Here is a 119,628-nt window from a genome sequence, read left to right on the forward strand (position 1 = left end):
AGTTTACACTGTAGAATGTTCCATGAGCCAGCCAGACTCATGGGAAGCTTCCTTAGAATCACACTCCAGCCTCCAGCCCTGCTACCTAAGGGGCCACAGTGACACTGACTCGACGGAGCGAAAGGCCCTCCTCTAGACCCCAAGGAATAGAATAGGCACGCTTTGTGGGTTTCTCGGCGGCAATGAATTATCTGTGATAACTAGAGGCAATACTAATGACATTAAATGTCCACATCCATTGTTTTTACAACATTGATGGTACTGTTTATTATGAACAGACCACAATATTCACATCTGGCTTTTTTCTCAAGGGAATTACATGTGTTTTGTTTGAACAGTAGTTTAATCTATTTGGTATACTATCCAGAATATTGTTACTCTAATTTCCTTGGTTGTACTTTAGATGGGTCGTGTGCATGGTGGTAAAATAAGCTTTTCCTCTTGTCTACATCCTTTGCAAGACTTCCTGACAGTATGAACTCTTGAGATGCTATTCTTGCTGTCAGAACGTGGCACACAGCTTGTTGCTGTTTCTTGGAGCACCGCCGCAGATTGGAGAGGTGTGAAGGGAGTGGGGTGAAGAAACAGAACTTGAGGTTCACACAGGAACTGAAGTGAAACTTGTTCCAATGAAGGTGCTCTCCACAGCAGAGAGAGGGAGGATGAAAATCCCTCTCCTCACCAAGAACCATGTCATTGAAGCCATCCATGTGCAGATTCGCAGCCTGGGATTCATCTACTCGCACTGGAGAACTAAGCTTCCTTGATTGGCTCCAGGCCACCCAGCCTGGGAGGAGTGACATGGCAGAAAAGAACTTGGCACGAGTTCTGTTGGAAGCGTTGCGGAACGGCAATGAACTCCAAGCCCCAGCCCAACAGTCAGAAGCCTGGGCAGGCTGGGTGCTGTTGTCATCTGCGTCCGCGCACGCTCCGGACCGGCTACGAGGAAGCACTCTGGGATGCCGGCAGCCACACAGTCAAGTTCATCGTCTCTGCATGCCCTGCTCCTCACAGGAGCTAGCACTTCATTCCTATTTATTTTGAACTCATTTAAGGTGTAAGCTTAATGTCCTAATAGATTTATTTTTGGAAAGGCACTAGTTACTATACATCTTTATTTTTTGAGTTTGCATTGTTGATGCCTTGTGCAATGGCCACCAAGTAACCATAGGCGTGTATGGTAGGCAGTGATTACATCACGGACATCACAACGCCGAAGACATGAATGTTCTGTGACCAGCCTCGGTGACATACGTGAAATCAGATCCTGGTAGAGTAAGAATTCTGAATCTGGTCACTTCATTCACTGCATCTAGATTGAGTGTATTTTAATGAAAAACAAAAACATTAAATGATTTTATATAAAAGAATTTTATCTCTTGGTTCTTTTACTGTTGTCGTTGGCCTCCTTTCACACTGCACATGCTTGGTTCTCGTGGAGACACTTTGGTCCAAAAAAGCTCTTAGCCTCTGCCCCACTCTTCCCTTCCTACATGGCATTTCGTGTGTTTAGAATAGTACCTAGCTTTGATGGTATCATGGTTTCATAGTTCCTATCAGATAGCAGCACCATTCAGATGAAGACCATTAGCAAATCAGAAGTTACCCCAGATCCTTGCTGGCTTTGCTCCCATTAGCCCATATTTAGAAGGACCTTGGCTTATACAGTTCGTGGTATTTACACAAGCTCATTTGGCATTGGTATCTTTTACTTGAAGAAAAAACAAAGGGCATGAAATCTACTTCAGCTAAGATCAAGAACTTGCTGTATGACAGGTGAGCTGAGCTGAGATCTAATGGTGAAGCTGGCTCTAGAAAGTCTTGCCCAGTAGGGTGACTGTCAATGGAGAGAAAAGGGACCACAGGAATCCAGACTGAAGGGATTTATCCCAATCTGAGATCAGTGAAAGCAACTCTGAGGGAAAGACTTGCAAGAGACTTGAAATGTAATCACCCTTCTAACAGACCAATTTTCATTAGCATACATTAGTTGAACAAAAATGGTTCCATGTTGACATTTCCACACATGTATACAGGTGTCCACATCACTAAGCTACTGCTTAAAACAATTTCAATGACTTTCACTTGTTCTATTTAGGGATGGTGACTTTTAATTGGAGGAGCTTGGAAGCCACGCCCAGTGTTCATTTCCATAAAAAGCACCCATCCAATGTCAGGACCCTGGGAGACTATGTGGTAGATTGACTTTGGTGACTCCCATGTACCACAATGAATCTTTATGCTATCGTGTGGCTCGTCCCCTGCCCATCTGAGCTGGCCTTTGCTTATCTTCAAACCATAGAATGTGCTAAAACTGACATCTTCCATTGTTTGCACTTGGTGGGGGCTGGCCACCTTGTTTCCTGAGCCCACTATGCTAGCCACATGGAGAAGCCGCACACAAGTGAACTAACCAATGCAGCTGACAGCACTGACCTGCCGAGTGCCGGTGGTTCCTTCCTGTAATCCTACCCACTTTAGGAGGCTGTGATCTGGAGAGTGTGGTTCCAGGCCAACCTGGGCAGGAAAGTCCATAAGACTCATCTTCCAGTTAACCTCCAAAAAGCCAGAAGTGAGCCTGTTGCCAGTGGCTCATATCTGTGACCCTAGCTACTCAAGAAGCTGAGATCTGAGGATCGCAGTTCAAAGCCAGCTGGAGCGGGAAAGTGTGTGAGACTCTTAGCTCCAATTAGCCACCAGAAACAGGAAGTAGAGCTGTGGCTCAACGTAGTAGAGTACTAGTCTTGAGCAAAAATTACTCAGGGACAGCATCCAGACTGAATTCAAAAAAATCAAAAACAAAAAAGTCAGAAGTGGAACTGTGGCTCAAGCGGTAGAGCGCTAGCCTTGAGTACAAAGGCTCAAGGATAGTGATAGTGCCTAGGCCCTGAGTTCAAGCCATAGGACAGCACCAAAATCAAATCAATTAATTGAAAAGGAAGGTAGTCTGTTGGGCAGAAAAAAATAACCAGGCCATCAGCCAGGATGACAAGCCTGTGTAAAAGGCAGCTTTTCTCAGGGAAGGATCATAGAGCTTTCTGTGATATCATGTCATGCTAAGCCTCCCTGAGCCCTAGTTGGCGAAGCCGAGAGTGCTTGCGGATGTGGGGAACAGTGTCTGCGGTTCCCATCCAGGGTGACCATCCGTCATGTCCATGCAAGCGTGGACTTGGATCGTCAGGTTCTCATTCCTAATAACCTCCCCACCCCAGGGTACTGGCTGGTGGAGAATACTATGTTCTAAGGTAGAACCCAAGTACCTCAAGGGCACCTGGTAGAGGCGAACATGGACAAAGAACACCAAGAAGCACCACGGGAAAGACTAGAGGGAGGGAAGAGAACACGGTTCGTGGGAACTCTCTGAGTCACTGCCCCGTGGAATGTGCAGCTTTGTTCAAGGTGACATCAGTGAACACACTGGGGGACACCGTTCTGAGGGCGCCAGGCACACAGCAACACAGCACCCTCTAGGCCCACAATGCCCGACACAGTAGCCACTGGCCAAATATGGCTATTAAGGCAGGTATCACTGGCTCACCCGTGTCCTCCTAGCTTGTAATCCCACCCTCTGCTTGGGAGGCTAAGATCTGAAGATTGCCAGCTTGGGCAGAAGAGTCCTAGCTACGCTTTTTCCAATTAACAAAAGAGCTGAACTGGAGGTGTGGCTCAAGTGATAGAGTAAGAGTTGTGGGCAAAACCAAGCAAGAAAGAACAGAAGCTCTAAATCCAAGCTCCAGTACTGGCACAAAATAACACTGCTGAGGGTGGGTGCCAGTGGCTCACGCCTGTAATCCTAGCTACTCGGGAAGCTGAGATCTGAGGATCATGGTTTGAAGCCAGCCTAGGGCCAGAAAATCCAGGGACTCTTACCTTACTTACTTACTCTTAACCACTAAAAAAGCTCAAAGTCCAGGTGTGGCTCAAGTGCTAGAGTGCTAGCCTTTAGCAAAAATGCTCAGGAACAGTACGTGGGCACTGCCTGAGTTCAAGCACCAGAATAGCACACACACACACAGATGCCTGTAGCATCTGTAGTTCTGGGCTGAGACCTAAAGATCTTGGTTCAAAGCTAAACAAAGCAGGAAAGCCTATGAGACTCATCTCCAATTAACCACCAAAAAGCTTAAGGCTTAAGTAGTCTTGGGTAGAAAAGCTGAGGCATAGCACTGAGGCTCCGAGTTCAAAGCCCCAGTCCAGGTACACAGACATACACTAAAAAAAAGAAAAGGAAAATAACACAACACAGAACTGTACAGGTTAAATTTATAACCTGTTTAAAGTTTAAAAAGAAAAAAACTATAGTGGCACATGCCTAAAAGTCCCAGAACTCAGGAGTCTGGGCGGGAGGCTCATAATGTCTGGCCAGCCTGGGCTACGCAGCAAGTCCCTGTCATGATACAGCAAGGGCTGAGGCTCAGAAGTAGAGTGCTTGTCTTGAGGCCCCAGAACAGCACCTTGATTCACACTCCTTCCTAGCCCTCCTTTCCCGGAACAGAAAAATGAATGCAGCAGACACAGGACGAATATTACTCAGCTTAGACTTGGCTCAGCAACCTCCTCTGCCTCCAACTCTGACATTATTTCACACTATTTATCCCACTGGCTGGTTACTACTTTCAAGCCCCCTCGGCTAGACTATTCCAGCATTCTTCCCGACCCACTACAAATACTTCAGATTGTAAGCAAGGAGTGAGTCTCTCGCTTTGGCTGGAGGTTCCCCCTTTCAGATTTCTTCCTAATAAACCTGTGCTAGTATTGAGCTGCCTCTTGGTCTGCTCTTTCCTTTTTAAAATTTTTCAATTTTTTTCTTTTGGCTCTGTCCCCGAGCCTCTCTGTGTTCAAGGCTAGTTGAAGCACAGCCAGCCCCACTTGGGGCTTTTTCTGTGTATGTGGTGCTGAGGAATCGAACCCAGAGCTTCATGCATGCCAAGCAAGCAGTGTACCACTAAGCCACAGTTCCCCACCACCACCCCCTTTTCCTTTTGAACCTAACAGAATTCTCCTTTCTCTATTTTTGTCAGATTAGGCTTAAGCGTCCTAAGTCTGAGCAGGCTGGGATCGCATACTAGGAGACAATTTAGACATTAGGGGTAGAGGAGAGAGACCCGTGAAGCTCTCTGCAACTGTGCCCAAGCTGAAAGGCCCTGGGGGAACAGTATCCAGGTAGGACCTTCCCAGTTCCTCAAGACTGTGAGAAGCAGAAGGGTGAAGGGGGGTGCAGATATCCTGCACTCAAATCCCCACGGATGGTTAGCGACCAGCCACCCCCCCCACCCCCCCCACCCCCCCCATCCCCCCACACCCCGGGGCCAGGCCTAGGCGGCTCCTTTTTTTGCGTGTTTTGTGATGCAGGGGGTCTGACCCAGGGTTTCCGCTTACTGCGCACGCGCCTCATTGAGCCACGCCCTCCCCCGCAGCGGCTCCTTTAAGAGGCGGGCCCTACTCCGGATAAGGGAGGAAGTTCCCGCCTCCGGTTGCCACGGTGCTTTGTGGCGTCGCATTCTCATTGGTGGGCGACAGCGGCCCGGCCAGCAGCGGTAGCCATTTCCAACGAGCTGGCGGGGGCGAAAGATGGCGACGCCCCTGGGGTGGTCGCCGGGGGGGTCGGGATCTGTGTGTCTCGCCTTCGATCAGCTGCGAGACGTGATTGAGTCCCAGGAGGAGCTGATTCACCAGCTGAGGAATGTGGTACGCACTTAGTGGCGCTAAGGGGGGAGGCCGAGCCTCACCCGCCCCGGGAGCTTCCGGAGCGAGGGGGCCTGGCTACAATCGATTGCCGAGAGAGTCGGCGGCCGGAAGTGGCGCCCGGCTGGGCCCCCCCCCCTCCCCCGGCTGGGAGCTGGGGGAGCCGAGAGCCCGAGGGGCCGCGTCCTCCTCAGTGTTTCCGAGGTTACTTTAACAGGCACCGAGCGACTTCTCCGTGCTCCGCCCGGCACCCCCGAGTTCCTCAGCCCTCGTGCAGAGGAGCATGGTAGTGACAGGCAGGCGCAGTGCCCTGGGGAGCTCTAGGCACACAGTCAGCCCTGGGCCACCTGGACCCGGGAAACCCGCTGCCATGTCATGGTGCTTTTTCAAACCCCCGCCAAAAGCATTGGAGCCGTAAGTGAGCTCCCGAGCTGCCCACCGGAGTACACGGGTTGGGTTTGGGTTGTTTTTTTTTCTTCTTCCCTATTTTGATAACAACATTGGGATATCTGTTCCTTCTTAAAAGTAAAACTGGTGGCTTCACCTCTGTTTTTGACTCTTGATTCTTAAACCCGGGAAATTAGATTGGGAATAAGAGAAGACATCCTGTTGTTGGCTACGCCAACACCCTGTTTCAACAAAATACAGCAGCTGTAGGCGCTGAATTACCTCCAGTTACCTGAAGGTATCCAGATTTTTTTTTTTTGGCAGCTTGCCTTGGGATGTCTGGCCCCACCATCTGGAGCCCTTCTCTAATCCCTTTTCTGGCCCATCCTATATGACAGATTTCAGGATTCACTTTACCATCTTTGAAAGCAATTTTAGGGCAGGGAATATAGGAATTAGTGGTAGAGCGCTTGCCTAGCACGCATGAAGCTCTGGGTTTGATTCCTCAGCACCACATAATCAGAAAAAAAAAAAAAAAAGCCAGAAGTGGCGCAGTGGCTCCAGTGGTAGAGCATTAGCCTCGAGCAAAAGAAGCTCAGGGACAGTGCCCAGGCACTGAGTTCAAAACCCCAGGATTGGCAAAAAAAAAAAAAAAAAAAAAAAAGAAATTAAAAATAAAAGCAATTTTAACTAAGGGACAATGCCTCTGTACCTCTGATCATATATTTACCAAAAGGAACTCCAAGAAGGGGGATGGGGGGAAGGAAGCAAGTTTAATCGTTGCTTTATGCCTGGTCTTCTAGCTACTCAGGGAGCTGAGATGTGAGAACTGTAAAACGCCACTCAACCAGAAAAATGCTAGAAGTGGAACTGGGCTTACATGGTAGAGCTTCAGCCTTGAGCAAATAATAATAATAAAATAAAAGCTATGGGACAGCACGTAGGTCCTGAGGTCAAGCCCCACCCCTCATACACATACACACACCAATCTTTTAAAAGGCAATTTTATTTTTTGGACTGCTATGGGGCTTGAACTCAAGGTCTAGGTGCTGTCTGTGAGCCTCTTTGTGCTCAAGGCTAGTGCACTACCGCTTGAGCTACAGCACCCCTTCTGGTTTAAAGATCAATTCTGACCTATCCTTGGACCGGGCCAAGGGCTCCTCTGGGCACCACAACCCACACTGTTCAGGCTGGCTGTGAGCTGTCTTCTCTAACAGCCTAGTTTCTACTGTAAGAGAAGAGAAGCTGGGCCTTAGTGACTCTGTGGAACTGAATTCCCTACCCACGGTATTAAATCCTAGGCCCCCTGGGCTTACCCCATTATCCATCCTTTGTCCTGGTCCCTAGCAGGTACCCTTCTTACCCTGACCTCAGGTCAATGCTGATCCAATTGTTGCAGATGGTTCTCCAGGATGAAAATTTTGTCAGTAAAGAAGAGTTCCAGGAAGTGGAGAAGAAACTGGTGGTAAGTGATGCTTCTGATCTCTATTTCTGATCCCTGAGGTTGGACAGTCACTAAGTCTTGGTCTTTGGGAACTTCCGTTCCCTGTGGAAGGGACAGCATGTTCCTGTGCCCTGGTTTCTGTGTGCTCTTCTAAGCGGCGAGTTAAGGGAACCTGGGATGCCCAAGGTGGCTTAAGGTAATGCGGTGACTGCCTGCTGCTCCTTCAGGAAGAGAAAGCTGCCCATGCCAAGACCAAGGTCCTCCTGGCCAAAGAAGAGGAGAAGCTGCAGTTTGCCCTCGGAGAGGTGGAGGTGCTGTCTAAGCAGCTGGAGAAAGAGAAGCTGGCCTTCGAAAAGGCGTAAGTGAGCCTCAGGAGGGGGCATGGAGGCCAGGGGTCTTGCCTGCCTGCAGCCCTACCCACTGTCCTGTCCTCTCCACCCAGGCTCACCACTGTCAAGAGCAAAGTCCTGCAGGAGTCCAGCAAGAAGGATCAGCTCATCACCAAATGCAATGGTAGGCGGGAAGCCCGCTCTGCCCCCCATGCTCACTTGCACGGGCTCTTCCCCAACAGCCCAGGGCCTATGCCCAAAGCAGGGTTTCACCCTACCTTCTATCCCCGGCCGAGGATACAGGCAAGCCCCGGAGGGGCTCACCATCGAAAAGGCCTTCAGGGACCAGGCAGGCCAAGAAAATGAGGGAAGCAGTCGGTGTACGATATTCTTCACGGCCATAAAGAAACGGGTTTGCTCCCATTTTTCTTGAAACATACGACCTTCTTAGTCCACCTTTTATTTCCCACTTTTGATATGTGTTAGAAGTAGTGCATTTTACTCTTAACCCTTCTGCGAGAATAACAGGGCAAGTATTTTGTTGGGAAGCTGACAGTCTCAGTACCATGAAAGCCATTTCCTGTCAAGGTCTCCCCCACCCGCCCACCCCCTCCCGCCGTGGGAATGAGGGCTTGGGATTGATAAATCGTAAAAAAAGAAAAAGAGAAAAAAGTCTAAAGACCAAATTTGAGTGGAGGCTTTTCTAACTCATTAGCACGAATTTAAACATTAAAAAAATTACTATGTGGACCAAGTAAAATATGTCTGGGCCACCAGTTTTCAACTCTGCTCAGAACACATGCCTTGGCCACTCCCAGCTTTGTTGGTGGTGTGAGTTGAGGGGTACTTTTTACAGCCAGCTCCCCAGTGTCCCCACATCTAAGAGACGCTTTGTCTAAGTAATAGTGGATATGAACGTCCATTCGTGACATCCACTTCATTCACTGTAGCAGATCTCCAGTAGGCCAGAGACCAGTCCAAATCACAAAGGGGGTCAAGACCCGCCCTCCTCCCTCCTCTGCCCTCATCTACTCCATCCTTTTGTCTTCTGTGAGCAGGCTCCCTGGAAGATGCTGACAGGCTGCTGTCTTGAGTCTGCCAGGCAGGCTGACAGATACCACTCTACATCCCACCAGCGCTTCCTGAACCCCAGCCGACAAGATTATCTCCACACTTACGCCTGGGCACCAGTGGCTCACACCTGTAATCATAGCTACTCAGGAGGCTGGGATCTGAGGATTTGCTGTGCCAAGCGGGTCAGGCAGGAAAGTCTGTGAGACTCTTAGTTCCAACTAACCAGCAAAAAAAGTGGGAAGTGAAGCTATGGCTCAAGTGATAAGAGCTCTAGCCTTGAAAAAAGCTCAAAGGACAGTGCCACCCACACAACTGTACATTTCCTTACCTCTCCCTAGGCATCTCCTTTTCTGTCCCCACAAAAAAAAACCTGGGGTAGGTAGACACTTTTCCTTTAAGGTATTCCTTCCAACTAGGATTTCTCGTGTGTGTGTGTGTGTGTGTGTGTGTGTGTGACGGGGACTGGGTCTAGCTGCCTCTTCCCTTCATGTCCTGCATCATTTCAGTGGCCACAAGCAGTACTGGCACTTGAATCAGGGTCTCTCAGGACATTGCTGTTGTCTCTTAGTGGTCTGGTTTTGTTTAGCTTGCCAGTCTTGGTGCCAGAACTTGGCCTGGGTGCTGTCTCTGAGCTTCTTTTTTGCTCAAGTCTAGCACTCTACCACGTGAGCCACAGCACTATTTCTGCCTTTTTTTGTGAGTAACGAGGTAAGAGTCTCAGGGACTTTCCTGCCCTAGCTGTCTTTGAACCATGATCCTCAGATCTCAGCCTCCTGAGTAGCTAGGATTATAGGCATGAGCCACCAGCACCTGGCTGCCCCTTAGTTTTTTAACTCATGGCTAGCACTGTACCATTTGAGCCACAGCTCTATTTCTGACTTGGTGCTTAATTAAAGAGTCTCACACTTTCCTGATTGGGCTGGCTTCAGACCCTGAACCTTATATATCAACCTCCTGAGGAGGTAGGATTACAGCTGTTAGCCACCAGTGCTTAAGCCAATCTGCTGTTTTAACCTTTAAACTGTTTTAAACCTTGACTTATACCCACAGCACCTCCCCTTTGTGGTCTCTGCTTGGTTTCTACACCTACATAGTGCTTTATTCTTCTCAGAGGATTTTCACTCTTCTCTCATTGGGTACCTCAGTCTTATAAGAGTCACAAAGATTTCTAGGCTTGGGACTGTGGCTTAGCAGTGGAGTGCTTGCCTAGCGTATATACCCGAAGCCTGGGTTCAGTTCCTCAGTACCACATAAAAAGAGAAGTGGCTCAAGTGGTAGAGTGCTAGCCTTAAGCAAAAAGAAGCTAGGGACAGTGCTCAGGCCCTGAGTTCAAGCCCCAGGACTGGCAAAAAAATAATAAGTAAAAAAGATTTCTATCCTTTTCCCAAAAGAAATTCACAAGCAATGTGGATTCACTGGATGACCTTGGGGAGGAGAGGCAGTAGTCCCAATATGCTCAGGTTTCCATTCTGTCTCCTTCATCTGTGTCTCTTTCCTCTTTCTTCCCTACCCCCCCCGCCAGAACTGGGGCTTGAACTCAAGGCCTGCCACTTGCTCAGCTGGCCCACTACCACGAGTCACACCTCCAGCCTGGCTTTTTAGTAGTTAATTGGAGATGGAGTCTTGAAGACATTTCTGCCAGGGCTGACTTCAAACCTCCTGAGCAGCTAGAATTACAGGTGTGAGCCACCAGCCCCGAGCTTTTCTCTCTTTTCATGCTGTTCCTTGATTTGTACCAGATCTTCTCTTCTGAACTCCTCAGTGCATTCTTAGCATTTCTACACAGTCAGAGCTGTGGTGTAATTTTTGTTCAACATTTTTTTTTTTTTAAGTCGGTCATGGGGCTTGAACTTTGGGCCTGGGCACTGTCCCTGAGCTATTCAGCTCAAGGCTAGTGCTCTAGCACTTGAGCCACAGCTCCACTTCCAGTTTTCTGGTGGTTAATCGGAGATAAGAGTTTCATGGACTTTCCTGCTGGAGCTGGCTTTGAACTGTGATCTCAGATCTCAGCCTCCTGAGTAGCTAGGATGACAGGCGTGAGCCACTGGCGCCTGGCTTGTCCAAGTTTTATGTATGTATTTAGCCGTGCTGGGGACTAAACTCAGGATGTCCAGTGCTGCGCAGTGCTCCACCGTGAGCTTATCCCTAGGCCTGCCCAACATTTAAAGGCAGTAGGTTTTTCTTCCTTTCTGAATCAGAATTTTATAGGACTGCACCAGGAGCAGTTACATAAATGAAACACCTCTAGATACCTACACTTTTCTTGAATTTTGACCAAGACATAAAAGCTATGCTTGCGTCCAATGTGTACTTCATTAGGTATGGGCTTTGCCACACTATCACATCAGGTCTTCCCTCCAGTCCCCTCACTGGACATTAGGGCTGTTTGTAGGGGAGGAAATAGGTCTGAAAATAGAAACCTTTGTTTTTCTTTTTGTGTCGGTACTGGGGCTTGAACTCAGGGCCTCACATTCAGCTTTTTCATGTAAGGCTTGTGTTCTACTACTTGAGTCATATCTCCAGTTCCAGATTTTTTTTTTTTTTTTTTTTTTTTTTTTTTTTTTTTGGCCAGTCCTGGGCCTTGGACTCAGGGCCTGAGCACTGTCCCTGGCCTCTTTTTGCTCAAGGCTAGCACTCTGCCACTTGAGCCACAGCGCCACTTCTGGCCATTTTCTATATATGTGGTGCTGAGGAATCGAACCTAGGGCTTCATGTATGGGAGGCAAGCACTCTTGTCACTCGGCCATATTCCCAGCCCCAGTTCCAGATTTTTGCTGGTGAATTGAAGAGTTACCTGATTTGTCTGCCTGGGCTGGCTTTGACCCTTAATCCTTAGATCTCAGCCTCCTGAGCAGCTGGGATTATAGGCGTGAGCCACTGGCACATGGCTTCCATGTGAACTTCATTGAAACGAAGTTTTGTCCAGTTTTCTAATCAGTTTTTGAGTCTTATTTATTTTTTTGTGGTACAGGGGATCAAACCCAGTCCTTATACATTCCACTACTGAGCCATATTCCCAGCTCTCTGAGGGCAGCTGAGGTCACAGTGCTCCAACTACCGAAGCCCTGGCACAAAGATGGGCATCCAGCCGGCCGGCCATAGATCTAGTTGGACTAAGCCTAAGCCCCTAAGTTGTAAGCCCCCAGGGGACACTTAGTTCATTCCACAAATACATTTAGTGTGTGCCAAGTACTGGTTTTAGCCGCAGGGAAAAGCAGCAAATATGACCAAGACAAATGAGTAAAAAGAAATGGTATTAGGGGGAAAATATAATAGGAAGAGGGGAAGCAAGTATTGGGAGGAGTTGGAATTTCTAGACTGAGCCTTGCTAAAGCAGAGAGTGACCCGTGCAAGACTGCAGTTGGTGGCAGGCATTGTCTTCCTGCCTATGGAGAGACCACAAATACCTCTCTTCGAGAACCTTCACCTACGCTCACAAATACTCTAGAACTAGAATGGTGAAGAATGTCAGGTGAAGTCAGAATAGGGTGATAAAGTCACTGACACACTCATCACGACATTGTCATGAAAATACTAGCAGGTGTTTGTGGACAAGCCCCGGGTGGGGGAAACCTCCAGCCAGGAAGCCCCGTGAGGGGAGCCTTAGCCCAGGAAGGGGCCCACGCATGGGAACCACCCCCCCCCGCCTCTCTCCCCCACAGAGATTGAGTCTCACATTATAAAGCAAGAAGATATACTTACTGGCAAAGAGAATGAAATTAAAGAGTTACAACAAGTTATCAGCCAGCAGAAACAGATCTTCAGGTGAGGGGCCGGGCTAGGCTGGGGGTTGTTGATGGAAGTGGGGAGCCTGACCTCTGGCCCCTACCCTGGGCATTCCAGCCCACGACACCGGCTCCGTTGCAGGAATCACATGTCTGACTTCCGGATCCAGAAACAGCAGGAGAAATACATGGCCCAGGTGCTGGACCAGAAGCATAAGAAAGCCTCAGGAAAGCGTCATGCCCGCAGCCACCATCTCAGGGAAAAATAAAATGTTGGTTGTCTTCCTGCTCTCTGGCTCTCATACCCAACCTCTCTGCCTTTTCTGTCTGGTCTGAAGAGTCCAGCCCTGCTTCCCCACCCCTGCGAGTTCAAGGAAAGGGCACAGGGTGCCACTGTCACTTCTGCCCGCCTGCCCTCTGGGGCCTTGGCGACCTGACTCCAACCACCAAGCTCTAGGTAGCAGCCAGACCTGTCAGCCACTTCCTGAGCTCAGACAGGAATGCTGCTCCGGTCTCTAGACCCTGCTACTTCTTCCCTCCCTCCCTTGGGTAGTGGTAGAGTCCATTAGTGTGATGGAAGTTGCAGGGAAGGAGCTGGGTCTTTGTGGTCTAGTAGGCACCACTCCCTTTGGTTTTCTACGTAAACAGTCATGGTTACCCCAGTAACAGCCCACACCACTCCCTGTAAATTTAGCTCTCAGATTGGCTACAGGACAGTGGCTCTGTGTGTGTGTGTGTGTCTCAGAGACAGAAAAATGCCCACAAATGCAAGCCTGAATCTGGGAAATCAGTTGTTACAAGAATGTCATACCTGGACTGGGAATGTGGCGGAGTGGTAGAGCGCTTGCCTAGCATGCATGAAGCCCTGGGTTTGATTCCTCAGTACCATGTAAACAGAAAAAGCTGGAAGTGGCGCTGTGGCTCAGGTGGTAGAGAGCTAGCTCAGGGACAGTGCCCATGCCCAAGTTCAAGCCCCCCCCCCAAGCAAAAAAAAAAAAAGTCATGATTTTGGTGCCTTATACCTCCAAACAAGCTCATGGAAGAAAGAGGAAATGTTAGGGTACATTAAAAAAAAAAAGCTCATGGGTCTTCCCAAGCGGGGTGGAGGTGACAATGCTGGATCTATTTGAAAGTGGAAGAACAGTCTTGAGAGGGGGCCACAATTAGCTCAAGCTGCTGTGATGGACAGGCCAGATTCAGAAGTCATCCATGTGCCCTAAGTGATCACAGGGCCATTAGGCAGGGGACCCGGGCGTCTGAGTCAGACCTGTCGCCTTTAGCTTCCGCTGGGTCACTGTGAGAATGAGTGAAGGAGGGGCCAGTGCGGTGGCTCCAAAGCCAGCTGCATCCTGAGTCAGGGCAGGACCTTGAAGCCAGAAGTTTAAGGGCAAGTTGGGCCCATTGTCATAAGACAATGACAGGTGGTGGTGGTTTCCCCACAGACACCTGTCCTCAGAGCAAGACCAAAGGCTCGAGGTGGGGGCCTTGTGAGGGCCTCAGAAGGCTTTAGAGGGAGCCACCCCACCCTCTAAAGCTCAGTCAGCTTGCGAAAGCTAGAACTGTCCCCTCCAGTCCCTTCCAGTGGGCCTCACGCAGGCCAGTGGGTCTAGCCAGCACCTTCCTGAGCGTCCAACACGGCTTCTGGAGTTTGGGGTTTGGGGGAGGTGGGGTTGTCAGTTGTATATGGCGGGGGGGGGGGGTCGTCGAAGCTTAGGAGGGAGCCAAGAGAGGCTGGGGAGGAGTTAAAGGCTGTGGGGAAGGTGAGATTGCTAGCCACGCGAGTTCCTGAAGGTCAGGTTCCTCCACATGGCCGACAAGGCCCTGCCTGGCCGTTTTCCTCACCTGGGATGGTGGTGCTGGGCCTAGCTGCTGCCTCCGAAGTCGGTCCTGCCTTCCCCTCCCCTGCCTGCCAGGCCACCCCAGGCGCTCGCTGGCGCTGGAGGGGATTCGGCCTGGGGGCGCGCGGGGCGCAGGTGCGTCCGGCTGCCGGCTCCGGAGGGGGACGCGGCCGCTTTAAGGCGCCCTGACCCCGCGGCCTCCCGGGCGGGGCGGGGACAGCGGAGCGGCGGCCGGCGGAGGCGTCGCGCGGGCGGCAGTGCGCGGCGTGCGGCCCACCATGCGGACGGCGCTCGCCCCGCCAGCCCTGCCCGGGCTCCCCAGGCGGCTGCCCACGGCCCCCGCGCGGCGCCAGGACTCTTCGGGTTCTTCGGGCTCCTACCACACGGCCCCGGGCTCTCCGGAGCCCCCGGACGTCGGGCCGGACGCCGGAGGCCCCGCGAATTGGCTCTGGGTGGCCCCTGGGCGGGGGGCGGGCGCGCAGCCTCTCCTGTCCGTCAGCGCCCAGAATAGCCGCCAGCAGCCCCGGGCAGGCTCGGGTTTCCCGCGAGGCCCGGGCTCGGGCCCGCCGCCGCCCCGGCCCCAGCTGCGCATGCTGCCGTCGGGCGAGATGGAAGTCATCTTCGGCGCCCTGCCTCCGTGCGGCCGCTCCGACGCGGAGGAGGAGGAGGAGGAGGAGGAAGAGCAGGGGGGCCCGGTGCGCCAGCTCCCGGCGGCGCCGCCGCGGCCCCGGGCCCCCGACGGGGGCTCCCGCTGGGCCACCTACCTGGAGGTGCGGGCCGGTGGGCCGGGTCCCGAGGTCCGCCCGCAGTTCGAGTGCGTGGAGGTGGCGCTGGAGGAGCGCGCCGCGCCGGCCAGGCCCCGAACGGTGCCCAAGAGGCAGATCGAGCTGCGCCCGCGGCCCCCGAACCCCCCGCGGGCGCCCGCGCCGCGCCCGCGGCTGCTGCTGCGCACCGGCTCCCTGGACGAGTCGCTGGGCCGCCTGAAGGCCGCCGCGGGGCTCGTGCAGACGGCGCTGGCCCGGAAACTGGGCACCCCCGCGGCGCCCGCGGGCAGGTCCCCGGAACGGCCCGACCCCCAGCCGCAGGAGGCACCTCGCGGCCCCCGCGCGGGGCCGGAAGACGGCAGAGCCCGGCCGCCCCGCGCGCTCCACGGCTCGGCCCCCGCCCGCGCCCCGCGGCCCTGGCCCAGCCTCCGGGAACGCGCGATTCGGCGCGACAAGCCCGCGCCCGGCACCGAGCCCCTGGGCCCCGTCAGCTCCAGCATCTTCCTGCAGTCCGAGGAGAAGACGCAGGAGGGACTCGACCCGGAGCCCACGCCCCGGTCCCCGCGGGACACCCCGGATCGGACTGTCACCGGGGCAGATCGGAGCGGGGCCCCGAAACCCCGGAGCCCGTCCCCGTCCCCGCCGCCCTGGCAGTCTCCAAACGGGGCCCTGCGGGGTCCTCTCTGCCCGGCTCCCCAGAACCTGCCCCCGGGCGGCCGCACCGTCTGGAGGGTGACTAGCCCGTCCTTCCCCGAAGCATCCTCGGCGTGGGGAAACCGGAGCGCCAAGGTGGAGAAAACGGTCGGCCGGAGAAGCCCTTCCCCCCTCGCCCTTTCCCCGTGGGCTCCTCAGGGGGTCGCCGGGGCGAGCTGCCCATCCCCCGAGGCTCCGTGCCCGTGGCAAGTCCGGCCCCCCGACGTGAGGGACGGTGCAGGGCCGTCTCCCCCAGCCCCGTTCCCGTGGGAGGCCCCCGAGGGTCCCCTTGCGGTGCGGAGCCCTTCACCCCAGGAGGCACGGGGGCCCGCGGAGCGGGGCTCACCCGCCGCGTGTGCGCGGGGAGGCATGAACGGCACCGCGGGACAGCGGGCGTCACCCGCACCGTCGCCGCCCGGGACTCCAGAAGCCACGGAGGCGCGGAGCTCGCCCGCACCGGAGCTTGCGGAGCTCGCCGTCCCAGGCCGCGCGCCGTCGCCGGAGGGAGAAGCCCCCGAGCCGCCGCCCCGTGGTCCTCTCGCCGGCCCCCTGGACGGCCGTGAGCTCCCGGAGGCCCTGGGCTCGGGGGAAGCGGCTGCGGGACGCCCGCGCGTGGCCCTCCCGCGGCCGCGCGACGTGCGCAAGATGGTGAAGAACACTTACGCGCCCCGCTTCCCCGCCCAGCCGGCGCCCCCCGCGCCGCCCGGCGGGGAGGACGGGGAGGACGGCGGCGCGCCCCGGGCGCAGGGGGCGCGGGAGCCGCCGGGGCCGCAGCTCCCCGCCCCGGCCCACTACACTTCGGTTTTCCTCAAGGATTTCCTCCCCGTCGTGCCGCACCCCTACGAGCCCCCGGAGCCGCCCCTCCACACCGCACCCCCGGACGCCCCGCCGTCGGACGGGGTCCCGCGGCGGAGGGCCGAGAACAGCACCGCGAAGCCCTATGCGCGCACGGAGATCCGCTTGCCCGGCGCCCTGGTCGCGGGCCCACGACTCGAGAGAACCCCGGGAGCCCGAGGTACCGGCCGCGGGAGGCCGGAAGCCGGCGCGCAGCGGCCCGTCCCCGACGGCGGCGCCCGCGCCCTCCCCGAGCCGCCCCCCGCGGGGACGGAGGGGGGCCGCCGACCCCGCCCCGGCTCCCCTCGGGCGCGCCCCAGCTTGAGCCCTGGGATCGCACCCAAACTGGAGACCTGTCCTGTGGCCCCGGAGCCCGCGGCCGTCGAGGCGGCGCGCCCCGCGGAGCCCCGGGCCCCGGCGCCCCCGCCGCAGCCCCGCGCCGCCTCGGCGCCGCCCACGGACGGCATCCCGCACGGCCCCACCCCGGGGCTGCGCGGGCCGCCGGGAGCCCCGCCCCCCGGGAAGGTCCTGGTGGACCCCGAGAGCGGCCGCTGCTACTGGGTGGAGGCGCCCCGGCAGCCCCGACGACGGCTGCTCTTCGACCCCGAGAGCGGGCAGTACGTCGAGGTGCTGCTGCCGCCCTCGTCCCCCGGGCCACCCCGACACGTGTACACCCCGCTGGCCCTGGGGCCCGGCCTCTACCCGCCGGCCTACGGGCCTGTCTCGGGCCTTTCCCTGCCGCCGTCCCCTCACCCGCCGGCCCTCAGCAGTCCCCAGCTACCCTGGGCCTCGGAGGCAGGGCCCCCGGAAGGGGTGTACTTCCTGCCGGTGAGTGGAACCCCCAGTCCCGCCCCACCCCTGCTCTTCTGTGCCCCGCCCCCCAGCTCAGGTCTAGTCCCGCCCAGCAAGGGCTCTGCGTTCCCATTGTGAAGTCCCCCTACCCCCCCACCCCCCCCACCCCGTCTAAACAGCAGGAGCTTGCAACCCCCTGCCCTTCCTTCTTTCCTAGTCAGAGGGTGAGGGCCTTTGGAGAGTGGATCTCAGATTTCCTGGCCGATGGAGCTACAGCTCAGGAAGTGACTGCTGATTTCCTCCCCCCAACAGCCATGCAAATCCCCTTCCCGTGCCTTCCCGTGGCGTGGCGTGGCGAGTTGGAGTATGTGTGTATGCGGGCCAGAGAGTAGGTAACCAAAGCGAGGAGCAGCTGGAAGAGCTGATAGGATTTCCCAGGGGCAGCAGGGACGCTGAGGGAGCACAGTTGATAGGACACGGAACAGGAGAGTGGAAGGTATGGCAAGTGCAGATAGGGGGGAAGGACTTGGTTTTGTTTGAGACGGTCTTATTATACAGCCCAAGCTGGCCTAATTTTTTTTTTGTGGGGGGGGGGGAACAGTACTGGGGTTTGAACTCTGGGCTGGGGCGCTGTCCCTGAGCTCTTTTGTCCAAGGCTAGCTCTTTGGCCAGTTGAAGCACAGCTCCACTTCTGGCTTCTTGTGGTTAATTGGAGATAAGAGTCTCTTGGGCCTTTCCTACCCTGGCCAGCTTCGAACTACAGTCTGCAGCCTCCTGAGTAGCTAGGATTATAGTCATGAGCCAAGGGTGCCTGGCCTTGGCCTGAAGTTCTCTATCCTCTTGCCTGGGATTCCAGGCTTCCTGGGCTGTGGGAGAAAGTAGTCCATAGACTCCGTCCAGGGTGGGTTTCAGAAAGGGAACTGTAGAACCAGCAGGTGGAGGAGGGGCTATGGAGGACCGGGCTGGAGCTGGAGGAGGCCTGGAGTGAGGGACTGGAGCTGGAGGAGGCGGGGAGTGAGGTAGAGGAGGTGGCTGTGGTCCCAGCAGGAGAGTCTGACTGGCTTTTCCTCTCTGCCCTCAGAGCTGTGCTGGCTCCTTTTGGGAATGGGGACTTCAGCCATCCCCACTAGGCAGGGGACAGGTGAAATAAGTCACCACGAAGGACTTCTAAAAGGAGAAGGATTGGGTTGCTGTCCCATGGGAGCCTTTTACTCCTCTGGGTGACTGGAACTGAGTTAGAGCTGGCAGCCAGAGAGATGCGGGGCCTAGTGCCGGCTGGCGCCCCCAAGGCTCTGGCTGGCTTCACCACCCCAGGAACAGATGCGACAAGTGTCCCAGAAACGCTGACCTTGTCAGTCAGTCACAATCCAGGAAGGACTCCGACTTGTGCTCTGACTGCCCTGAGCCTCTGCGAAAGGCTGGGGGAACCTAGGGGAAAACCTGTGGGAGGTGAGCTTCGGGGGGGTCTGTGTAGCTCAGACACTGAATTAGACTTGCCTGTGCTGAGCTGGGACACTGGGTTTTAGGAAGGATAGTTCTCATCAGAAGCAGTGTCAGGGATGGAGATCGATGCTTTCCTTATTCCAAGCCTTTAGGGGTCCAAAAATCCCTTTGCATCTTTGTCTCCTTGCCCTGGACTGGAAGCTGACTAGATGAACCATGAATCTTCTGGAATATAGGGAATACTGTAGTCTTCACATCTCTTGGTCAGAGACACTGATCCCAATGGCATCCCCTTGGGTGTTTGACCTCATCCTAGTGTGCAATAAATGCTGACCATGGAGCCATCATGGCTGAAATGATGACTGCTCTTAGGTGCCTAATTTCCTGCTCTCGAGTGTGTGCGCGTGTGTGTACTGGTTGGTACTGGTAACTAGGGCTTGAACTCAGATCCTAAGCACTGTCCCTTAGCTTTTTCCACTCAAGGCTGGTGCTCTAGGGGCTGGGAATGTGGCTTCGTGGTAGAGTGCTTGCCTAGCATGCATGAAGTCCTGGGTTCCATTCCTCAGCACCACGTACACAGAAAAAGCCAGAAATGGTGCCGCTGTGGCTCAAGTGGTAGAGTGCCAGCCTTGAGCAAAAGGAAGCCAGGGACAGTGCTCAGGCCCTGAGTCCAAGCTCCAGGACTGCACCCTCCCCCCCCCCAAAAAAAAAAGGCTGGTGCTCTGTTACTTAAGACACAGCTCCGCTTCTGGCTTTTTGATGGTCAATAGGAGATAAGAGACTCATGGACTTTTCTGCCTCAGTCCTCAGATCCCAGACTTTTTTTTTTTGGCCAGTCCTGGGCCTTGGACTCAGGGCCTGAGCACTGTCCCTGGCTTCTTTTTGCTCAAGGCTAGCACTCTACCACTTGAGCCACAGCGCCACTTCTGGTCATTTTCTGTATATGGTGCTGGGGAATCGAACCCAGGGCTTTGTGTATACAAGGCAAGCACTCTACCACTAGGCCATATCCCCAGCCCCTAGCTATCATCTCTTGACAGACTGCTCCTCATGCCCTCCAGGGCCTGGGCAGAGGGGCCTCCGGGGCTGGAGAGTGCGTCCATACACTCTGCGCCGTCCCACCTTAGCACAGTTGCCTTCCAGGGAGCGAGCCCTAGGCTGGCGGCCACACGTGTGGCTGCTGTCCCCCATACAGCACTCAGCCTAGTTCCCGCCACTCGGCCAGTTCACGGCGTGTGAGAGCCATCAGTCCCTGGGGTCCTTGCCCAGGTCTAACCACTCTCCTCGCCTCATTGTTTCCCATCTGTGAAATGGAGCGCGGCGCTTGGAGGGCGCAGCATGCACACGTGGCCTCTCTAGGGCAGAGGGGGGAGGGGAGGACTGCGAGGCGGGAGGTGTCGGTTCCCCATTGGTCTGGGCCACCGGCAGTGCGCAAGCGCACATGCACACGTGTGCCCAACCACAGCCATGCTCACTGAGCTGACTCCGGAGACCATGAAGCTGCCCCTGCCGCTGGTGCTGCTGTGGAGTGCCTGGGCGATCCCAGGGGGCCTTGGGGACAGAGCCCCACTTTCAGCTACGGCCCCACAGCTAGACGATGAGGAGAAATACTCAGCCCACATGCCTGCTCACATGCGTCTGCGATGCCTGTAGAGCGGTGGCCTACCAGGTGCGCTCTCCCCACAATATCCCCTCCTGAGCCAGATTCCGCCACTGTCCTTCCATCCTCAGCCCCTGCCCCCCAACCGTCCTTGAGATTACCATTCCATAGGCACCTCCGTGCCTTTGTGTACATATCTGCCCGCCCAACAGAGAGCAGACAATTTGGGACACCCCTATAGTCCCTTGAGACCCCAGCGGACCCCTCTTGTCCCTTTAAACTTTTCACTGTCTGAGCTCATCCTCAGGTTTGGACTCCCGCCCCAAGACCATGGGATAACATTACACGTGTGCATCTGGTGTTCCCACGTGCGTGGGGCATGCGTGTGGGTGCGTGTGTGTCTCGGTGCCCTGTCGCTCTGGCTTAGCAGGCTTCGGTGCCTAGGTCAGGTCTGGGGGTGGGGGAACTACAAGGCTACGTGTCACTGAACACTGGGCTTTGTTGTTGTTCTTTCTTTTTTTCTCCCTTCCTGCTTTTTTGTTTCTTTCTTTTCTTGTCCTTGTAGTCTAAGCTAACATATGCCAGACTGGGTGGCTCACGCCTGTCATCCTAGCTGCTCAGGAGGTTGAGATCTGAGGATCACAGTTCAAAGCCAGAGTAGCAGAGAAGTCCTGAAACTGACTAAAAAAAAAAATTCCAGAAGTGGAGCTGGCTCAAGTGATAGAGCACCAACCTTGAGAAAAGAGCTCAGGAAAGGTGCCCGGTGCCCAGGCCCTGAATTCAAGCCCCATATATAAACAAACAGGAAAAAGGCAGAGCCTCAGTCCCCAGGCCTCGCCATTCGCGTTTCTGCCCCCCCCACCCCCCCCACCCCGGCTTAGGGGACCTTGCCTCTGGCAGCACAGACCAGCTTGCAGGACCTCTTGTGCCTCAGCAGCTCCCTTGCTACCTCACCGGCTCCCTTCCTCCTTCCGACTGGCCAGCCGCCTCAAAGCCTGGCTCCCAACCCCTCCTCATTCCAGATGTGGCAACATTTGGCCAAAGCAGAGGCCAAGCTTCATGTTCCAGACTCCAGGGGGCGGCTGGAGCTGACTGAGTCGGTTTACACAGACGTCCTGGACCAGAGCTGCTCCCAGGGCTGGCAAGAGTGAGTTGCCCAGCCTCTCTCCTCCAGGGGCAGGGCTGGTGGGGACAGACTCCTCCTGCCCGAGAGCAGTGGGGCCATGGCGGAAGGGAGGGGCTGGCTACAGTGGAGTCTGGGCTCTAGTGCTAGGAGCAAATGGGAGAGCAGATATGGAGTCCCTGGCCAGACTCCCACCAAAGCTACACCCCTTGCATCCCACCCACTGCCATCAGCTACGGGGTCCGAGAAGTGAACCAGGTGAAACGTCTCATGGGCCCAGGACTTGGCGAGGAGCCTCAACCAAGAATCCACGTGGTGGTCACCGGGGGGCCCTGGCCCAGCAGGTGATGATAACGGTGGGCTGGGGCCGGGGCAGAGCCCTTGCAGCCTCGGTGGGCCCCTGGGCTTCCGGGGGGGCTGGGAAGAGTCTGAGGCCCCTGCTGGGCTTCCCTAGGCTCTCCAAAACATGCCTGCACTACCTGGGAGAGTTCGGAGAAGACCAGATCTATGAAACACACCACCAAGGCCTCGGGGCGCTGGAGGCCCTGCTGTGCGTGGGTCCCCGGGGCGTCTGCGTGGAGGAGGCGCGGGGCTCCCGGGAAGAGCCACGGGGCTCCCGGGAAGAGCTCTAGCCCATGATTCCTCCCGCCCCCTCCCCCGGGGCATCTGAGGCCTCTCCAAGATCTCTACACCAGCCAATCCGCACTGGGAACCGCCCCCCCAAACGCTACCTGAGGACCTGAGGCCTGGCTGGGTGCACACTCCCCTCCCCCTCCCCCCGCCTCTCCCCTCCCTCGTTGTCCTGGGCACTGGGGCTGACAGTGGACAAGGCCTGCCATCTCTAGATTCCAATAAAACCCAGTGGCCTTGACTCATCATTGCAGATGGTATTTTGGGGGGCTGGGAGGACAGACATCAGGGTGTCTGCGGGTAACCCTCCTGCAGAGGACTATGTCCACACACCAGGGCTCCCAGAAGTAAGAGCGCTGGCGCGATCGGAATAGTGTGCAAGCCATGGAGGGCATATGGAGACACTGGTCTCCACCCACAGTCAGTATGGCTGGGTAGGGGGACCCCGTGGGGCAGGACAGGATAGGACAAGGGTCCCAGAAATAGCCAAGTGAGCATCCTCGCTCCCTCCGGAAGGGAAAGGTCTCTGCATCCCGTCTGGGTGTGAGAACCTGGGAGCAGAGAGTGCGCCAATGCATGGTGGTTTCCTTTGCGTGGCACTGACCCACTCACCGCAGAATATTTGGCAAGGTTGGAAGAGACTCAGACTTTGCAGGTGAGGAAAGGCGGGCTGCGGGAGGAACGAGAATGTCCCGAGTAGGCTGGGGCCATTCCCAGGTCTGGGGTGGGGGGGGGTTGCCCTGGAGTCCCAGACCTCCACATACCATCACCTACTCTAGCATCTTCCTCGTGTCCTCCTCCCCTGCTCCTCGCCCCAGAAGAGACCCTGGGGCATCAGGAAAGCCAGAGCTCTCAGGGGTGTAAGATGTGGGTCTGAACAGGTGTCTGTGTGGGGCAGGACCTGCTTGTGACTGTGCTTACGTAGACCCCACCCAAGTCTGTGAACTGTGGGCCCATTTGGACTTCGGTGCCACTCTGGCTACGGGCAACTTCCAGACCCATCATGCATGCCTGTGAGATTTGGGTTGGATTGTCCTGCCGTGAATAATAGGGTGAATTCGGTTGAATTGTGTGGTGAAGTCTGGGTTGAATTGAACTGGGGGGAGGGGGAGGGTGCTCCACTGCCCCCCTGCAGAGCACTGGTGGGGGTGGGAAGACAAAGAGACTCCAAACAGGTTAGGCAACTTTGAGGACTTGGGAGCCAGTGCCAAGAGGGAAAGGAGAGGCCGAGGAAGGCCGAGGAAGGCGCTGGAGGCTGGACGGGCAGCGGAACTCAGAGCTGTGGCATGAAGCTGTTGGAGGGCAGCGCTGCCCGTGCCCTGGGCCTGGCCTGCGCCTCGCCCTGGCGATGGGCACAGCAACTCAGAAGTAGGTGGTTCCTGGGGTGGCTGGGGCAGCCCAAGGAGGGGCAGGACCCAGGCCTAGCTCCCACCAGCTGAGGGGCTTGAGCTCCTCCCCGCCCCTCTCCGTCCCCAGCCTCCCCCTCTACCAGCTCTCAGGCCTTGGATCCAGGCCGCGCTGGTCCTGCTAAGTGAGAGAGGAGATGGGCAAAACACAGGACTGGCTTCTGAGCTGTGTGACCCGCGGCCCATACAGCACCCAGGGCTTAGAAAGGCTCCGCACTCAGCCCAACAGCTGCTGTTGCCATCTTCACACCGTGTGTGTGTGTGTGTGTGTGTGTCTGGTGGCCGGTGCTCTAACACTTGAACCCCTCCCTCAGCCCACCATTATAATTTTTGTATGTGTGTGCGTTAGACCTGGGGCTGGACTTCAGGGCCTGGGCTCCCAGCTCATTATAAAATTCTTAATACTTTTGGGCTGGGTGTCCATGGCTCACACCTGTAATCTGAGCTCCTCTGGAGGCTGAGATCTCAGGATCTCAGGTTGAAACCAGTGTGGACAGGAAAATCCCTGAGACATCTCCAATTAACCACCAAAGAGCCAGAAATGGTGCTGTGGCTTAGTGACAGGGCGTTAGCCTTGAGCCAAGAAGCTCGGGGACAGCACTCAGGCCCCGAGTTCAAGCTCTAGGACTGGTACCCAAAGAAAGAAATCTTAATGCCTTAGGAAAAGGGCTACTTCCTCAGTTGTGCTGGGTCCTACAGACTCCGCAGCTAGTCCTGGCTGGGAGGGAAATGAATCTTCTTCTGGCACAGGGTATAGGCCCAAGGATCTATCTGTTGCTGCCTCAGAGATCCTGTATGTTAAAGAGTGGTAGGGTGGGTCAGTTCCCACCAGCCTGAATTTCTGGCTTCTTTTTTTTTTGGGAGGGGGGGTTGAGGTGCTAATTCGGGGGCTTAAAGTCAGGGTCTAAGCACTGTTTCTGAGATTTTTTTTTTTTTTTTAAATCAGGGCTCTATCTTTTGAGCCATGGCTCCACTTCTGGCGTTTGGGTGGTTACTTGGAGATAAAAGGCTCGTAAAAGTCTCATGGACTTTCCTGCCTGGGCTGGCTTTAAATCTCAGTCCTCAGGTCTCAGCCTCCTGAGTAGCTAGGCTTACAGGCGTGAGCCACTGGCAAGCATAGGCTTGATTTTCTAAAACCTGTGTGGCTTTGGTCAAATTACTCCTAAATCTATGTCCTCCATTCTCAAAGGGTTCACACTAGTGCCAGATACAAACATGTGTATCACTTGACACTCAATACTTCCTCAGTAAAGACACTGATTATAGTGATGATGATAAGGATTAGCTTGTTATTAATAAACGCGGAAGGGCTCGCAGAGCCTCTTCTCCCTCCCTTTCCCTCACTTCACCGAGGTAAACTTTTGAGACGCTCCTCTCCTCTCCTCTTCTCTGCCTGTCTCCAAGAAAACTAGCACAGGACTCAGGCCAGGGAAAGGAATTCTCAGAAGGCAAATGCGACTTTGAGATACTTGGATGGCCTTTACCACCTTAGCCAGGAGTTAATACCTTACCTCTGCCAGTGTCCCCCTTTCGCAATCCAGAACTAGGGACCTGGTTACAGATTTACTGATTTACTTCGAACAATGTCTGATGTATGGAGTAAAGTCCTTCTTGGCCTTTGTAAAGTCATCCTCTCCTCCCTCAGGAGCGTCTCAAACCTGTGTCCCACAGATGAGGACTCAGGACGACTCCGAGGGCCAGACACAGGTGCTGGGGGGCTGGGGGGAGCGGGGTGGGGGGGGGTGGGCAGATGGAGGTGGGTGGGCCAGTGCAGGCTTCTCTGGTGGGGGGGAGGGGGGGAGGAAGAGTCAAAATTTCTGATGAACTTGATCAAAAGCGAGTCCTGAGCTGACTGTGGTCACTGCGGGATGGGTGGGGGTGAAGGGCCTCTGGGCCTGACTGAGGAGGGGGGCTGTCAGGAGGAGCCTGCTCTCCTCCCCAGTGACACCCCTAAGGACCTCTAGAAGGCAGCGGTGGGATGAGGGGTCCTCTATGCCCCTCCCCTGGTGCTTCCCAGGTCTTCTGGCTTAGGAGCCGGTCCCTGGCTAGGACGCCCCGGCTTGTGGACTCTAGGGGTGAGCAGAGTGCACTTTCCCTGGCAGGAAGCGACTTGAGGAGCTGCCAGGCACACTGACTGCCAGGCCGATGGATTGGGGGCACGGGGTGGGCACTCCAGGCCGGTCACTTGGGCCCCATGACTGGCCCTGGGGGGGGGGCAGCATGGAATTGGCTGGTGCATCACACACAACCCCCACCTCCCGATCGATCTCTGCTGTCTCCTGCCCCAGAATGAGTCCCCGGGCTCCGCAGGGGCTCCCGCCAGAGACCTGCCGATGACCCAGGCGGCCGAGCCTAAATCTGACATGCTGTACAAGATCGAGGACGTGCCGCCGTGGTACCTGTGCATCCTGCTAGGCTTCCAGGTGGGCCCCAGCCCCCCAGCCCCCCAGCCCCCCAGCCCCGGGGCCACCACGCAGGGCAGGGAGGAGGGCAAGGCGCCCACGGGCGACCGGGAGCATCCGAGCCGGAGAGAGGGCTCAGTCACAGGGGCAAAGGGGGGGGGGGGCAGAGAAGGCTCAGTCCGGGAATCCCTTGTGGAGGATGTGGGGGGGCACGCTCGCAGGGTGGCCCCGGTTCAGGCCCCCCCTCCCGTGTCGCCCCAGCATTACCTGACGTGCTTCAGCGGCACCATCGCCGTGCCCTTCCTCCTGGCCGAGGCTCTGTGCGTGGGCCGCGACCAGCACATGGTCAGTCAGCTCATCGGCACCATCTTCACCTGTGTGGGGGTCACCACGCTCATCCAGACCACTCTGGGCATCCGGTGAGCTGCCCCTTCCACCCACGAGCCCGCACCCCCGCGGGCGGCCGGGCCAGCCTCAAGGCCAAGCCGCAGTCCCTTCCCCTCCTGGGAACGCTCAGGACCCTCTCTTCCCGGTGTGAACCCGGGCGGAGCTAGGGGGCCCTAGGCCTGGCGGCCAAAGGATGGCTGTTTGAATGTTGGTGAAGAGGACAGAGCCAAAGTTCACTTGCCAGAACCGAGGACTGCTCCTCACTGCGGGGAAATGGGTGCACAGTCAGGTGTTTCGTTATTTGTTTTGTGCTGGTCCTGGGGCTTGAACTCAGTGCCTCATGCTTGGTAGGTAGGCTTGCTTGCTCAAGGCTGGGGCTCTAGCCCTTGAGTTAACTGGAGATACAAGTTCTGACTTTGCTGCTCCGATTGGTGTTGAACCAGGATTCCCTAGGTCTCAGCCTTCTTTTTTTTTTTTTTTTTTTGCCAGTCCTGGGGCTTGAACTCAGGGCCTGAGCACTGTCCCTGGCTTCTTTTTGCTCAAGGTTAGCACTCTGCCACTTGAGCCACAGTGCCACTTCTGGCCGTTTTCTGTATATGTGGTGCTGGGGAATCGAACCCAGGGCCTCATGTATGCAAGGCAAGCACTCTTGCCACTAGGCCATATCCCCAGCCCCTAGGTCTCAGCCTTCTGAGGAGCTAAGATCACAGCTATTGTCTCCATGTGCTCTGGAGATGGTAGAGAACTCTGCCAGTCCCCTTGGTCCTCCTGTCTGTCCCCCGTGCCCCTCTTGCACAATCTCCCTGCCTCTCTATCTCCCCCTGCCGCTCCCTCCTAGGCTACCACTGTTCCAGGCCAGTGCCTTTGCGTTTCTGGTCCCAGCCAAAGCCATCCTGGCCCTGGAGAGATGGAAGTGTCCTCCTGAAGGTAGGAACTTTTTTTGGGGGGGGGGTATGGGTTGGAGGAGAAAAAGGAGGCCCAGGGCCTTGAAGGTCTGGGCAGCTGTCCGTGTCCAGACACAAGCTAGTATTCAAGGCAGTGTCCTTCCCCTCCTTGTTCTTGTCTCTGTCCCCAGAGGAGATCTATGGCAATTGGAGTCTACCCTTGAACACATCTCATATCTGGCACCCTCGAATACGAGAGGTGAGTAGAGAGGCCACTCGTAAGGGGGCGCTAGGTGGGAGTGAGGACCACTGCTTATTTGTGGGACTCAAGGAGGTGGTCGAGGAATGTTCATCCTGTGAGCAATTGGGTCATATAGTGACTAACAGTCGATTTTTGTCCTTCTAGGTTCAGGGTGCAATCATGGTGTCCAGCACGGTGGAGGTGGTGATTGGGCTGATGGGGCTGCCCGGGGCGCTTCTCAGCTACATAGGGCCTCTCACGGTCACCCCCACCGTCTCCCTCATCGGCCTGTCTGTCTTCCAAGCTGCGGGGGACAGAGCTGGCTCCCACTGGGGCATCTCAGCCTGGTGAGCGCACGCCAGGCCCTATCCCTGCCCAGCTTCTGCCCTCCGGCCCCTTGATGTTCTGCCCTCTTTGTGCTGCCTCCTGGCTCGAGCTAGCCCACCAACCATCTCCTCCTGCGTCTCTGTCCCCAGCTCCATTCTCCTGATTGTACTCTTCTCCCAATACCTGCGCAATCTCACTTTCCGGTTGCCAGTCTACCGCTGGGGTAAGGGCTTCACTCTCTTCCGTATCCAGATCTTCAAGATGTTTCCGGTAAGGAGATGGCAGGCTGCTGGGGCTGGGTTGGGCAGGGGAGGGACTAGGGCAGGAGCTGGACTTGGGCCCAGAGCCAAGGGCAGGGAAAGCACAGGAGCCTGAGCTGGAACAGCGAGGAGGCTGCAGCCACCGTGTGGGGCAGGCATTGGAGCGGGGCTGTGGGCGAGGGCTTGGGTCAGGGCTGGAGGCCTCTAGTGCCCGCGGTGCATCCCTTCCCCCTCCCCTCAGATTGTGCTGGCCATCATGACTGTGTGGCTGCTCTGCTATGTGCTGACTCTGACAGACGTGCTGCCCGCAGACCCAGCAGCCTATGGATTCCAGGCGCGAACCGATGCCCGAGGAGACATCATGGCCATCTCACCTTGGGTCCGCATCCCCTACCCCTGTAAGCAGCCTCATCCGGGTTCCTCGGCCTCCAGCTTGCACCTAGGAGACCCTGGTCACCCTAGTGTAGCCGACGACATGACTAGCATTAACTGCATGTTTATGGCATGCCAAGTAGTGTTTTACTCAAAGCCTTATTCCAGGTTCATACCGCTGAGTGACCCACGTAAGCTCCCACCAGCGGTTCCCATTCCAGCTCTACACCCCCCCAAGCCACTCTCCCCCCCCCCCCCCAGAACTCAGTGTGCATTCCAGACCTACCACAGGCTCCTGTGTAGCCTCCTGTCTTTCCCTCCACCCAGGTCAGTGGGGCCTGCCCACAGTCACGGTGGCTGCTGTCCTGGGTATGTTCAGTGCCACGCTGGCGGGCATCATTGAGTCCATTGGTGATTATTACGCCTGTGCGCGCCTGGCCGGTGCGCCACCGCCTCCAGTACACGCTATCAATCGGTAGGTTTCCCTCTGCAATATCATCCCCGGAGGGCCCACTCAGGGAGCGGATTAGGCATGGAGCTGGATCCAGAGGTATAGACTTGGGCAAGTCCTTGCGTATGGGATGGGATTGTATTCATTACTCCTTGCTGGGAAAGCTGAGATGATAAATGAAGTCCTAGGAAACTATAGTCATGGATTCCTTCCCGATGCCCAGTTCTTTACATGTATTCTCTCATGCAACCTGCTAATCATTCTGAGACAGGTACCCTTATTAACCCCCATTGAACAGATGAGGAAACAAACTCAGAGTAAGTTCCAAGGCACTAGGTCTAGGTAGGTACAACAGCTACTGGCTCTCAGAGCTCCCTTTGGTCTTGTGTGAGCACAGTGGATGTGCTTGTCAGCCTGGACAGCCCCAGAGGGACAGGTCACAGGGACAGAGGACAGGCCGGTGAAGAGGCTGGACCAAGACCCTCACTCAGCCTTTTCTTACAGGGGTATCTTTACTGAAGGCATCTGCTGCATTATCGCGGGGCTGTTGGGCACAGGCAACGGGTCCACCTCATCCAGTCCTAACATTGGTGTCCTAGGAATTACCAAGGTGCCTCGCAACAAGCCAAAGTATCACAACGTCCCGTCTGGCTACCACGGGTCGTAGTCCCGGTCCCTAATTTGTCTCTACTCTGGACTTGCCTCATCCAGCTTTCAAGAGGCCTCGGCGTCCCCTGGCCCCACTCCCGCCCTGCAGCCCCAAGCCCCTGTCCTTTGAAGCCTAGCTCTTCTAACAGGCCCCGCCCCCGGAACCAGCCTTGTCCTGCGGGCCCAGCCTCACCCCTGGCTCCTTGCAGGTGGGCAGCCGGCGGGTGGTGCAATACGGTGCAGTTATCATGCTGGTCCTGGGTGCCATCGGCAAGTTCACAGCCCTCTTCGCTTCACTGCCGGACCCCATCTTGGGGGGCATGTTCTGCACCCTCTTCGGTGAGTGCCAGGAGCAAACCCAGAGGTGAGGCATGAGTCACTGAGTGGGAGACCCACCCAGCCGAAGGTGTCTTTAGCGCTTCCCCTGTGCCTGCAGGCATGATTACTGCAGTGGGGCTGTCCAACCTGCAGTTCGTGGACATGAACTCTTCCCGCAACCTCTTCGTGCTCGGATTTTCCATGTTCTTCGGGCTCACGCTGCCAAATTACCTGGATTCCAACCCTGGTGCCATCAACACAGGTGCCTCTTGGCTATCTGCTGTTTCTAGAGGTGGGGTGGGTTCAGAGCTGAGCACATGGGCTGGAAGTGTAGTTAGCTCAGAGGTCAGAGTGCTTGCCTAGATGTGGGAGGCTCTTATTTTACTTAATTTCCTAGCTAGCACCACCAAACAAAGCCTGAGCACAAGTTCCTTCCTCAGAGGCTCCACACTGGCGGAACCACAAGCCCTTCCCAACTCTGGGTGGTAATGCGTAGCTGAGAAGCTGTTTTCTACTGAGCACTGGTGGCTTGCACCTGCAATCCTACCTACTCAGGAAGCTGAGGTCTGAGGATCTCAGTTCAAAGACAGTCCAGGCAGGAAAGTATGGGAGATTCTTTTATTAATTTTTTTTGTCGGTCATGGGGCTTAAACTCTGGGCCTGGGCGCTGTCCCTGAGCTTTTCGGCTCAAGGCTAGCACTCTAGCACTTAAGCCACAGCTCTACTTCTGGTTTTCTGGTGGTTAATTAGAGGTAAGAGTCTCATGGACTATCCTGCCCTGGCTGGCTTTGAACCTCGGTCCTCACATCTCAGCCTTCTGAGTAGCTAGGATTATGGGTGTGAGCTACCAGTGCCCAGCTGTATGTATCTTATCTTCAATTAACCACCAGAAAACCAGATGTGGAGCTGTGGCTTAAGGTGGTAGAGCACTAGCCTTGAACAGAAGAGTTCAGGGATAGTGGCCAGGCACTGAGTTCAAGCCCCACCACTGACAAAACACACTTCCTGTGACTACCTACTGAGTTTTACATGTGCTCATTTACATGTGGACATCAAGGCAGATACCATTATCAACTCCACTTTACAGATGAGAGACATAGGCTGAATGATGTGTCTCAAGCCAACAACTAGCAGTTGGCAGAATTGGGATGGAATCCAAAAACATGACAGAGGTACAGATAGGTACGAAAGTCTGAGTGTTGTGCCACTCAAGAATTGTCAATAGGCTGCACAAGCAGGAATACGTGGATACCCATTTGGTCCTTGGCTTGTTTCACAGGCATTCCTGAAGTAGACCAGATTCTGACCGTGCTGCTGACCACAGAGATGTTTGTGGGTGGGTGCCTTGCTTTCATACTGGACAACACAGTACCAGGTACTGGTCAGCCCTGGGAGGTCAATGAAGAACTAGGATGGACTTTTGGACTCCTACAGATGTGGTTGGGTCAGATACCATGCAGGCCCTGTAGGGAACAACAGGAAGTAGTAGGCAGATGGAGTCTGGAGGTCTGGAGGTCTTGAGAGGGTGCAGCCTGGAGTTATTTCTAGGTGCTTTCCTCACCATTTCTTTTTTTCAAATTTAATTTATTTATTAATTGAACACAAATTTTTTTGACAAGGTGTTGAGCAAAAAGGGTACAGTTACATAGTAGGGCAGTGTGTACATTTCTTGTGATATCTTACGCCCTGTTTTTCTTTCCCTTCTCTAGGTCAGGTAGACATATATACAATATACAATGTATCAAGAACATATACAGTAGCCACGTGGCCAAGCCCAAGAAAATTCGCCTAGGGCTTTAAATGTCATGTCGATATTAGACAATATGTCGACAGTATTATTTTGTTTTTGGGCCAGTCCTGGGGCTTGGACTCAGGGCCTGAGCGCTGTCCCTGGCTTCTTTTTGCTCAAGGATAGCACTCTGCCACTTGAGCCACAGCGCCACTTCTGGCCATTTTCTGTATATGTGGTGCTGGGGAATCTAACCCAGGGCCTCATGTATATGAGGCAAGCTCTCTTGCCGCTAGGCCATATCCCCAGCCCTCAACAGTAGTCTTATATGAATGTACATACATAGCTTTTGAGCTATTGTATTCCACTGAGAGGTCAATTTTTGACCTTTATATGTTGAGTAGTTGTTTGGTTTTAGTTACATACTGTTGGGTCGCTGCCCTAATCCTGTGGGAAATACCATTTGACAAGCAGGTTTTGGTTTCACAGACCTGGTCTCTACTGTCTCTCCGTCACCCTTTCTTAACAGTCATATATCAGGGAGATCATGCCCCTTTGTTTTCTGTGTTCTAGGCTTGTCTTGCTCAACATTATTTGTTCGAGTTCTGACCATTACCCTGCGAATAACAATATTTCACCATTCCTAATCGCTATGTAGTATTCCATTGTGTATAGGTACCATATATATATATATATATATATTTTTTTTTTTTTTTGGCTAGTCCTGGGCCTTGAACTCAGGGCCTGAGCACTGTCCCTGGCTTCCTTTTGCTCAAGGCTAGCACTCTGCCACTTGAGCCATAGCGCCACTTCTGGCCGTTTTCTGTATATGTGGTGCTGGGGAATTGAACCCAGGGCCTCATGTATACGAGGCAAGCTCTCTTGCCACTAGGCCATATCCCCAGCCCAGGTAGCATATTTTTTGGATCCATTCATCTGTGGAGGGGCATCTGGGTTTTTTCCATATTTTGGCTATTGTGAATTGTACCGCGATAAACATGGAAAAATGTCTTTTTGATATCTTGGGACTTGCTGTTTAGGATAGATGCCTAGGAGTGGTATGGCTGGGTCATAGGGTAGGTCTATATTGAGCTTTTTTTTTTTTTTTTTTTTTTGGCCAGTCCTGGGCCTTGGACTCAGGGCCTGAGCACTGTCCCTGGCTTCTTCCCGCTCAAGGCTAGCACTCTGCCACTTGAGCCACAGCGCCGCTTCTGGCCGTTTTCTGTATATGTGGTGCTGGGGAATCGAACCTAGGGCCTCGTGTATCCGAGGCAGGCACTCTTGCCACTAGGCTATATCCCCAGCCCTATATTGAGCTTTTTGAGAAATCTCCATACTGTTCTCCAAAGTGGTTGTACTAATTTGCACTCCCACCAACAATGGAGAAGGGTTCTTCTTTCCCTGCATCCCCTCCAGCATTTGTTGTTGCCTGAGTTCAGAGTATAGGCTCCTCACCATTTCTTTGCAACCACTGGGCAGAGTGCACCTGCATTCATAGTTGAACATATACAAATGTGGTATTGGTTACTGGCAAATTCTACTTTGAGTGTATTAGCAGCTGGCTGGAGTGGTTAATGGAGCCCAAATAATCCATTTGGCACCAGAGCTTTTTCTTTAGGGCTTGTGGGAAGACTTCATATGTCCAATAAATGTATATTAAAAAAAATGCTGGAAGTGGAGGTGTGGCTCAAGTGGTGGAGCACCAGCCTTGAATGAAAAAGCAAAGTGAAGTGGGTACTGGTGGCTCACGCCTGCAATCCTAGCTACTCACTCAGGAGGCTGAGATCTGAGGATCAGGGTTTGCAGCCAATCCCGACAGGCAAGTCCATGAGACTTTTACCTCTAATTAACTACACCAAAACATTGAAGTGACTCTGGCTCCAAGTGCAAGCCTTGAGCAAAAAACGCTCAGAAACAGTGCCTCGGCCCTGAGTTCAAGCCCCACAACTGACAAAAAAGAAAAAAGTACCAAGTAAGGACATGAGGCCGAGTTCAAGCCCTATTACCAGTGCATGCCCAGGCATGTACACAAAGCAATAAAGTCAGAGGCTGGGCAGAGCCTCCTGAGTGAGGGAGCCTGGGGGAGAAGAGAAGTCTTAGGGTCCCATCCTCACAGCAGGCAGTCTACCACCTGAGCCACACCCCTACCTTTGGCTTTTTTAAAAATTAGAAATAAAAGACCTCCCTCTCAAATTTGTCTGCCCAGGCTGGCTTCGAACCACAGTCCTCCTATCTCAGCCTCCTAAGGAGCTAGGATTTTGAGTGTGAGCTAACAGTGCCAGGTTATTAGATAGTATTTTTTTCTTGCTTGTGTAAATTGAGGATTAGAGAATTATTACCTAGCATGTGCAAAGCCCTTAATTTGACTCCCAGCAATATGGGGGAGGGTGTACACAAAACACCAGGCACTTGATTCTAGAAGCCTAGCTTAGATGATGGGAAGGGGAGGCAGCAGCAGCTTTGGGTTTTGGTAACGATCCTATTGTCCTCTCTCTAGGGAGCCCAGAGGAACGAGGCTTAATACAGTGGAAAGCGGGGGCCCATGCCAACAGCGCGACATCTGCTAGTCTGAAGAGCTATGATTTTCCCATTGGAATGGGCATGGTGAAAAAGATTGCCTTTCTGAAATACATTCCTATATGCCCAGTCTTCAAAGGATTTTCTACAAGGTCAAAACACCAGACTTCAGTTTCAGAAGACACTCCAGAAAATACAGAGATTGGGTCGGTGTGCACCAAGGTCTGAAATACTTCCAAAAAAGGTAGGCTGTATCTTTGGCTTTTGTAGGAGAGTTAAATAACCAAACATTGTTTTAGCAAAAGGAAACCAAACTACTACTCAGTTTTCATTTTTCCCATCTGAGTATTCCCAAAGGGTAGGTATATACTGAGTTAACACCTTAATTAGCACCGTCCCTCCCTGGCTTCTTTTTGTGCAAGGCTAGCACTCTACCACTTGAGCCACAATGCCACTTCTGGCTTTTGCTAGTATAATATCTGTAGTGCTTCAAAATGTGTGAGAAGCTAATGCTCTGAAATCTTCCATTTCTAGCTCGTTTAAATGTGCCTTCCTCAAAAAGATATCAGTTCCAATCAAAGCAAGCTGAGCCTGGTCTACACTGATTTACCAAATTACTTATTTGTAAGACAGAGACTTGGTTATATTCCCAAGACTGACCTCAGAAACTCAAGATCCTTTCGTCAGCCTTCTGAGCCCACTTCATTGCTGAGATGCATGCACTACTTGCTGTTTTTTTCTTTTGTCAGTGGTGGGGATTGAACTCATGGCCTGGGTATGATCCTGTAAGCTTATGTGGTCAAGGCTAGCACCCTACCACTTTGAGCCACTTCCATTTTCCTAGTGGTTAATTGGAGCTGAGTCTCCTGGAGTTTCTTGCTCAAACTGGCTTAAGATCCTCAGATTTCAGCCACCTGGGAAGCTAGGATTACCAGCATGAACCACTGATACCCTGCTGGCTGTTTTTGGATGTTTTACCACTAAACTACACTTCCAGAGTCAGACTTTTTTTTTGCCAGTCCTGGGCCTTGGACTCAGGGCCTGAGCACTGTCCCTGGCTTCTTTTGCTCAAGGCTAGCACTCTGCCACTTGAGCCACAGTGCCACTTCTGGCACAGGGCTTCATATATGGCAGGCAAGCACTCTTGCCACTAGGCCATATTCCCAGCCCGGCCTTATCAGTTTATGTGATACTGAGGAATCGAACCCAGGGCTTCATGTATGCTAGGCAAGCACTCCACTGCTAAGCCACATTCCTAGCCCCTAGAGTTAGACTCTTAAGAACAGTAATAGGAATCATTCAAATAGGACTTCCTATGTGCTAGAACAGTTTTAAGCTCTTGATGTGTGTCAACTAAACCATGCAACCTAGAAACGGGTATTGTTATGTCAGGTTGTATCAAAATGCTTGGTATGGGAAGTATTCCATATTTTGAAGCTATTTTGAATCTCAAACACTTACAGACTATTCTGATAGACAATCCCTAATCTAAAAGTCTGAAATCAAATATTCCAATGCAAAAGAAAAAAATTCCAACACAGAGGCTGTGGCTCAGGTGGTGAGAGTGTTTTCTCTACCATATATGAAGCCTAATGTTAGTCTCCACAATCGAACACACAAAAATGCTTTGAAGGGTTGAGAATATGGCCTAGCGGTAGAGTGCTTGCCTCATAGCCCTGGATTTGGTTCCTCAGCACCACATATATAGAAAAAGCCAGAACTGGTGCTGTGGCTCAAGTGGTAGAGTGCTAGCCTTGAGCAAAAAGAAGCCAGGGACAGTGCTCAGGCCCCAGTTCAAGCCCCAGGACTGGAAAGAAAAAAAAGCTTTGAAGTCCAAAACTTGCTGCATATCACCTCATTAATTTAGAGGATATAGAAACTAAAGCACAGTAAAATTAAGGTATTTATCTATGATCACAGGACTCTCATCTAGGAAGTGTGGCTAGTATCTTTGCTCTTCATCATTAGGTCATAGTTATTATAGAATTACTAGGTCATAACTCTCTAATTGGTACCAATTACACTGCATTATAACAACTTGGCAGTATGTGCAGATGAAGTCATTTGCCCTGTAAATTTAGAGACAAAGGACTAATAGGCTCCATACATACATACATATATGTATATATATTTATATATGCCTCATTTTTTTTTTTTTGGGCCAGTCCTGGGCTTGGACTCAGGGCCTGAGCACTGTCCCTGGCTTCTTCTTGCTCAAGGCTAGCACTCTGCCACCTGAGCCACAGCGCCCCTGCTGGCCGTTTTCCATATATGTGGTGCTGGGGAATCGAACCGAGTATGCCTCATATTTTGACCTATGCCACTGAGCAGAAGTAACTGCCTGAATTACAGTTCCAGAAAGAACAAGAGTCAAATATAATTAGCTATTTCAGTTTCTTTAAAAACCTATTTAGTAGCTGTTTATGGCAGCTATTGGAACAAAAGAGAGAAAAGACTCCTATTGGGGCTGGAGGTGTAGCTTGGTGGCAGATGGCTGACTGCCATGTGTAAAGCTCCTAAGTGATCTTCAGTATTACTAAAAGAGGGGAGTCACCTGCTATGCCTTCCGTGAAGAATGTGAACAGGAATATATCTTAATGTGAATGTGAAGAAGAATGTGAACAAGAAATCTTAATCTTTAGCCTAAAAGGCTAAACAAAAAAGTCCGTGCTAAGCAAGTACTCTGCCGCTGTTACCGAGCCACACCCCAGCTCAACCACAGGGCTTGTTAACATAGCTACCTACAATTGCCGACACTGCAGTCTCAGGCAATAAAAAGGACAGGGCAACGGGGTTCGTTTTACTGCTGTATTGTGGACAGACACTTGCACAGCAATATACTCGCTACTGTGGATTCTAATGAATCCTGCTCTCAGCACATTTGCCAGTAGGGCTGTCCTGAGGTACTGGGCCCACACTAAAGCATCACCACTGGAGAGTCTGCAGTCCATTGCCAATAAACACAAGCATCAGCTCAGTTCTACTATTATTTATTTTTTTAAATATTTTTGAAAAAATATAATTTTTTTACAATATTTTCAACTTAAACACTATTCACACTGAACACGTATGGCAGCTTAACCTACCCAAATATGAAGTTTAAGAAGCCAAAACTGTTCTAGCTTTGTTAAAAGAAAAGTTGTGCTGCAGACTACTGTCATGATGGTTAATGCAAGGAAAAGCACCACTCAAATCATGTTACAATCTTTTTGTTCAATTGGATTATGGGCTGGTGTGGGTCCTAACTTACACCTTTATACAGGTATGGCCATGACACAATGAATCCTCAAAAGATGCAATTCAAATCATCTACTTCTTCAAATATAACCGCAGGAAAATTTCAATTTCTACTATGATAGCAAACCAGAAAAGCCAAACTAGCTCTTTATCTGTTTACTTTCTTGTAATCTCAATCACCAAAGACACATTACATCTGTAATGAGTTATTTCAAGTTAACAAATGAACCAAAAACAGGAGATCCTTTCTGATGAGGACAAATGCAATTGAGAATTCTATTTAACAATTAGAACATATTGTTTTTTGTTTTTTACAAAATCTAGATATTGAAAATGTTAATAACTTCTAGGGACCAGTTTAGCCTTAAAAATGACAATTCAGTAAGATTTAGAGGTTTTTTTAATTTGGTGCTTTGTCACAACTTGACTGGTGCTTCTTTCCTCGCTGTCTTTACATTAAGCCAAGGGGCCAATTCTATTTTCAGTAAATGTTTGACAGTTTTTTACTTAATAACAGTCTCAGCACTTTTATTAAGCATGCAAGACTAACAAAAACTTTGGCAATGCATAAGTGTAACACAGTGACAAGAGAGAGCTTTTACAATTAAGTCTTCTAATACTGCCTTCACAGTGTGGAAATTGTGCTACATCCACCAAAAGAGGGCCCCGTCTACTGAAATATTTTAGTACTTCACCCCAGGAACAAACTCCTTTGCATTTGGATTCAGATTGCTCTTGACCTGGAAAATAAGTACATGGGGGAAAAAAGCAAGTTCATTACAGATGGCTTCAGATAACTCAGAAGCATTCAATTTAGAACCACATGCAAAAGTATTTTTTTCAGAAAAATACAAGCAAAAGAATTCAGATCATAAGATTACACTTAGCCACTGTCATCTACTCCCACAAAACAAACCAAGCTATGACAGGGAAATGAAGAATGAGATGTAAGCCATATTTCGTATGATATCAGACTGTATCAACTTTCTTAGAGCAAGTAGGAATTGCAATTAAGTTTGCTTAAGTGTAAACAGAAACCCACTATTTCATATAAACTAAAGAAACAGTAGCGAATAAGGGATTTGGTTAATTTAACTATGAGACTTAACTTCTGCAAGATACTTCTATACTATACAAACATATTAAGTGTTGAAATTCTGTTTAAAATAACCAGTACATTATTGGTAGATTTTTACTTTTTTGTCCTCACTGAAAAGTTGTAGTCTTTCTACAATTGCTGTCTTCTAATTCCTACAGGAGACATGGTATAATAACAGAAAAGGAAACTACAAGGGGAGCCAGAAGACCTAAACTGGAAATCCCAGCTCTGCCCCATCTAACTTCCTGTGTAAGCTTGGATAAATTACCCTTTCCAGAACACCACAGTATCAGCTTAAAAAAAGGAAAGACTGGGCCAATGTCTCTAGAGACGTATACTGACATGATTATTTGTTTCTAAGACTTTACTTTCCTAAGTAGACATGACAATGTATAGAAAAAATAGCCTGGAAATTCTCCAACATTCACATTTTTGGGTTGCAAACTGATTAAAAAAAAAAGAAAGAAAGAAACCACGACAGATTCCAGATTGGTAGGCTTTGATGCTGGATATTCAACCCCAATGTCACTTACTTTTAGACCAAATAATAACATTAAAACAACGTCTTGGAGCAATAATTTTACTTTCATAGTTTGTCCACATGATTTTCCTTAGGATAAATTCTCACTTCCCCCAGGGGAAATGTTTTTACAACGCACAGTTCAGGGCTGGAGATATAGTGCAGTCATGGAATGCCTGCTTAGGGTGCACAAGGTCCTGGGCTTGATTTCCAGCACCACAAAAAAATTAAAAATAAATAAAGTGTAAGTTTTAAGTAAAAAAGCAGAATACTTGCATATACAATCTTTTGGCAGCTAGGGAAATGTTAAGAATGAAATGAGTTAAAATATTCTCAAATAGACTAAGTCAAACTAGTTTCTGTATTATAAATGTATACTGAGCCCAGGTAAAATGCATGATTCTACCATTACTCATCAGGGCAACTGTGATTATTTGTGACATGACTTATGTCTATTAGCAAGCATGTACCAACAGACTTTTAAGATCATGATCTGTTCAACTGGGTTACTATCATTTACTGCAACAGAGATGAAACCACAATATATAAATTTCAGGGTTCTCAACAGACTCCTTTAGGAAAATGAGTTTCCAAAGGGCTAAAAGAAGGATGGCTATATAATAAATTGTATGGAAGGCTGTTTAAAAATACTTCTAGAAGGATGATTCTCTAAGCCAAGGATGAAGACAAAGCATTGATTTTCATTTTAGATGCTTCATAGATAATTATGATAAACAGATTAGGAACTAATAAACCATGAAAAGAAATGGCAAAAGCATTTCAGAATTCAGTGAGTATATTCCACAGAATTATCTTGACAACTAAAGATTATAAATGGAACAAAAAGGCAACCACTTAGACCTATAGAACATTTTGGACTAAGGGCTTTATTTTTCTAGTCCTGGGGCTTGAACTTGGGGCCTGGGCACTGTCCCTGAGCTTCTTTGCTCCAGTCTAGCACTCTACCATTGGAGCCACAGCGCCAAGTCTGGCCTTTTCTATTTATGTGGTACTGAGGAATCGAACCCAGGGCTTCCTGCATGCTAGGCAAGCAAGCACCCTACTGCTAAGCCACATTCCCACACCCCTACAGAACATTTTTACTTCAAAAAATTCTTTAATTTAGCCAGGTGTCAGTGGCTCATGCCTATAATCCTAGTTACTCAGGAAACTGAGATTTGAGAACTGCTGATCAAAGCCAGCTGGGGCAGGAAAGTCCGTGAGACTCATCTCCAATTAATCATAAGAAAACCAGAAGTGATGCTGTGGCTCGAAGTGGAAGAAGGACAGCCTTGAGCAAAGAGTGGAGGAACAGAGCCCAGGCCCCATGACCACCACCAACAACAAAAAAATCTTTAATTTTAGTAAAGGATTTATCAGCTTCTCCTTTAGTGTTGATGTTTATTATAATTCTTAGTGAGAAGACATTGACTCAAGAATAAAAAATGCAAATGTAGGTTGGTGTCCCTTTTCTACCAAGAGCTTGTAAAAATTCCTTACTACAAGTTCCAAATTCCTTACTACAAGTTCCTCAACAAAAACTTGAACCAGAAGACTTCTATAATTTTACCTTTCATATAAATATTTCCTTTTTTTTTTTTACCAATTTCAACAAATGTTTACATCAAGATGAGAGCAAACCTTCTCATCATGCTACTTTTATATAGGCAAGTCTTATGGTAATATTGCATTTCTTCATTAGTTCTTTAACATATTTGTGTATCCTACCCACAAAACAAGAATAAAGGCAACTTCAAGACTAAAAGCAGTAGCAAGAAGTCTGTTAGTGGTCTAAGACTCCATACTGCTGCCAGAAGTTACTCCTTGTCATGAGTGAGATTGGGAGGCCTCTCCTTCCACTCTTAAGAAGCGGCACATTATTTGGAAGGGAAGAGATGTAGAACTCTTCTTAATAGATGGTAGCTGGCTTTTCCACTTACAAGAAAGATGAGGTAGGGTCTAAAAGGATAAAAAATAACATTTTACCACAAGATCTTCCAGAGAAGAGCCATCACTGATAACAAGGTCATTAAATTGGTCTTGGATTTGGTCCATAGTTTGTGGGAGATCTCGAGCTGGAATAAACCACTCATGTTCTTCTTCCTCCTCCAGCATTTCTTGGAAACAACGTTCAATAAATTCTTCTTCCCACAACTCTTCTTCTATCTAGATTTACAATAAATAGAAGATAAATTACCGTGTATTTGGTAAGACACCAGTGATGATACCTTAAAATATCAAACTAAATAACTTAAAGCCAAAATATTCAGTAGTGACAGCACCTGCATATAATTCCAGTTATAGGAATGTGAGTTAATGTAACTGTAGTTATGGGAGGCGAAGAAGATAGGATGATAATTTGAGGCTAACCCTAGGTACAACAGTAAGATCCTATCTCAATAAGTAAGGCCAAAGTGTGGGATATGCCTGTAATGCCAGCGACAGGGGAGGAGATAGAAGGATTGGGGCCTACCAGGCAAAAAGTATAACGAGTCTATATCTGAAAAATAACTAGAGCAAAGAGAGCACGGAGAATAGCAAAAGTGGTAAGACTCTTACCCTTGTTTTTATTGTTATCTTCAAATAGTTGTGCAAAGGGATTTACATTTAACAGGCCCCTTTATGTATATAAAGCATCTTGATTAGTGTCACCTTTCCATCATTTTCCCCCTCAGAATGTCTGTTTAGCAAGGAATAGGCTCCAAGTTCAAACCTTCATTATCACCAAAAAAAAAAAAAAAAAAAAGGTACAAGATGGTATGCGTCTGTAATCCTAGCACTAAGGAGACAGAGACTGGAGGATTGGGAGATCAAGGCCAGCCTGGGCTCCGTAATGATGCCTTGTCTCAAAAACAAGAGCTGGTGGCTCTCGTCTGCAGATCCTAGTTACTCAGGAGGATGAGATCTGAGGATCATGGTTTGAAGCCAACCTGGGCAGGAAAAGTCTGTGAACTCCTATCTCCAACTAACCAACAGAAAACTGGAAGTGGAGCTGTGGCTCAAAGTAGAATGCTAGCCTTGAGCAGAAAAGCTCAAGGATATATCGTCCGGGCCCTGAATTTAAGCCCCATGACTAGGAGAAAAAAAAGGGGGGAGGTGCACCACCTGTGGCTCATGTCTGTAATCCTAGCTACTCAGGAAGATGAAATCTTCAAATCTCAGCTTGAAGCTAGCCTGGGCCTTGAGTTCAAGCCCAGTACTGGCAAAAAGACACACACACAGACACACACAGACACATACACTTATATGGCAGTGAACTCAAGTACTGAAAAAAATGTCTCCTCTCCAAAATATAATGTCAGGGTTGAAAGAAATTACTCAATGGTAGTTTGTGCTTAGCATGCACAAGTCCCTGGATTTGATCTTCAGCAACAGAAATTTAAAAAATAATAATAAATCATACTTTCTTTGCTTCTGTACAAAGGAAGAAAAATGCTTACCATAAAGACCTGAGAAGATCTGTTTAAAGGTTTCCTATGTCTTTATCCTAGAATGCTTTTATTTTCCATCCAGTGGTAAGGAAGAAATAACTAAGGAGTACTTTCTCTTTTTTTTTTTTTTTGCCAGTCCTGGGGCTTGGACTCAGGGCTTGAGCACTGTCCCTGGCTTCTTTTTGCTCAAGACTAGCACTCTACCAGTTGAGCCACAGCACCACTTCTGGCCTTTTCTATATATGTGGTGCTGAGGAATCGAATCCAGGGCTTCATATATACGAGGCAAGCACTATTACCACTAGGCCATATTCCCAGCCCAGGAGTACTGTCTGCAACGAATGTATATCAGAATTTCCCATGATACCTTAAAACTACAAACCCTCATCCAACTTCTAAAATGCCTGGAAAAACATCTCTAGCAGATAGGGTAAGGCAGGGCTAATCAAAATTCCTTACTGAAAATCAGTTTTACTATGGAATGTCCACCTCTGGATACAAAGAAATAAAGCTAGCTACTGATTATTAAAACCATGACTGGACAGGGAAGGAGAATGGAATAAGAAAGAAGATGAGAACAGATGCTTCAATGTGTGAGCATTCTCTACAGAAAAGTGTGCTGCCCAGATGTTCAAGCTGATCAGATTGAGGCTCTCAAGCACAATTTTGCATCCTAATATCTATGCCTGTCTATTCTTTTATTATTATTATTTTTTTTGCCAGTCCTGGGCCTTGCACTCAGGGCCTGAACACTTTTCCTGGCTTCTTTTTTTGCTCAAGGCTAGCACTCTGCCACTTGAGCCACAGTGCCACCTCTGGCTGTTTTCTATATATGTGGTGCCGAGGAATCGAACCCAGGGCTTCATGTATATGAGGCAAGCACTTTACCACTAGGCCATATCCCCAGCCCCCTGTCTATTCTTGAATTCTCTTAAACTTGCCTTGTAATGCACCAATCTGTTTGGTGCAAAGCAGTGTCTTCTAAACTTGATTGCTTATTGGAATTATCTAGGAGCTTTTTGAAATATTCCCACCCTATTTCTCCTGAATCAGAATCTCCAGGGTGGGACATGTAATTTCAATGAGTAGTTAGTGTGTGTGTGTGTTCGCGCTCACGCTGTTCCTGGGCTAGGAATGTGGCTTGGCATTAAGTAGAGTGCTTGCCTACCATACACAAAGCCCTGGGTTTCATTCTTTAGCACCACATAAAATTAAAACAAACACGGGCTGGGGATATGGCCTAGTGGCAAGAGTGCTTGCCTCATATACATGAGGCCCTAGGTTCGATTCCCCAGCACCACATATACAGAAAATGGCCAGAACTGGCGCTGTGGCTCAAGTGGCAGAGTGCTAGCCTTGAGCAAGAAGCCAGGGACAGTGCTCAGGCCCTGAGTCCAAGCCCCAGGACTGGCCAAAAAAAAAAAAAAAAAAATTAAAACAAATTCCTCAGGCCTAAGCACTGTTCTTGAACTTCATTTGCTCAAGACTAGTACTCGCTAGAGGTTTGGCTTTTTTGAGGATAGTTCATTGGAAATAAAGAGTCTCATGTACTTTCCTGCCTGGGTTGGTAGCTAGGATTACAGGCACGAGCCACCAGTGCCTGGCTACAGGTGCATCTTTGAAGGTTATCATGAGCTACAGAAAAGTACATGCTTGTACACAAAACTAACTTGTCTGTTGAATTCCTCTTCATTTTCCATCCACATGTACTCTGCAAATGGATTGTCATCTTCATGAGAATGACCGTTAATAATCACATCTTCATTGATGATGCTTGGGCTAGTACTGCTGCGACTTGGATCTTTCATGGTTGGCGTTAGTTGTCGTTTTTAACCTTGAAAGAAGAAAAATAGTTAAGTTAGTCATTTTTTCAATTCTTATTGAGCATCTATTATTACCAGGCATCATAGTAAGGTGTTAGAGGTAACGATAGATCAGATAATCGGAAAACTTCCTATTTGTGTGTGTGTGTGTGTGTATGTGTGTACCAGTCCTGGAGCTTGAACTCAAGAGCCTAGGTCCTATCTCTATCTCTGATTCTTTGTACTGAAAGCTAGTGCTCTACCATTTGAGCCACAGCTCCATTTCCAGTTTTTTGGTGGTTAATTGTAAACAGTCTCATGGACTTTTCCTGCCCAAGCTGGCTTTGAACATGGATCCTCAGATCAACCCTGAGTAGCCACTGGTGATGGGTGCTATGATTTCTCGCTCTACAATATCTCTGAAATATCAAGAATGAACCTAGACTAGTGGCAAGTGCTTGCCTCCTACACATGAAGCTCTCGGTTCGATTCCCCAGCACCACATATATGGAAAACGGCCAGAAGGGGCGCTGTGGCTCAAGTGGCAGAGTGCTAGCCTTGAGCGGGAAGAAGCCAGGGATGGTGCTCAGGCCCCGAGTCCAAGGCCCAGGACTGGACAAAAAAAAAAAAAAAGGAATGAACCTAGGATCTTCAGCATGTTAGATAAGTACTCTAGCCACTTGAGCCACACCCTCAGCATTCCAAAATGATTTTGATGTTTAAGAAACAGCTACCAGGCAGCAGTTGGGTACTGGTGGCTCACTTCTGTAATCCTAGCTACTCGGGAAGCTGAGATCTGACAATCTCTGTTCAAAGCTAGCCTGGGCAAGAAAGCCAAGGAGACTCTTATCTCGAATTACCACCAGAAAACCGGAAATGGTCCTGTGGCTCAGAGTGGTAGATCTCTATCTAGCCTTGAGCTGAAGAGCTCAGGGACAGCGCCCAGGCCCAGAGTTCAAGCCCCACATCCGACAAAAAAGAAAAGAAGTAGCTACAACTGGGGTTGTGGATATGGCTTAACGCAATGGTAATGTATTTAGCTAGGTGACAAAAAAATAGCCAAAGTGGAAGAAGTATGGCTCAAATAGTAAGTAGGAAAAATGCTGGGTAATTAGACCACCACGAGTTCAAATTCTACTACTAACATTTGTGTATATACATATATACAAAGTAAAATACTCTTATACACATACTAGAACACTTAACCTGGGCACTGGTGGCTCATAACTATAATCCTAGCTTCTCAGAAGGCTGAGATTTGAGGATCAAGGTTGGAAGCAAGCCTGAACAGGAAAGTTTGTGAGTCTGGGGCTTGAACTCGGTCTGAGCATTGTCCCTGGATTCTTTCGGCTCAAGGCTAGAACTCTGCCACTTGAGCCACAGTGCCACTTCTGGCTGTTTTGTGTATATGTGGTGATGAGGAATCAAACCTAGGGCTTCATGTATGTATACGAGGCAAGCACTTTTGCCACTAGGCCATATTCCCAGCCCTATGAGATTCTTATGTCCAATTAATTCACCAAAAAGCCAGAAATGAAGCTGTGGCTTAAGTGCCAGAGTGCCAGCCTTGAACAAAAAAGCTAAGAAAGGGGCTGGGGATATGGCCTAGTGGTAAAAAGTGCTTGTCTCCTATACATGAGGCCCTGGGTTCAATTCCCCAGCACCATATATACAGAAAACGGCCAGAAGTGGCGCTGTGGCTCAAGTGTCAGAGTGGTAGCCTTGAGCTAAATAAATAAATAAAATAAAATAAAAATTTTTAAAAAGTTAAAAAAAAAAAAGCTAAGAAAGACCACTCAGGCCCTGAAATTATGCCCAGTATTGGCACACCAGAAAAAAAAAAAAAAAGATTGGAACAGTGGTTTACACCTGTAATCCTAGCTACTGGGGAAGTTAAGATCTGAGGATTACAGTGCAAAGCCAGGACAGACAGGAAAGTCCACAAGACTCTGATCTCTAATAAACTACTCAGAAAAAGCTAGAAGTGCCACTGTCTCTAAAATGGTAAATTGCTAGCCTTGAGCAAAAGCAGCTCACGGACAGTGCTATAGGACAGGCACATAGGTGCACACATATATAGCATGATCTAAAATACTTACTCAGTAAGTAAAGTGACAAAAATCAAATTCTTTTTAAAATGGATTTAATCAGTCAAAAGACCAAAAGTGAAATCAAACTATTAGTAACCTCTTAGGTTCTGTAGTCCTGCAATATAGTTCTGATTCTGTCAGAGCCCATAATCTGCTTCTTCTTCAGGTCTGTGTTGAACTCCACTACATCTGGAGTTCCCTGATGATACTGAGTTCAGGCACTGAATCCTTTTTTTTTCCTTTTTGGTTGGTTGTGGGGTTTGAACTCAGGGCCCTGGTGCTGTCCTTGAGCTCTTTTACTCAAGGTTGGTGCTCTACCACTTTGAGCCGTAGCTCCATTTCCAGTTTTTTGAATGGTTGTCTCATGGGACTTTTCTGCCAGGCTGGCTTTGAACTGTGATCTTCAGAGCTCAGTCTCCTGAGTAACTAGGATTACAGAAGTAAGCCATCAGCACACAATTCAAATATAAGTCTTTGCTTTTACAATTTGCTTAATAGCTAACATGATGTAACCAAACTGATTACATTTAAAAATTAGGCTAAAAAAGCAAGAGCCAGAGCACTGGTGGCTCACTTCTGTAATCCTAGCTTACTCAGAAGGCTAAGATCTGAGGATCACAGTTCAAAGGCAGTCCAGGCAGAAAAGTCCATGTGACTCATATCTCCAATAAATTACTCAGAAAAGGCTGGAAGTAGTGCTGTGGCTCAAGTGGTAGAGTGCTAGCCTTGAGCACTAAGAGGCTTAGGGACAATGCCCAGGCCCTGAGTTCAAGCCCAGGATTGGCAAAAATAAAAATAAAGCAAGAAGAGTCTACCAATTCATTAAGTTAAATTAATAATAGTATGCACATGTACATAAAACAAGTTTCTTATATCCTTCTCTCCCAGACCTGCCTTTCTGAGAAGCCTAGAATGAGGGCTAACAGTTCGATTTATCTATCCTTCCTAGTTAATACTTGAAATTCTGCTTTTTGTGTTCTCCCCCCACACCCCCCAAGCCAGTTTTGGGACTTGAACTCACGGCCTGAGCTCTGTTCTTTTCTTTTTTCTTTTTGCCAGTCCTGGGGCTTGAACTCAGGTCCTGAGCACTGTCCCTGGCTTCTTTTTGCTCAAGGCTAGCACTCTGCCAACTTGAGCCAGAGCGCCACTTCTGGCCTTTTCTATATATGTGATGCTGAGGAATCCAACCTAGGGCTTCGTGTATGCGAGACAAAGCATTCTTGCCACTAGGCCATATTTCCAGAGCCCTGAGCACTATTCTTGAGCTTCTTTTGCTCAAGGCTAGCTAGCACTTTGCCACTTGAGCCACAGAGTCACTTCTGGTTCTGGCCTTTTCTGTTTATGTGGTACCAAGGAATCGAACCCAGGGCTTCATGCATGCTAGGCAATCACTCTACTACTAAGCCACATTCCTAGTCCTTTTGTTTTATCTCAGGGTCTTCAATCTGTTTGCTCAGCTGGTGTTCAACCATTTAAGCCATACTTTCACCCTGCTTTTTGCTGGCTTTTTTTGGTAAATATAATTTAGTAGACTGGCCTGATTGGCCTTGAACCTCCAGGTCCTCCAGGTCTCAGCCTCCTGAGTAGCTAGGATTATAGGCAAAAAGATAACAGGGAGGCTTTGGTTTTGTTTATTTCAATTTTCTCTCTATTTCTTATTTAGCTGGTCTCCCCTCCCCCTCCTGTGTGGCAGCATTGGGGTTTAATGCAGAACCTTGAGCTTAGTAGAATAGCACTCAACATCTCCAAGCCCTGTTTTTGTTTTTTTGCTGGTTATTATTAGCTTACATTAGTTATGGGGGTGGAGACTTCATTATTACCTTTCTACATTCTTACAATGTGTTTCAATCATCTCACGCTTTGTATCACTCTCTCTTCCCCTTCCCAAAACAATTTCAACAGGTTCTATATTTTGCTGTTATTTTTGATAATGGGTCTTAGTTCCCATCTAGGCTCCCAGCTGAGCCTCAATCACCTTAGGTTTCTCACTGTTGCTAGGACACCATTAAGTCCAGCTTCCCTCTGTGGAAATGGAGTCTCAGGGACTTTTTTGTCTGGACTGGCTTGGAACCTCTCAGACTCCCACATACATAAGATATAAATCATAGCTGAAGCCAACAAAAATGAATGGGATTGCAAAACTGTTTGGTGTAAACCAACTGAACAACTCATGGGGGGAGAGGGAATGGGGGAGGGGGAAGAGGGAATGGGAGAGGGAGAAAAAGGAATGGGGGAGGGGGGAATGAGGGAGGAAGTAACAAACAGTGTAAGAAATGTATCCAATGCCTAATGTATGAAACTGTAACCTCTCTGTACATCACTTTGACAATAAATGAGAAAAAAATAGCAACAACAATAAAAAAATGAATGGGAACCTCAGCACTAATATTCATACCTTAGATAGCTGAGGGAAGAAACAACTGCTAACCAGATTTCTGGCTATAGCTAGCCAAATAAAAACCATTTTACTTCCATAGGCTGACAAGTCTGCAATCACTAATACATCAGATTGTTGTTGTTGTTGTTGGTTTTGGGGCTTAAGGTCAAGGCCTGGGCGCTGTCCCTGAGCTTTCCTGCTCAAGACTGTACTCTATCACTTTGAGCCACAGTTCCACTTGTGGTTTTCTGATGGTTAACTGGAGGTAAGAGTCTCACCTGGGAAGGTTTTGAACCATCATCCTCAGATCTTAGCCTCTAAGTAGCATGCACCAGTACCCAACTGTCCCTTAATCTTTTCTTTTTTTTTTTTTTGCCAGTTCTGGGACTTGAACTCAGGCCTGAGTACTGTCCCTGAGCTTCTTTTGCTCAAGGCTAGCACTCTGCCACTTGAGCCACAGTGCCACTTCTGGCTTTTTCTGTTTATGTAGTACTGCAGAATCAAACCCAGGGCTCCATGCATGTTAGGCAAGCACTCTACCACTAAGCCACATTCCCAGTCTCCCTTAACTCTTATTTCCAATTAAACACCAGAAAACTGGAAGTAAGTGGTGCTGTGGCTTAAGTGGTAGGGTGGTAGCCTCGAGCTGAAAAAGCTCAGAGATAGCACCTAGGCCTAGAGTTCAAGCCTCATGACAAACCAAAAGAAAAATGAAACAAAAAATAAAAAACCTAAAACAAAAAACAAAAATGGGACAGTTGGGTGCCAGTGGCTCACACTTGGAATTCTGGCTACTCAGGAGGCTGAGATCTGAGGACTGTGATTCAAAGATAACTGGGGCAGATAATACCCTGAGTCTCTTATCTCCTATTAAGTACAAAAAAGCCAGAAGTGGAGCTGTGGCTCAAGTGGTAGAGCACTACCTAACCCTAAGCAAAAAAGCTCAGGGATACTGCCCAGGCCTTGAGTTCAAGCCCCAAGACTAGCATAAAAATAAATAATTATATAGAAGACTTTTATGTTTTACCATCTATCTTCCTGAGCTTGATTTCTTACAAATTTTCATTAAAATTCAGGATTCTCTTCTGTTTCTTTCATAAATCTACCTTCATCTTTCTTGGGGGTGGGTGGGTAGGGAAGGGTGCTGGTCCTGGGGCTTGAACTCAGGGCTTAGTTCCCTGAGCTTCTTTTGCTCAAGGCTAGCACTCCACTTGATGGTTAATTTGAGAAGTCTTATGGACTTTACTGCCTGAGGTGGCTTTCAAGTGCAATCCTCAGATCTCAGTCTCAATAGCTTGGATGACAGGTGTGAGCCACAAGTGCTCAAATGCCTTCACTTTTTCTTATTCCCTAGGACATTACTTTGAACTACTATGACTCTTTCACCTTATTTGCATTATTTATTTGACTACTGTGTACACATACACACATATAAATACTATACAGATGAATTAACATACTAGTTGTCTTTTTAGCAGTTAAAGAAAAGTAAAAAAAAATTCCACAGGAGTCCTGTTACATGCTAAGTGAGTATAAATCCAGCACTCAGCAAATCTGAGGTAGGATTGTGAGTTCCAGGCTAGCCTTGCTTGCAGGCCCTATCTCAAAACTAAAAACAAAAGTTAGAGGTGTATCTCAAATGGTAGAGTGATGGCCTAGCAAGTGTGAGGCCCTGATCTCAAGTTCTAGTACTGCAAAAAAAAAGGGGGGGGGGAGATGGAGGGAGGGCAGGAAAATGTGTCAAGTGGTATAGCACTTGCCTGCCAAGCCCCAAACCCCGAGTTCAATCCTAAATATGACAAAAGTGGGGGGAAATATCCATGAGTCTTTGTTTTTCTATATTGAAGTCTGTGGGAAACAAAACCAAGCAGTCCCGGGTGGCTCATATCTGTAATCCTAGCTACTCAGGAGACTGAGATCTGAGGATTGCAGTTCAAAGCCAGTCAGCAGGAGAGTCCATGAGACTCTTCGAATTAACCACCAGAAAACCAGAAGTAGAGCTGTAGCTCAAAGTGGTAGTGCTAACCTTGAGCAAAAGAGCTCAGGGACAACACCCAGGCCCAGAGTTTAAGCCCCCAACCAACAAAAATCAAAACATAAAACCCAAAAACCAAACAGAAAGACACTCAGTGGCTCCCAACTGTATTGACAACTAACTACTCAAGGCTGAGATGGGGAGCTCACTCTTCAAAATCAGAACAAAAAGTTAATGAAATCTCATCTAAACAAGCCAGGTGTGATAGGAAATGCTTGTAGTCCCAGCTACTAGGAAGGTAGAGGTAGGAGAACTGAGCGCTGAAACTGGCCATTAGACAAAGACTGAAATCCTACATGAGAAATAAACTAATAGAAAAAAAAGCTGTGGTGCAGCTCAAGTGGTAGAGCACCTGCCTAGCCAGTAAAAGGCTCTGATTTCAAACTAGAGTATCACTACCCCCTCCTCCCCAAAAAAAACTATGGGTGCTAGATTAAGAATGCCTCTTTAGCTGTATGATTATGGATGAGTTACTTAACCCAAGCGTCAGTATCCTTATTTGAAAAGTAGGTACTTGTAAAAGTACCTAAGTAGAGCATCTGACACATAAAATTAGAACTTGCTGCCTTAGTGTGTATTAAATCACTTTTCTTTGGCCAGTGCTGGGGCTTGAACTCAGAGTCTGAGCACTGTCCTGGCTTCTTTTTGCTCAAGGCTAGCACTCTACCACTTGAACCACAGCACCCCTTCTGGCCTTTTCTATATATGTGGTGCTGAGAAATCAAACGCAGGGCTTCATGTATACAAGGGAAGCACTCTACCACTAGGCCATATTCCCAGCCCTCCTGGCTTTTCTTTTTCTTTTTCTGCTCAAGGCTAGCCTTCTATCTCTTGAGCCACAGAGCCACTTAGGCCTTTTCTGTTTATGTAGTGCTCAGGAATCAAACCCAGGGCTTCGTGCATGCTAGGCAAGCACTCTACCACTAAGTCACATTCCCAACCCTTAAATCACTCTTAACAGATAAATTTCTAGTAGGGTGGGGAATGTCCAGCCTATGACCTGTAAAAGGCCCTTGAAATCATTTGGTACATGGCAGGACTAACATTTTTTTAAAAAATATATTTCTCCTTGGCTGCTACCCAAGGCCTGCCTGCCTGTATCCGTATCTTGGTATGGCCTTCAAGTGATGTTAGGAATATCCAAATGGTCATTACCTCCAAAAATTGTACAAGGTAAAAATTGCAGGTCTCTCACCTGTAGGAGTGAAAAAAAATGTCATTGAAAACTCCCAAAGGCTATAAACCTAATCACCATTACACTGTAACAAAAATGATTTAAGATTAGATAAAGTAAGGTTGGCTCACAATTCTCCATCACCATTAAAAGCTCACCAACCTAGCTAGAAGTGTGGGTCAAGCAGTAGCGTGCTTGACTACCAAGCAACAAAGCTCTAAGTTCAAGCCCTAGTACTGCAAAAACAAAACAAGAAGCTGGGTGCCAATGGCTTATGCCTGAATCCTAGCTGCACAGAAGGCTGAGATCTGAGGGTTCAAGCTAGCCGAGCAGGTCAGTCCCTGAGATTCTTATCTCCAATTAACAAGCAAAAAGCCATAAGTGAAGGTGTGTCACAAGTGGCAGAGTGCTAGCCTTGAACAAAAAAAACTAAGGGACAGCACCCACTCCCTGCGGTCAAGCCCCATGTCTAGCACCAAACAAAACCAAGAAACCTCATCCTAATGCATTTAATATACATTGATATAAAAATAAGCAGATGCAATTCAAACCTTTTCAAACCTGTCATCTGAAAGCCACTAGCTACCTACATATAGTCATTTAAATCAACTAAAACTGTCAGGCACAAGTGACTCACACCTATAATCCTACTCAGGAAGCTGAAATCTGAGGATGAGTTTGAAGCCAGCCTGGGCAGGAAAACATGTCAGATTCTTATCTCCAATTAACCACCAAAAAGCTAGAAGTGATGCTGAAGCTCAAGTGGTCGAGCACTAGCCCTGAGCTAAAATAAAAAGCCCTGAATCCAAGCTCCAGGACAGACACATGCACCCCAACTAAAATTTAGTTCTTTGCACTGGTCATATTCCAAGTTCTCTATAACCACGTGGTTAACGCCTACTTTGCTGGATAACACTAAACAATGAGGAAATTTAAGAAAAAAAATTAAACTGTGTTGTATAAATGCAAACCATTAACACACCTGGTATACAGGTGATCCAGATGACAGGAAATGAATGATTTAGACCTTAATCTTGAACCACAGAAGGACTAGATTTACACAGCTATGCAACTAATCACCTACGTGTCACTCACATGTCCTTAATGCAGTATACATATAGCACCTTGGATTTGAATTCTCTTCCTAGTATGTGATACTGGTCAAGTTACTTCAAGTTAGCTTCATATTATTGTCATGCTTATTTCTTAGAAATGTTGATTAAATAGGTAGCATCTGTTAAAATCACTTTTTAAAAAATGCCTGGCAGCCGGGCACTGGTGGCTCACACCTATAATCCTTGCTACTCAGGAGGCTGAGATCTAAGGAGCCTGATTCAAAGCCAGCCTACACAGGAAAGTCTGTGAGACTCTCGTCTCCAATAAACTCTTCAGAAAAAGCTGGAAGTGTGCTGCGGCTCAAAATGGTAGAGTGCTAGCCTTGAGCACAAAGAGGCTCAGAGACAGAGCTTAGGCCCCCAGTTTAGGCCCCGGGACCAACAGGAAAAAAAAAGCCTGGCATTACTAAATGCTACATATTTGCTAAATAAAAGGAAAATATCTCAAGCTCTCATTAATTCAACTTCAAACAAGGCAAGAAAAACAGCACTATTTCAGTTTTTCATGATGACTATATTTTGTAAATGAATATATTTTGTAATGATAACAGAAAGGGATATAAAAGCACAAAAGGTTATTAAAATTACATTACTTCCTTTAATTTCCCACAATATCCACTAAATTTATTGGCTAATAGTGGGCACTGTATAAATGATTTTCACTAAAATTGGAGTATAAAAAATTAGAGCACCAATCATTTTTTGGGATTATAAAGGATAAGCTTGAATAGGATTATTACTTATTCAAGGAAAAGTGCTATAAACTTACTCTGTCTCAAAAAGGGTAGAAATTACATACCTCAATCTGAGTTCTCAAGGATCAATATGCACAGCCTTTTAACCATTACAGTGAATCGCCATTCCCCCCATCCCCTAAAGAAACAAATAAACAGGCTATAATTTTTTGGAAAGTTACCTATCTTTATTTGTGATAGCTGTGAGAAATAGTTGTGTTCAAGGTCACAATAAGTAATAAAGACTGCCCCCAAATCCTTTCACAAGCCTGAACTAACCATACAACAAATACCATTTCACTAAAAATCCTTAGACTCTGGGCTGGGAATGTGGCTTAGCAGTTGAGTGCTTGTTTAGCATTCATGAAGCCTTGAGTTCTATTCCTCAGTACCACAAAAGCAGAAAAAGCCAGAAGCGGCGCTGTGGCTCAAGTGGCAGAGTGCTAGCCTAGAGCAAAAAGAAGCCAGGGACAGTGCTCAGGCCCTAAGTTCAAGCCTCAGGACCAGCAAAAAAAAAAAAAAAAAAAAGAATCCTTAGACTTTCTATTGGCAAACACAACCCACATCCAATGACATTTCTAAAGCTATTTAATACGAATTTAAACAACCGATAAACAGTTAAAATGAATTCCACGAAGGAAAAAAATGCTCTTACAGCATAAGACTGGCCAATAAAAACGAAACGGGAATGTGTTTTTGCTGAAATGTCAAAGACTGTCTGCTATTTTAGATCTTCTCCCAAGGCAAATTCTATGCCTTGAGGTTTTTGTGAGATGGGGCTGCAAAATCAGGGGAAGCAAGCCAACCCAAGGAAGCAGATAAGGCGCCTTTTAGTATTCTTTAGAAAATTACTGAGGGCAGCTGAAACAACTGTTTTTTTTTTTTTTTAAATAACTTTACAAGTCCCCACCCCTTTTTCAGATGGCGGCTGTGGCAAATGAGAGTAAAGCACTATTAATGGATGGTAAGACGACCAAGTGTCAAAAGAAAGGGACCGGGAGAGATCCTAATGGAGCTCAAAGCCCGCCTAACAGTAAGGGCTCCGAGCACCCCCAGACAAAGGCCCCTCCTCTCTGGAGCGTGGGAGTCACTAACATTCAAAATAAGGGCGAGGGGTGGCGAAGAGACGGGAGGAAAGGGCCAGAAAGGCCTGAACGAGACGGGCCGTTCGACGGTTAGGGAGTGCTCCGTTGGACAACGCCAGCCCGCCAGGCCCTCCGCCCCGGTCCCCCACCCCAGCCGGCGAGAGCGCGCGCGCACGCGCAGCGGGTAGGGGCTGCGCGGGGCGACGCGCAGGCGTGAAGCGGGTAGAAACAATGCGCTTTGTTGCCGAGGCGGCGGCGAGGGGGGCGGGGGGGGGGGTGACAGGAGAAAGGGTACCCGGCCTGGAAGGGAAGAGGGGAGAACCAGGCTGAGGGCCGAGGGACGCACGTAAGTGCTATCCCGGCAACCCTCGCGCGCCACCAAGGACCCGGATAGAGGGCTGCGAGATCCAAACCATAAATAATGACAATGGGGGGGGGGGGGGAGAAAGCGACGGCCATTTCTCGGAGGAGAAAGCAATGAAGTCTGCCTAAGCTTATTCCTCAGACTGGCGGACACAGGCAAGGGACAACGGGGGTCACACGGCACTCAAGGGCCACCAATCTGGGGAGACCCTTTCGGCTCCTCAGCCGTCCCTCGACCGCTAGGGCCGCCACACCCTTCTCGTTGCACCGCCCGAAGGGACCCCTCACCCAGTGCACGGCAGCGGGGACGGCAGCCAACGAATCCTGTCGGCCTCGGCGGATCTCCACAGGCAGCGCCGCTCCCCCGCTCGACGTGCGCTTCGCCCGCCGCCTCCCTTCTCCAGTCCAAACAAACACCCAGCCGGACGTGACCTCACTTCCGCCCCAGGCCCCGCCCTCTCGTCCTGTCAGCTCTGTCCTTCCCGGGCCACTAGAGGGCGCGCGAGAGAACGCGTGACTCTGAAGGTCTGTGGGACTTGTGCGCGGCACGCGTACGCGTGGCTTGCGCAACTGCCTTTTCAGCGCGTCCCGGCGGCGGACTGCGGGTCACACCGGGCTCCCCACTTGCCTCCCAGTGAGCCGGGTGGGTGGTGTCCGTGAGTAACGGAGCCGGGGACCAAGCCGGGTGTGGATCTCTGCAAACCTCAAACACCGAGACACCTATGGCGCCGCCTTTGACTGGCCATGTCTTTGTCCGGAGACGATAGGTTCAAGTATTTCCAAGTCCGGAGATAGGGCTTAGGTGAAAGAGAGATTACCTAGCAAGTAAAGGTCCCTGAGTTCAAATCCCAGTAACGCTCAAATAACAAATAAGCTACTTGGTTTAGAAAAATTGGATTAGAGCTATTTCCTTGCCAGTATCATACTTTGCATGCATTCTTTATTCATAAAGGAATTCATCTCTCTTGGAAAGTGTTGCATGCATAGTTTTGAAGTGTGTGCGCCAATCAGCAAAACATTTAGAATTCTAAGATTAAAAAACAAAAATATTTAGCCAGGTGCTGGTGGCTCACACCTGTAATCCTAGCTACTCAGGAGGCTGAGATCTGAGGGTCGAGCCAGCCAGCCAGGGCAGGAAAGTCCATGAGACTCTTATCTCCAATTAACCACCAGAAAACCGGAAATGGAGCTGTGGCTCAGTGTGATGAGAGTGCTGGGCCATGAGAAAAAGCTCAGGGATGGCACCCAGGCCTTTAGTTCAAGTTCCATGACCAAGAACAAAAAAATATGTCTATATATGAAAGTATGGCAAGAGGACAAGTTAGTGAAGACTGATGAGCAAAAATGCATCATTTAGGAACTTATATTAAGGTGTTGGAGCCGTAGCTCAGGTGGTAGAATGCCAGCCCATGAGCAGAAACTAGTGTCAGATACTGAGTTTGAGTCCCAGACTTGACAAAAAAAAAAAACGGTAAAAGGATCGCATGTGCTACTCAATCTACATTTTGTACATTTTTAACATATAAAACCAGAGGAAAAAAGTGTACATAGCTTAGTGATGCCACTGAATGCTATTTACTAAGTTCTTGTAATAAGACTGCATCTACACTTATTTTTTGGGGGGGGGGGCAGTCCTGGGCCTTGAACTCAGGGCCTGAGCACTGTCCCTGGCTTCTTTTTTGCTCAAGGCTAGCACTCTGCCACTTGAGCCACAGCGCCACTTCTGGCCATTTTCTATATATGTGGTGCTGAGGAATCAAACCCAGGGCTTCATGTATACGAGGCAAGCACCCTTGCCACTAGGCCATATTCCCAGCCCTGCATCTACACTTTTTAAAGAATTTGCTACTTGAAAACTTTTTCTATTTGCCAGTCCTGGGGCTTGGAAGTCAGGCCCTGAGCACTGTCCATGGGTTTTTTTTGGCTCAAGGCTACCTCTTGTGCCATAGTGCCACTTCTGGCTTTTGTTTTGTTTTGTTTATGTGGTGCTGAGGATTCAAACTTAGGGTTTCATGCATGCTAGGCAAACACTCCACAGCTAAGCCACATTCCCAGCCCCACTTGAAAACTTTTTTACTCAAAGATTTTCTGGGTGTTGGTGCCTATAATCCTAGCTATTTAGGAGGCTGAGCCCTGAGGATTGCGGTTTGAAGCCAGCCTACACAGAAAGTCAGTACTTTAACCACCAAAAAACCCCCCAGAAGTGGTGCTGTGGCTCAAGTGGTAAGAGTGGTAGCCCTGAGCATAAACGCTCAGGGATAGTCCTCAGGCCTTGGTTTTAAGCTCCAGAACCAGCATAGGAACATAAAAAAAGAAATTGGAAGAATGGCACAAGTGGTAGAGTGCCAGCGGTCAGTCAAAGCCTTGTGGGGCACGAAGTCCTGAATTCAAATCCCAGTTCCCTGTACACACACATGCACACACATGTGCAGTAAAGGTCTGTGACTAAGATACATGACCATAAAGTAGATAAGCAGTTGTTGAGTTTGGATAACAGAAGTGTACATTTATCTGTGGTACATACTTGTCTTGGTTGTTTTGAGGTTTTAAATCTCCTAGGCAGATATTCTACAGCTGTGCCATGCCTCCTACCCTTTTTGTACTGGTTGAGATCGGTATTTTTATTTCCTACAGGAGTCTGGACCTCTTTGCCTTTTCTAGGTGTTCTACTGTATCTGTGATGACAGCTATGTGCCACCACACTCAGACATCAAATGAGAAGGTGTGTTGGTGGTTCACGCCTAATCCTACTCAGGAGGCTGAGATCTGAGGAGCCAGTCTGGGCAGCAAAGTCTGACTCTGTACCTTCAATTAATCACAGAAAAAGCCAGAAGTGGAGGTGTGATTCAAGTGGTAGAGTGTTAGCCTTGAGCAAAAGAAGCTGAAGTACAGTGCCCATGTTGAGTTCAAGCCCCAGGATCATGGGGGGTGGGTCCTTTTCTGACTGAGTTGGTCTCACCTTTTTGATCAACCTCAAGGCTAGCACTCTACAGGGCCACTTCTGGCTATTCCTGAGTGGCTTATTGAAGAGTCTCATGGACTTTTCAATCTGGTCTGGCTTTGAACTGCGATCGTCAGATCTTAGCCTCCTGAGTAGCTAGGATAACAAGCATGGGCTACCAGCACCTGGCAGGAGGTATCTTGATATTACACCAGCAATCACTTAACTGCAATGCTTTCCACAGGCTCTTACGACAAGCACATTTTAGAAAGTACTCAAAAGTTTAAATGGTCTTTTTTTTTCTTGGTGCACCTTGCACATGTTAAGCGAACTTCACTGAGGTATACCTTCAGATATTTTTCATGAAGATAACACCCTTATAAAGCCCATATAGAATTTAGTAACTGCCAAGAAACTGGGATCTTAATGTCTTGATATTTCTAGCCTATCCTAATGCAGGAGGCAAAAAACCTACCATTTGTGCTGGTGGCTCATACCTGTAACCCAAGCTACTCAAGAGGCTGAGACTTGAGGATTGCAGGCTGAAGCATTCATGGACAGGCAAGAAAGTCCATGGGGCTCTTATTTCCAATAACCATGTGGAGTTGTGGCTCAAGTGGTAGAGCCTGGCACAAGAAATTTCAGGGACAGCATCCAGGCCAAGTCCATATTCCTTCCAACCACCACCAAAAAAGTTCAAAAGATGGTTCTGGCTAGAAATACCGTTACTGTAACAATCTTTTCGAAAATAATCACACATGCCAGGTGCCAGTGGCTTGCGCCCATAATCCTATTCAGGAAGCCTAAGATCTGAGGATTGCAGCTTGAAGCCAGCCCAGGAAGAAAAGTCCCTGTGAGTTTGGTAATCTCCAATTAACCACTCAAAAAACAAACAAACCTCGAAGTGGAGCTAAGGCTAAAAGTGGTAGAGCACTAGCCTTGAGCAAAAGAGCTCCACAGCACCCTGAGTTCAAGCCCCGTAACTGACAAAATAATCGTAAGTCTTCAATGGTGCTCAATGGTAGGCTGGGTGTGTATTCGGCATTATACTTTCTTACTTGAACCAAGATTCTAAATCTCAGCTAGCATTACAGATGTGTGCTCCTGGCATCTGGCTTACACAGATGATTTTTTAAATATTTTTTCTATTGGATGGGCCCCCGAATGACTACTTTGCAGTAATTCCTTTAGTTCTAGCATTGAGATGGAAACTAGTAATACAGGCAAAAGCAATCATTTCAAATAGGTAGTTATATCAAACTACAAACTCTTTCTGAATTAGATAAAGCAATAATGAAGCAAGTATGCAGTTCTTTCTGGGAACTTGACAAACAACTATCAAGATCCATCCCAAATCTAGCAAGCTAGATTCTAACAATCTATCTGCTTGTGATGACGTACGAGGAACACTGGTTCTAGAGGTCACATTTGTACAGACTAATTTGCTTTAACCTAAGTCAGAGAACTTGTAGAGAGGTCTTATTTTCTGTAGTACTGGGGTTCAATTCAATGTCCTGTGCATGTTAAATAGGCCCTCTACTTGAGCCACTCCCCCAGCCCTCTTTATTCTCCTAGTTGCAATTTGCACCCCATCACATCAAGATTTTTTTCTCCGTTGATCGTGGGGATTGAACTCTGGGTCTTGGTGCAGTCCCTGAGCTCCTTATGATCAAGGCTAGCACACTACCACTTAAGCCACAGTGCCGCTTCTATTTCTGTGACTAATTGGACAAAGTGTTTGACAGCCTTTCCTGCCCAGGGTGGTCTCAAAACACGATTCAGATTTTAGCTGAGTAGGCTCCATTATTTTTCATTTGAGATGGTTTCACTTTTACTCAGGATGGCCTTGAACTATAATCTTCCTGATCACCACCCCCTACTAATTAGTTGGGATTTAAAAAGGTGTGACCTGCTCCTGATTTATACTTATAGTTCTCCAAGGTATCCCAACTCAAGGCCTGGCACACTAGGTAAATAAAATACCACTAAGCTCTACCTCCAATATAGGAGGGGATCTTTAGACCCAGCTTGGTTTACCAACCAATCTGAGACCCTTTCAAAGGAATACAATCTCAAACTCAACCATAATGAACCATACACTATGATGAACGGAAACCAAAATAGACCCAAAAGCCACATTTTCTAATGCAAGCTATCTCAAAAGTAATTTTGTTGCTAACCTTAAAAAAAAGGTTCCAGTGTTCTTGCAGATCCCCATTATTTATGAGCCTCTCCCAATCCCTAACTTGAGAAGAAAAGCAATACAGATCTCCCCTTTAGTAACTACTCATAGAACCTGAGCTACTGGTGGCTCATGGCTATAAACCTAGGCTAAGACCTGAGGATTCAGGCCAGATAAATCTGCAAGACACTTGTCTCCAATTACCTAGCAAAGCTGAAAGCAGGGCCATGACTAGCCATAAGCAAAAGCCCCAGGATGTGGCTGGGGATATGGCCTAGTGGCAAGAGTGCTTGTCTCGTATACATGAGGCCCTGGGTTCAATTCCCCAGCACCACATATATAGAAAATGGCCAGAAGTGGAGCTGTGGCTCAAGTGGCAGAGTGCTAGCCTTGAGCAAAAAGAAGCCAGGGGCAGCGCTCAGGCCCTGAGTCCAAGCCCCAGGACTGGCCAAAAAAAAAAAAAAAAAAAAAAAAAGCCCCCAGGATGTAATCACCAGCAGTTAAGACAGCCTGCCTAGCACATATAATAGTGACAAACAAAAACACCCCAAAACCCCAAGAGGCTAAGGACCATGACTGGAAGCTAAGATTAGGCAGGATAGTGTTAGCTTTGTGTAAAATAGCTCAGGGACGGTGCCAAAGCCCTAAATTAAATCCCCAAGACTGGCACAGAAATACCATAATCCACTAAGTACTGTGAATTTAAATGTCTGAATTCTATCTGAATTCTAAACATTTGGCTAGATAAACTCAAAGCATCCTGTGCTTCAAATTGCTAAACCCAACAAAGTTACTTCTCTCCAAAGTTGTCCTAACAGAAAAAAATTAAGAATTCCATTGTGGCCGTGTGCTGGTGGCTCATACCTGTAATCCTAGCTACTCGGGAAGCTAAGATCTGAGGATTGTGGTTCAAAGTCAGACCAAGCAGGAAAATCTGTGAGACTGATCACCAATTAATCACCAGAAAATGGCACTGTGGCTCTAGAGCACTAGCCTTGAGCTGAAGAGCTCAGTGACAGCATCTAGGCCCAGAATTCAGTCCCATGACGGAGAAAAAAACCCCCCAAAACAAAACAAAACAAAAACCAAATCCATGTGCACACATGCTTTCTATAGCGTTAAAAAGTTGGAATTAAAACAGAAGTAGCTAATCAGTAAAGGCTAAATTGAACTGGCAAGGATTTTTTGTGCATGTTACAAGAAGTAATTTGTCTTGAGATCATAAAATTTACTGGTATAGCTTTATTTGGGTTTGACAAGTTGAAAGAGTCAAAGGTAGAGCTGTGGCTCCAGTGGTAGAGTGCTGGTCAAAAAAAAAAAAAAAAAAAAATCAGGGACAGCACCTAAGCCTTGAGTTCAAGCCCCAGAACCAGCACAAAGGCAAGTTGTGAGGCTAAGGTTTGAGGATGGTGTTTGAAGCCAGCCTCAGCAAAAAGAGGAAGAGTTAGAGGCCCGAGTTCAAGTCTCAGGATTAGTTGAAGTTTCTCAGTGGACAATCCCACACATTGTTCATTCTCAGTATTTGAAATTCGTAAGGTTCAAAAGAAATCATGGGGGCTGGGACTATGGCTTAGAGGTAGAATGCTTGCCTTGCATATATGAAGTCCTGGGGTCAGACCCCAGCACCACATAAACAGAAAAAGCCTGAAGTGGTGCTGTGGTTCAGGTGATAGTGTTAGATGTGAGCAAAAAGAAGCCAGGAACAGTGCTCAGGCCTGAGTCTAAGCTCCAGGACTGGTAAAAAAAAAAAAAAAAAGTCAGATCCAGTATTTCATGCCTTTAATTCTAGCTACTCAGGAGGCTGAGCTCTGAGGATCTTGGTTCAAAACTAGCCCAGGCAACAAAGTCTATGAGAGTCTTATCTCCAAATAAACAGAAGTAGAGCTGGGGCTAAAGTGGTAGAGAGCTAGCCTTCAGCAACAAAAGCTCAGAGACAGAATAAGGCAGGTCTGAATTCAAGCCCCAGAATGGGCACAAGAAATAAAAAATCAAAGACAGGGGCTGGGAATGTGGCTTAGTGGTAGAATGCACCAAGTCCCAGGTTCGATTCTTCAGTACCATATAACAGAAAAAGTTGGAAGTGGTGCTGTGGCAAGTGGTAGAGTGCTAGCATTGAGCAAAAAGAAGTTCAGGGACAGTGTCCAGGCCCTGAGTTCAAGTCCCAGGGCTGCCTTCCCCCCCAAAATAAAAAAAGAAAAGACAGTCCCATGCTAGTTATGTAACAAGAACAATAAATCTACCAGCAGAAGGAAGTTTAACATTAGATTTTTAGTAGCACTTTTTAGAATATTCACTATAGACTTAGAAAGTAGTAAAAATTTGTTAAAGCATGCACAAGGTGTAATACTGAATAAAACCACAACTGACAAATAGATTGGTTAACATTCCAAACATGTATAACCAATGAACATGGCCTAGATTTTTTTTTATTGGTATTCACTTCAGTAACTTGAATCCACAGATATAAGCAGTATATAACCAGAGAGTTACAAGTAAACACAGATTATACATGCAAATTTCGGTTCACAAAGGTCACATGTGCAGGTACATGAATTAGAAGCGTGCGTCTAGAATTATGGCCAAACTTTAAAAAATGTAAAATTACATCTTGAAAATATGAAGAGATGGTTTACACACACTTCAGAAATAAAATGTTGCTTATACCAGAGATGTATGACAACTATAGGATTCAAGTGACAAGCAGTAAGATCTCAAGAAATTAATACTGGTCAGAGAGTATTTTTACATTTCACTGAAAGTACACTGACTACTGGAATACAAAACCTACCAGGAACTCAAGGAAAAAATTATAAAATCTAAAGCCAATTATTTAATATTTCTTACTACCTAAACAACATCATGACATTAAAAGAAAATGGCACCTGCATTTGAATTGCCAATCTCACATGAATGAAATTCTCTAAAAAATGAAATGCAATCAAAGCAGCTTCAAACTCCAAAAGAAAAGTCTACAAGGCTCAGATTAAAACGTGGAATGTTTCAGATGAAAGTAATAAAAATACAACTGGTTTTGTTCTTTATTGAATGAAATCAAAAGTTGTTGACATTCCGTTGAAGCTTGGAACTAATAAATCTCATTTTTCTGAACAGTTCTGTTATCTTTTTCTTAGTGGTGCAAGTTGTCTTACATAGAAGCTTACAGAATCGGTCTCTACGAAGTACTTCTGTCTGTTGCCATTCCGATGAAACAAAAACTATACTTCATCAACTTAACCGTATGTTTTTGCTATAACACTTAGCACATGAACAGACATCTATTATTTTTCCACTAAAACAAAAGAGTACAATAGTTTTCTAACTATCAGTATTGTATTTAAAAAAGGTTAACATTAAAAACAAAGAACCATTGTTTTTCAGAAATCATTATGCTTCTCATACATCTTAAGTTTCCTTCTTCTGCCTGTGCTCTTCTGCCAATTTATTCAGAAATTTCTGATGAGAAAGAAAAAAGAATTAAGGAAATTAAGTAACTAGAGAGAAAAGTAACATATGCATTAATCCAAAACTAAGTCTATCCAAGTTTAGGGACTTCAGTGTGAATTAACCTGCAACTTTGTATTGCAAAAATGAGTTAATTCTTTGACTTTAGTTCACAAAGTTCAGGACACCACAATAAAGGCATGAAAAAATGGTAAATGTGAAAAATGGATATTTGAATGTGCAATTAACCCTATCTTTTACACATGAAAAAACAAAGAACATGATCACATAGAACTGGTGCTACGCCAAAACATAAATTGTTTCAACTACTGCATTAAACCAAAACAGCCATGGATAACAATTTTAAATGTAAAAATTCAATTTACAAAAGCAGGGGGCTGGGCCACCTTTGCAATTTGCTAGCTCCTGACACATACGACATCTAGTTTAGAATTTTCCATGTCAAGATCTACTAAATAAAATATGAAAGATATAATTATTAAAAAAGTAAACTTTGGGCTGGGAATGTGGCTTAATGGTTGGGTGCTTGCCTAGCATGCATGAAGCCCTGGGTTTGATTCCTCAGTATCACATAAACAGAAAAAGATGCAAGTAGCACTGTAGCTCAAGTGGTACAATAGCCTTGAGCAAAAGCAGCTCAGGGACAGTGCCAAGGCCTTGAGTTCAAGCCCCAGGACTGGCCTAAGGGAGGGAAAAAAAAAAAAAAGGAAACCTTTTTACTTCTGATTAAAATGTATCAAAGAGCCATAACTACACCTTAAAAATAGAAACCTAAAAAAAAACACCAATAACCGCCCCCCTACAAAACCACTAGAAAAAGTAACAATTCTTTCATTAGCAAGATACACTGCCCAGTAGCTTTGACTGCTAGTAATGAAGTATAGCTTTAAATACAGATTTGTTTAGATATATAACTAGAAGGCTATATTACAATACAGTCCATATCAAGTATGAAACACCCAGGGAGCACTTAACACATTATTTCCAAATTTTCTAATATACAGTTTCTGACCAAAAGCAGCTTAAAAATAAAGCAGATAAAATACTGGTACTAGGGAACAAGGTGTAGTTTAGCTGAACAGTAAGACTACATGGCTCAACATGGAGGTAGGCCATGGATTCAATGCTCCCTTCAATAAAGCCAAATTTTACTGTTGAAAATCATCAACACCTAGACATACAGGTAGTAAAAATTTTATTATGTGAGCTGGGTACCGGTGGCTCATGTCTGTAATCCTAGCTACCCAGGAGGCTGATACATGAGGATTGTGGTTCGAAGGCAGCCTGGGCAAGAAAGTCTATGAGACTCTTATCTCCAGTAAACTCCAGTAAACTACTGAGGAAAGTGGTAGAATGACAGCCTTGAGCAAAAGAAATTCAGGGACATTGCCCAGGTCCAAGTTCAAGCCTCATGAATGGGCTGGGGGTAGGGGAGGAATTTATATTTGAAAAGACTGAAGTAGGGGCTGGGAATATGGCCTAGTGGCAAGAGTGCTTGCCTCATATACATAAAGCCCTGGGGTTCGATTCCCCAGCACCACATGTATAGAAAACAGCCAGAAGTGGCGCTGTGGCAGAGTGCTAGCCTTGAGCAAAAAGAAGCCAGGGACAGTGCTCAGGTCCTGAATCCAAGGCCCATGACTGGCAAAAGAAAAAAAAAGAAAAAAAAAAAGACTGAAGTGATGAGCAATACTGAAATTATCCCCCAAATTCAAGACTACCTTTTATCAATCAAGGCAACACAGAAATTTGTCTGGCTAAGTGGTGGCATAAGTTGTGGACAACCAGCTTAGCAAGCACAAGGCCCTAGCTAGCTCCTGACACACATCAAAAAGAAAAAAAAGAAATTCAACAGAAGTGTACTTCCTTATCTGAAATCATTGAGATGAGAAAGAAGTGTTCTGATTAGATTTTGGAGTATTTCTAAATAGGTACCTAACAATGTAAAAGGAATAAAGGTAGAGCACCAGTTATAAGTGTAAAAAAAATTGATCTAAAGGCCTGCAGTTCAAGCCAAGTATTGACAAAAACTTGCACTGAACGAGACTCAAATCTAATAGAAAAATTATCTCACATCTACACACCATAATCAGAAAGTAGTAACGAAGTCAAACCCAGAATGTATATGATATTCAAGTACTGTGACTGAATTATTTCTCCAGTCCCTGAGCTTTTCTGCTCAAGGCTAGCTGTCTACCACTTTGAGCCACAGCTCCACTTCTGGTTTTCTGGTGGTTAATTGGAGGTAAAAATCTCACACTGCCCCAGCTGGTGTCTAACACGTTCCTCAGATCTCAGCCTCCTGAGAAGTTAGGATTACAGGTGGAAGCCACCAGTGTCTAATTCTAAATCATGATTTCAAACCCAGTGCAGGTGCTGAAAGTACTAGTGAGACTTTTATCTCCAATTAACCACTCAAAAACTGAAAGTGTCACTGTGGCTCAAAGTGGTAGACCACTAGCCTTGAACAAAATAGTTCAGGGATAGTACCCAGGGCCTAAGTTAAAAACAAACAAACAAACAACAGCAGCAGCCGCAAAAAAAAAAAAAAAAAAAAAAAAACCACCAAAAAAAACCCCCAACCATTATGTCATTAAAGTTCAACAGATGTTTCTAGAGTCCATTAACTTGTGTAAATAAAGCCAATGGAAAAAATAAAAAGCATGGTGTCAGGTCCAAAGACTTACATACATTATATTTATAGATCTCACTTATTTCTATATCTTAAGTGATGCTGGCTTTCAGGAAAGAACTCTCTCCTGTATTAGATTCAGCCTTACCTTTAATTTCTGATAATGAGGAAGGCTGCTGCAATGAGTATTCTTTGCAACTTCTTCATTTGTATAAAAGAGTGAACACAGCTTACAGTAAAACCCTGTTTTAGGTATCACATAGTCTATACCTAGAAATACAAACATACATTCTTACAAATTAAGTAAACTGAAGATTGTATTTAGTAGTCTCAATATTTTTATCCTGTCAATATAATTTGAAGACAACACATGTGCTAAGTCCAATACCACCTAAGCTGAAAACAAAACTATGACATCACTAGCTTTCTTTGTACTTAACTAGTATTGAAGATCTTACCTAACCGTACTCTTAAAATGAAACACAGAACTGTAACACAGAAACACAAAAAGAAATGTGTAATTTTTTCAGAAACCTTTATGAGGAGAACATCATTGTGGAATGATAACATAAAGTAATACAAAATCAGGAGATGGGTGTAAGAGGAAGAGAGAATGATGTACCAAGATTTACAAACTTTCCCAGAGAAAAAACAGAAAACTAACTTAACCCTGTCAGATATTTAGTAAGAGTAATTATTACAAGTTAAAAGAACAAAGTCTTAAAGCTTACCAACAGGAACATTGGGCTGATATGGTCCAATTCTATACTCATCTGGGATTGTATAGTCCTCCTTGTTTTCATCACTTTGGCCATCTGCATTTTCACTTGTATCTTTGTTGGGGTCATCAGTATTCTCAGCAGACTCAGCACCTTGTTCCATATTTTCTTCATTTTTAATTCCATTTTCCAGGGCTGCTTCGTTTTCTTGATCAAGTTCTTCGATCTTGTCCACCTTAATTTCAACCAAACCATCATCATTTTTGTCACCAGATTTAAATGTCATGCCTGATTTACGAAGTTTGTGAAGCTCCGAATCTTCCTCATCACCAACCTCATCTAGAGTGACAAAACCTTCCACACTCCCTGGGAAACGACGCTGTTAAGAAAGACAAATTTACTCTGCAACAATTATCTTGCAGCATCCCTTCCATTTGTTTTACTTGAAGGGATGGCGTCTTTTGTCTCTTCTGTCTCTTTTTGTTTTTTTAGATAAGGCCTCATTATGTAGCCTAAGTTTGAACTCATGATCTTCTTGCCTCATTCTCTAAAGAGCTGAGATTACAGGCATGTATTAACATGCTGAGAGTGTCTTTGTCTTTCCAAAATATTCTCCTCCTTTCTTCCCCCACGGATGACTTTTAAATAGTGGGGCTGGGGTTATAGTTTAGAATAATATAATGCCTGTCTGCTTAACACACAGGAGTCTTTGAGGTTCAATCCCCAATTCCAAACTCAAACATAGACCAAAAATTTTACCAAAGAGAAGGTCTGTCAAATACAAAGAACATGACTTTTGTAAAGACATTTACATTCTACACTTATTTTCTACAACTATGTGATAGTGCTCTTATTTAAGAACATGTAAGACAGCTCTTATTTAGCACAGTAAGTTTTTTGTTTTAATGTTTGTTACCAGGTGTAAAAGTTTACATTCGTAACACCTTAGTTAACTCATTTTCTAATGATAGTTCAGGTTCTATCTTTCAAAAAGAAAAACATTCTTCAAATTCAAGTGATTTTTTAAGTAACAAAATGTTTTAAGTTTCTTGGGTGAGATACTTTACTGAAACCTTTACCTCACCTGTTTTCTATTTGAATCAGGGTCTCACTATGTGCTCGGGCTACCCTGAACTCTTGATTCTCTTGCTTCTACCTCAACAGTATTGGGATTATCATGTTAGCTCACCCCATCTCTTTGAAAACAAAAGCTGTACAGTAAGGCTGCTTTGGAGTCTTCAACTTTGATGTTCTAAACAGGAAGCAGGATATGTTTCTCTTTCTCTCTACTTTAACCCTCCTTTATTAAAATTTACCTTGGCTTATAAAAACTAAGCAGTTTATATGGTGTCACTATGATATACAAGCATATAATATATACTTATATAAGTAATAAGAATTTGAATTATTTCACTATGAAAAGGTTTCTACAAGTTTAAAAAAATGAACTAATGAAACAGTCTATTTAAAGTATTCATTGTAAAGTTTGGACTTAAATGTTTACATTCTAAATCTTATCTGATTTTTCCCCTATATAAGTAATTCTTCTTATCTGACCCTGCTTAGTAAGAAAATAACCTGAAGAATTAATTGATCGGAACTAACATTCCATTAAAACTAGTCAGTACAGTCTTAAAAAAACAAGTTACCTTTTTAAGTTTTTTCTTGGCTACTGATGAAGCACTCAAATCTTTTTTCACAGCTTTATCTGAAGACTCTTTTTTCCCGTCAGAAGCCACATCACCTAAATTAGCAAGATCAGTCTCATCTCCCACTGAACTGCCACTTTCTAAAAGAGCTACTGCTTCTTCTTCATCTACCAGTAGCTCATCTTCAGATTCAAGAAGCATATTGGGTTCTTGTTCTGTCTGGTCATCCTTTGTATCTTTTTCACCATCTTCCCCCGACTTTTCTTCTTGGTCTTTACCTTCAGTTGTACTTTCAGCCTTCTGAGAACCATCAGTTTTGGATTTCTTATCACTCGGAGATTCTTTGCCATCTGGAGAATAAGATCTTTTTCTGAAATCAAAAAAGAGAGAGAGAAAAACATTTTTTTTTTCTGGGATAGAAAATAAAACTTTAACACACAAATGCACAACAACACATGCAAAATGAAATTACCGAGATTTATCTTTTTTCAGTAAGTCAATGCCTCTGTTGGGAATCTAAAAGACAAGAAGTTGTACAAAAGTCAGTATTTTAAAAATAGACTCACTTGAATATATAATCATCTAATATTTGGGACAATCTCTTATATAATCAACTCTTCCCATTCAATCTCTGTAATCATAGCAAAGAAAAACTGCATATATTTGGAAATTCATCGTAATAATGAACCCAACAGAGAATTAATTGGGTAATAAAACATCTGGTAACAAGTTTTTTCAAATATGAAATTTTAAGTGGACAGCAAGATTCTGTTACTTATGTTAGTGCCCCGGTTCTAAGAGCAGCAGAGTTGAGGATAGGAAAGACTTCCAATATAGAGATCAGTAACTTGCTCAGCAACAATTTTGTTCCATTCCATTAGTACTACATCTTTTTGCTCCCAGAAAAATTTCAAAAAGACTAAAACCACCCAAGATTCTACATACCAGGTTTTGAGCTCTCTCATAGATCTGAACTGCTCACATAAACCATAGCTCATTTGATCACCTGGTCTTATAGTCTACTGACAGTTTCAGCTTGACTGAATCGCTCATTATATTTTATTTTTGCCAGTCCTGAGGCTTGGACTCAGGGCCTGAACACTGTCTCTACCTCTTGAGCCACAGGCATTGAATAGCTTACTTAAAAAAAAAGCTTTGCTTTGAGAAATTGGGTTGTTCTCTTTAGAATTGGTGTAAACATGCTATGCAACAAATGAGTTCTATTTAATAGTACAACAAGAATTACTTCATTGATGTACGAAAGTCAATAAGTACACTCACATAATTTCTTACTTCAAAATCTTATACCAAATTTGATATTTCTAAAAACTGTGCATGTATGTTATGTACCTTGTGATCTTAAAACAGAATTAAAAGGGGGCTGGGAACGTGGCTTAGTGGTAGAGTGCTTGCTTATTAGCATGCATGAAGCCCTGGGTTTGATTCCTCAGCACCACATAAACAGAAAGAGCCAGAAGTGGCACTGTGACTCACGTCGTAGAGTGCTAGCTAGCCTTGAGCAAAAGCAACTCAGGGACAGTGCCCAGGCCCTGAGTTCAAGCCCCCTGCCCCCAAGAAACCATGATTTGACTTTTTTTTTTTTTTAAACAGATTAGGGGAGGGTGCTTCTTTTCCCCCCTTTTTGTGCTAGCCTTTTGGCTTGAACTCAGGGCTTAGGCATTGTTCTTGAACAAAAACTGCTCAAGGCTAGTGCTCTCCCCTTTGAACTACAACTCCACTTGTTTTTTTCTGGGTGGTTAACTTAAGAGCCTCATGGACTGACTTCCAACTACAGTCCTCAGATCTCAGTCTCCTGAGTATCTAGGATTACAGATCAACAGGACCCAGCAAGAAATATTTTTAAATGGTAACAAACCAAGTAATACATACCCTCAGCACCAGTTTTTTGTATTTCTCAGAAAGGTCAACCTTAACACATCTCCCCTGAAACCAAAGTGCTTTCTTCAGACAATGATCAACCATTGCCATGGCATCTTCTCTGGTCTCCATCTCAATAAAGGCCTGAAAGCAAAGCAAAACCAAAGCAACCCACAGAAGTCATTATCTTTCATAGAATTGTATAGAACTCTTTAGTTTTTATTCAATCCACAGCAACTGTTAACCTAAAATATACTTAAACAAAAAAGGGTATTCGTTTCAACAATTTTGTTTTAAGGGGAAGGAGGTGGGAAAGAGTTAGGGCTTTCTACCATTGAGCTTTAAGCTCAAAGCAGTCTGAATTCATTTAATAAAAATAAAAGTATGAGGTAACTTGATTCAGTCATTATACTTTTTTTTTTCCTTTTTGCCAGTCTTGGGGCTTGAACTCAAGGCCTGAGCACTGTCCCCGAGCTGCTTTTGCTCAAGGGTGGTACTCTATCACGTGAGTCACAGTGCCACTCTACCACTAAGCCACATTCTCAGCGCAGTCATTAAATTTTGATTTTACAAACTCTGTATTATCTATGGTTTACAATGTGTTTTTAAGTAATGCCCATGCTGGGAATGTGGCTTAGTGGTAGAGTGCTTGCCTCGTATGCATGAAGCCCTGGGTTCTATTCCTCAGCACCACATAAACAAAAAAAGTTGAAAGTGGCACTGTGGCTCAGGTGGTAGAGTACTAGCCTGAGCAAAAGCAGCTCAGGGACAGTGCTTAGGCCCTGAGTCCAAGCCCCAGGACTGCCTCCCTCCCCCAAAAGCCGATGTTGATATAAATATATATATATATATATATATACCCTTATAATATATAAGGGTATGCTTGTTAAAGAACTTGATAAATCAAGGCAAGAAAACAAGTATCAGGACCTAAAAAATTCCAATTCTGATATTTTATCCTTTAACTAGACACACTGAGGGAGGGTAAAGAATAGCCCTAAACAGTCCTTAATAGAGGAGGCTCAATCTGATAGTTAATTCAATAGTATCATGTCAAATACCACTCAAATAGAAAGAACTTTTTATCCAACACTTCACTTCACAGTGAGAATCTACTATGACTAAAAGAAGTTTTACTTGGTGATAAAGATTGAACCCAGAGCCTTATGTGTTTAGCATGCCACATGCCACTGAGCACTATTAGCCAAATGAAGTATTGTAAAACCTCTTTTGAGAAACATCTTTTTCAAGACCTCAATAGGTATCTTACCTGACTTTTCATCCTCATCAATATATAATTCTTTATTTTCCCATACGGCTCAGCGAGCTTGAGGACAGCACTGTCAGAATATCCAGAATGGGGTAAATTGCTGAGATGTATCACACGTCCAAGCTCTTGCTTTTGATCATATTTCTGATCTGGCTTCCCCTCAGGTTTCTTTAATAAACAGGGAAAGTAGGAAAAAGAAAGGTAAGTCAAATGTTGGCAGACATGCTGTTTTTTTTTTTTTATCAATAAAGAACAGCTCATTTTTTTTCCCTTTATTGAGATTATGTAACTATATGCATTTCACAGTACACATTTTAACCTTCACAATGATGAACATCACCGTTCTAATAATCTACAAAGCTTACGAACTCTACAAACATTAACAATAAAACTATTTCTTCCAGGTGGGGAGAAATATATATTTTTCCCTTTGATTGGTATCATTGTTCCTTTTTCTCATTCTCTCCCTCCTATCACCGCCCTTGAGTTCACTTTCACCAATGTCCAGTGCAGCTGTTGGGCCCCTCCGCTGTATTTTTTCACCTGCTTTCCACTCATTCTGTGATGTATTAAACTGATTTACATAGAATGTGGAGAAAAAAGAAACAAAAGCATATTACCTTTATTCGTTTATACTTCTGGGATAAATGAACTCTCACTGGCTTGCCAAATACTAATGCTGGTGTGGTTGTGTAATAATCCACTGCAGCCTGAGCATCTTCTGTGGTTGCCATCTCAATAAATGCCTGAAATAATACCAAAAAAAGGATCTCAAAAATGAGCACTACCTCCAATCTGTCTAGATATATATAGCTGCATATAAACATTAAGCATGTTTTAGCGGTGGGCAAAGAAGGTGGCACAGGAACGGAGGAGGGAATGGTGAGTAAATGTACTCATTATAAAATGACACTATGTAACTAGAAGGTAAAGACAGAGGGGGAAAATGAAGAGGACATTGACCAAGAAGCACTGTCCGCATAATCTCACCCATGGAATTAATAACCCCTTGAACAACTACTTAATAAAGTGGTTTCAGTAAGTCAAAGACAAAGTAAGACCAGTGTTTACAAACTGTTATTTTATAAAAAGGCAGTGTCAGATTATAGACATACTACCATACACCATGACTTAGTAGACTGAAAATGATTTGGCCATCTCTGTTATAGGTGTGAAATGTCTTTGAAAAATTGGCCAGTCCTGGGTCTTGAACTCAGAGCTTGGGCACTGTCCTTGAGCTTCTCCTTTCTCTTGCTCCAAGTTAGCACTCTACCACTTAAGCGACAGCACTATTTCCAGCCTTTTCGGTTTATGAGGTACTGAGGAATTCAACCCAGGGCTTTCTGCATGCTAGGCAAGCACTCTATCAATATGCCATCTTCCCGTCCCTCTAAATATTTTTTTCACAGCGTTTATATATGACAATTATTATTTGAGGACCACAACATTTAAAATTATTAATAATCCATTAATATCAGTACTATTAGCATACACTACTGACTTTTTCCAATAGTATAGATCAATAATTTAAAACCTTATAGAGCTCTTGTGTTAATCCAAACCCACTCATTTACTTTCTTTAGGAAATATATTAGTGATAAGGAATATGGTAATTCCAACTCCTATCTTTCCAGATGTGGTAACACACATCTATAAATCACAACATTCTGGAGCTGTGACAGATGGATAAGGACATCCTGGGCAGGCAGAGAACACAGTGAATTCCAAGATACCCTGGGCTACTTGGAAAGACATTGTTTCTAAGAAAAGCTTAAAAGAAAACAAAACTAAGTTCATACCTCATTGATTTTATTGAGAATCAGGTGATTTGAAATGACTCCAAATGGTTCTACCAGCTGTAGCAGTTGGTATCTCAAGTTTTTCCCTCGCTGAAAATCCATAATGTGAACAACTCGACTAGTTTCCTACCCATTGGAAGAAAAGTACCCAAGTCAATAAGTCTTTTTAAAATCAATATGAGGGGGAGTAAGTATGCATTCCAAAGGCAGAGTATGTGCTTATTAAAATACATTAAGCAGGAAGACTTTTGTTACATGTAGCTCAGATGTGAAGATGGAGGTTTGAAACCAGACCAGACAATACAGCCAAAAAAACTACTCAGGAAAATTGCACTGAGGTTCAGTGGCAGAGCACAAGCCTTGAGCCTAAGGGACAGTGCCAGGGCACTCCCCCAGGACCAGCACTAAAGTAACACATTACACATGAATTCCCCCCCCCCCAAGTCTTGGGGCTTGAACTCAGGACCTGACACTGTTCCTGAGCTTCTTTTGATCAGGGATAGCACTCTACCACTTGAGCCACAGTACCACTTCTGGCCTTTCCTGCTTAGGTGGTACTGAGAAATCGAACCCAGGGCTTCATGTATGCAAGGCAAGCTGTGGCTGAAGTGGTAGAATGCTAGCCTTGAGAAAAAATAAAAAGCCAGGAACAGAGCTCAGGCCCTGAGACCCAAGACCCAGGACTGGGGGCGAGGGGGATCTGCTCAGTGCTGGTGGCTCGTGCCTGTAATCCTAGCTACTCAGGAGGCTGATCTGATGATCAAGATTAGAAGACAGCCTGGACAGAAAAGTTTGTGAGGTTCTTATCTCCAATAAACTACTCAGAAAAAAACAAGAAGTGGACCTGTGGCTCAAGTGATAGAGCTAGCCTTGAGCACAAAGAGGCTCAAGGACAGCTCCCAGATCTGAGTTCAAGCTCCAGGATTGGTGAAAGTCCACCCCCCCATTCCTAACATTCTAATCAAATATATATGTATATATATATATATATATATATATATATTTTTTTTTTATCAGTCCTGGGGCTTGAACTCAGGGCCTGAGCACTGTCCTTGGCTTCCTTTTTTTTTTGCACAACAGCCCCATTTCTGGCTTTTTCTGTTTATGTGGTGCTAATTAATTGAAAGGAGAGCTTCCCCCATGCTAGCCAAGCACTTTACCACTAAGCCACATTCCTAGACACATAATCAAGTACTTTTGAGCAAAGTAAATTCTTCTGCCTAAGGCCAAATGCTAATTACTATTTCCAAGTTTTAAATCATACTCCACAATACAGTAAATACGATAAAAGCAATTGCTATATTACTGACCACTCTGCCTTTTTGCATGTGTCTTGGTCCTTGCAGGTTTCCATTTCCAGCACCTTTATGGAGGAAAGAACATTTTTCAGATTTATAATAAATACACTTACAAGCTGTTTAAAAAAAATAGAAATGAATACAAATGAAGACATTACAAATACAAGATGACTATATTTTCATTGTTTTCTTTGGGGGGGGGTCTAGGATTTGAAATCAGGGCTTTTACTTGAAGCAAGCATGCTACCACTTAAGCCACACTTCTAGTCCTTGAATAATACTTGAATAAGCCTTGTTATGACTATAATCATTGCATTTACTTAAAAAATAAAGATTATCAAAAGATCGGTGCTCGTGGCTCACACCTGTAGTCTTCTTGGCTACTCAGGAGGCTAAGATATGAGGGTCAAGATTTTAAGCCACCTTAAGCAGAAAGGTACATGAGATTTTTTTGGAGAGTGGATGGTGTATTTATTTTTATTTTTTTAAATTTAATTTTATTGGGGCTGGGAATATGGCCTAGTGGTACAGTGCTTGCTTGCCTTGTATGCATGAAGCCCTGGGTTCAATTCCTCAGACCATATATAGAAAAAGTCAGAAGTGGTGCTGTGGCTCAAGTGGTAGAGTGCTAGCCTTGAGCAAAAAGAAGCCAGGAACAGAGCTCAGGCCCCCAAGTCCCTTGCAAGCCTCAGGACTGGCAAAAAAAAAAATATATATATATATATTGTCAGGTTGATGTACAGAGAGATTAGTTACATATTTAAGGTAGTGAGAGTATATTTCTTGTCATCCTTGTTACACCACTCTTGTTTTTCTCCAACATTCCCTTCACCCTAGTATCTTCTCCATGAGAGTCTTATCTCCAATTAACTGCAAAAAGCTGGAAGTGGAGATGTGACTCAAATGGCAGAGCACTAGCCTTAAGCCCAAAAGCGCAGGTCCTAAGACCAGCAGAAAACAACAAAGATCGTTTTCTCCTGCATTTACTATTTTTGTTTTTGGTTGGTCGTGGGGCTTGAACTCTGGGCCTGGGTGCTGTCCCTGAGTGCTTCAGCTCAAGGCAAGCACTCTACTTCTTTCCTGCCCAGGTTGGCTCTGAACTACAATCCTCAGATCTAAGAGTAGCTAGAATTAGAGGCGTGAACCATGAGTGCCCAGCTTTGCACTTACATTTTATGACATAAGATTTTAGAAATAGTAACACTGGGCTGAGATTGTGGCTTAGCGGAAGAGTGCTTGCCTAGCATGCATGAAGCCCTGGGTTCAATTCCTCAGCACCACATAAACAGAAAAGGCCTGAAGTGGTGCTGTGGCTCATAGGTAGAGTGCTAGTCTTGAGCAAAAGAAGCCAAGGACAGTGCTCAGGCCCTGACTCCCAAGCTCCAGGACTGGCAAAAAAAAAGAAATAGGTAACATTAATTTCCATAATTACCCAGATTTCCTCTTGGTCCAACTGCTGGTCCACCAAGATGAAATGACGGAGGTGGAGGTCCCAGAATTCCTGGAGCTGGGTTTGTAGACTGCTGCAACATGAATGGATCACCCCTAAAAATACAAAGAAATATATAAAGCACAATAAAAACTCACTAGAAGCAAGATTTACAGTTCAACAATAGATAACTTAAGTCTTTTTAGGTGGGGAAAAATATGTACCAATAAAACAAAAATCACTACATAAAGTTCCCTTTATAAAATTTTCTTTCTTTGGTTGGTTGTGAAGCTTGAAATCAAGGCCTGGGTACTGTCCCTGAGCTCTAATGCTCAAGGCCAGCACTCTACCTCTTTGAGTCACAGTGCCACTCTGGTAAGTCTCACAGACTTTCCTGCCTGGGCTGGCTTTGAACTGAGATCCCCATATCTCAGCTTCCTGAGTAGTTAGTATTACTGGCGTGCACCACCACATTGAAAATAACTATGAAATATAGAAAAGTTAAACCTGGATTCCTTACATTGATCTCCTTTACAAACAATAGGTTAAAAAATTTTAACTTACATTGTATGTCCTGTATCATTGTCAGGATTCCACTCTGGGTAGCTTTAAAAAGACCAGAAAATTAACTTTAAAATAAACCATCCCTTCCTTTTTTCCCCTTTAACAAGTACCCTTGTTTGGCCTCTAAAGTAGAGATCATCTAGTAGCAAACTTAGCCGATAGTCTAAGTGTCAAAACCATTACTTCTAGAGCATTTAAATATTTCAAAAGAAAAAATTTATGACTTGGTGCTTACAGATGTAGGTGAATGCATGTTGAAAGTGAAAATTTCTTATATACTTATTACTCTGTGAGAAAATGTTGTATAAGGAACTAGAGATGCAGGGCTTTCCTTCCCTGATATTAAATATCAATAGCAGAATTAAGTTGTGACACTAGAAAGGATAGCTCTAACAGGCATGTCTAAGAATTTCCACTTTACTCAAAAGGGAACTGTGTTTTGTTTCAGATAGTTTCTGTACCAATTCCATTTCAGTATAACAACCTAAACTCAGAAAGATATTTCATAAGAAAAAAATTAAAAGCTGTAACTAACTTTTTTTTTTTGGGGGGGGGGGCCAGTCCTGGGCCTTGGACTCAGGGCCTGAGCACTGTCCCTAGCTTCTTTTTGCTCAAGGCTAGCACTCTGCCACTTAAACCGCAGCGCCACTTCTGACCATTTTCTGTATATGTGGTGCTGGGGAATCGAACCGAGGGCTTCATGTATACGAGGCAAGTGCTCTTGCCATTAGGCCATATCCCCAGCCCCTGTAAATAACTTTTATTGACCACCATACTCTTTTATATTATTTTAGAACATGTATTCATTATTAAAAATTCTATTATGCATTAAGTCCATTAAAAGTTCTTTCCATCTAAACTAATGGAACAATTTGTATTTACCTTAGAAAGAAAAATATTACTGTATCTAATACTCAACATAATAATCTGGACATGTTATTTTTTATTAAAAAATTGCCCAGACATTATCTACCAACCATGAGATAAGAACACTGTGGACAAAAGCCAATAAGCTACCCCAATCCAGAACAGTTGTTTCTGATTCATTATAAGGATGCTTTAAAGGTATTTCAAACTCCTACATTTCAAGAAGAAGCTGGCATCGGCGACTGTGACTTGCTCCATTGATATGTTGACTCCACTCCTGCAGCAAAGTAAATTAGTAGAATTAAAAAAAAAAAAAGCTAAAGTATTTTCATCTGAACCATTCAAAATTTAGGATGTTAATCTCTGTATATTGTCATAAGGTGTGAAAAAACAGTGATGGCCCATTCATTAAATCACACTGATTTAATTTAAACCATTTCTCTAAGTCTTTGAAGTTTGATCCTGCCCTCAAATACGCTATGCACATTCTTGGAAAAACTGGGCTAACTGGGTCAGCATACTTAACAGATCTGACAAGAAAAAGATACAGAATAAGGATCAAGAATATTAACTGACCTTGAGATCAACCAAATTAGCACGTATTAACTACTTCTGTAGACTAAACCAAATACCCATTTTATATCATTACAACTGCTATTTGGTAGTACTCGCCTAGAATATGTCTTAAGGTGTATAAATCAGAATAATTAATTTCATTCAGCCTTTATACACGCTCCAAGTGTACTATTTATTAAATATATAGTGAAAAGTATTCTACAATTCACACTGTCAAAATTGTTCCCACTGATAATAAGTTTTCTATTTCCCTAAAACAAGCAAGCATATTTAAGGATTGCTTGCTTCCAAGTTTTAAGGAGGGAACTACTACATGCATCATTACTTGCTTCTTTGTGACTTATCTTAAAATTAAAGGAATTAGCTACATTTATTTTATTCCAACAAACTTTCCGTTCCTTAAGAATTAAATACACATAGAAAACTAACTTTTAAGCAAATGTAAATAAAGGGTTAAGAAAAGTGAGTTCACTATCAAACTGCCTCAATTCCATTCTGAAATTACATTATTATTATTATTTTCCCAGTCCTGAGGCAGTCAGGGCCTGAGCTGAACTTCTTTTGCTCAAGACTATCATGCTATACCACTTGATCCACAGTGCCACTTCAGCTTTTTCTGTTTATATGGTACTGAGGAATCAACCCTGGGCTTCATGCATGCTAGGCAAGGACTCTACCACTAAGCCACATTCCAATCTCTATTACTGAATTTTGACTCCTATTTTAACTAGTTGTTACAATATTTTCAGTGTTGAAAAAAAATGGAAAGTTGTTTTAAAGGTAAACTGATTATCAGAACATTTCCAAGCTCATGGAAAGTGTTCTGAAAAGAAAAATTTAAGTGAATTATCATTGCATTGCTTATAAATTTCAATTGATAACTTTTTACATCTTTTATTTGTCACAAAATTCACACAGATTGAGGATATGTCCTATTACAGCTAGATGTAGCACCAAATTACAAAATTATAGCCCTCTGAAGTCTCAGAATGGTATTTTATAATTTCTAGGACCTGTTTATATTACAAGTTTATACACATTCCTAGTACCCTAACAGAATTAACTAAGACCTTGTGAAAGTAGTAAAATTGAACACACCCAAGCAAAATGATACTTATTTAGAACGTGGGAGATACTAGCTAGCATTCTCATGTATCTCAAAGCTAGAGATTTCCCTAGTTGGCACTCCAATCCTGTATTTGGGATACACCACTTGCAACTTTTTCTGAGTAGTTTATTGGAAATAAGAGTCTCATGGCCTTTTCTACTGGGGCTGGCTTTTAACTGTGATATAGCCTCTTGAGTAGCTAGGATTACAGGCATGAGCCACTGACATCTGGCTTGGAGGTAACTTTTTAAACGGCTCTAAGCAAGAAGCACCAGCAAGAAGCACCATAGGTTAAACTCACAAAATCCAGAAGTGGGATTAAACAGATATTAAATAAGAATGGTCTATTATTATGCATGCTTCTAGTTTATAAGAGACGAAAAGGCTAAAAAGCTGAAAGGAAATTATATCTAACTTGTCATATTCTTTGAAGGTTTAAACATGGTAAAAGTGGGGCTGGGGATATGGCCTAGGGGCAAGAGGCTTGCCTCATATACATGAGGCCCTGGGTTCGATTCCCCAGCACCATATATACAGAAAACGGCCAGAAGTGGCGCTGTGGCTCAAGTGGCAGAGTGCTAGCTAGCCTTGAGCAAAAGGAAACCAGGCTCAGGTCCTGAGTCCAAGGCCCAGGACTGGCCAAAACAAAACAAAACAAAAAACATGGTAAAAGTGTGGCTGGTCTTTCAAAGTGTTGAAAAGATTGGCTAATCATTTATGTTCCCAAACCACCCACCCCTAACTTGCAGTACTGCACAAAACCTCTTTCCTTCTTTTCTTGAGGCGGGGGGGGGGGGGGGTGGGGGGGGGGTGGGGTGGGGTGTGGGGAAGGGGACATAGCACTTTGGTTTGAACTGAGGGCCTTGCTCTTCCTAGACAGGTGCTTTAATACTGAGCCATGTCTCTAGCCCTTTTTTATTGCTGAGATAAGGTCTTATTCCCTGGTATCCTATTTTAGACTACCTATTCTAGATAGCACGACAGGTGTGCACTACCATGGCCAAACAATGGAAAAAGACTCACCATTGGCCTCAAACTGCCATCCTCCCACTTATGTCTCCAAGTTGCCAAGATTATAGGTGTGAACCACTGGCAATTGGCCAAAGGTTTAAAAAACTTGCCAGAGGGGGCTGGGGATATAGCCTAGTGGCAAGAGTGCCTGCCTCAGATACACGAGGCCCTAGGTTCGATTCCCCAGTACCACATATACAGAAAACGGCCAGAAGCGACGCTGTGGCTCAAGTGGCAGAGTGCTAGCCTTGAGCAGGAAGAAGCCAGGGACAGTGCTCAGGCCCTGAGTCCAAGGCCCAGGACTGGCCAAAAAAAAAAAAAAAAAAAAAAAAAAAAAAAAACTTGCCAGAGATTTAAAAAAAAAACAAAAACAATTTTTTTTGTCTAGATTCTACACTGAGGAGACTATTACATGAGATTAATCAAGCAAAGAGATTAACTTTTTGAATTCAGAAGTTTCTGTGGGAAAATTAAGTAAAAGGAACTTGAAGGAATTTGAGATTGAGGTAACACTATTCACATTCTAAAATAACCTAGACAAGACTACCACGGAAAGTCATCTACAAAATATAATAAGGAACTCCACCATAACAAACTAGATGTTTTTTCACTTAAATTTGTCATTTCACAGTGAAAAGCATTTTTGATCATGTAGGCTTATCTAATGTCACCAATGAGGAAAAATAACAGATTTTCCAAGTTATGCAGCAATACCAGAGAGCAGGATTAAAAGCTTTAAATTTTTTTCATGATCTATTTCTATTACAATAATTTCACTTAAAATTATTTCTACATCAGTTATAAAAGGACCCACTTCTAACTAAATTATTTAAATACTTTTTCCAATGGTGGAGATACACAAAGAAAAGCAAATTTTGTTAAGGCAACTAGAACACATTAAGAATCCATGTGTTTAAACCCTTAAAATTGGTCCAATCTACAAACACAAGTTTTATAAATCAAATAAACAAGAGGTCTCAAAATTAATCCTTAAGTATACCCAACTACCCAAAATAGCTAAAACCTAAAATGTTTTATGGACTAAAAGGTATCTTTAACTCTTGAATCTAGTTTCATATTGGAGTTCATACAATACTTTGCTCAATTTCTAATTTAGATCCATTTAAGTTACTGGCTTTCTTCAGGAACTAGGAAGTAACAAAATAATCATACAGAAATCCAAAAACTTTTCTCTGGATACGTTTTCTCATAGTTTCCTTGTGTTCCTTTGTGATTTCCCAAATAGCTTTGACTCCAGCTGGAAAAACTTTAAGTCATTTAAAATAATTTTCAAAGATACTATTATTTTCTTTGGAATTTACAGATCTCCTGTGAAAACACTTGTCATGGTCATGCCATTTCTATTGTTTTACTTTTTTTTTTTGCACATGTGCAAAAATAATCAAGTTGAGAGTCACCCAAAGTTTAAATCTTTTCACCACATTAACTATATGCCTGTGTATTAAAAAATAGCACAGAACAAAAACTAAAATAAATTTCATGATAGAATTGGTATATTCAACACAATTGGGAATAACTAGTAAAACAACTACCAAATGAAATTTGCTTTTTTGTTTGGAATTCTATTTCTTTCGCAAAAATAAATCTATAAATCTAAATTTAGTGTTTATCTTAATATGAATTAAATTTTAGAAGATAAAAATGCTGAGCTGAACAGAGAAAGGGAAGATTGGTAATAACTCAATAGAATATTAAAAACGTCTCTAAAGTATGATTTAGCCTACTCAAAAAAAATCAATACTCATAAAAATGAATTTAAAAGAAAGTGCTATGAAAAGAGAAGTACCCTTCCAATTGTTACTGTTAAGAAAAACCCTATATAACAGTAACCATCAAATCAATTTCATGACAGCAATTTATTCCAGTTAGTAGCTTACTATAAGCACATCAGGAAAAATGGATGGTCACAGATTATGGATCAAGCTAGTAGGGTGTTACAATGTTGACTTGAAGTCAACTATAATATACACTAAAAAAGGAAAAATAAAACACCCCACTGAGAATAACACTAAAAAAGTTGAAAGAGAAAGGCAATACATTTAAAAGGGCAATTTGAAAAAGTTCCCATTTTACCAGATGTGATAGTTAAAGTAAAAGAGAATTAATTAGTTTTCTTTTTTCCAAATGACTACACTAGAAGTCTGATAAGCCTAAGTCAGAAAAAAAGAATTTGCTTACAAGGAACACAGAGCAGGATACTGTAGTAATTGACTTATCAAAGTCTCTAAAGGGAAGGATGCAATATGGGATAATAAAAAGTGAGTTCTGAAGCATGTTTAAGAAGGTCGTGGAAAGGAGAAAAAAAATGATGAAAATTTTCAGTTACAGTATGAGAATTTGTGTTTAAGGGAAATTAAAAAAGGAAGAATGAACTAATCTAAATATGAAACATACTGAAACAAACACCAGGGCTCTACATTAACTCCCTGTAGCCACAGATAAGGAAAAAAAAGAGAATTGTTCAAGAATACATCTTTACTACATACAAATCAGCAATCAAGACAGATGGAGAGCTGAAATCTAGCATCCTAAATGGTAGAGCACATTGACTTCGAAAAAAATGCTTAAAACAATTCAACAAAGCAGACAAAAAAAAACCTGCTTAAATATATGATTAAGAAGAACATATTGATGCCAAAACCAACAAGATAATCCCAGTGGATGACAGCTATGTGGCCAGAAGTAATCTAGGCAGATTGTATTAATGTAAAGCCCTGGTTTAAAATCTCAAAAACAGTTACCTTCCAAATAAAGTGTTCTCATCAGACTATAGAATTAGAGTGAAAGATATAGGTAAATACAGAATAGGCACTACAATGTAAAAGAAATTAGAAGCATCTGTTGCATTAACTCACCTTATTAGAATGAACTGGCAAATCACATATAGAGCACAGATGGGGATAACCCTTCGGTAAGAGTCCATGGAAGTCTTCAATATTGCTACTTGGAGGAGCGCCCCTCTTTTTCTCAAAGAGAGATCTCTCTTGTAAGGGGCCAGGACCACGTCCCATTCTCTCATACTCACTGTCAAATTTATGATAGTTATGCGAGGTCTCACCAAAAAAAGAATCATCCCTACACCTTTCTCCATCTCTTAATCTGTCATCTTCATAATCCATTCTGTCATAATAACCAGATTCTTGAGAACGACTTCCATGGTCATAATCAAGCACTGGGTTGAGACTAGGACCACGATCATCAAAACTATCTCTTCTAAAGTGCCTTTTTTCTTCCCAATCATCCCTAGGTACTCTGTATGGTGGCTCCCGTGTAGCAGATCTGCCATCTCTACCATAACTCAAGGTAGGGCCTTCTTCAGTTCTCCTCCTTTTAAGCTGTAGAAGGATTTGGGGCAAATTCTCAGGAGTAATCTTGTCCTCTGGATAACGACTCAGTTCATCTAAGTCTCTAGCAGACAGACCAAAGCTGGCCAAAATGTTACTGGCCTGGTCTGCATCTCCACGGTGTTGAGAAGACAAAGGGAGTGGACCTCTACTTCCAATGTTAAATATAGACTGTAAATTATGGGAAGAAGTACTAGCAGAAGACAGTGCACTATGAGCTCCTTGTTGATTCAATGAAGAACTCATTCCAAGATTCATTAAACTAGCAAGGCGTGCAGTACCCTGGTTCATCCTTCCAAGAGATGCTGGCATACTTAAAGATTGGGTAGCAGCAGCAAGAAGGCCTATTCCTGCTGCAGACAGGTCACGCCCATGACCCTGTGAGTCCCTACCGAGAGATGACTGCTGGAATGACTTGGACATTGTAGAACTATCTCTTGTCTATTTTATAGATTGAAAAAAATTTTGTTTTGAAAGACGGCCAAAAAGAAAGCTCAAACTAGAAAGCTAGGTTAACTTTGCTTCAAAAATGGTAACGCCAAGAAAAAGGATCAATAAGGACTGTAGAATCTTCTTCAAGCTGAGAACCAGCAGACAACTCTGTAGAAAAATAAGCAATTTTAGTCATAAATCCCTTTAAGTAGATGCCGTTTTTTTAAGAAAAAAAAAACTTACGCATCATGTTGATAAAAAAAAAACATTAAGATCTCAATCTTACAAGGAATTTATTACATATCTTAAACAGATTCCAGATGTATGCAGAGCCTGCATGTATTTAAAAAGTAGTTTTCATTCTAAAATTCATTAAAAGGAATTTCATATTGTTTAAAAACACTTAAACTCAAGGGTAAGATGTCTGAGTACATCAAAATTTCAGTGAAAACATAGATGGGTTTCTTCTTTCAGAAGAATAAAAATACACCCTATAGTATGATGCTTAAATTTCAGAAGACTAAAAAAATTAAATTAAAAAAAAATCAAGGTCAGCAAGTCAGAGATGAATCAGTTGTATTGTTTTGGAAACGAGACCTATTAGTACTATCAGAAAGAACCAAGTAAAATCACAAGTAAATGAAGCTTAGGGGTCAAGTACCTGATGTAAGACTTAAGACCAAATAATAAATGAGACCTTCATGCAGCAAAATCAAATTGAGGTGAAGACAGATGTGAATAAGAAAAATAAGCAATTTCCTACAGTTTTAAGAATTTCTGCCCAAATTTAAGCCTTACAACAAATTGCCACCCTACACCAGGCAGTGCTTATTTCTTATCTATTCCTATAAGGTAAGGAGAACCAACTCTGGTGAACACGAAAATAGGAGATCTCCCAAGGAAAAAAACCCCAAGCATAGGAAATATAGGTGATTTAAAGAATGGAAACATCTCAAGTCAGCACCCCCATCAGTGCTCATTCAATATTCTGGGATACAGCATCTCTAGAACTCAAACATTAAAAAAATTAAAATGAGATCTTGGTAACTTAGACTTCCGTAAACTTTTCCCAAGAATAGCCCAATCACTTGAAAATTTTAAATTCAGATTATGATCCACTAAGATGTGTTTATGGATGAAATTGTTTAATTCATCATCATTGTACCTCAAAAAGGGTAGCATAAAATATGCAACTGTTTACACGTGATTCTCATAGAACACTAAAAGATATAACAAATGTTCTCAGTGACATAATTTTATATTCACAACCACACACACAGCAGTCTATTGCTATTTGCTACAGAAGTCTATTGAGGCATTGCTTCCTATATTTGATTATCCATATACCCAAGAGTGGTACGTTAATGGTGAGCTTTATTACACTAAAAAACCAGACAATATCAGATAGTTACTAGTCTACCACAGGACCAATTCCAATAATGATAGATTAAGCAAGGATATAATGTATGAACTCAGTGGGCAGAGGAAGTATTAAAAAAAAAGTTACGGGTAAGAAAGATTTAGACCAGATTAAAAAAAATAGATGTCATAAAGTTAAAAGACACAGAAATGCTTTAAGAGGTGACTGGAGTTACAGATGTTTTTTTGCACACCAAGAAAGATGAATTTGAGAAAGACATCAAGGAAACTAGTTCTAGACAAGATCCACTTAGGTAAGCTACTTAAGCTTTAAGGTAAGATTTATAAAGATAAAAGAGTTAGTGAACTTGAGATGAAACGTTGTTTGCTATGCCTTTAAATTCCTATATAACAGCAGTTAAAATACTATGGACACTAGAGTGTCCACAGGACCTCCTTAAGCTTTCATGTGTACTTGATTCTTTTTTTTTTTTTTAAATCAGTATCTGCAGCGTTTTCAACAAATTTTTTAAGCACCAAGTTTATTAATTGAAGCTTTGACTTTATTGTTATAACCAAAGCCTTTTGTTATTCAAAAAGGGCTCTTTTCAGATAAATTATAATGGTATTTAACTATGTATAAAAAATTTAAAAGAACCTATTTTAAGTTTTTTGATAATCAGCCAGATAGTGGTAGCTCATACCTACAATCCTAGCTACTCAAGAACTGAGATCTGAGGATTGCAGTTCAGAGCCAGCGATGGTTTAAAAAAAAGTCCAAGAGACACTATCTGTAATTAACCAGCAAAATAGCTGGCCTTAAAAGTATGGCTTCAAGTAGTGAGTGGAGAAAAGAAGGTAAAGAAAGGGTGGAGAGAATGACCAGAGAATTTGGGAAAAGTTAGTGGTAGGTAAAAGATGACAAAACAGAAAATGAATGTCAGAAAAGGGACAAACAACATAAATCCCATGACAATGTGCAATATGACAGCAACTTTAATACTTTATGAGTTTCAACTTACAACGCAGCTCCATACAACATTACAGTAATATTACTGAAAAGGAACTTCAGTCACAAAGCAAGTTCTCAAAAATACTTTTATTACCACAGAGAAATCAGACACAACAGCACTGTTAAGAAGCACTTAGGAAAATAGTCCCTTCAGTATAAGCCATTTTTAAGGGCTCATTCACATGACACCTGCTGCCCATTAGTGAGGTTAGTACAATGGTGAGACATTTACTAATTACTAAAAGTTCATAAAAGTTTGGTGAACTTATACAGACAAGTACCACTATTCACACAGAGATCTTCCAGTTTCTACCTTCTCAGTGCTAAGAGTACAAGTATGCCACAACATCTGGCTTTAAAATATGAACTTTTAAAACTGTGTTCACTTGTAATTAATTTGCTATTTCATAATAAGTTATATTTGCTGCTAACATAATTTGGGAAATAGTCAACAATACCAATTGAAGACTATATTGTCAAAACCCAATTTACTCATGAATTCCAGATAAATCTCCTATGCAGACCCTTTCACTTGGGGGGGAGGGGAAAACACCTCCCTCCACTACTAAACCAGGACTTTAGAATGCACTTATAAGTAAGCTAAGATCAGAGCAGTACAAGGATAAGACTGTTGTCTAGATAATGACTGCTAGCACCCTAAACAAAAATCACAACGTGACACACAACTGTTTAGCAAATAGACTTAAAGCTATACTTATGTGTGGTTAAGAAACATTTCTTTCAATTAAGCCAATGTGGTATCCCACATTTGTAACCTCTGAACTTGGGAGGCTGAGTTAAGACTGAGTTGGAGGCCAGCTGGGTGACAGCAGTGCCTGCCCCCAAATACAAAACACAAAGAAATGTAATATTCTACACCCCTCTCATTCCACGAATATCTCATATTTCAAATTAAAATGTCAGAAAATAGTTAAAATGCTTTGAAGGTATGTATGTACTACCAACACAGATATTAGCTGCTTTCTCAATTGTGTAAAATAACCACTTTTCAAAAATAATTTCAAGATTTAGGAATAAAAACCATATGATCCTAAGATGGTTTACAGTTTAATAAATACCAGCAAAAAAAGTTTCATCTCATATAAAGTCGCAATATCTAGAAAATGTTTCTCCTTCAAAATCACACAGACAGACACAAGGTGGTGAAAGCCAAACATCTGCAAAATTTCCAAACATTTTCTCAAGGTAAACACCTTGTCATTTGCTAACTCGTGTGAAGATATAGTAAATATGCTCTAAGTATTGCTAAACAAAAGAACAATGCCAATACTGTAAAAAAAAAAAGGGGGGGGAGGGTCATAACTGATATCATGAGTAGGTGGCAGGAATAGTTCCATTATCATCATTAATTATCATTTGGAAAGTTTGCTGCTTGATTTCTGTCACCAGCCACACAAAAATATTAATTTCTGGGGCTGGGGATATAGCCTAGTGGCAAGAGTGCCTGCCTCGGATACACGAGGCCCTAGGTTCGATTCCCCAGCACCACATATACAGAAAACGGCCAGAAGCGGCGCTGTGGCTCAAGTGGCAGAGTGCTAGCCTTGAGCGGGAAGAAGCCAGGGACGGTGCTCAGGCCCTGAGTCCAAGGCCCAGGACTGGCCAAAAAAAAAAAAAAAAAATATTAATTTCTGAGATAGAGATCTTTAACCTCCTTCCATCTGTCAAGTCCAGGCTACCCTGTCAAGTCCAGGCTACAGCTCACATTAGACAAGCATCCCACCACTGAGTTATATCCATAGCCCTCAATATATACTTCATGATTTCTTTTAAAATATGAAACCTGAATAAATACTAAGATTGATTGATGTTGCCAGTGCTGGGGCTTGAACTCAGTATGAGTGCTGTCTCTGTGCCTCTTTGTGCTCAAGGACAGTGCTCCGCCACTTGAGCCACAGTGCCACTTCTTTTTCTGAGTATTTTATTGGAGATAAGTCTCACAGACTTTCCTGCCTGGGCTGACTTCGAATTGTTATCTCAGCCTGCTGGAACAGCTAGGATTTGGTGACTGGGCTTTTTTTTTTTTTTTTTTTTTTTTGCCAGCCCTGGGGCTTGGACGCAGGACCGGAGCACTGTCCCTGGCTTCTTTTTTGCTCAAGGCTAGCACTCTACCTCTTGAGCCACAGCGCATTTCCAGCCTTTTCTGTTTATGTGGTGCTGAGGAATTGAACCCAGGGCTACCAGCATGCTAAGCTATCGCTAAGCCACATTCCCAGCCCTGATTTTTTTTTTTTTTTAAGAGTTTGAATCACGGGGCTGGGGATATGGCCTAGTGGCAAGAGTGCCTGCCTCGGATACACGAGGCCCTAGGTTCGATTCCCCAGCACCACATATACAGAAAACGGCCAGAAGCGGCGCTGTGGCTCAAGTGGCAGAGTGCTAGCCTTGAGCGGGAAGAAGCCAGGGACAGTGCTCAGGCCCTGAGTCCAAGGCCCAGGACTGGCAAAAAAAAAAAAAAAAAGAGTTTGAATCACTTCAAAAATCTTATACTGGGGCTGGGAATGTGGCTTACTGATATAGAATGCTACTTAGGATTTTTTTGGTTGCTAATTGGAGATAAGGGTCTCATGGAATTTCCTGTCCTGGACTGGATTTGAATGATGATCCTCAGATCTCAGCCTCCTGAACAGCTATAGTCACTGGTGGCCAGCTTGAGTTTTTCTTCATTAAATAAATCAATGAACAGTTTAATAAAGCCCATAGGATATAAAGTCCTAGTTCCCTTTTTACTGTGTTGTATAAAAGCAAGGTGTCACGTAGGACAGAAAAAAAGTAGAAAGTACAATGCCATGAAATAAATATTAATACTTATGTTTTTAACACTTTTTACTGTTAATATCCCTAACAAACCTGTATTTTACTTGGTCTACTTCTTGTTCTTAGCCTAATGAGACAAAAGAGAATTGCAGAGTGCCTTCACCTGTGAAGACAGAAAACTTCATATTAATCAACATAAGAACCCCCCCCCCACTTGGATGTGGAATATTTATTCCTAGACTAACAAGTACTCATTTATGGAGTTATCACAATAAAATTCCTCCCTAAGCTACTCATATATGACAATAAAGGTATATAAGAGAATTTCTAGTGCCTGTCACTTAGGCACAAAATCAACAATACGTATGCTATAAAAGTTATTATAACAATACATGCTTTTGGGGACTGGGAATATGGCCTAGTGGTAGAGTGCTTGCCTTGTATACATGAAGCCCTGGGTTTGACTCCTCAGCACCACATACATAGAAACAGCCAGAAGTGGTGCTGTGGCTTAAGTGGTAGAGTACTAGCTTTGAGCAAAAAGAAGCCAGGGACAGTGCTCAAGCCCCAAGTTCAAGCTCAGGACTGGCCAAAAAAAAAAAAGTATGCTCTTGACCCTGTCTAGAAAACAAACTTGACTTTCAATTCTCAAGCAAAACCAATGGTTTTGTACAGAGAGGGATTTTGCATCTTTTAAGAACTTAACATTTTACTTTCCTGGCCTCCACAAATGTGTACTGTACTACCCTGAGTTCACACACAAAAATTTGGAGCCCAAATGCTTTTTACATAAATCCCAGATCTAGTTCTGTGACCTTGTACAAATTAATGCATGTTCACTTTCTCATATATAAAAGAGAATAAAAGTAACACCTCTGTGTAAGAGTATAAGATCTGGGGCTGGGAATATGGCCTAGTGGTAAAGTGCTCGCCTCATATACATGAAGCCCTGGGTTTGATTCCTCAGCACCACATATATAGAAAAAAGCTGGAAGTGGTGCTGTGGCTCAAGTGGTAGAGTGCTAGCCTTGAGCAAAAAGAAGCCAGGGACAGTGCTCAGGCCCTGAGTTCATGCCCCAGGACTGGCAACAACAACAACAACAAAAAAAAAGAGTGTAAGATCTGATTATAATAAATTAGGTGACATAAAAACAAAGTGTCAACTGGGGAGTCAGCGGTTCACTCATATAATCCCAACCTCTCAAGAACCTGAGATCTGAGAATAGAGGTTAGAAGCCAGCCAAGGTAGACAAATCCATGAGACTCTTCCAATTAGCCAGCCAGCAAAAAAACTGTTGGAAGAGGAGGTGTGCCATAAATGGCAGAGTGCCAGTCTCGAAGTCTTGAACAATGAAGTGAAGGAACAGCACCCAGGCCCAGAGTTCAAGCCCCACAATGACCAAAAGAAAAAGGATTTTATACAACATTCTTTGTGTATCAACTGTAAGGCCATATATATATTTCAAGCCAGAATTAAATTTTAGTTTCATCATATTTCACCAGGAGTCAATTTTAAAAAACATATTTAGGGGCTGGGAATATAATTTACTACTAACTCAGCATTCTGAAGGCCCTGGGTTCAAACCCATCACCACAAAAAACAGTGAACAGCAGCCAAAAGAACCTGCCCCCCCCCCCCCCATCCACTCTTTGGTCAGGCACTGGTGGCTCATGCTTGCAATCCTAGCTATTCAGGAGGTGAAGGATCTCAGTTTGAAGCTAACCAGGGCAGAAAAAAATTGATGAGACTCATTTCAATACCCAGTAAAAAGCCAGAAGTGGAGTGGAAAAAAAAGCGAAGGGACAGAGACCCACCTCTTCTGCCAAACCTGGTAGCAACTTTTACAGAAAAGCACCAAGGGAAAAAAGCTGACTAGTTAAAATGGCTAAGTTAAACTTCTTCATCTATGACCAATATCTTTACCTCCTTATTCTTCCTTCAGAATGCAGCCATGACCTCCCTATTCCTTCAGCTACACAGCCATAATTCAACCCATCTGCCTTTCAGATGCCTTCTTTACATTATCACTCAACATGAACAAAACATTACTCATTTCATTTTCCTACTTAAAACTCCAACATTCCCTAGCACTTACCACATGCAAATTTTACTAGAGTTTTCAATGTCTTTTATATATATTCAACACATCCCAATTCTTTTGCCCCCTCCCCCCTGTATAGCAACATTTTTCAGAAATGTCTATTTGGCAGTCCATTTAGAGAGCGAGTTCAGTTTGCTTTGTAAAAATACAAAAAACAAGTGTTGGGGAACTAAACTATGATGAGCTAGGTGTCTCTTTTTTTAAGAAGTACCAGTAATTTTCTGAGGCTCTACTGCTTCCCCTTTAATCACAGAACGCTACCATACAAATCACATTTTATAAAAACATTAAAATTAGAAACACAAACATTTGTAGAACTGCAGAATCTACTCAAAACTGACTTACTCTTGGGGGCTGTTTTAAGGACCAAACTTAGGGCCTTGTACCTGGGTGGGTCTTTATCAATGAACTATACAACTCCCTGCCCTATACTGTTCTTATCTGAATTTTCTCTATGAATGAAATCTTCATTTTCACTGCAGTAGATATTCCTGCACAGGTGCTAATATATTCTACAAACAGTGTAAGTTCCTCTCACATGAATTACAGTACCAAAGGATGTTAACTATTTTAATACCCACAGAAGAAAAGTTTCCTAAGTTTTTTCATTAAAAATTTCAGTCTCTGTGCATAATGATCCAATAAGAAAAGTGTACTGCATACCTAAAAACTACATGTACACAGCACTTTATTTCCCTGGACAATGTTAGCCTTAGAATAACCACACATATGTTCCTTTTTCTTTTTTTTTTTTTGGCCAGTCCTGGGCCTTGGACTCAGGGCCTGAGCACTGTCCCTGGCTTCTTCCCGCTCAAGGCTAGCACTCTGCCACTTGAGCCACAGCGCCGCTTCTGGCCGTTTTCTGTATATGTGGTGCTGGGGAATCGAACCTAGGGCCTCGTGTATCCGAGGCAGGCACTCTTGCCACTAGGCTATATCCCCAGCCCCTGTTCCTTTTTCTTGTTTAGTCTGGCCCCAAGGCTTGAACTTAGGATCTAGGCACTGTCCTTGGCTAGCGCTATCACTTCCAGCTTTTTGCTAGTTAATTGATAAGAGTTTCATGGACTTTCTTGTCATTGCTGGCTTCCAATGGAAATGCTCAGATCTCAGCCTTTTGAGTAGCTAGGATTACAGGTGTGAACAACTAGTGTCTGGCCACATTTTTTTTAAACAGATGTGTTAATAAGAACATTTAACAATTATCAAATTCTTCTTTTTTTTTTTTTTTTTGGCCAGTCCTGGGCCTTGGACTCAGGGCCTGAGCACTGTCCCTGGCTTCCTTTTGCTCAAAGCTAGCACTCTGCCACTTGAGCCACAGCGCCACTTCTGGCCATTTTCTTGTATATGTGGTGCTGGGGAATCGAACCCAGGGCCTCATGTATACGAGGCAAGCTCTCTTGCCACTAGGCCATATCCCCAGCCCTATCAAATTCTTGAACTGAATACAGCACTATTTTTTCTCACTTTTAAATACTCTGCTCTTCAGATTGCAAGCTTATTCACTTGCATCGTAAGTCCTCTTATAAATACACCAGATGCTAAAAAATAAACACCAGAGTCTGACCTGTTTAAGTAGTGCTAGGATTTACATTTACCTTTTCTCATTACAAAACTAGTGCAGCCTGGAAGTATAATAGACTGTTCAAGGCCAGCCTGGGTTACCCTGTACTTGGTGAGACCCACTCTTAAACATATAGAAATGTAACAACGAACACAGCTGGGAATGTGGCTTAATGGTAGAGTGCTTGCCTAGCATGCACCAAGCCCCGGGTTTGATTCCTCAGTACTACATTAAACAGAAAAAGCTCGAAGTGGTGCTGTAGCTCAATAGGGAGAATGCTAGCCTTGAGCAAAAAGAAACCAGGGACAGTGCTCAGGCCCTGAGTCCAAGCCCCAGGACTGGCAAAACAAACAAAAAAATACCAAACAACAAAAAGAAAAAAACCCAACACCCCTCTTTGTATATAAAGTAGAAAAATAAAGTGATATACAAATGAATGTAATCTCAAGGAACTTTAGAAAAATATTAGGATATACAAATGTCAACATCCAGAGATAACATTTCGAACTTACTAGTCCTTTAAGAAACAAAAAGATCAAATTTGATAAAATTTTCTATTGTAGACATTGTATACTATAATCAATTTCGATTACCCTCTTAAAATACTGCACTAAATAGCTATATACTCATCTACATTAAAATGAGCAGATCCCCTAAATCAAAACCTTCTTAATTACAGAATACAGTTTTTTTTGGCAGTGCTGGGCACAAACCTAGCACCATATGTATGTGAGCCAAGTGCTGTATCAATCAATGGGCTACAACTCCAGCACAAATCTCAGACTTTTAATTTTTGTGTGTCAGTCTTGGGGTGTGAACTCAAGGCCTGAGTCCTGCTCCTTAGCTTTGTTTTCTTTTGAGACTGGGACTCAAATTCAGTACTGGATCAATTTTGCTCATTGGCTACCAATTGATCCATGCCTCCAACCCCCTGTCCATGAGCTTTTTTTTTTTTTGGCGCAAGGATAGCACTCTACTTGAGCCATAACTCCACTTCCATCCTTTTGGTGGCTGGCTTTCAATGGGTAGCCTCAGATCTCAGCCTCTGGCATAGTAGCTTAGGCTTATAGGGTTTGAGTCACTGTGACAGGCTGTAATCTCAGATTTTTTTGGTTTGGGATCCTGGGGATTGAACCCAGGATGTTGTATTTGCTAGGCAAGTGCTTTGGCACTAGCCACCTCCCAACCCCTAGTCTCAGAATTTTAACATGCCTATTAACATTTATGAGCATAAAGCTTTTGACTATATCCCCAAGACAAACTCCACTAAGTACAGACCTTCCATTTTAAGTACGTACATTTATGAAGGAATGACTCAATGAACAAGGGTTCTAGAACACATAGGCAGTACTTAAGATTACTTTGTAACTGATTTAACATCTACCAAATTAGATTTGAACTCTGTGATACTTCCAAATTTACATAAAACATCACAGAATCCTTGTTACTAAAATTTTATTTTGTCACTGACTTGGGTATACTTGGCCTAAAAATATCAGCATTAAATTAGTATGTTTAGACTCACTTAACATAAATGTTCACATGAAGACTGGTTAAATGCTTTCACATTAGTTGAAAATGCTATATATAAGCTGTACATAAATCAGAGTGAAAGCTCTTGATATGAAAGTTTCCTCTACGGGTAGCCAGAAGGTTTAGTGCCAACAGATTTAAAGAACATCACAAAATCTTCAAGGGTAAGTAAATGAGCTCTTTTTCAATTCTTACATAAGCAGCCAAAAGAATCTTCATGTGTTCAAAGTCGATGGCATTTAATTTAGTTCAAAAACAGTTTACTCCAGAGAAAAAGGAATTGTCAGAACATTTTTTTGCCTCCTCTACTAAAATATTTGCAAATTATGTCCATAGCTGGGCATTGTGCTACCGGCCTATAATTCTAGCATTGGGGAGGCTGAGACAAGAGTTCAAGGCCAAGTCTGGGATACATATTAAGATCCTTTCAAATAAACTTAAAAAATAAAAAATAGACACTGCATAGACTGACAAAACTGTTAAGGCTTTTGAAAGGGATTTTATTTTGAAAACTTCGATGAATAGCCTAAAATGTTTCTGCCAGCACATCCAGCTCTTCAAATTCACCTGGGAGAAAAAATACGGCATGCCATTTTAAAATCCCAAACCAAGCTGTAATACAGAGAATACAGTAGCAATGCAAAAATCCCACGACCACCACCTACGAAATCACGTTATTCCAAGAAATTATTCTAGAGAACAATTCTGAAAATATTAACTGTCCCAGAAAATGTTTAGCTGAAAACATATGTAACTGATCCAATAGGAATATTCCACAGAAGACTAGTTATCCTACAAGACCGAGCCACAGGGGAAGAATGAACAATTTCGGAGATAGTCATCCACCCTGAAAGTAAAACACAAGAGCGTGGCACAGAACTAGTAATGCAAAGAACGGTGCGGCTGCATCATGCTACTCCAAACCCTTTGTCTGGAAGCCGGAAGGTCCCACAGAACATGGTCCTGCCCAGATGAACCTGGACCAACGATGTTTTTCATGGAGAAAAGGAATGTGAGGGGGGGACTGACCCAACGCACAACGAATCCGCCTCCCGGAGTACGGGCTTTATCCACGACGCAATACGAAAAACAAGCGTTCATGTTTCATTTTCGGCCATTTTTACGAGATGGGGAGGGGGTGGGGGGGGAGTGTTGTTCTTCCAGATGTCTGGCTGAAATCGCGCGGGCGTCTGGGCAGGGAAAACGGGTGCTGGGAGGAGGGGGGGGAGGGGAGGGGGAGGGTGCTACAATGCGAAGGGCGAGGATGGGCTTGAAAGCTGCGACGCCAGGGAAAACAACAACAAACCAGCCACGTAGCTCAGAACAGAAAAGCTTTTCGGTGTTCGAAATCCTCCATTTTGGGGTCACGTTTTCAGAAGTGAGGTGGGGGGGGGGAGAGAGGGAAAGGCAAACGCACTCTCTTCGGGGGTTGGCGCTACCCGAGGCCTCGGCGGGCTCCACTACCCGCCCCAGACGGCAGGCCCCCAACGGACCGCCGGGTCCCTCGGGCCTCAAACGCTCCTCCCTCCCCCTCGGCGCGGGCGGCCCCGCGTGTAACGGACTCGCCGTCCCGCCCCCGCCCACGAGGCGCCCGAGACGCCGGGAGAGGGCTCGGCCGAGAAGCAGACCTCGGGACTCCCCACGTCCCCGCCACCTCCCACCCCCGGCTGTCCCGCGGCACCCCGGGGCCGCCGGCTGGAAGCGAGTCTTCCTCCAGAACCGCTCACCTCCGTCACCTGAGGAGGCTGGCTGCGCCGCCGCTGCGCTCCTAACATGGCGGCCGCCGAAGAGGCGGCTCACATACGCAGCGCGGAGGGAGGCAGAGCGGGCGAGCGGGAGCGAGCGAGCAAGGCGCGCCGCCGGTTCCCCCGCGGCCCGAGTCGCCGTCGCTGCCCCCACCGGGCGGACGCAGAGCGCCCGCGGACACCCACCCCGACTCTTACCCGCTTGGCGCCTACCTGAGGGAAAGGGAGAGGGGAAAAGGAGAGGTACCTCTCTCCCTGTGAGCGGGACGCGGAGGCTCCCACAATCCCCCGCAGCAACGGCGCTGGCAAGAGGAGGCGGCGGCGGCTGCAGCACAAGAACGAGCCCGCTCTCGCGAGAGCGCAAGCCCCACCCCCTCGGAGGTTCCCCCCCCCCGGGGGACTCGGCGCGCGCGCGCGCACACACGCACGCGCGCCAGGCTCCGCCCCCCCCCTTTGCGATGCGCGCAGGGGGCGCGCGCTGGCCTTTCGCGGCTTTCCTCCGGGATGCGGGGGCTCTCGCTCTCCCCTCCTCGGGGCTGGAGGCCGGAAGATGGGGAAGGGAACCTCCGCCGTCCGGTCGCAGCCCCGTTCCCCAAAAGGCTCCTTCCCGCGCGCGTGCGCCCCCGTGCGGCGAAACGCGGAACCTCAGGTGCGTCTTGGCGGCGCCGGGTCCCCAGCGCAAACCTAATTCCTACGCTGCGTGCCGCTGGCTGCCGGCGAACCGTACTTCGGGGAATTGATGCCATTTTCGCTGGATTTTTTTTTTTTTTCCAAGCAAAAAGGAATCGTCCCCCAGGGGAGTGACGCCCAGCCCGTGCCCTCGAAGGCCGCCAGCGAAGCCATGTGAGTCTCCTTTTCGCACAGGTAAAGGATGCCGCCCGCCCCGAACCGCTCACCGAACTCAGCCGTGGAGGGCGAGGCATTTTCCAGCCACCGTTCACGATGAGTAATTGCGGACTGCTCGCGGTGGGTGACACACACACACACACACACACACACACACACACAATCAACCTTGTAAATGACCGTCGGAAGTGGCGGCTACTGTCGAGAGAGGAGACGAGACAGGAAAAAGCTTTTGTGAACCTGTCAATGGTTTAAAAACAAAAACAAACGAGTACCTACCCCTGGAAGCTACTTAGACATTTCCTGAAGAATCTATAGCCATTAAAAAAAAAAAAAGTCTCAGCCAGGCAATCAATGGTGACTCGGGAGGCCGAGTTCTTGCTTTTTTTCCTCTGTCGGTTGCGGAACTTGAACTCAGGGCCCGGGGGGCCACCTTGAGCCACAATCCTCACTCTTGGGTTTTCTGGTGGTTCATTGGAGACAGATCTAGCGGACTTCTCTCGCCTGCTTCGAACCGTGGTCCCCTCGGGTCAGCCTCTCCGTCTCCCGAGTAGCTAGGATTACACTGGAGTGAGCCACTGGGACCCAGCCAGGAGGCTGAATTTTGAGGATGGAAGATCCCAGCAAGGCAGAGCTGGAAAATCTGTGATAATCTTTAACCGGAAAGGGAGCTGTGGCTCCAGTGGTACAGCTCTAGCCTGGAGCACAGAAACTGAGCCACAGCACCCAGGACCAGCACCCGCACAAACTCACGTTTGGCCGCAGAACGGGTGCAAATCTATCTAGAAAACAGTAAATTGCCGGTTGTTTTACCTCATTGGGAAGTGTTACCAGCTGGGTTATTTTAAGATTCAAAAAGGAAGACCTATCAGCGTTTGTCCTCAGGGAGCTTATATGAGACACACCGAGCCAATAAAAAGTGTATAGATCTCAGTAAACCATTCCCTCCATTCCCTTTCTTAGCACTATAATTACAATTTTTAACGTGCTTTGCTAAATTTTGTTTCTTCTTTACATTCCAATTGCATGAAAGTTTATGCATTGAAATCATTGAATGCATTACTATATAATGTAAAAAAAAGTGTATAGATGAGTTGGGGCAATCTGAACAATGAGACTCTTTATTCAGAAGCGAGTTTTTGTTTTTGTTTTTTGCTAATATCGGATAACCTGTGAAGAGAATGAGGCAGTAACTCAGGCATGAATATCATGTATGAAACCCAGTGCTGTCACAGGCAGCTTTTAGGAAACTGTGATCTTAAGGCTAAAGAAATAAGCTGGGAAAGTCAGACTAAAAGGACTGAGTGTATCAAGTACCCAATGTAGATCAAAAATGGGTTTTCTGTTACTAGGGGAGGGACATGAAATTAACTGGTGGTTAATGAAAGCTTAGCAAATGAAGAGAGGGAAAGGGCTATTGGCTAATGAATACTCAAATTGGAGGTAAATCTCAAGGACTTCACTTTAGTGGCTAGCTTTGACATGGTCTCAGCCTTCTGCATAGCTATAAAAGTTCAACTGCAGGGCTGGGGATATAGCCTAGTGGCAAGAGCGCCTGCCTCGGATACACGAGGCCCTAGGTTCGATTCCCCAGCACCACATATACAGAAAACGGCCAGAAGTGGCGCTGTGGCTCAAGTGGCAGAGTGCTAGCCTTGAGCAAAAAGAAGCCAGGGACAGTGCTCAGGCCCTGAGTCCAAGGCCCAGGACTGGCCAAAAAAAAAAAAAAAAAAAAAAAAAAAAAAAAGTTCAACTGCAACTCCCAAGTGTAAATGATACAGGGTAGCAGGCATTTAGTAAGATTCATCAAGAGCTGCCCTAAAGATTTAGGGCTGGGAATATGGCCTAGTGGCAAGAGTGCTTGCCTCGTATACATGAAGCCCTGGGTTCGATTCCCCAGCACCACGTATATAGAAAACGGCCAGAGGTGGCGCTGTGGCTCAAGTGGCAAAGTGCTAGTCCAAGGCCCAGGACTGGCCAAAAGATAAAAGTTAAAAAAAGATTTAGGGCTGGGAATGAGGGGTAGTGGTAGAGTACTTGCCTAGCATGCAAGAAGCTCTGGATTGAATTCCTCAGTACCACACAATTAAAAAGAAAAAGGTGAGACTTAAGTTGGCTTTGGGAGTTAAAAAGGAGAGGTGGCTGGGAATATGGCCTAGTGGTAGAGTGCTTGCATTGCATACATGAAGCCCTGGGTTCGATTCCCCAGCACCCACATTTTCTATAAGGCTAGAAGTGGCGCCGTGGCTTTAGAGCTAGAGTGCTAGCCTTGAGCACAAAAAAGCCAGGGACAGTGCTCAGGCCCTGAATACCAAGCACCAGGACTGGCAAAAAAAAAAAAAAGAAAAAAATTAGGAGGGGATCTTAATTCTCACTTTTCCCCACTGGAAACACTACATGCTGTGTACTTCTTTGGCTGAATGTCTTCAACTCTAGAGTACAACTGGCTGTCAAACCTCAATTGCAATATGTATGCCTGAAATGTTTGCATAAGGCTCTAATGCCATCTGGTGACTGTGCAAAGAAAAGTCAAGCTTTTTCAACTGAGAATTTTTATTGAAAATCAGCAGTGATGTGGCAAGTCAAAAAGTTACTACAAGTATTGACTAACGAAAAAAGGCCCACAGGGGGCTGGGAATGTGGCTTAGTGGTAGAGTGCTTGCCTAGCATGCATGAAGCCCTGGGTTCAACTCCCCAGTACCACCTAAACAGAAAAATGTGGCGCTGTGGCTCAAGCAGAGCACTGGCCTTGAGCAGAGGCCCAGGGATAGTGCTCAGGCCAAGAGTTCAAGCCGCAGGACTGGCAAAAAAAAAAAAAAAAAAAAAGGCCCACAAGAATACTATGAAACCTTTTAAGATACACCAATCACTTTATCACACTTGGATTACTTTTTGAGGTCTGATATGCTCCAGGGATAAAGACCTTCAAAGCAATTCCTGTTGAGACTGAAAGGTTTAAGTGACAAGCTAAATGATGTAATTCCAAGGCAATAATAGCTTTGCACCTGAGTCCCTGGTGAAGACAAATTGAGAGTAAAATCCTTTAAATCATCTGGTGATTATACCAATTATACAGATTTTTGGATATGTAGTTTTGAGGACCAAACCCAGAATCTTGTATGGATTAATCACACACCAACTCTACTTAGCTCTCTTCCTTATTTTTGTGGTGTCCCGGATCAACTTTGCTTTTCTGTTAAAGTACGTCTTGGCAAATCAATTAAATAGTGCCCAGGGGGGCTGGGGATATGGCCTAGTGGCAAGAGTGCTTGCCCCGTATACATGAGGCCCTGGGTTCAATTCCCCAGCACCATATGTAGAAAATGGCCAGAAGGGGCGCTGTGACTCAAGTGGCAGAGTGCTAGTCTTGAGCAAAAAGAAGCCAGGGACAGTGCTCAGGCCGAGTCCAAGCCCCAGGACTGGCCAAAAATAAAATTAAAAAAAAAAAATAGTGCCCAGTTTTGCTAACACCTCAGATTTGGCCATGAGGGCAAATTTGAATTAGTGGTTCCCAAAACTTGCACTTACAACTCAAGTGGAGAGGGGGTCTTGCATGCATGCCATTATTGCCCTTCTTAAAAGTGGAAGTGCGCCTTAAGCACCAAACACTAGTTCTGAGCTGAATAGTTGGCTTTTCCCAACACGTGTTTTTGACACAACCATGACCCTTAATCTCCCAAGCAGGATTACAAGGGTGAGCTACTTAATAGCTCCTGGTAGCACAGAACACCCCCAAGGGCACTTACAAAAGACCAAGCAATAGGTAAAACTTTGTTGAAGTAGCCTGCAGACTTTTTGTGCATATGTGCAAATACTAGGCTTTGAACTCAAGGTTTGGGCACATTTCCATTCAATGCTTGTACCGTTCCACTTGAATCACAGCTCCACTTACAGCTTATTTACTGGACTTTCCTGCAGAGGCTAGCTTAACCCCAAACCCTCAGGTCTCCGCCTTCTGAGTAGCTAGGACTAGATGATACCTGGCTTTAAGCACAGATTTTTATGCACTACATTTAATGCACTGGAATTAATTGCTTTCCAACAATTTGATAGTTCTAGTGTCTAGAGCTGGCCATAATGCCCTAATTAAGCACAGAAATCACTTTCACTACTTTTACGTCCTAATTAGTTGCTCTTGGCAGGTTGTTTTCCTTTGTGTGAATTCCTAAGCACTTAAGTTTTGTTTTCTGTCCCCTTGGGTTCTGCACAATTATCCCTCTGGGCTTTATTCTCCAGATTGAAATTTGAGACCTGATCCAAAATTTCAGTGTAATTAAAAAAAAAAATATCAATGTTGTTCATTGCAACCTAGAGCAGCAGGATGGAATACTGAAGTTGAAAAAAAAAAAAACAGAAAAAATGAGAACACAGAGGTTTAAGGCTCTCATCAGGGCCAGGCAAGCTTATTTATTTGGTTTAGTACAGGTTTAACAATCATTGATATAGTAAGACAGTGCGCATACCCAGCAATAACTGACTCCAGGCAGAACTATGACTAAAGTCTCAGTCCCTTTATCTCACCCCTTCATATAGTCCACTTGTCAGCCTTCTGAGCACTTGGTGAAGTGGCATTCCAACCTCTTATCCCTCTCCTAGTCTCACAGCTCAGCTTCAGAGTTCCCTACATATCCAGTGACTAAAAAAGGTAACAGGGCGTATGCATGCATACACACATACATATTCAGTCATGGGGCTTGAACTCTGCTTGGATGGTGTCCCTGATCTCTTCAGCACAAGGCTAGTGCCCTGCCACTTTGAGCCATAGTGCCACTTCGTTTTTCTGCTGGTTAATTGGAGATAAGAATCCCTGAGTATCTGGGATTATTACAGAAGTGAGCCACTGCACCCGGCTGGTAGTACTTATTAAATATATTCCCCAACTTACCTTTAAAGTTTTTCCTCTCACAACGAGAAGGGTTCTCTTACTAACTTCTGTTGTAGTTGGGCAGCATGAGTATACCTGTCTAATTTGTTTACATCACAGCACGGGGGTGGGGGTGGGGAAAGGATGATAAAGACAGTAGTGATGACTTTAAGTAGCTACTTTGGATGTTTTGCATTAGCAGTTTTTGCTAATACTGGAGTTTCAGCTCAGGGCTTTGCACTTGCTTGGCTTGTACCACCTAAGCCTTTGGTGGGTATTTTTAAGATGGGAGTCTTGAGGACTTCTGCTTGAGCTGGCCTTAAAAACCATTATCCTTTGGATCTGCTAGGATTACAGATGTGAGCCACTTGTCCCCAACTAATGTCTTCTTACATTTCTTCTTAGACTCACTAGGGCATAAGTTCCTTTCCTTAAAAAAAAAAAAATCAAGTCAATTAAGAAACCGTATTCAACTGCATGATTATGCTACTAAAACCTCAAAACAGATGGACACATACAAGCACACATAAAATGATTTATCTTTCAAAGCAGCAGCATAGGTGCCTCTATCATATAAGTAGCCCTACTATGTCAAAGAGACAATCAGCTCACTTAATTACCCTATGGGCTATTAATGACGTAAAACCATTTCTAAGGACACAGTGATGAAATGCTCTACTGGAATCTGAAGACTGGTTTTCTCTTAAGTGGAAAAAACAGGTATGGTAGCTCACACCTACCTGTTGTGATCCTAAATATTTGTGAGGCTGAGGCTCTAGGGCAGCCTAGAATGCAGTGACATGATAGCATTTATCATCTCAGCTACCATAGGAAGCAGAAAAATAGGACTGAGGTCCAGGATACCCAGAGGAAGACTCAAGATCTTATCTCAAAAATAAGCACAGCAAAACAGGCTGGGAGGCTCAAGGGTTGAATTACATTCCATAAATTGGTTGGCAAAAAGATATGGCAACAACCCACATGCCCCACTACAGATGAATGGATCCAAAAAATGTGGTACTTGTACCTAATGGAATTCTACCGTGATTAGAAATGATAAAATAATGACACTCGCAGGGAAATGGACAGGCCTAGAACAGAGAACGAGGGCACATGGTCTCCCTGATATGTGCATGTTAGGAATAGAAAGCAGGACCCAAAGTACCAATTCACAGGGAGACAAAAAAGGGGCGGGGGGGGGGGGGCTGCCTTGGTAGTAAAGCACTCAGAAGCAAAACACAAACTCTAAATTATATGTATATAAATTCATATGCACATAATTTAATATCCAAGATGTAAAGAACATCAAAGGTAAAGAAGCAAGACTTCTTAGCGATCAATCTTAGAGAAACGAATGGTCCCTATACCCTTAACTCACAAGATGTACACAGGTACACATTTGAAAGAAGCTGGAAGGACACAGAATGAATGTTAAGTAGGGGCAAAAATACAGTAGAAAGGGCCCAGCAGCTGCAACGAGCCCCAAGTAAAACAAAGTAAGCAATTCAAGGGCAGCAGGGAGAGGGGAAATTTAAGAGGAGAAAGGAACAGATTACAGGAATCAAGTTGGAAGGAATTGCTCTACAGTTACTAATCAGAGGACATAAGCATTACAAACTAGAGAAGATTGACAGTAAGGATGTTTATTTTAAATTTTGGCTTTTGAAAAGGACATCCCAGCCCCCATTTTCATCTTTAAAATGTTACTATAAAGGTCATATATAGAAGGATTAGTTGCCTAAGTCTGATGCCACCCCTTCCCTCGTTACCTTTGTCCCATTCCCACCTTCAAATTGTATAGTTTGGCTGCATTTGATCATTCTTTGTCCCTCCATTTTTGACCCCAAAATTTCTACCATTGATCCTTTTCAAAGAACAAAAAAGTCTGTTTGCACCCAGACTAGGAACAACTCCACAGGAGAAGTCATTCCACTCTCAGAGGTGCAAAACACTGCCCAAAGGCCCTTTGCCCCAACACCAAAACAGTGTATGGAACAAGCCTCAATAAAGACAGTGCTTGTTCTACCAACAGTGTAACACAATCACAGGCACCACAGTAGTCTGGATAGCTGACAACTGCTGGATTAATCACCAATGTCACATTCCTGTTTCATGCAAACACTCCAAGTAGGAGGCACACATTCTGGCATCACTAGTTGGATACTGATTGTAGAGTTCTTTCTATATATAAGAAACTGAGATCTAGCAGTGATCAAAGCAAGACATAGAACTTATGGGGGGCCATAATTGTTTCCGGGCAATCAATGCTCAAAAAGACATTTACCTTACAAGTGCACATATACACTGCATCTGCCACTGTTTTCTCTTTACGAGGGTGAAGATGTGCTCCGTTTTCAAGCCATCCTAAACGGGGAAGCAAGTAAGGTTTAGCGTATAGAATGGCTACAACAACAATGCACTATATACTTCCAAATTGCTAAATTGGTTAAAATTACAAAACCTATGAAAACAATGTGGCTGACCATTAGGCTTACTAGCTGTAGTTTCAAAAATTCCCACTACTTGCCTTTTTCCTGCATAATAGCACCACAATGTTCCCCTGGATGTCACAACTAGTCTCAAGAACGTACATGTAAAAGGGTATTATTCACAACACCTGTGTCACTCACTCAACACTTAGCTGAGTCCTTTTAAGGCAAAACCATCTAATAGAACAAAGCCTAATAGAATTAAAGCCTAACAACTCCTTGCCACCTTCAGCAATTCCTCCTGAGGAAGCTAGGATGTCACTTTGCATGAACCAGTGTGTCAGCTCTGGACAATATGCAGAATTACCAAGTGCTAAATGCTTGCCTAGAACTGAGGCATAACATTCTGAAACAAAAAAAAAATTACTACAACTGGCATTTTAATAGTACTGTCAAGGGATAACAGTCGTGATTACCTCTCAAAATCAGCACCGTAGGAAACCATTTGGTGTAAACCAACTGCACAACTCTTGGAGAGAGAAGGAAAGGGGGAGGTGGGGGAAAATGAGGGAGGTTACAAGTTTTAAAAGAAATGCATTCACCGCCTTACATATGAATCTGTAACCCCTCTGTACCACACTTGAATGCTTACCTCATATACATGAAGCCATGGGTTCAATTCCCCAGCACCAGTCTATAGGAAACAGCCAGAAGTGGTGCTGTGGCATAAGTAGCAGAGTCCTAGCCTTGAGCAAAAAGAAGCCAGGAACAGTGCTCAGGCCCTGAGTCCAAGGCCCAGGACTGGCAACAAAACAAAACAAAAAAAAGGGGGTCTGGGGATATGGCCTAGTGGTAGAGTGCCTGCTATGTATACATGAAGCCCTGGGTTCGATTCCTCAGCACCACATATATAGAAAATGGCCAGAAGTGGCGCTGTGGCTCAAGTGACAGAGTACTAGCCTTGAGCAAAAAGAAGCCAGGGACAGTCAGTGCTCAGGCCCTGAGTCCAAGGCCCAGGACTGGCAAAAAAAAGAAGAAAACAAAAAACAGAGCACCGGGGCTGGGGATATAGCCTAGTGGCAAGAGTGCCTGCCTCGGATACACGAGGCCCTAGGTTCGATTCCCCAGCACCACATATACAGAAAACGGCCAGAAGCGGCGCTGTGGCTCAAGTGGCGGAGTGCTAGCCTTGAGCGGGAAGAAGCCAGGGACAGTGCTCAGGCCCGGAGTCCAAGGCCCAGGACTGGCAAAAAAAAAAAAAAAAAAAAAAAAACAGAGCACCAACACAATGTCAGCTTAAAGAAGAAATTTGGTTGTAATCCTTCCTAACTACTGAAGAGGCTGAGATCTTGGTTCAGATACCGGTGAGACTCTTATCCCCAATTAGCCACTCAAAAACCAGAAGTGGTGCAGTGGATCAAATGATAGTGCTAGTCTTGTGCACAAGAGGCTCAAGGCCAGAATTCAAGCCCCACAGCCAACCACAACAAAACATTGGAATAGAGCGATAAAGGGTAAACAAATGCAGCAGTGGCATTCACTAGACCCTATGTGGAAAACGAAGCATACAACCTGTGGGTGAGGAAAAACTGGGAGAGCAAGGGAAGAGTTGACAATGCCTAAAAACAAATGCATTACCTGACTTGTGTGACTGTAACCTCTCAAAATCACCTTTATAAGGCAGTAACCTTGAGTAAACAAGCTCAAAGATAGAACCCAGGCCCTGAATTCAAGCCCCAGGACTGGCATCCCTGTTCCTGGAAAGGATGACCAGCTACTCTGGGCAATAGTGACCTACAAAGTATTGTTACCGTTTAATGAATTCAAGTCATAAAGACAGTCTAGCCTACGTTCCCTGACAGTGTTCCAAATGTTACAAGAAGCCCTGGGTTCGATTCCCCAGCACCACACACAGAAAATGGCCAGAAGTAGCACTATGGCTCAAGTGGTAGAGGGCTAGCCTTGAGCAAAAAGAAGACAAGGACAGTCCCTCCCTGGCTTCTTTTTGTGCAAGGCTAGCACTCTACCACTTGAGCCACAATGCCACTTCTGGCTTTTGCTAGTATAATATCTGTAGTGCTTCAAAATGTGTGAGAAGCTAATGCTCTGAAATCTTCCATTTCTAGCTGGTTTAAATGTGCCTTCCTCAAAAAGTTCAATCAGTTCCAATCAAAGCAAGCTGGGGGTTGGGGATATAGCCTAGTGGCAAGAGTGCCTGCCTCGGATACACGAGGCCCTAGGTTCGATTCCTCAGCACCACATATACAGAAATGGCCAGAAGTGGCGCTGTGGCTCAAGTGGCAGAGTGCTAGCCTTGAGCAAGAAAAAAAGAAGCCAGGGACAGTGCTCGGGCCCTGAGTCCAAGCCCCAGGACTGGCCAAAAAAAACAAAAAACAAAAAAAACAAAAAACAAAAAAAAAACAACCAAACAAACAAAAAAATTTAGGCAGGATCCAAAGCTTGACAAGAAGTTTTATTAAGAGGGGGGGAAAAAAAGAGCATTGAGTCCATCTCAGCCATCTTAACTGGTCTTCTTGCTTAGGTTGGCATGGGTTAAGTAGGAAAAATTAAGCCTTTGAAGAGGGCCTTTTAGTTGGTGATCTCCTTTAAGTTGTAAGGTCTGGCACTGAAGTTTTAGTGTTCTATTTGTCCTTCCTACTTCTTTTCTAGCCCCCCTTTAGTTGTCATGTTGGTTCTGGTTTACCAGCTTATCCTGGTGCCTGCAAGTTACATAGGCTTCAATCTCCTGACTGCCAGTTTTCTAATAACTCATTATCACTTTCAGTGAAAGCAAAATCTCTTGTGCTATCTGTAGGCACTAAAAACAACGAAAGCTTGACTTTTCTATGAACACACCCCTGGATGGCTTACTTTTCCTGTAGCTAATGTGTAATTCAGGTAATTTTATACTGCCCATACCTGTTAGACCAGATTGACACAGATGGTCTGGATTTTAGGTTTCCTACCCCAAGTCATGCTCTTGCAGATTTAATCTTAATGAATCAACTATGCTGACATCCTGGTATAGTTAACTACAGAGTTGGCATGAACCAGGCCCAGAATGCCAACCAGCTATTGGCTGTTGTTCTCCCAGCAGTGTAACACATGCCTAGGTACAATGTCCAACCTAGGCAGCTGCCTACAGCTGGGGCAAGAGAGATAATTGAGCTGTACTCACCTCACATGTTCCTGGAGCCCACAGCTGGCTACTCTGAAACCAAAGCACCCTAAATTAGTCTTGGTATATAAAAAAATCCATGGGGGGCTGGGAATGTAGCTTATAGGTAGAGTGCTTGCCTAGCATGCAAGAAACCCTGGGTTGGATCCCTCAGCACCATATAAAGATAAAGCCAGACCTGGCGCTGTGGCTCAAGAAGTGGAGTGCTAGCCCTGAGCAAAAAAAGCCAGGGACAGTGTGCTGGCCTTGAGTCAAAAAAAACCAAAACACATATACAACTCAACCCATTCCTCCTCACTTAGAGGCTGGAGACAGAACTAATAGTCTACAGTGAAACAGCTTATCCTCGGTTAGATTTGTTTTCACATTTTTTTCATTACCTTTGTATCACAACAGTTCAACAGCACACCAAGCCACATTCCCAGCCCAGATTATCTATTTTTCAAAATAGTGTTTGTGGTCGTGGGGCTTCAACTTAAGGCTGGGGAGTGAGTTGTCTTAGAGCTCTTCAGCTCAAGGCTAGCGCTCCACCATTTGAGCCACAGCACCACTTTGTTTTCTGGTGGTTAATTGGTGATAGAGTCTCATGAACTCTCCTGCCCGGACCGGCTTTGAACCGAGGTCGATCCTCGGATCTCGGGCCTCCTGAGTAGCCAGCGCCTGGTACATCCAGATAATTTAAGCGAACAAAAACAAAACGAGTTGGGGTTCACTGCTCAGGCCTGAAAAATCGGGTGTAACACTGGCCTGACCCTTTCAGGGCTAGATCCGCCCAAGCACGTGGACCTCCCAAACCTTCCCAAGCCTGACCACGGAGCCTGGAGCGAACAGCTTTCGAGACCGGCTTGAGTCTCGCCGGGCGAATTTTTTCCAGTAAGAACCCAGCAGAACCCAGAGGCGACTTGGGGATTTGCTTCTCGGCTTCTCCACAAGATGCCCTCCAAGCCCGGGGTCGCTAGTTTCCCCGAGGACACTAACCTTCATTCCGCCCGGCGACCCTGCGGAAGCCCTCCCACCCGCTTTTCTCCTCTGGCAGGCAAACCTCCAAGGCTTCCCACTCCCACTCTAAGCCCACACTCACCCGCACGCGTCGGGAGCGCCGCGAGACGGAACCTCCACGGCCCAGGCCAGAGGGGAAAGGGCGGCAGGAAGCGGATTGGAGCCCCGCCCCGGAGCGCGGGGCGGGGCGAGGCGAGGGGGCGGGGCGGGGCGACGAATGGGCGGGACGAGGGGCGGGGCTTCCCCACCGGGAAGGCCGGGTTTAATAAAAAGCAGGCAGTGTTGGACTGTAGAGATGGATTGCAGCTGCATCTTGGGTATTGGAAAAGGGCTGGCGCTTGAACAACCGCTACATTTTGTTGGGCGGGCTTCCATTCCATTTCTTATGTGAAAGGGGCGCAGGGCTTGTTGCTACTGAAAAGAGAACATCCTTTGTGGCAGTGGGAACAGACTGAATACCTGTCTGCCATTAATGTGTCTGAGTGGCGGGCTTCTTGCACACGTGTAGTATCTTTTGGTAGCCTGAAGTCTATCCTCGCTTTTGCAGATCCCACGCAGACCCTCTTGCTGGGTGCTCTCACTCGGACAATGGATCGCCCACCTATACAGGTACACAGGTACAGGTCACCTTGGTCCAGTCTCCAGAAGGTTTTCTGGTAGTCTAGGTCAATGAGTCCTATAACTTGTCCCTGCAGTATCTCGTGACCTACAGTGGAATTCTTAGCTGACTGGCAGCGGCTAAAAAATAACTGATTTTTCTCTGACAAGTTTTTGCTACTCTGGTGCCAAAGAGGCTCTATCCTTCATCTGAGCAGACATGGCTCCACATCAGGATTTCTCCTGAATGCTGACACTTAATTTCTTCACTAGTTCAGTCACTATTCTGTCCACCTAAATGGGTGGTATTGCTGGGATCCAGCAGGTTAGGCCTCCCAACAGTAATTTCTAAATCCATTTTGTAATTCCCTAAATTGTAGAGCCTCTCTCTTTCTAACTCCCTTGTTTAGCATTTTAGGGGCTCTGGTGAGATATTGTTCCTGGCATCATAGCTAGGCAAATCCTTGGGAATCAGCCACTGCCCTTGACATTTGCCAACATGCTTTATTATCTGTACTCTCTGCTCTTTCTTTTTTCTTTTTCTTTTTCTTTTCTTTTTTTTTTTTGCCAGTCCTAGGCCTTGGACTCAGGGCCTGAGCACTGTCCCTGGCTTCTTTTTACTCAACGCTAGCACTCTGCCACTTGAGCCACAGCGCTACTTCTGGCCATTTTTTATATATGTGGTACTGGGGAATCGAACCCAGGGCTTTATGTATACGAATCAAGCACTCTTGCCACTAGGCCATGTTCCCAGCCCTCTGCTCTTTCATAATGGAAAAAAATGGTGCTTCTTGTGTACCCCAAATCTGTCATAACCTGTCCTAAAAAACAAACCAACAAAGATGAAATGAGCTAGGAATGTAGCCTAGTGGTAGAGTGCTTGCCTAGCATGCATGAGGCCCTGGGTTCCATTCCTCAGTACAACATAAACAGAAAAAGCTGGAAGTGGCACTGTGGCTAAAGAGGTAGAGTGTTAGCCTTGAGCAAAAGAAGCTCAGGCATAGTGCCCAGGCCCTGAGTTCAAGCCCCAAGTCTGGAAGAAAAAAAAACAACCACCACAAACTCAGAGTCCTCGATGGTTTTTCAAGAAGAGAACCTAGGCTACAGGGCCAAAGAACCACTGGAAAAATGGTAATCCCAGTCTTCTCAGTTTTAATGGAGTTGGTTGGGAAAGGGATTACATAAGTACATAATTTATAAAGTCACATGGTTAGTGTTGGGCTTGTAGGCAGGAGCTTTGTTTTGCAGTTAAATAAGAATGTGGCTGAAGACTACTGCCTTAATCAAAGCAGCATCCGGCTGTCACAGTGTGTTCATAAAGGAGTGTTATGAGAGCTATAAAACCAAGCAGATTGGGTGGGTAATTGTCCTGCAGAGCTCTACCAAAGGAGAAATTACATTGACATCTCATATATTTTGCTGTTTCCTTCCAAATCAACAAAGTAGAAAAAAGCAGAGCAACCCTGAGGTTCGTGAAAAGATGAGGTATGTGTATGAGAGAGAGACAAAGACAAACAGAAGAGTGGAGAGGAGACAATAACTGAGCACAGAAAGACCGGACTGTTTGGGGAGACAAAGGGATCTGTAACCTGGTGATTGAATTCACAAGTTCAAACTGAGGTACAATATGATATTTATGTAGGGTGCTAGCTGCTGGTGACTCATGCCTGCCACCTAACTACTCCCAGTCCCTGAGTTCAAGCCCTAGGATCAGCACACACAAATAACTGTGGTCTCATGCCTGTAACCCTAGCTAATCAGGAGGCTGAGATTTGAGGATCATGGTTCAAAGCCAGCCTGCACAGGAAAGTCCATGAGACTCTTATCTCCAATTAACAACCAGAAAACCAGAAGTGGCACTGTGGCTCAAATGGTAAAGTGCTAGCTTTAAGCTGAAGAGCTTAGGGACAGTGCTCAGGTCCAGAGTTCAAGCTCCACAAAAACAAAACTGTGGTTACTATTTTTAGGGATAGGCAAGTCAATTTCCTGTGGAGGATACTTAGAAGATAATTTCTCTTTTCTGAATTAAAAAAGACTTTCTAAATACTTCTAAATTCTGAATTGATGGTAGTGGATTTATTTTTCTGTTCTTTTACCATTAATATCAACTTTTTTTTCTATACTTACATTTCTATACCTGCAAATACAAAATTGTGGAAGTAGCAACAAAAATAATAGTGGAGGTTGCAAAAAGAAAACAGAACAACCTGCAGCTAGATGGAAGGCAAAGAATGAGGGCAAGCCCAGTTGCTTGGAGTTTGACCTCATAACCAGAAGTCTCTCTTTACCTATCCTCTCCCCCACGCCCCCACCACCTAGGCCAATATTGTTTGATTCAATTTGTATGTACTAATTTGAATGTAGTTTGTCCCTGACATGCTCATGAGAGCATTGCTCTCTGAAGAAATTAATATAGTTCTCCTGGGACTGCAGTTCGTTCCTTTGAGAGTAAGTTTTAAAAAAGAACAAGACTGTCTGCTCCCTGGCTTCCTCTCTCACCATATGCTCTCTCTATTACATGTTACCACCATGATAATGTCATCTACCATGTTGTGACACAGCCAAGGGGGTCATGTGAGTCAAATAAATCTCTTTTCTTTATATTACCAGACTCATGTATTTTGGCATCATGACAGAAAACAGACTAAGGATATGAAAGTTCGGATAGGGATATCTGTAGAGACAAAAAACCCATTAGAGGTTGCATAGGGCTGAAAGTGGGACAAAGTGATAGATAAAGGGCTTAGAGTTTCTTTTGGGGGTGATTAAAATGTTCTAGAGGGCTGGGAATATGGCCTAGTGGCAAGAGTGCTTTCTTCCTATACATGAAACTCACGGTTCGATTCCCCAGCACCACATATATGGAAAATGGCCAGAAGGGGCGCTGTGGCTCAGGTGGCAGAGTGCTAGCCTTGAGCAAAAAGAAGCCAGGGACAGTGCTCAGGCCCTGAGTCCAAGGCCCAGGACTGGCCAAAAAAAAAAAAAAGTTCTAGAATATTTGTAAATATATTAAAAACCACTGAATTATATACTTTAAATAGGTGAACTGTATGGTGTATGAATTATACCTCAATAAAGCTGTTAAAACAACAGCATGAAAAGTGTGCCTGGAGACCTGAAAAATCCTAATTCTGCCCATAATTGTGGAATACATAGTCATTTCAGTACCAGAAAAGGCTTTTTTATTTTTGTTTTTAAATTGTTCTTAATTTACTTTATTGTTATAGAGGTTATATACAGAGGGGTTACATTTACACACATCAGGTAATAAGTACATTTCCTTTTGTACAGTGTTACCTGTTCCCTCATTCTCTTCTATTCCCTTTTTAAATTTTTTAGTTTTAGGCCTGGGGCTCTAACTCAAAGCCTGGGCACTGTCCCTGAGCTTCTCTTTGCTCAAGAGTAGAGCTCCACCACTTGAACCACAGCTCTACTTAGGATTTTTGGTGATTCATTGGAAATAAGAGTCTCCTGGATTTTCCTGCCTGGGTTGACTTTGAATGATGATCCTCAGATCTTACCCTCCTGAGTAACTAGGATTTCAGTCAGAGCCACTGGCATCTGTCTAGGAAGGACTTTTTTATGCTGCGTTCAGTGGCTTCTCAGAGCTCCTTCCTGACTATGGAAAAAACATAAGGGCTTTTAGGGCCAGAAGTACAAACAAAAGCAAAGAGGTATGCTGCATTCCCATGGTTCCTAATAAGGACTCAATTTAACATTTATAGTTACCTACAAGGCAGAAGGCATGTGGGCCATGAAAGAACTGGAGTCTCTGTGTTCTCTGTATTCTGTGTTTGAAATTAATTATGCTTTAAATTTTTTATTATTATTTTTTCCAGTCCTGGGGCTTAAACTCAGGGCCTGGGCACTGTCCCTGTGCTCCTTTTGCTCAAGGCTAGCACTCTACCACTTGAGCCACAGCACCACTTCCAGCCTTTTCTGTTTGTGTGGTACTGAGGAATTGAATCCAGGGCTTGTGCATGCTAGGCAAGCAGTCTACCACTAAGCCATATTCCCAGCCTAAAATTAATTATGATAATTACCTGTGCATAAACAAATATAGCTCTTTAGATGAAAGACAATTAGATACAAAGAAGAGTTGCAAGGCAGCCTGGGATTCTGGGCTCCCTCTATTGCATGTAGGGAAACATAATGACATCAGCAACACAAGACCAATTCCTAGTCCTTGGAGTTGAGCAAGCTCCTTCCTCACATGCCTCCAATCACCCTTGCATTTGGTTGCTAGACTCAATTTGTTAGTCTATTTTCATACCCCTCATTTTCTCACTATCCCCACCCCCACAATGTCCAAATTGGCCCTCCAATACTGAAACCATTTGCCGGAAATTCATTAAACTGAACACATGGGAAATTACAGAGGAGATTTCACTTGTCACTTAGGCTCAAATATAGAAAGTAATTTTAAAAGGACAGTGCTGGGAGACTATTTTTATCTTGCTTGTTTGTGCTGACTTTTCTTATCTTGCTGTCTTTCATTCTCTTCCTGCTTATCTCTCCTTTTCCTTGTTTCTTCTTAAACACTGGCCTTTAGAAATCTTTGTCATAAGTTCTCCTATCTTGCTTTTTAGAGTCTCTTTTCTTTTTACTTGTTCATTTATTCACTCATTCATCATATCCCAAGGTTTGAGGCTAACCTGGGAAACAGAGTGAGATCCTATCTCTTTAGAAGAAATTATGAGCTACATCTATAATTCTAGTCACACAGGAGGCTGATATTTGAAGATTACAGTTCAAGGCCAACTTGCACAAAGTCCAGAGACAGCAAATTAGCCAGCAAAAATGCTATAACTGGAGGGGTGACTCAAGTGGTAGAGTACCAGCCATGAGCAGAGTAAACCCCGCAAGAGGAATCCTGCATTCAGGCCCAATACTGGCACAAAAGTAGAAAGGAAGGGAAGGAGGGAGGGAGAGAGGGAGGGAAGGAAGGAAGGACTGTTTTTTAAATTAATTAATTAATTATTAATAATAATAAGGCCTGGTCTCCCTGTTGGAAAGATTTCTCAAATGGTGCTCATAAATTGTATCCCCAAAGAGATGCTATTAGATTTGTTACTATAAGGCGTGTTTTACTTATAGATTACTCTCTTTTTTTGGGGAAAGAGATAGGGCACATAAATAAAATTACATAGTGGTCCAGACCTGGGCATAAGTGTGAGACCCTATTTTTAAAATAATGAAGTCATGCTGGGTACTGGTGGCTCACACTTACAATCCTAGCTACTCCAGGAGGCTGAGATCTGAGGATCATTGTTTGAAGCAAATGTGGGCAGGAAGGGCCTCAAGACTCTTATCTCCAATTAACTTCCAGAAAACCAGAAGTGGAGCTGTGGTTCAAAATGGCAGAGCACCAGTCTTGAGTGAAAAAGCTCAAAGACAGCGCTCAGGCCCTGAGTTCCAGCCCCACGACTGACCAAAAAAAAGTGAAGGCATGTGCCAATGGCTTCCACCTGTAATCCTAGCTATGCAAGAGGCTAAGAGCTGATAGTCTTAGAGCAGGAAAACCCAGAAGATTCTTACTTTCAATTAACTACCAAAAAAGCCAGAAGTAGAGCCGTAGCTTAAGTGGTACAGTGCTAGTCTTGAGCAAAAGAATCTCAGGGACAGCACTCCGGCCCTGAATTCAAGTGCCCAAAGTACCTGGCACACGTGTACGCGTACACACACACGCACACACATAAATAATGAAAGCAAATACAGCATCAGTGGCTCACATCTGTAATCCTAGTTACTTGGGTGGCTGAGATCTGAGTGTTAAGGTTCAAAACCAGCTCATGCAGAGAAATTCACGAGACCCTTATCTCCACTTGGCTAGCAAAATGCTGGAAATGGAGCTGTGGCTCAAGTGAAAGAGCACCAGCCTTAGGTGAAAAAGCCAAGCAAGAGTGTGAGACTCTCGAGTTCAAGCTCCAGTAGTGGTATCAAAAAAAAGAAAAGAAAAGAATAACAAAAGCAAAAAGGGTTGAAGCATGGCTCAAATGGTAAAGTGCTTGCCTGACAAACTTGGTCCTGGGTTCTAAATCCAGTATTACAAAAAAAAAGTATATTTTATCTGGGCTGAGGATATGGCCTAGTGGTAAGAGTGCTTGCCCCGTATACATGAGGTTCAATTCCCCAGCACCACATATATAGAAAACAGCCAGAAGTGGCGCTGTGGCTCAAGTGGCAAAGTGCTAGCCTTGAGCAAAAAGAAGCCAGGGACAGTGCTCAGGCCCTGAGTTCAAGGCCCAGGACTGGCAAAAAAAGAAAAGAAAAGTATATTTTATCTATTACCTTTATGTGCATATATATATTTATACTTACATTGATGTATATGTGTGTGTGTGTGTGTGTATGTGTGTGTGGTCAGGGGAGACCTACTTGGAAGCATTGAATGAACCTGGAGACCTCTTCATGTCCCCTTTAGTCTAAGGAGTCCTTGTGGGACTCCTTGTGAGACTGTTTTTCCTCTTCCTTTTCTAAACCAGCTGTTCTCTGGGGAACTAAATGCTGCCATAAGGCTTATTGCTCACAAAGAGAGGAAAAATGGCAACTGCTGTTTCAGGCACTTAGTAAGTCACTAAAATTAAGAAGCTGCTGATTTGATTTACCTGATTCCTCCTCCTAGATAAAAAAGAAATCTCTTCAATCAGAGATTTCTCCAAACTGTAAAGGAAGACTGAGATCCAACTGCAGAAAATGTCAGAAGCAACACTCCAAAGAATAAGCTGGGCTCAGCACGCTGCATTGGGATTTCTGCCCCAACCTCACCATGGGAAATTTCAGGCTGCTTTTGCTCTACAAATTACTAGCAAAGGCATTTATTTAGTTCATTTCTCCCCTTACCACCAACTTTTTTCATTCTTCTTTTGCTTTTTTCTCATTTTCCCTCTCTTTTTTCTTATCCTTCCTTTTCTGTTTCCTGCTCCTTGTCCTTCCTCCCAATTTCCTTCTCAGGTATTGGCTCTCATCACCCATCCAGCCCACACAGGTTTCTGTTCCAAGAACTTCAGCATTCCTGCTTGACTGAAAATACTAGTGCTATTCTGATTATAAAGACAGTGTTCTGTTTTTGCATATAGCAAATTTTCTCATTGTTCAGTCAGGTACATTAAGGGAAGATCTTTCAGTAGGAAAAGCTCCTTACCTTTCATATGCTAATATGAATTATAAGTGCCCATGATGTAGCCCACATTTTCAATACCTCTTTGACTGCCCCCTGCTGTGTAGCTTAGTCTGAGACAAGTAGTCTTTGGAACACATTTCAGAAAAACTTATATCAACATTTTTGTTGATTGCCAGCTAGCTAAGTAACAAAAAAATTAGTCATGGAAACTCTCTGAGCCTCAGTTTTACTCCTCTGCAAAGTGGGACTAGTATAAATTCCCTTCCTATGATAGACCTAGGGCTTCAGTCAGTCATCTGAAGACAACTTGGCCAGGGCTGGAGGATCTGTTTCCAAGATAACGTGATTGTAAGTGATCAGAGGGACCAGGAGAATGTGACTAAGGAGGAAGACACAGTGTCTTCAATAACCTAATCTTGGAAATTACATGGTATTCTACTATATTTTACTAGCCACATGATCCCTAGCACTCTGTATGAGGGGATTACAAATACATGAATACTAGCAGATGGGGGATCATTGGTCGTGTCTAACAAAACAGGGTAATACAATTTCTTTGCAAAAAGGTTCTCAAAGTAACCATCTCGTCACAAAAATCAATACACATGTGGCATGTTGCTGCAAATACAGGGAAAGGGGATCCTCTCACACTGTTTGCAGGAATATAAATTAGTGCAACAAAAAAATTGTGGAAGATGGTTTGGAGATTTCTCAAAAAACTAAACACAGAACTGCCCTATGATCCAGTGATACCACTCCTGGGCATATATCTACCCAGAGCATTATAAGTCAGGATTTGGTAAAGATACTTGTTCATTGGCACACTGTTTCTGAGAGCCAACTTATGGAAGTAGCCCAGATGCCCTACAATGGATGAGTAGATCAAGAAAACACAGAAGATATAGTTACAATGGGATTTCACCTACCAGAAAGAATAATATTATATTATGTTCAGGGAGATGGATGGACCTAGAAAAAGTTAAGTGAAGTAAGTCAGGCTCAGAGAGACAAATGGTGCATGTTCTTTTTTCTCATATGTGAAAGTTAGATCTAGAATACAAATGTATATAATAACATATATATATAAGGTTTTATGTATATATGCACAAACTGGCTGAAGGATGGTATACTTAGGAGTCCAATGGCATAACTCCTTTGAACAAATAATAAACTAACAAAATGAATACGAGGAAGTGGAAACATTTGGGTAGGGAGAAGAAAACGAGAGGGGGGCACATAAATGGAGGGAGGAAGGGTGAGCAAATGTAAGTACAGTAATTATAGCCAATACATTATATAAAGGATGAACCATGTAACCTGATGTAAGGATGGGAGGGGAAAATTGGAGGAGAATGATGGAAAGGGGGACATTGATCAAGATTCATTGTATTTATAACCTGACTTATGGAATTAAAACCTTTTTGTACAACTACTTAATGATAAAAATAAACATGTGGCTTTTGTTAAAGCAATAGAGGGCCAGGCATGATGGCACATTTCTGCAGTTCCAGTTATATTAGAGGCAGAGATGAGAAGATCAAAGGTCAAGGTCAGCCCTGGCAAAAGTTAGCAAGTTAGCTTATTCCTGTAATCCTAGCTACACAAGAGGCTGAGATCTGAGGATCTCAGTTTGAACCCAGCTCGGGCAGGAAAGTCTGTGACTCTTATCTCCAATTAAGCACCAGAAAACTGAAAGTGGAGCTGTGGCTCAAAGTGGTAGGACACTAGACTTGAGCAGAAAAACTCAGGGACAGCATACAGGCCCTGAGTTCAAGCCCCATGACTGACCAAAAAAAAAAATAGCAGCCACCCAAAATAAAACAAGTATGATAATTCATGTCTGTAATCCCAACAATGCAGAAGGCAGAAGCAGGAAGACTTGCTCTGAGTCTGAGCTGCGGGGCTAGATTTATCTCCCCTGGCGCAGGGATGCTAAGCTTACTCTCTTATCTGCGCTCCCTTTCTCACCCTCTCCCCTGGCTACCTGACCTTCAGGCAGACCAGGGTGGAGTGGGGGAGCTAGGGTAGGCCTCAGGTGCACGTGGCCAAATGAGATCCCCTTTCCTCCCTCTTTACCCACCAAGGAAGCCAGGCGCACACCGAGTCTTGGAGAGGATTCGGAGAGCAATCTGGTTTAATAAGGGGAGGGGCTAACAACTTATACCAGGAGAGATGAGGAGAAAGGGGGTGATAGAAAAGTGGCTGGCGATAGGCCCACGAGCTTGTCAGTCCAAGGGCGGTTCCCCAGGACCCCCTCATGGGCTAACGTCACTCCCACAGTACCCACCCTCTTGGGCAAAGCCCACGAAAAGGGGAGCACATGTGCTAGCTGGTGAGAACTTGGGGGGCTGGTCACAAAGCTACCCCTTCTGGTTCCGGACCCAGAGAGGTGTGGCTTGCTTCCACACTGCTCCAGGGCTGGGGGAAGGGCAGCGTCTTGGGATAGCTCTCCTTGCCCTCCCCCACCTCAAGGCCAAAGCTGAATCCCCAACACTGACCCAGGGCAAAATGTGAGACCCTACTTTGAAAATAAAGCAAAGAATGGATGAAGTCCAAGTGGTAGAATGCTTACCTAGGAAGGTCCTGAGTTCAAACTCAAGTACCTTCCTCAACCCCTCCCCCACAAAACATTGGGGTTGGAAGCATGACTCAAATGGTAGAGTGCCAGCTGACCAAGCAACTCAAGAATGAGGTCCCAAGTTCAAACGCTAGTAGAACCAAAACAAAGATTTAAAAACACCATGAAACAAAACAAAAAACACACACCAGAATTCATAACTCTTTCTGGGAAAAGACCTAAACAGGTAGCTTCAGAAAGTTGTTTAGAGTCTGTCTTCATGTCTTCAGGTCTTGTATGAAATATGAGTGAGCATGCTTCTTTCTTTTCTTTTCTTTTTTTTTTTTTTTTGCCAGTCCTGGGCCTTGGTCTCAGGGCCTGAGCACTGTCCCTGGCTT

The 119,628-nt window shown here is 45.2% G+C and overlaps 6 protein-coding genes and 1 non-coding gene across 15 annotated transcripts; 4 read left to right on the forward strand and 3 right to left on the reverse strand.

Moving 5' to 3' along the window:
• The first annotated feature begins 5,506 nt into the window (after positions 1-5,506).
• Positions 5,507-12,946, forward strand: Spata24 (spermatogenesis associated 24). 2 transcript variants are annotated; one of them, XM_048331247.1, is made up of 6 exons: positions 5,507-5,688; positions 7,472-7,537; positions 7,744-7,874; positions 7,959-8,029; positions 12,582-12,684; positions 12,763-12,946. In XM_048331247.1, the coding sequence occupies exons 1-6, from the start codon at positions 5,572-5,574 to the stop codon at positions 12,911-12,913; spliced, it is 639 nt and encodes a 212-aa protein (XP_048187204.1). In that variant the 5' UTR covers positions 5,507-5,571; the 3' UTR covers positions 12,914-12,946. The 2 variants fall into 2 exon arrangements, with proteins under 2 accessions (XP_048187204.1, XP_048187205.1); XM_048331248.1 differs by having other exon boundaries at positions 5,512-5,688; positions 12,787-12,946.
• A 1,801-nt stretch (positions 12,947-14,747) lies between these two features.
• Positions 14,748-18,129, forward strand: Prob1 (proline rich basic protein 1). The gene has a single exon (XM_048331234.1). It carries the CDS (start codon positions 14,761-14,763, stop codon positions 17,701-17,703), a length of 2,943 nt encoding a protein of 980 aa, XP_048187191.1. The 5' UTR covers positions 14,748-14,760; the 3' UTR covers positions 17,704-18,129.
• Positions 18,130-20,219: 2,090 nt separating this feature from the next.
• On the forward strand, positions 20,220-22,363 carry Mzb1 (marginal zone B and B1 cell specific protein). Its single transcript, XM_048331656.1, is given in 5 exon segments — positions 20,220-20,646; positions 20,648-20,677; positions 21,631-21,755; positions 21,965-22,075; positions 22,186-22,363. Coding segments are annotated over 5 exon segments (615 nt in total). The 5' UTR covers positions 20,220-20,475.
• A 1,239-nt stretch (positions 22,364-23,602) lies between these two features.
• Positions 23,603-38,980, forward strand: Slc23a1 (solute carrier family 23 member 1). The gene is made up of 16 exons (XM_048331242.1): positions 23,603-23,729; positions 25,413-25,474; positions 26,056-26,190; positions 26,431-26,588; positions 27,395-27,483; positions 27,632-27,699; positions 27,847-28,028; positions 28,158-28,278; positions 28,510-28,666; positions 28,968-29,115; positions 29,596-29,701; positions 29,949-30,078; positions 30,176-30,319; positions 31,337-31,432; positions 34,284-34,547; positions 38,798-38,980. The coding sequence occupies exons 1-15, from the start codon at positions 23,648-23,650 to the stop codon at positions 34,529-34,531; spliced, it is 1,926 nt and encodes a 641-aa protein (XP_048187199.1). The 5' UTR covers positions 23,603-23,647; the 3' UTR covers positions 34,532-34,547; positions 38,798-38,980.
• Positions 37,278-55,804, reverse strand: Paip2 (poly(A) binding protein interacting protein 2). 2 transcript variants are annotated; one of them, XM_048331250.1, is made up of 5 exons: positions 55,654-55,795; positions 53,983-54,056; positions 44,261-44,424; positions 41,146-41,325; positions 37,278-38,280 (listed from the first exon to the last, which is right to left on the reverse strand). In XM_048331250.1, exons 3-5 carry the CDS (start codon positions 44,396-44,398, stop codon positions 38,224-38,226), a joined length of 375 nt encoding a protein of 124 aa, XP_048187207.1. In that variant the 5' UTR covers positions 44,399-44,424; positions 53,983-54,056; positions 55,654-55,795; the 3' UTR covers positions 37,278-38,223. The 2 variants fall into 2 exon arrangements, with proteins under 2 accessions (XP_048187207.1, XP_048187206.1); XM_048331249.1 differs by lacking the exon at positions 53,983-54,056 and having other exon boundaries at positions 55,654-55,804.
• An 8,061-nt stretch (positions 55,805-63,865) lies between these two features.
• On the reverse strand, positions 63,866-96,981 carry Matr3 (matrin 3). Of its 7 annotated transcripts, none has more exons than XM_048331235.1 (15): positions 96,851-96,981; positions 83,627-84,715; positions 78,271-78,332; positions 77,189-77,230; positions 76,628-76,740; positions 75,208-75,260; positions 73,898-74,023; positions 72,719-72,844; positions 72,099-72,266; positions 70,841-70,972; positions 69,423-69,466; positions 68,951-69,320; positions 67,314-67,680; positions 66,731-66,852; positions 63,866-63,941 (listed from the first exon to the last, which is right to left on the reverse strand). In XM_048331235.1, exons 2-15 carry the CDS (start codon positions 84,536-84,538, stop codon positions 63,891-63,893), a joined length of 2,688 nt encoding a protein of 895 aa, XP_048187192.1. In that variant the 5' UTR covers positions 84,539-84,715; positions 96,851-96,981; the 3' UTR covers positions 63,866-63,890. The 7 variants fall into 7 exon arrangements, with proteins under 7 accessions (XP_048187192.1, XP_048187193.1, XP_048187194.1 ...); XM_048331236.1 differs by having other exon boundaries at positions 96,885-96,963; XM_048331237.1 differs by having other exon boundaries at positions 67,314-67,536; positions 96,851-96,936.
• Positions 96,982-104,231: 7,250 nt separating this feature from the next.
• LOC125340243 lies at positions 104,232-104,431 on the reverse strand. Its single transcript, XR_007208723.1, has one exon. It is a non-coding gene; the product is annotated as a small nucleolar RNA SNORA74 (small nucleolar RNA).
• Between the last annotated feature and the right edge of the window lie 15,197 nt (positions 104,432-119,628).

Source organism: Perognathus longimembris, chromosome 22 (assembly GCF_023159225.1).
Source record: "Perognathus longimembris pacificus isolate PPM17 chromosome 22, ASM2315922v1, whole genome shotgun sequence".
Lineage (NCBI taxonomy): Eukaryota > Metazoa > Chordata > Mammalia > Rodentia > Heteromyidae > Perognathus > Perognathus longimembris.

What these genes read in the sequence shown, in the direction of transcription:
- Spata24 (XM_048331247.1), top strand. Translation starts at nt 5,572, where the DNA reads ATGGCGACGCCCCTGGGGTGGTCGCCGGGGGGGTCGGGATCTGTGTGT. An exon ending in TTCACCAGCTGAGGAATGTG is followed by an intron (nt 5,689 to 7,471) that starts GTACGCACTTAG and finishes CAATTGTTGCAG; the next exon opens with ATGGTTCTCCAGGATGAAAA. An exon ending in AAGTGGAGAAGAAACTGGTG is followed by an intron (nt 7,538 to 7,743) that starts GTAAGTGATGCT and finishes CTGCTCCTTCAG; the next exon opens with GAAGAGAAAGCTGCCCATGC.
- Prob1 (XM_048331234.1), top strand. Translation starts at nt 14,761, where the DNA reads ATGCGGACGGCGCTCGCCCCGCCAGCCCTGCCCGGGCTCCCCAGGCGG.
- Slc23a1 (XM_048331242.1), top strand. Translation starts at nt 23,648, where the DNA reads ATGAAGCTGTTGGAGGGCAGCGCTGCCCGTGCCCTGGGCCTGGCCTGC. An exon ending in AGATCTTCAAGATGTTTCCG is followed by an intron (nt 28,279 to 28,509) that starts GTAAGGAGATGG and finishes CCCTCCCCTCAG; the next exon opens with ATTGTGCTGGCCATCATGAC. An exon ending in GGTCCGCATCCCCTACCCCT is followed by an intron (nt 28,667 to 28,967) that starts GTAAGCAGCCTC and finishes CCCTCCACCCAG; the next exon opens with GTCAGTGGGGCCTGCCCACA.
- Paip2 (XM_048331249.1), bottom strand. Translation starts at nt 44,398, where the DNA reads ATGAAAGATCCAAGTCGCAGCAGTACTAGCCCAAGCATCATCAATGAA. An exon ending in AAGAGGAATTCAACAGACAA is followed by an intron (nt 41,326 to 44,260) that starts GTTAGTTTTGTG and finishes TTGTAAATCTAG; the next exon opens with ATAGAAGAAGAGTTGTGGGA. An exon ending in CTTCTCTGGAAGATCTTGTG is followed by an intron (nt 38,281 to 41,145) that starts GTAAAATGTTAT and finishes CTTATTTTCCAG; the next exon opens with GTCAAGAGCAATCTGAATCC.
- Matr3 (XM_048331235.1), bottom strand. Translation starts at nt 84,538, where the DNA reads ATGTCCAAGTCATTCCAGCAGTCATCTCTCGGTAGGGACTCACAGGGT. An exon ending in TGATGAGGATGAAAAGTCAG is followed by an intron (nt 70,973 to 72,098) that starts GTAAGATACCTA and finishes CTTTGCTTTCAG; the next exon opens with GCCTTTATTGAGATGGAGAC. An exon ending in CCAAGAAAAAACTTAAAAAG is followed by an intron (nt 67,681 to 68,950) that starts GTAACTTGTTTT and finishes CTTTCTTAACAG; the next exon opens with CGTCGTTTCCCAGGGAGTGT.